Source organism: Clytia hemisphaerica, unplaced genomic scaffold (assembly GCF_902728285.1).
Source record: "Clytia hemisphaerica strain Z4C2 unplaced genomic scaffold, Clytia hemisphaerica genome assembly, whole genome shotgun sequence".
Taxonomy (NCBI): Eukaryota; Metazoa; Cnidaria; class Hydrozoa; order Leptothecata; family Clytiidae; genus Clytia; species Clytia hemisphaerica.
Window position 1 is genome coordinate 660,963 of NW_027103761.1, and position 121,148 is coordinate 782,110.

Here is a 121,148-nt window from a genome sequence, read left to right on the forward strand (position 1 = left end):
TTGTCGTCAATCGTGATACTGAAAAAGTCAAAGATAAAGCAGACACTTTAGAAAAACGTGTAGCGTTATTGGAAGAAACGATCGAGAACGCTGGTAAAAGTTTGAACGAATTAGAAGAACGGGAAGGAGAATCTTCAGAACGCGAAGAATTGAACGAAGAAAAACGTCGTTTCTTGGAGGGTCAATTCAAAGAAGCAGAAGTTCGTGCAGAAGCTGCTGAACGTAGTTGCGGTGTAATGGAACGCAACATTCTGGAAACCACCAACGAAATCAACACCTGGAAAGAGAAACGTGAAAAGATCGAACAAGAAATGTTGGACATGGACGCCGTCGCTGATGAAGATGAATACGCAAATCTTGGTGATGACGATGGCTCACTGAAATCCAACGAACCCGTTGATCTCATGTCCAAATTCGGTGGTGCTGGTAAAATCGAAATCCCCAAAGTAACTGAAGCACCACCCAAGCCAGCGGAAGAAACGAAATCTGAGTCAGACAAAGAGGAAGAATCTGAGAAAGAAGATGAAGAAGAAGAAGAAAAGGAGGAGGAAGAAGAAGAACCAACCAGTCGTTTCGGACGTCGCAACAAATACGAAGATGAAGATGATGATCCATGGGCGAACACACCTAAAACAGAAGAGAAGAAAGAAGAACCAGCCGAAGAGTCTGAAGAAGAATCCGAAGAAGAAGAGTCTGAAGAAGAAGATAGCGATTTCGACATCTAAACCATCTTGATATGATGGGAGTTGGACTAGAACTGAAGGATTTTTCCAACCAATGTTGGCTCTTGTTGGACAGTTGAATAAAAATGTAAGTGATAATGGATGGTGCTCATGTTGGAAAGATTTTACAAACTAAATATGATATTGAGTATCTGAACCTTTACTGGATAATTTACAGAAATTTTTTTTTGGTACTTTTTCAAAATTGGATGTTTTCTTTATTTTTTGGATGCATTTTTTACATTTTATTTTTTCTAGGTTACTAAAAATCCATTAAGTCGTCCTGCTATAATCTGTCATTTTAACTATGACATTACCTTATTTGCTGATATCTCATACAAAGGAATCTCCATTTAAATAGTGATTGAAACACGATTTGTGATTGTTTTTGTTTAAAACAAGTCTAATCCCCCTTCTCAAGAGCTTTCTCAATCCTCTTTTACAGTTTGTTCAAAACGTTTGTATCATATTTCTCACATAATTTGAATAGCAATATTTTTGTAAGCACATAAACATCACTGAATTACTCTGATGACAGCTTCCAACTTGGTCAAACTTTCTTTCCATTCTTTGTTTTGCTTAAACAAACTCTTCTCATTATTCTTATTAAAAATTCCAAGTCGAGAATGTCTCGAAAATGTTGTCATCACTGTCATTACGTGTGTCTTACACAAACAAATCATTATGTAAAACTTTTTGACCAAAAACGGATATAACTGAATTTTTCTTGCTTCTACACCATTATGATTCATTTTTTTGTAAAAAAGATTTTCTACTATTTATATGAAATGCTCTCTTATGTGTTGTGAAATATTTTATATCTTTTATGAATTTATGTTACCTCTTCTAAACCTTTTGAAAATATCATTAACCTTATTGGTGGTGTTTCACTAATATCTTGGGCATGTTATTTCATTGAGGCCTTGTTTTTAAGTAAGTCCTAATGTCCTAATGTACACATTCCAACCTCTTTTATAATACACCCCCTTCTCACTGAAAAAATTGGCCAAAAAATATTGACCCCGGTGGAAACTTTTTCTCCTTTTTTTGTCCATGTTGAAAATAATCAAATAAACCAATCCTCACTGCAAAATATTATGATATTTTTCATATCCCCACTGGATTTTCTGACTTGAAAACAGAAGAATTTAAATCCCCAGCCATAAAAAATATGGAAATATCAATCCCCACTGAGTTTCCGTCCGTTATTTTCACCCCTATTTGTATTGTATTTGAATGTTTTTTTTAGGGCTGATAAAATCCTACCGGGTCTGTGAGCAGGGGGTGTATAGCCAAGTGGTCAAAGGCGTTAGCATCTCAAACCAGGGATTCGCGGCTCGAATCCCCGCTCTTTCCAATATTCTGTTCAGTTCATAGATAGCCGAGCTGGCTGGCCGTGAACCCTGTGAAAACAATCGAAATACTGTCTCAAAGTCCTAGATTACTGGACTATCCACGTAAAATATCGACTCTATATCTATCTATAGAGGCCTTGTTTTTAAGTAAGTCCTAATACATACATTCCTTCCTCTTTTATAATGTCAACTTTAGAATTTTATACCCGAATTTTTTCTTACTGACGAAGAAGCCTCTTTAGCTAATATAGGAATGATGAAATAATTCAAAAACCAAATGGGAAAGAAATTTTATATGATTATCTAGAAACATCTAGTAGGGGTGGTTTTGGAATACAATTATCTTCCATTGAATTTCAAATGAGGATGAAAACAAAGTCAATTTTCAGTAGGGCTAAAATTGTAGGGTGCTTTTGGTCTGTGATACAGGGGTGTAAATGTAGAATTTTCATAGATATTCATTCAGTTTATTGCCATTTCTTATACCCCCTTCTCACAGATCCACTAGGAATCCTTCCCACTGGAATAATTGTTCCAAATTTCGTCCCCGGTGGGAGTTATCCTCCAATTTGCCCCCCCCCCCCACTGAAAATAATAAGATAAACCACTCCTCACTATAAGATATAATGATATTTTTCCCATCCGACTGAATTTTTTGACTTGAAAACAAAAGAATTGAAATCCCCAACCATAAAAAGTACACGAATCCCAATCCCCCAAGTTTCAGTCAGTTGTTTTTACCCCCACTGGCTAAAGAAATCCTACCGGGTCTGTGAGAAGGGGTTGTATCTCTTGCGGCTTTCTTTTGATTTTGATTTGAAAGATTCTAACCAAAATACGCATCGAATTAATGGTCACTTTTATTCTCCTCAAAAACTTTTTAATATCAGAGCAGAGTTTAAAAAAAGTGTCCAAGAAATTTTGAAGTAAACTTAAGATAATTGTTAAAGAAATCCGCATCGGATTGCCGAGACAGGGGTGTATACAAGGTCGAATCTTTTCAATTTTCAAGAACAGAAAATATGGAGAGCTAATGAAGCCCTCAAATAGCTGTCGATAGAGATTTGTAATAGAGAAACAAGGAAATCTTTTGATCCACAGACAAACATTCAGTGATGTGTGACTTTGTTTTGGTTACAGTCTTTCATAACAAACAAAAAGAAAATATTTATCTCTTCGTGTTTGTTGATGTTGAGCCCGAACCAATGATTTGACTGTAAACTCTTATGAATCAATTGAATTGTTTTGCTTTTGAACAGAATTGCAAAACGGTTCGCTATTTACAGGGTACTCATTATTAGACAAGGGTCAAAATTGTCATAACAATGAAAACCTATCTTCACAATCAGTAGCGTGGGTGGTAGGGGATAGTGCCCCCCAGCGGCCGATTTCTTTTTTTTTTTTGGGGGGGGGGGCTCCGAAATACAAAAGGCGCAAAAAACGGTTCTTATTACTAAATTCGCCGCACTTTTGCTTTTGACCACCTTTACAATTGGCAGTTTTCGACCTAAAAGAGAGAAAGTACCCAAAGGTTTTCGTGCTCGCTTCGCTCGCATAATTTTTACTAAAATATTTACTTTTAATAGTGGGCACCAGAATCAAAATTTCCTAAGATTGCCTCCCCAGTCTGCCCGAATGTTGGTCAACCTACCATGCTACTGTTCACAATCCTAAACCGTTTAGTACTGCCTTGAGTTGAAGAAAAAATCTCAATCGTAGAAAACACTACAAGTTTGTTTAAAAATACGACCTTATCGAACTTAGTTCCAAAAGCTTTTAATGACCAAAGAACGATTGGTAGCATCGCCTAGCACGGTCTTCACTCAATCCAAAATTCTTCAAGATAATAAGTCAGAAGAGAATAAAAGGCATTGATTCTCCATCTACCGTATTACCTCTATGGTTTATGTATCGAAAGATATTGAGGGCGAAGGTAAGTGAAGTCGACACAAAACAAAGTCGATAGTTGATAAACCTCGCTTAAACAGAGGATGGTATTTTGGTGTTTTTACCGTCGTCGAGCAAAGTAGTGGACGGCGTTTTTGGTGATATGTCAGCATTTCTTTATACTATCTCCCTCAATCCGAGGAAGGGTACTAGGGCAAAATGGGTTACAGGGATGCGCCACTGTTCAGGGTACCTTTTTTAACTTCTACGAGTCCAAGTAGGTAGGATCGCAAAAACACCCTTTTTTGGAAAATTTGGGGAAGGAGTAGAAGATTTGAGAAGATTTTGAAATTTCAGTCCCATTCTTCGCAAATTTTTTGAAAAAACGAATCCCATGTAGGGTTCATTTTTCGAACCTCCCAGCGGAGCATCCCGGTCGGTCGGCAAGAGAGGTACCCCCGGGTCCTCAATTTATCTCGAATATATTAACTCGCTATCTTACTCGCCAAGGCTGACAGTATTTTAAATGTATACTATTAGCTTAGTTGCAAAAAAACTCGGTGAAAACATGCTCGCGTTCTCCCACATTGTTCTCATGAGCAATTAAAAAGTACTTTTTGTCCTTAAAAGGAAAGCGTTTTTTTATCAAACCAATCATGGTGGCGTTTCGCAATCATTACCTGATTGGATGCGTTTAAAACGAGCCACAATGAAGATTTGCTTACAACAATCAGGCCTTTGTTACCCCCGGGAGCGTTCGATTAAAAAACAACCGTCCGTATGTGTGGCCTAAATCACTTCCCTGTGTCACACTCACAAACCTGCTGGGATCCCACCCCACTGGAAAATTTCGGAAAAATACCCTAGAATTTTAGCCCCACTGGATAAATTACCTTAATTTCATCCCAATTCGAAACTAAATGTTTAGATATTGCACTCCAAAACCATCCCGCTGGACTTTTTAACATTGGCACAATAGAATTTTAATCCCTATTTGAATTTCAATAGAAATTTTTCATCCCCATTGTGGAAAAAAGTTCCACCGGGGCTGCGAGACAGGGTGCCAAAGTGAGACTCTTCCCTTACAGTGCAGAAAAGAATTAACCAAAAAGTTGAGTAAATTTGGGCGAAAAGTCTACCCTTACAGAGCATTTCCTTGAAACATTTTGACCATTATAATAAGGCAATATGGTCTGATTTTCCAAATTTTTACACCCTTATGACGACGAAAGGCGGATGGTAGGTCGTTTACCTCTTACTGCCCCGCCCCCATTGTACACAGACCCAATTTGTCTCTGCTGTACACAGACCCGATTTGTGCTGTACACAGACCCGATTTGTGCTGTACACAGACCCGATTTGTGCTGTACACAGACCCGATTTGTGCTGTACACACAGACCCAGTATCTACGCTAACTTTCAAAATTCATTGCCGTAGAGAGTCTGTACTACGAAGTGCGATAAACGTGAGATACACACTCTGGTACAGAGTAAGACCCGATGAGCCCGATATCTATCCTATGTCCTACCCTCTACACGGCTAATTTCAAAATTCATTGTCTTTTCTCTGATTTTAGTTTTCGCCGCATATCAAACCGCGCGGTCTTTTTTCCTATGAGTGCTAAAATCTAAAGGTATCCGCTGGCTGTGCCTAACTAACTAGAGTATTTCACCGCAGGTAATAGTTGTTTACATAGTTGTCCGGGGTCCTTATGGAATGCTTGCACACGAGGTCTGCAAAAATGGCTGGAATCTTGCAACTAAAAACAAAAAAATCATTATTAATTGTAAACCATGAACTGATGATTCTATTAACACCATTCAAAGGAATTAAAAGCTTTGGTTTGAATTATTTTGTAAGTATAAACCATGGATTTGGGGTTCAATGGGAATTTGTTCTGGTTGTTTTTTTTGAGGTTATGCTCAGCCAGCCAGGCAATGTCACAGTCTGTTCCTGTAAATAATCCTGCATTATAATACTCTTGCCTAATTTGTCATTCTTTCAAGCATATGTAGTTAATATTTGTAATAAACAAAGAGGAATGAATTTTTAGGGGTGGACAATCTAATGTTTAACCGCGGGCGGGTTGGGTTTGTGGACAGTGAAATTTGTCGCTCTAGGACCCTGCCGACGCACCGGACTTAACGAACACCGGACACGCAAAAGTCTGGTGTAAAAATGATAATTTTTTTTCCACCGGACAATCTCTACACCGGACTTAAGGAAGTCGAATGTCCGGTGTCGGAGAAGGACATTTTTTTCCACCGGACAATCAAAACACGGGACATGACCACTGCTGTTATGGTGTCCATTCCAGCCAAACCATATTTTATCATTCTACAGAAATCCCCGCTTGAAAAATCAAAACATTGATACATGGTCGAGTTTACTAAACTTTGCCGAATTAAAACGCGGGAAAATATCATATGACATATGACCACGGCTTCCGTTTAGTCCAATCATGATTCTGATCACGTGATATAGCTTGATGTTTTGACTTTTTTAAACCAATGAAATCATTTGTTTATACCGCACTAAAGGCCTTTCTAGATTACCGCGCAAAAAAACACGGGGGTCAGCATGAAATTTAAAGCCTGCTGCGGGAAAGGGAAATGGTTTTAAAGAAACAAATATATGCAAAAAGGTTTTAATATTATCCAAATATCAGGAAAACAAGTGACATTTACATGGTTGATCTTTATAAAGTTTGATCTGACGGTTTGTTGTAAAGAATGTTGACCCCCGTGTTGGTTTTATAACCTATATTTTTGGATTGTGAGAAAGACAAATGTTATTGTAAAAAAAAGTCATTTGGAAGTGTAATCATACCCTTTCCAGGGAACTGGACCAACATTTTTTAAGTCAGAATTCATTGCCAGTAATGCCGCAGCGTGGTTTGAAACCTCGTTGTAGGTCTGGTGGAAAATGGATTTATTTCTGAATGTAAACATTACTGCAGCTAGAATATTTTCTTTATTTTGACAAACAAAAGGTCCAAGGTTTGTTTACTTTTTATTTTACTGCATTTCTCTGTCTTATTCTGCTGTAGTAGGCAAATGAAAACTCCTGATTTTTTGTTTTAGTCAGTGCTCGCTCGGCAGCCATTTTGAATTTTTTTTTTTCGGCGTCTGTACTCGGCAATTTCGTGACCTCTACAGAATCGACGATTTTGCTTGAGGGGAACAGCAGTGTGACCAGTCCGGTGTGTCCGGTGCTTCTTAATTTTTTGTTTTATAAATGTCCGGCGTCCAAAATTCCATGTATGCAACACCGGACTGACACCGGACTTATTGCGTCCGGTGTAGTGAAAGGATACTTTTTACCACCAGACAAATACACCGGACAGTCCGGTGCGTCGGCAGGGTCCTGTCGCTCTTTATGAAATTTGGTGTTCATTTCTATTTCTATTTGGTTGAGTTGCAGGAGACTTAAGAGGCCTATTCTCGCAACTATAGACCCAGTATGGATTTCGTGTAACTAACGCCGAAGTTCTTTGGCGTACAACTGAAACGTTTTTGGCGCATTGGCGTAAGGGTACTTACAAAGATTGTTTGATTTTCAGTTGGCGTAAAGTAATAATTCCAGCTCGGCGTGAATGACTCCATAATCCATCGATTTTTAGCTTCCGTTTGGCTAAATTTGCTTTCGCTCCCTTGCGCTCGCGTCAATTTATTAATTATGTTAGCACATGCGCCTCTTTTCCCATCTTGCACCTCTTTTCCCATCTTGCACCCTTATTGAAAAATTGAATGTTGGTACAAAAGGAATTTTGCTTGGCGTGAGGCTTGCTGCACGGAAAATATCTTCGGCGCGAGATTTCGTGGAATCCATACTGGCTATAGACGCTTACTAATGAACGTCCCGTCAGCACCTTGAACCCTTGAACTGACTACCCAATTCCCCTCACCACGGGACGTCACATGGCATGGGTTAACCCGGGCGAAGGAACGTTCACTTACCAAGTGAACTGGCGTGAGTGGGAATAGAACCCTGGCCTCCTGCACAGAAGCCAAGATCGACTACCACTATACCACGACACCTTCATTTCATTTTGTCAGGCTAGCTCTAACGCTCTAAAACAGCATCTATAGTAAGATGACAACCAGAATATGATTCCTCAATGAGAATCAAAACTACCGTGGAATCGTCCAATATCGACACCCCTCCTCTAAACTAAAGTCGACACCGGATCTGTAAAATAATCAAAACAAACCTTGAATAAAATTCTTGGTATCATTCTTATCAAACAAGTTCATCCATCAAACTAGAAGTTCAGTTAACATTGCAATCCTTTCAATTAAAAAAGCAGCCAAATTATAAGCAGTTTTACACAACACATGAAACGCATGCAAACTTCCTCGTAACTTTCTCGTGTCCATCATTAAAATTTTAAAACTTTAGTACACTTCAAGTCACGTGATAAAAATAATTTCCCCGTCCTTATTATTTATTGCAAGCCAAGCACAAGCTCTAGGCGCTAAGAGGCTGCTTTAAACTTCTAGGCGCTGCACCTAGCACACCCGACGGGATGGTTGGCGGTCACATCAAATTCTTAAGGAAACCAGGTTCTTTTTATTATTTTCGGTTCACAGTAAAAAGGTCTACTAAAAAATTCCTTGCGTGCAAAATGTTGTTTTGATTTGGGCATCTTCGTTGATAGCATGCTAATTAGTTTTTTAGTGATTACTACATCGTTAAAGTTTTCTTTTCAAACATAAGTAATAACACTTCACATTTCTCATATTATATCAACAATCTGTGACGTTAGAGTACAATTTAGTGATTGGTTGATAACTTTGGTATGTATTTGTTTATGTTTGATTTTTTATTTCGAAGACCAGCCTACAGCTATGTCTAAATAACAAAACGCATGTCGATATTAGACAATTCTACGGTATACCATAGATTCATCTCTTATCAACAGATGCCCTTTAATATTTATGAGCTAATTGTTCTTAGGTTTTTATTCACTGTGTACATATCTTAAAAAAAACGAGAAGAGACTTATCTTATCTTATCTTAATCTCGACATAACTGTATGCTGGTCTCTGAAACAAAAAATCAAACATCAGTAAATTGTACTCTATCTATCACATCACAGTGAAAAGAAAACTTAAACAATGTAGTCGTTAAAAAACTAATTACCTTCAACTGCTCTAACTTGGGATGATTAGTTAAATATTGGGAACGGTTGATTTTGGGACTGTATTTTCACTTACTGTTTATTTTTCATTGACAACAAGTTTGTTTTGATACTTTAACCTTAAGTTTATCAATCAAACTTTCACCACCTCATAATCAGAACCAAATCTATTTTTAAAGCATTTTAAAAGTACATAATTTGAAGAAGTAATAAACAATTTAATCACGCTCACTCTGCTCACATCTTGACACCATTTTTTGTGTTGTTTTTCTCTCTGGAGACTTTTTTCCAGTGATTGTGATTGATTGACATGTCAAAGTTACAGAGTGTCGATAACAGATCTTACAATTTTCCGCGGAAGAACAGACTATTTTGATATCTGTATTTGGACGCTTGCCCGAATGTACACGATTGCATTCATGCGTTTCTTGTTGCAAAGATTTGTTCCTTTTGTGGTGTGAAAGCCTACCTGGTGAGAGTAGCATATTCACATTAATATTTGCTGTCTATGATTTGTGGCATGTTAATTAAATGACTTTGGAGGTTCAGTGAAATGGTTGCGGAATGGCTGTCCCATGTTTTGTTAGATAGTCCCAAGTTAGAGCAGTTGGCGGTAGCATGCTTTCCACAAAGATATCAAAATCAAAACAACATGCATGCAACAAAATAATTTTTAGTATATTGGTCTTTTTACCATGAACCAAAAATGATAAATAGAACCTTTTTTCCTTTTGAGTTTAATGTGACGACCATACCGTAACAACTCTGCCCTGTCGTCTTGGTGATTGAAATGAAAAATAGGGAGTCGTATGTGCATGCGGTCTCGTAGTGCCTAGAATATGTGCTTGCATTAAGTAATAAGGACAGGAAACTAGGTCCTAAGTGCACAAATATTATTGTTATCACATGACTTGAGAAGCATAACAAAGTTGTAAAATTTTAATGATGAACTCAAAAAAGTTTGCATGCGTTTCATGTGTTGTGTATAAAATTACTTCTCATTTGTTTTTTTTGTTTTATTTAAGCATTTTGCAAAGTTTACTGAACTTCTAGTTTGAAGGATGAACTTGCTTGATAAGAATGATACCAGGAATTTAATTAAAGGTTTGTTTTGACAATTTTGCAGATCCAGTGTACGAATGTCTATAATAGAGGAATCTACAATAAAGAAACATCAATTTGTCAGATTTACAAAATTAATAATGATGCTGTCATCATTTTGACAATCAAACAAAATATTTCCTGTCAAGAACCTTGTAAGCATTCACACAAATTCCATCTAGATTAACCCTCTCTCAAATGAACAGATCAATTATTGAATGAATCAAACCAGATTGAACTTTAGATTACCAAACCCAATCTAACCGGGAAACTTTGCTAATTAGTTTGATGACTGTTCGATGATAGTTCAATAAAAGTCAATTGTGGTTTTATTCAAGTAAGGTTCTTTATATTACCCCCTCTCAATCAAACAGTATGATTATTTAATGAATCAAACTTAATTCAACCAAATCGAATGATAGTTGATCTGATTACCATACCCATTGGGGCACCTAGAAGAAGTATTTTCATCTTTTGTGGTACTAAAACATACAGGACAGGAAAAATGAATTAATTGAACCCCTTAGATTAAAGCCTACCATTCTTATTCATTATTTCCAACTTTAAGCAGTCAAGTTTGTGTTATCTTAGGATATTTTAATTCTAAAGAATTTAACAAAAAACATAGAGAATTCTTATATTTACATATCTCTCAAAATTATTTTGCGTGACGCGCACCGCTTCCCATTGTTCCTTAACTTTCGTATATAGCTCAAAAGAAGCGTATCAAGGAGAGGATTTCGGAAAGTGCTGGGCCAAAAATTTAAATTAAGCCAATCTCAAGATATCCACCAAAAACTGATTTTGACGTTAGGAAATACATCGAAAAAACACGTCAAAAAGACAAGTTAAATGACGTCGTTTTTTAAAACGATAATTTCGATTCCATTACTACAATTAACACCAAATTTTGACTGGAGACGTTGATTGTTGATTTTGAAATAAGGCATGAAAAAAATTTGAAATTTTTTGATGACGTCATCATTATTTGACGTATTTAAGTTTTTACCGACAGTAAATGACGTCATCTCAAAATTTTGAAAATTTCTCAACAAATATTTTAGAATCGTTAATCTACGTCTCCAGTCAAAATTTGGTGTTGATTGCATGAATAGACTTGAAGTTATTGCTGTTTTCAATGATGACGTCATTTGAATCTTACTTATGACGTGTTTTTTCGATGTATTTCATAACGTCAAAATCACTTTTTGGTTGATATCTTGAGATTGGCTTAATTTAAATTTTCGGCCCAGCACTTTGCGAAATCCTCTCCTTGATACGTTTCTTTTGAGCTATATACGAAAGTTAAGGAACAATGGGAAGCGGTGCGCGTCACGCAAAATATGTTTGGGACTTGCCTTAACTCACCCGAGCTTTTCAAAATTTTGCAATTTTGTCAACCATCCTGGTTGTGTAAGTGCCACACTGCTTTAGATTTGGGAAACCAAAGTAAGAAGTTCAAAACTGCCTAGTTATATGAAAAGAAAAAGGAAGCCTTGACTAAATTTTTCTCCTGTAAGCTTCTGAAATCTTTGATACTATACTAACCCAAGCTGAAAATTCCTGTTGCAAGGGGTGTGGAGTAAATAGGGGAGGGAGAAGGTAAAATTTGACTTTGTCTAATAACTGTTTTATACTTTCTTCATAGCATGGAAATCAAATGGGAACTAACACTTTTGCTTTTGTTTGCAATAAAAGGAATCTCTGGTTGGTGGGGTCAAATCTACTGGAGTCAAAGATATGGTAGATATGGGTAAAAACTACTTTTTCTTGAGCTTTTTGAAAATTTTATACACAATTTTTTATGCAATTTTTTTATACAAATTTTATGTTTTTTACACCTGTCATGAAATGTATCTTTTTAATTTCATACTCTTTTTAGAATAAACTATAGAAATTGGCGTGGCTTTTGGAATGATGAGTCATCCTATCCAGGCTACAAAAGGGACAGCGAAAGTAAAACAATCACATCAGGTTGTATCGTTGATGAAGTTACAAAGACTCTTGATTGCTCAAGATCAACAAGAATAGAAATGTGTGAATCTTTTTACAAAATTTTAATCTAATCATATTAATTGTCAATTATGTTTTTATCAATGGAGTTAACTTTAAATATTGTTGAAGTTTTTCCAAGTGGCCTAATTATATTAATACTTTTAGATTCTTGTTTGGATTTTTTCTTTTGTGGAGCTGCCTGAAAATTTGACGATGAAGATTTATGTAATCTAAATGTTATTAAGATCCAGTACTGTGGTATTTTAAGCATTAAAGACAATAACCAGAACTTTATCAATGAGTTCAATTAATTTATTGGGAAACACTGATAGTTAACTTTGTACTTTATTCCTCTGAACTATGATGTATGCAAAAGAAGTGTGATAATGTTAAATGATATATTTTATTATGACTTTTTCAGTGATGTAGTGAAACAAACTACTTTCACCTACATCCCAGAAAATGCTTTCGATGCAAGAGTGAAAGAGATGTAAGTTGATATTCAATATTCAGTTCAACATTTTAGAATCTGTATCATCTTTTTATTTTGGTACCAAAATTTCTAATTTCAGGAACACTTTTCTCAATGCTTTGAAACATAGTAGCTGCCTTATGATTTTTCTAATTATCTGTTCACATATTTTAGACTTTTCTTTGTATTTTCCAGACGAATATCAAACGAAGAGTTAAAAACTATCCACCCCAAAGCTTTTCATAATCTTGTGAATCTTGAGAACTTGTGAGTATAAAACTTCACTTTGGATTAAAATACAGCATAAAAATGGGTATGAATTCAGCCTAATGTTTTAGGTTTTAAAGTTATGTAATCTAGGCTTATTTTGAACGCACAGTTGGCAATTAAGTAAAAAGTAGCTAGAATTACGAAAAATTATTTGGTCCGATTAAGTCCTGTTTTACAGGTCTGTCTGCCCTAATCAGATAATAAATATCAGTTGTAATTTTTATGAATCACTGTGGCTGATACTTCAGGTTTTACGCATGTTTTATTATGCTTTTATGAAAAAGGGACCAATAAATTCATCTTCAGAAGTATGAAAGGAAGTTGACAAATTCTTTTTATTTTCATTTTTCAGAAAGATAGTTTCCACAAAATTGAATCATATTCCTGACGTCAGTAGATGTTCAAAGTTAAAAAATTTGTAAGTAGATTTTAATACTCCTATGCTAATATTTTTTCATTGGAAAAGTTTGAGTTTGAAAATTTAGCTCCTAACAAAAAGAATTACTTCAATATACTTTAGGGCCTAAAAACTTTAGGGTAGTTTCTTGTCCATCTTCTTTTTTTGCTAACACCAAAAGTAAAATTTGTACAATCGGAGATCATCCCCTTTAAGGTATCAAAAGAACTTTTCCAAGTGTATTTTTGCAAATTTTGCCATTTTCCAGGGGGTATCTACACATTTTCAATAATTTCATTTTGACTTGAAAAGGTTCGTCCACTCCCCCCTGAATGGATTTTTAATGGAACAGCCCAATCTTTTGTTGTATTTCATTATTCTAATATTCTCTCAAACTTTTGCATTTAGAGATTTGTTTGACAATGCTATTGAAGTTTATCGCCACAATGTCACCAACTTGCCATCGTCCTTAGAAGAAGTGTAAGATATTATTTGTTTTATAGCTGTATGTGTGTCTCTGGTGTGTCTCTATAATAAGAAGAATATCTTTACTTTTTTACATGAAAAACTCCCTTGGATTCTTTTGTTTATACCTTTTAATTTTGTCCTCAAATTTTACCTCCTCTTTAAGCAGATTTTTCCTAAAAAAGCGAGCAAGTGTAAGATTTAGTAAGTGTTCTTTATACTGGGATTTATACGTTTTTCAATGTTCATGTTTTTCAGTATTCTTATTTCAAACAAGATCTACAAGTTTCCTGTTAGATATTTCAACTTGCCGAAACTAAGATACATGTAAGTTTTTTTATAAAATACTAAATTAATAGTTAAGAATAAGTTATCAAGTCACTCGGCCCAATATGACTAGAATCATACTCTTGCTATAACTGGCTATAAAGGAATAAGGTTGTGTTGATAAACTCACAGTTTATAAAGTTAAAGTTGTTTATATTAATAGTATTTTTCTTTCTTCCTCTCAATTTAACAGGGGTCTTGCCCTTAATGTAATGGAGCATTTTCCTGGTGATGCTTTTGGTAATGTTCAAGCCCTGGAATACTTGTAAGTTGGAATGTTTTTGAAATGTACAGAATTGTAGTGAAGGTTTTATGATTTTGATGAACATGAAAACTTTTTGGCCCTCCTAGAATGTCAAACCTTTAAAATCTGTTTTAATGTAATGTGGCACTTTTCAGTATCCTTATCATGTACTCCAGAAAACTCTTTTTACTAGTGGACTATTCTACATCTTGCATGCTAACTTTTCACTTTTAGAGGCGTCGATGATAACAAGATAGACAGTATTTCAAGAAGGGAACTTGAACCCTTGATGAACAGTCCTAGTTTTAGGCATTTGTAAGTTTTTTCAAATTTTTAATATGATTAAGAATTTTAATGAAATCAATTCATTTGTTATCGGATAATATTAGAATTTTATTTTTCATTTACATGTAAAGGTGTCAGGCACATAAGGTTCCATAACATCCATAGCATACTTCTGCTATTTGAATCCAATTATATATCCCAGGCTAAAATATTTGTTCCTCCCTGTCATTGTTTTTGTTTTTATATTATTCTTTTTTCCCTATAGAAACATTAGTAATAATAGGATCAACTACATTGCACCAAAGGCTTTGAAAGTGTTGAAAAATCTTGTTGTATTGTAAGTTGGATCCGGTTAATAATATATATTGTCCAAACTAGTAACTATTCATAAATATTCAAATTCATGTCTGAAACCTACTATTGTTTTTCCCAATTTTTCCAATTAGTTTCACACAATGTTTAATGTAATGACACTTAACGACTGGTAGTTGGCTTATTGCTTCTTAGTCATTGATTTTAATTGTTTGAACAAAGCCTTTAGGTTTCATTTGGCTTTTCAAAAACCTTTTTTCTCACCTCCTTTTTTTAGAGAGCTCCACAACAATTTGATTGTCAATTTGCCAAAATATGCATTATGGAGGATCCCAAAATTGGTTCACATGTATGAATACCTTCTTTCAATAACTGTAATTTCTTTCTGAATAACTGAAGTGAATAACTCAGACTAGGATTAAGCTCTTTAAAAGTGAAAGCCCAATTTGATATCCTTAAATTTAGCAAAAATTCTGACCTTTGATCCTTAAAGTCTAGTAATTATAACACATAATAATTGATAAATATTCTTGCTTTTAAGAGACATTGATCACAACAAAATAGCAGTATTGACATCAAACTTCATCACTGATTGTCCAGAGCTAAGGAATCTGTGAGTTTGATTTTTTCATCATTTTAGTTTTTTAAATTCTTTGACTATCTTAATAAACTCTTATAGTTCTGTTAAAGGGAAAATCACATCAGGTCAAAGAGTAAAAAAAAAGCACACTTTAAAGCCAGTTCAGCAATTCATGCCTCCAGCATACTTAACACTCCAGTATTTTGCCCTTGGGACTTGCAAGTCACGCAAGATTTTGTGGCTCTAACGTAATTATCTGAAATAATCTTGATTTTTGTTTTTCTATTGCTCAGCTATCTTCACAGTCAAGTGGATAAGATGAGATCGGTTTATTTTGATTCTTTACGTAACCTTACCAAGCTCACACAAGTGTAAGTTTCATATTTCTACACAACGTTTTGGCTATATTTATTGAAATCTTTTTGGACACAACTTCAATTTCTTTGTAATTATTATTTCTAGAAAAATCTGTTGAGCTTTCTTCAAGAATTTCTAAATCAGGAATTAACATAATGAAAAGTTTCTTAGATAACTGTACGTCCTTTTAGGATGTGTCCATTCTTGTTGTTTAATTCTTTGCCATCGTTTTTATTTTAGATACTTGGGAAGTAACGCATTGGCACAATTCCCACATCCTGTCTTTTCAGAGGAAGTTTTCCCTAGCTTGAGTAGTTTGTGAGTTTAATTCACAGGTTGCAAAATTAAAGTCTGAAGACAAATCACACTTTTAAGCGAAATTTTTATGTACTTGTTACATGACATTTATTTCTGGTTGTTTCAAATTTATTGACACTAATAAAGTAATTAAATGCGAGTTGTAAAACAAGTAACATGGGAATAAAATCACGTGAACTTTTTTGAGTGATCACGCATGTTTTGACTGCATTGATATCATTTTGCAACCCGTGTATTGAGATTAATTTCATTTGATTTCAAAAATTTGTGGCCTTTACTTCATCTTTTTTAATGTATATTTTGATCCTTGGTATTAAATTATGCAAATAATTCTGTTCTTCAGTTTTTGATTAAGATTTTTCCTGGTACTTTGTGTGAACTACTTTTTACTGCTAAGTTTTTTGTTTTTGTTTTCAAGGTATCTGGACAACAACCAAATACCATCATTGAGCGATTATTCTAAAGATGAATTTCCACCGTCTGCTCAAGTTCATTATTTGTAATTAATTATCATCATTACTTCATCAAAATTCTTTTTACTTTCTTCTGATAGTTTTCATTGAATGACATGGCTATCACACTATCTGATCTGAATGGAGCAATGGCCAAGTGGTCAAAGGCGTCAGCGTCTCAAACCAGGGATTTGCGGCTTGAATCCCCGCTCCTTTCAATGTTCTGTTCAGTTCATAGATAGCCGAGCCAGCTGGCTGTGGTCCCTGTGAAAACAATCGAAAGACTGTCTAATAAAAGTCCTAAATTACTGGGCTATCCACTTAAAATATCGACTCTATCTATCTATCAAATGTTTTGAGACTTTGACATAACTTCAACATTACATTTATATTTCTAGTGTTTTAGCTTTAATGTTGGAAAAAAATCTAATTATGAAAGTACAAGAATATTATACTAACACCATTTTAAATTCTTTATTTATTTATTTCTACCTTTTTAGAACGAAGAAAGATACATTCAAACCTTTTAAAAATCTCCCTGTACTTACAACACTGTAAGTATTTTGTTTTTTAAAAGTTTTTTTTCAACTAATTTAGATAATAAATTGTTTTTTCTTGCTGTTTGAAGAAACCCTTAGGTATTATTTTTTGGATAATATTTTTCGGGAAACATTTTTGGCAGTGGTGTTTTTATTTCTTGTTGGAATAAATTTGCCAAATAAATTGTTAAAACGCTTTTAACTTTTAGTGATGTGAAGAGTAATTCAATTATGGAAATCAAGAAAACAGACCTTGAATATGCACGTTCTCTTCAAGTCTTGTAAGAAAATCTAATCTAATTCATATTTGAGGCTGTTTCAAAACTAGAGCATGCTGTTTTGAAAACCCATTACTTTTTCGAATGTGTTCTTAAAAACAAAGATATTCCTGGTATTGCCAACAGATCTATTGGGTAAAATTCACGATTTCAAGTTATTTTTGAAAGTAAATGATAACATAATGATGTAATGTTTACTTCAACTTCTACTTCTTAGGTTTATCCAGGGTAACGTATTACCTGAAGGAAGCATTCACGAGGACGCCTTTGTCAAGGCCACCTCTCTGGTCACTTTGTATGTAATGTGAAATTTTTTTTTTTAATTTTATTTCTCATCATAGGAAGGGTAAGGTTAACACAGCATATACCTTTAAACTTACAAAAAAACGTCGTTTTATGTCATTAAAATAAATAAAAAACACTAGAATTTATAACAATATTTTACAGTTAATACTGTCATTCTTTTTGTTTTTTTTACTTAGGGATTTGAGCAGTCAAAGAGGAACACCGAGGATTCAATACATTCCAAAAGCTCTCCAAAAACACACCATGCCTAATTTGGGTACACTGTATGTGTTATTTAATTATAACTTTGCCGTCACTTCTTTGGCACAAAACTAAAAGAGTTGCTAATCCAAGTTTTGCCTATAGTCAGACAGAGACAGCTTTTTCTCACCACTGTTCCGTCTGCAACTTTTAACAAGTAATTTCTTGAAGACATTGCAGTACTGTTTCTATTGCAGTGTTCTTACCACAGATATCATATTTTTTCACACACTAGATAGGCTGACTACTCACAGATTTTCCCTGGAAGTGAGTTCAGTTTTGAAGTCGACTAAATTGCCATGTTATTTTCTAAGTGTAATAAGATAAAACGTAAGGAACAACAAAGTGATCGAAAATTATTTTTCTCTTTAGATTGCTCTATGATAACAAAATCACTTTCATATTGAAAGGTGCTTTCATTAAGATACCAAAGCTTGAATACCTGTAAGTTCTTTCTTGAGAATTTCTTTCTAAAAATCTAAAATGCAAGAATAGATATGACGATTTAGTCATTGTGATTTCGAAGGCTCTCACATCATCTTATTTCAAGAGTCATTGTGTATGTTTTTATCTTACTTAAAAAAGCTTTTTGAATTCTAGTTGTACCGGAGAAAACATGTCGAAATTTTAAACGTTATATATTGAAAAATAATTATCACAGCTAGCCTAAATTTTGTACTTTTACTATTCAAAATATTAAGAATCTACAATCAGTGCCGAAATATATTTAACAATTTTGGGTATTTTAAACGTTTTTCAGAATTATAAGGTCAGGCAAGAATTGCAGTTTCAGTACTTCACTTTGTTTCATTGGATTTTTCGATTTAGGATAGGTTAAATGTTTTCCAAGCTATATTATCAGCCGTATTGGAACACTTTTGAGCTTTTAGATCCTGAGATCCTAAGGTCTTTCTAAGTCTTAAAGTGTAATTTTAAAACTCAGAGTTAAAACTCTCCTTCCGAACTGTATTTCAAAGCACTTAAAAATCACTTGTGGTTTTAAAGTTTTGAGGAAATTCAATTTAATTTCTAATGTTTTTTCAATAATGATAGGAGTTTATCAGCCAATCAAATTGTTGCAATTGATGACGATGCCTTTCCAAACAGTCTCAGCACATTGTGAGTTTGACTGTTAATTTATTTTTCCTTTTTTTATTTTTCATGCATGTAAGCAAATAATGGAAGTCAAAACTACCAATTTTACTGGATTTCATTTTACAAGTTTCGAAAACTTCACGTGAATCTAATTTTACAATGAGCCTGATATTAACTAAATATACCTAGAAAATTTGGAGTGGTTTTCCCGCTAAAGGAAAAGGTTAGATTTGAAAAACACGCAAAAAAACGAGTCTGATAAAATATACTTCTAAGCAAGTCCTGAATAAAGCAATTGTTGCCAATTTAAAGATGACTGATCTGCATCCCAATTCATCTCGTTGTGGAAGTGAACACATAGATTATGTAGCATTATCCAGGTAGTTTAGAGAAATTGAGAGAGAGAGATACAGCATACCTACCGATGAACAGAACAGGCCCTATCTAAGACAGCATTCACTATTTCCTAGGATAAGGAAATCACTGCGCTTACCTGAGTCTGCCAACTCGTGCTCGCGACACCTTGAGCTGCTTCTATTACTCCAACAACTTGGTAAGACAGTGTATCCTCACATGGTCGAACCTGACAAGTATAGCAACATCACCACAAAGCTAGGGTGATATTTCCACAACTGATAACCATGACACTACTGCGCCCCATTAAAGAAATTAATAGCTTTTTATATCATACTCGTTTCAGGTTACTTTCAAGCAACAAGTTCGCATTCACCAATTACAAACCTTTCTTTGGCCTGACTAAATTAGAGTCATTGTTAGTAATGTACTATTTTTTATCTGTTAACTTTTTATTTTTTCTCAACTTTGTATATCTGTTATTCTTTTCTTATGGAGACCACAGTAGCGTAGACAAGGGGGACGCAAAATTTGTGTAGGAGAGCAGATTTTTATGACACTGTAATTATCTATTCATAATATAAAAAGATAATTACTGTTTAGGAAAAATCTGCTCTCCTGCACAAATTTTGCGCCCCCTTGTCTATGCCGCCGGACCAGTTTTCTCAATTACCTTCAAGGAACTAATTTTTGCGGAACCTATTTTTGCAGTGCAAGGGTATTAAACTCGCGTATTTTGCGGAACAAATTTTTGCGGTTGATACCCACTTTTTGCCGAAATTATTTCATATTCCTAGGGGTTTTTAAAGGTTTTTAGTAACAATTGCATTCAGCGGAACTTATTTTCACGGTAGACACCCAAAAATGCGCAAATTAGTTCCAATAAAAAGTTAGTTCCGCGAAAATTAGTTCCCTTAAAAAGTAATGTTCTCTCTCTACACTTACTTTAATCATACAGGAACTTACAAGGGAACAAGATCAAAGTCATTCCTGATGTTGGATTACATGGTTTGGAAAGAATCAAAAATCTGTAAGTATAGAAATAAATTCTACACTCCAATTCTTTTCTCGCACATCAATAGCTCTTAGGCTAAAGAATAAGTGAGTATATTAATCCATTTGCTGTCGGCTGAGCTGGGAGTGAGGGCATAGCGTCAGCCTGGGTTTAGGTCCCAGGCAAAAATTAGGTCCCCCCTGAGTTTTAAGTCCCCCCAAAGATTTATGAATTTTTTGTTAGCCCAGGACTTTTGACCTTAGACACTTTCAAAAAATTGATCCAGTAAAAAAGGGTTTTCCAATGTAAATTGCGTTCAGTTCTAAGTTTAAGATAAAATATTTTGCACATTTTCTATAAAAATGTTGCGCCGCAGACGAAAGTTTTTCAGATTCATGAGGTTCAATTTGAGTAATTGAAGCCAACTATTAAGCTGAATTGTTTTAGCCCCCACGTTAAGTGATGAAATTTTAGCTCCCCCCAACTACATAGGTCCCCCCAAAAAAGTGGTGTACTTCCAGCCCCCTCCTATTTTGGGAAAAATTTAGGGTGTAACCCCCCCCCCAACCAGCAAGGGGAGGCTGACGCTATGGAGGGAGTCTATCCCCTCTTCTATTTGAGCTAGACCTGGGAGGTCGAATGCTGAGGTAGCTCCCAGTAACTTACGGCCTAAATCAAATGACTCAATTTAAGCTACTCATTTGCTGAGTTGGCAGTGACCGAGGATCGAACCCACAACCCTTGGATTGTAAGGCGAATGCTCTACCGAATGAACTACCCGGCCACTGCTAAAGAACCATCATATTTTTTTGGTTCATGTTTGGAACTAAGTCCTGGGTAGTATGGTAGTCAACCATTGTTTGCCAACGTTGATTTCAATATGCTATCAGACACCTAGTTCCGTATTTAGTTTATGACTTATAATATGGCATTTACATTTACTTGCCTTTTCGAATTTCATTGATCAGTGTTCAAACTTCTTCCGTCTCAGACGGATTTCCGTCTTTGTGAGGTAAATAAAGAGGGGTTTCCGACTCAAAATTCCTGTATAATTCTCCGAAATTCCAAGATTATGTCCTAGAATTGCTATATATAGTATATAAATTCTGTTTTCCGTCTCAGACGAAAAACCTCTGATTGTTCTGTGCTTTCATTTTAGGAAACTGAGTGCCAATAAGATAGGACGTCTGAAGAAGATTCATTTCAAAGACATTAAAATCATGACTGAACTGTGAGGAGTAATTTCTATCTTTATCAACTTTATCAGTAAGGAGGATTTTGAACTTTGTATTAGCTCAGTATTATGGTTCTTGGTGAATATGTTCAAATCTCTTGGCTGTTATTGATGTTTATACTGTTTTAAATCAGTGCTGCGAACATAGTCGATGAACTTGACCAAGCATTTAATTTTTATTCTACAAACATGTTTCGAATAATCATCATCAGTGTTATATTAGTTAGTTCTAGAATAAATAAATAAAAATTATATCATTGCGTCACCTTTGGTTCATAAATTACAAAAATCAAACATCTATTTATCCTGTTTTATAGAGATTTTGATAGCAATGACATTGCATTTATTGAAGATGGCACATTTGCAGAAAATAGACCAAGTAAAGTCATCAACTACATGTAAGGTTCTCTGAATTGTCTTTTTTTGGCATTAATCAGGAACTTGAAACTTCTTCTTGATTTTCTTGCTCTACTTATCATTTAACGGTACACTTTTGCTTTACGTCCTAGTAAATTATATGTTTTAGTCTTAGATATATAATCCCCAATATTGTTTTCTTCTACTTCTTTTAGGCTTTTTCGGGTTAACCGCGTGACGCAACTTCCAAAAACGGATTTCTGGAACATGCACATAAATATTTTGTACGTATTCCAACGAAGGGTTAACCAATGTGAAATGCCATTTGTTAAAAGAGAAAAATTTCTCGGCACTGTCATTCAGAGTATAATTTCAGTCAGTCTAGAATTTTCTAGTATAGTTCAGTTTCTTTCAAAGCAAATCCCATACTGAGCTAGCTATAGTGCCACAAGATCCAACTACCTTAGAGAATAAATTTTCATGGGATTCAATTTTGTGGTTCACAGCTCAAAATTTGGAAGTTTCGTGGAATTTAATTTCGCGGTTGAGATAATTTTTTGTTTCGAATATGGCTTATTTTGCCCCAAAAAGACCAATTTTAGAGGTGATTTTTTAAATCCTGAGAATATTCGTGTTTCGCGGAATTTAATTTCGTGGATTTGTCAAAAAACCGCGAAATTAAATTCCGCAAAAAATTCTACCCTTAAGGTATTGTTGTTATGCTAGTGTTATGTTATGTCATCTTTCCTATCGTTTTCCACCAAAACACCGAAAACACCAAAAAGTTGCACCCACTGACCTATAAAGGTATATATAAAGGTCAGTGGTTACACCAAGAAGTTAATAAGATAGGAAAATGACGTAACAGCATATGTAATAGTTATTGGACAGTTGCGAGTACAATTATGAGAAATATTTTACGAGTTCCAAGGTTTTTCCGTACTATATTTTCCGAGCCTTTAGGCGAGGAAAATATACGGAAAATCCGGAACGAGTGAAATATTTTCATATTGTACGAGCAAATGTCTGATAACTGGTTTATCAGTGACCCAAAAAATGCATTTTTTTGTGTTGGAATAAAGCGCAGGGCACTTTTGTAGCAAAGTGACGTTAGATTGTTGCTACCGCTACAATGCAACAACATCTTTTTGTCAATTCATATTTTGTACATGTAAAATACAAGATATATTGTACTCTTCTTAACCAATCAGATTGCAGATGTCTTTTGGATCGTCGATAAAATAATACATCACGAATTATTATTGAAGACAAACATACAAAATAATTATAAGATTTGCCAGGAAGTTAGTTTATGTGCGCTGTTTTTTTAATTTTTTGGTTTTTCAACAGGTCCTTCCAGTTTAATCGTATAACAAAGTTGCATAAAGGTGATTTTAACAATACCAAAGTAGACGATAAAGTGTAAGCTACCTTTTTTTCCTCTACCAATACAAATTTACTTGATTTTTGATGTTGCAATCATCGATTATACTAGCAGATTTTCTTCATGTACTAGTGAAGTGGGTAGAATCAATACTACTCCTAGGGAATTATTGTTTATATTATTTGTAACTTGTATGTATGATTCACTCCACTTTCCTTTTCTCTTCTCAGTGTGCTCTTCCAGAACCGCATTGAAAGAATCGAATCTTACGCTGTTGTGAACCTAAATGCTGTCAATTTGTAAGTCTACTCATCAATGCCTTGGATAATAGATTCTCAATGACCAACTTTTATTACAGTAACACTACATTTAAGGAAGAAATTTTGGTGGAAAGAAAATTTGGCGGATTTGGCCAAAATTCCAAATTTCTATTTTTCGCTATCCGCCAAATTAAATTCTCGCCAAATTTCGTCCCATTTTAGGCTCCAAAATTGGGTTTTCAACAATTTTGCTATCATTTTTGATCCTAAATATCCTGCAACCACCAAATTTGGCTATCCGCCAAATTAAATTCCGTCTGAAAAAAACTTAAATTCCCGCAAAATTTCTTCCTTTAACTTTCTAAATTATTTAGTTCATGCTGAACCACTCAAGCTCATCGTACACTAAAAGCTCCTAATTGATTTGATAAGATTACCAGGAAATCAAACTCACCATCTTGTGTATAGGGGTAAACAAGCATTTTTCTTTTCATTTTTCAGTCAAATAGGAGGCCAACAAGGAAACAATCCGTTGCAAATCATCCAACAATATGCTTTTGTTGATGTCAGAGTTGGTAACGAGCTGTACGTTGTTGTGTTTATCTCCTATAATAAAGTGTTGTCACAATATCTGTTTCAAACTCAGACTTTCATGGTGCTCAGGAACCAATCATCAGGTTGTGTTCATCTGCTTTACCTGGATTTATATTTGAGCTTTACACATTTCCTAGAATTATTTATAGTATAATAGACCTTTTCATGAATTATTTTAAGTGCAACAACTGCTTCGTTTTATCACCATTATTATCATGGTGATCAGGGGGGGGGCATACTAACAGTTGGTACCAGACGAGCTGTGCGTTGTTGTGTTCATCTCCTATAATAAAGAGTTGACACAATATCTGTTTCAAACTCAGAGTTTCATGGTGCTCAGGCACCATTCATATTTGATTTTTTCGAATTTGCAGTTAGTACCTTGTGGGTAACAACTGCTGTAAATGGTGGTGTAATATAAATTTTAACTTAATCAAATGGTACTTTTAGGGTACTAACTGCTATGAGGGGTGGTATGCTATAAATTTCAGGTCAATCAAATGGTACCTTTAGGGTACTAAGTGTAAAAAAGGCTGGTCTTATCCTTATCATCAATAAGCATTTTTCAATGTAGGAACTTTATTTGTTTTACTCTCCAGACTTACCAAATCAGCTTGAATTTCAAATCCCATGTCAAAGACTGCTTGTTTTAAAATTATGTGCAGCTAAATTGCCAGCTTTTTGTTTTTATTAAGTTGTGCATCACTGCAATGTCTTCCTAAGCTTTTCTCCCAGTCTTTCTTTACAAAAGTGATATTTTTTATTTCTGGGGTTTTAGACCTAAATAATGTTGGGTAGACTTGACTTTAAATGTTGGGCCTTGTATCTTTGTATGATATATGTTAGGCTTTGTGTTTATTGTAAATCAAATAGAGAAAAATTACCAAGATTAGTGTCAACCCCAGGGCTGCCCAGGGTACTAACAGGTTTCATATAGTGATTGATATGGCCACTCAAGACCACTAAACAGGGCAGAAGAGGGGTTGGTGTCAACCTGTCAATAGGCAAATGCACTTAGTACTTTTGAGTACTTACTGCTAAGAGGTGGTGGGTATGCTTTCAAATTTTCAATTTTGCAGTTAGTCATCATGATGTCTGGTACCAGCTGCATGACCCCCCCCCTGTGGTGATTATATTCCTAGAGACTATAAAATTTTAGAATAGAATGAACTCCTCTGGGAATCAATTACCATCATAGCAATTTTTTGAAAACGAGGTAAGCGTTGCTCGTAACGTAATTTATGGAAAGGTTTCAACATGTTTTAAGTGGCATGCTCCGAAAAACTCAAAAGCTTTCAGGCAGCCGGACAATTGTTTCCATGAAGGGCCACTAAAAACTAACTTTTCATATTTCAGTGATTTGAGTTACCATTCAGTGACCACATTGGAATCATACTCCTTCAATATTAAAGGCATCCAAGGAACATTGTAAGTACTTCACTTATGCTTAAGAGATTTTTTATACATGCTGCTTTTTGCGTTATGGCGTGATGGGTGAAAAAATCAAGGGATGATTGCTTGGTTTCGACTATTATTTACTTTTGCTTGTATGATGAACAAATTTTGGCGATTTTCTTTTTCACGTCGAGAAAAGATTTGACTTGGAGAACTAAAAGCTGTACGTCGATATTATCGTCAAAGAGTATGGATGTCGTTAAGTTATGTTTGAAATAAAACATCCAGAAAGGAAACAGCAGAGAATTTTTTTTGCGTATCCGTATGTAACAACGCTTTTGTATAATAGTGATGATATCTGACGATGGATATATCGTTTTAAAGTCCAACTGCCATTTAAATTTTATTACCATAATTATAACGTTCTAACTCTCTGTTTCAGATACGTCAATAATGGACAACTTAAAGCTATCGAGACATTTGCTTTCAATCTTGGCCGAACTAATGGAGTAATGTAAGCATTCCTTATAGTTATTTGTCCTAAGGGCTTGCCCATACGTTTGCGTGGCAGTTTTATTGTCAGCAGAGTCAAGAATTGGCTATGGCAAAAAGGTGTACATTTCTTGTGAATGAAGATCAAGCCAGCGTAAAGTAGCCAAAAATAACATTTCTTCTTTCAATGCAGCAACTTGAGCAAGAACAAAATTGAAACCATTGCAAGAAAGATCTTTGTTGATGGAACAACGTTTCGTGATTTGTAAGCCCACTTTTAATATTTTGTAAAATGTTTTCCCCAAAGCTAAATATTGAGATATGATCTTTTACTAATAATTTCTAGGGAAGATTTCGTCTGGCAGTTCCCCAAATGCTTCATGGATACATAAATTTAAATTCTTGAAAAATGGAAAATACTTGAAAATCAGATGAAAGTGGCCGGGTAGCTCAGTCGGTAGAGCATTCGCCATGGAATCTAAGGGTTGTGGTTTCGATCCCCGGTCACCGCGGATGAATAGCTAAGATTGGGTAATCTGATCCAGGCGGTAAGTTACTGGGAGCTGAGAGGTGTGGCGCTCCACCTCAGCATTCGATCGCCCAGGTCTAGCGCAAATAGAAAAGGGGATAGACTCCCCCACTCCCAGCTCCGCCGACAGCCACCAGATAAATATACTTACTTATTTATGAAATTTACGATTAGATGTTTGTATCGTCATATTTTGCTATCATAGGAATTTATACGGAAACAAACTTCGTTCCATTGACGATTATGCTTTCCTGGGTTCTTCAATGACTGGATTACTGTAAGTTAAAAAATGTTCTCTTCTTTTCTAAATCTGAATATTTTCACATTCGTTTGCTTCTTAGCATTAAAGATATCTCAATTTATTCAATCTGAATCTTACTATACTAAATGAGTTTATGAAAAATGTGTCTAACGCAAAATGGTAGCTGGGCTGTTATTCTCCAATTTTGCCAGGGGGCTGATTCGAGTATGAAAGAGGGATTTCGTGCAGTTTTAAGACAAAAATTCTTATTGTTTTTCGAAAAAGCAATCGATGATACGTTGTGGTTTAATTTTATGTTTAAAATTTCATTTTCATCTATGATTGAGCGCGAAAATTAGCACTACCTTCCGATAAAACCCCCGTCCAAAAAAGGATTTGACGTTCGAATCGAAGAAGCCCCTATCGTGACTTTTTTTACGTAATAGATAGCTTCTTGCTTAACCTCGTTAATATTAATATAATTAAATATTAAATTAAAACGTTACAATATATAAATTGCTTAAAATACGTAGAGCTAGGAAATAGAATTCAAAGTTAAATAAAAAATTAAAATCACGACACAAACAAATATAGTGGAAACTGAAAGTACAGTGGCTTTTTAACGAAAATAATTCTGACGTCAATTATTCAAAACACCATGTGACGTAAATTTTCGATCTTTAGAAGGCGTGACACATTCTACGAAAAGGCTGCTGTATTTACGAATTTGAGGTCTACATGACGCACCTTAAAAGATCAAACAATAAAAACTTTGATTTCAAAACAATCATGGGTATATCTGAACTTACGGATCGACTATTTAAACTATATTTTTTGTAACTTTTTCGTAGAAAGTGCCACGCCTTCTAAAGTTCAAAAATTTACGTTACATGGTGTTTTGAATAATTGACGTCAGACAAAAAACCTTGGTTTGACCACTGTACCTTGTAACGGTTTTAATTTGCAGTCGAGTGTAGTATCCGTCACAAAAACGAACGCAATATCGCAATTAGTAAACTTATTGCTGTTAAGTTCCAAATAAACGCCCCCCGAAAAATTTCCAACCCCCCTGGACCTTATTAGGACCCCCCCCTCGTTTATTGTTTTTTAAGAATATTTTCAGCTGTCAAAGAGAAGGCCCCCTTTTTTGCTCTAAATAGCTTGATTTTAGCCTATATTTACCTTATTTTGGGTTTTCAGAAGTACAATTTCCACCCCCCGGCAATTAGGCCCCCGCCCGTTTATTAAAATCTCGAAAATTTTCCACCCCCCCCCCCGTTTATTTGGAACCTAAGAGTAGTAGTTTAACTTGCTTCTTACTTCTTTTTACTTTTTTAGAGATTTTTATCAAAACGAACTGACCATTTTTCCAGCGTCCGCTATCAAAATCTACACTTCTATGAAGCACTTGTAAGTACTAACCCAGCTGGCACACAACGTTGTTTCAACGTTTATCTAAAGTCCACAACGTCCATATAATGTTAGATGGACGTTAAAACAACGTTTTGTGCCTGCTGGGAAGAATAATTTCATCCAGAAATTTCGGATCGCCAGCGAGTTTGAGTATTGGTTTGTTAATTATAGTTGTTTTTTCAAGACTTTGGAACAGTATATGGCCCCCAGCGGTTTGCGTGAATAGGCTTTTTCATTTGCGCGAATGCGTGAAAGTAAAAAAAATTGCCTGAATGCGTGAATTTGAAAGCTTTGCGTGAGCAAAAATTGCGTGAATTTGGGGGAAAAAATTTGCATGATTGCGCGAATTGAGGGAGGGCCTCGTTTATGTTTTTGTCCAAAAAGCCCTTCATTATCTTAATAGTACCCACATTTGTAAACCTATCTTTTATAGAAAAATGTCTTCGAATCGTATCGAAGCAATACCCGCAGGATCTTTAGACACCTTGACAAATCTGCAAATATTGTAAGTGTTAAATTAATATATTTAAAATGTTTGACCTGTTTAATGTTTCTACAAATAATATAATTCAATTGGAGTTGCAGAGCCAGATTTGGCAATGTCATCATCCTATTTAACCTAGGAATAGGGAATGGTAAAGTTTTATATAGAAAATGCGAATTTGTGTGAGCTTTAGTGCTTCTGTGGCGGATAAGGTTAAAGATACAGGCAGTAGCGTGTTAGTTTTAAGAAGATCAAGGGTGTCAATAGAAGAAATTAGGATTTTAAAGCTCCGTACTGGGGAAAATAAGGCAAAGATCAAATCAAATTGAGTGAGAAATTTTTCCTATAAGTTTTTATATACATGTTGTGGCTACAAAACTGCTAATTTTGGGGTTCAGAAAAAGGAAAGGTGCACGAGAAACGGTCTTGAAAAATCGAGTGATGGACTCTTCTGCCATCATGCAACTGAATCTAATCTCATCCTAAATTTCTACCTTTTCTGCTTGTAGTGAAATGTGGCAAACAGATCTGAAGAAGATTCCAAACAACCTGTTTATCAACAATGCTAAACTTCAAACAATGTTAGTATATTTGTTTTCCAGAATAGCCATTATTAAAGGGACATAAAAGTAGTAAAATGTAAACATTGCGCAAACCACGTGTCATTAAAGAGAACAATTAGAATCACGTTTCCAAAACAAACTTGTAAAACAATTGAAACAATCAAAATCAGCCATATTTATTTTGACATGTGACATTTGTTTTGATTTTGTATCCCACTGCAAACGGTTTGTTTACAAATTTCGTCAGTACTCTAGTCCCTTTAAACAGTAGATGCGTTTTAGAGATTCCAATCCCCAATATAAGATATTCTTTATTAGAACAACCTAATGAGAAAATGAGGCTTAATTTATTAAACTATATGAGAAATGGCTTGTTACTGATTTTTATAGCTCTTGGTTGACCCTGACAAGTAATATATGGGTTTTCATTTTATTTTCTCATAATATGCCCCCTTGGGACTTCACAGCTAGATTTTGCCCAGCCTGCAAAGCTGGTGAAAATTCTCCATGGAGCCTTGAAGTGGGTAAGGTCATTTTGGCCTAGAGATCCTTGTAAAGTCAATTTTGAAGTTCCTTATTAACAAAAACTAATTGTACCATCTTATAGAATTGAAGAGTAAATCCTGAAAATGGGTTTGTTTGTCTCATTCTATAGCAGCATTAGATAAATAAGTAAACCGTGTTGAGGCGATTCTGAGCTTCATCGTTTGATTCATCTTCTTCTTCTTGTGAAATTAGAAAATTGGAAGACAACAAGATCACCACTTTGGAAGACGATTATTTGAAGATGAAAGGAAACTCTGATCTCAAAGAACTGTAAGATCAAAACTTGTTCTTTTTCTTTTGTTTACCTTGTGGTTATGGCGTTCTAAATCTAAAAGCCGGTCTCCATTTGTGCGCGTTGCAATCGCACTTTTTGGCTTCAATCCTTTTTGCTTGGAAAAAGATTACGTCATAAAAATGTAGCGTGCGCTCGAAAAAAAAGTTGAACACATTTCAACTCAACCGTTACGTCAGATCGCGCCAATGAAGTTGCTTCATTTTTCTTTTGACCAATAGCGCGGAAGCTTTGCTTGAAAAAGTGCGACCGAAGCGCGCGCAAGTGGAGACCGGCCCTAAGGCCTTGCATTGTGGCATTGTGGCGTAAAGAGAAGAGAGGTAAAAAGTAGAATTCTGCTTTTTGCCTTTCAAAAAGGAGGATTTAGAACGCTATGCTTGTGGTATTCATATTCGTATCCTAGCGGTTAAGAATAATGACGTGTCCTTGATCCATCGGTAGTTCTATTATTGATACATACATAACGTAATTTATATCAGGCAGTCGGGCTCGGTAGAATTGATAATCGAAACGGATCGATGAAGGATCGATAAAAGATCGATAAATTATCGATAAATTACTCATCGATTCTTCCGATAAGGGGTCGAGTGGGGATCGATACTCAAGAATTTTTAGAGCTCAATCTTCTATCGATCCCTTATCGGAATCAAAGTAATTTGTCGATCCTTCATCGCTCCTCGATCCTATCGAGCCCAACCGCCTGGTTTATATACCTTGGTTTAAAGGTTTAAAATTAGTTAAAAGTTCAAAACAAAAAGTTTCAAATTTTTGTTAAAACTATTCTTCACAATGTATGAAAGTAAAATGATTTTTCGCCCGCGCAAATTACTCGACGGCTCACCTTGTTTTTTGTAAAGAAGGTTTATTCCTTCTACTTCACTGACCTTTATATATCCCTGGACCAAGTTACTCAATGCCGGCCAGCCAAAATATTATGATCGGAGTTTTTTTGAAATTGGTACTTGCAGAGAGAGCGCTAGATCTAGTTTCGTTTGTACACTAATGATGTAGCGCCGTTTGTCGTTAGGCAAAGTTTCAAACACTACAATAGCTTCTTTGCGGGTATCAACGTTCAAAAAAACTTCGATCATAGATGGCGGATATAGCTTGATATATAAAGGTCAGTCCTTCTACTTCCATTTTTATTTTCAGGCGAATCGACCAGAATCCAATAACACATGTTCCAAAATTCAATCAATCTTACCTACGTTTGGAGAAATTGTGAGTAGTATTTCTTATATCTGAAGAAGCTAAATTTCAGAAAAAAAACTTTTACCACATCATATGACAACAATCCAATGACCAATGAATTATAACAAGCCTAAATCCTAAATGAAAAAAGACAAAACAAACCGAATTTCACTAGAGACACATTACTAGAACAATTAAAACAAATTTAGCGAATAGGAACCCAATATTCAAAATGAAAAGAGATCTAAACCAAAAGAAAATGGAAAAAGTATGGAAAGATGAAGACGGTAGTCTGAGATCAGGTGCGGTACCTATATATAAAGATTTTACCCATTTTGATTTCAGTTGGGCGAAGAATGTTCAGACGGTTTCACCAGAGCTGTTTGGATCCAATATGCCAGCGTTGAGATACTTGTAAGTTGAACTGAAAATATTATGATGATGCCCTAACTTCTTTGTGGGGTAGTGGCAAGCTTATATTAGTCAGTCTCCTAGTTGAAACCTGACTTTTTCACCTGAACTCACTCAAATAAACCAACATTTTCTTTTCAAATCGATATATAAAATCATCCCTTCTTTTCAGTTCATTGGACACCACTCGATTAGAATGTGAATGCTTTTGGTATGATACCATCCTTGGTTACCTATCTCGATCCAACGAATATGTAGAGAAGACCATCCAATGTCAAAGTCCACCACCTTTGAGAGGTTTCAGTGCGTTCCGTGATGCGAGTGCGATCAGAGGAAGGAAGCACCAATTCATATGTAGTAAGATTCTCGTCTTTTCCTGACTTATAGGAAGTCTAGGCGCTGCAAAAACGGTTTATTTGACATTGTGTAAATTTGTAACATTGTTCTTTGGGTGTTTACTTAGGTTTAGTTCTTTCATCTATTTTAGAAGTTTGGTTTTTGAGGCCCAGTCACTGACCATTTTATACCCTGGACTAAGCTATATCCTCCATCGTTGACTGGAGTTTTTTGAAAAGTGATACCTGCAAAAAGGTCATTGCAGTGTTAGAAATTAACATATAACAGCGCTACATCATAAAAAATATCCGAGAAAAAGTGGACCCAGCGCTCTCGCTACATTTACACCGCTATTGAGTAGTGCTACCATTAGTGTACCAGCTTCATAGAAACTCTGATCAAAGATTTTTGGTTTTCCGGGAATGAGAAAGTTGTCTAGGGTATATAAAGGTCAGTGGGACCAGCTACAAGTTTTCAAAAGGGAAAATTTGACTTTTTTTATAGTTGCGAAACACACCTTATGAATAATGTTTTTGATTTATTTTTTATACTTTTCTACCTTTAGTTCCAAGCAATATAGTTGTCAGTGCACCAGCCGATTATACCATTCAATTAAATTATGATTATCCTGCTCGATTGTACCCTGAAGAAAACGTCAACCTTGCAACTGATAAACTTTACTTTGATGCAACATGTAAACTGGAAAATAAGGATGTCTTCCTAACAGGTATTAACATTTTCTCGATTAATGTCATGAGTCTAAACCTATTAGCAACATAACAACATATTAAGGAATGGACCATATTTTAAATTCTTAACCATTGGACCTACGGGAGGTCCTATATTCTATATACAGGAGGTCCTTTTTTCCAATGTTGGGTGAAATATTGGACTGGTTTGCCTCACAGGCAAAAAAAAGTGAATATCGCAAAAATTATAGCCTGTACCATCCCGCCCCCACGGACGTTTTTTTACATTTCGAAAAAAGTTGCCGTGTGTCTGTCTGTTTCGGTTAGCGAGATTCTGTGCCTCAGTTTGTCCCAGCTTTCTGGGACAAAATCCGAGAAAAGCGTAGGAGTGCTCTTTTTAAAAATGAAAGATACCATTGCATTGATGCGTTAAATGTAAAGTCACTTTAGTCGAATTAGATTTAACGCTAAAAATGGCTACGCTCCACCGCAGAGACATAGAGGTTAGTGTAAAAATGTCTGAGACACGAAATGCTGCCTAACCGTAACAAAGCGAACTTCGCGTTATCTTTTCGGTCGGCGAAGAAAAATTGGTACCGGCTACAAATAATATTGTTGCTTTTCAAAAACCCGCGAAGCTTCTAATTGGTCAAGCGCTGAAATTCTATTGTAATGTCGGATTTCCTACCTAGATACGGCACACTTTTCAGCCAAAGCACGACATCTAGCCTTTCGGGCTTTACAAATCAGTGGTTTGCCCTGGCCTTAAGAATAACCGAAATCGTGTATTCTTTCCACTAGCTTCTGTCTTGAACCAAAAGCAGATCACCATCACAGGAAATGATCGAGTACTGGCTGGTCGTAATTACTGGTGTCATATGACCATGACGTATAATCGGAACAACCAAGGGAACGTCACCAGTGCGCGGTCGCAAAGTATCCTCATCACAACGCTCGAACGGAAAAGTAAGATTTGCCTAAACCAATATTCCATTACTATTGTATAAAGGGAAGAATATTTTCTTGATGTTGAAATTTTCATGCATAACAAGTTGGATAGTAGATAAATTAATTGGACGTGAATTTTAAGAACTGTTTTTGAATTTCAAATTCAAATCACATGAACTTATACCAGCGTAAACTAGAAAAAGGACCTAATTAAATATGTCGTAAGAAATAATTTTACTCTTACTGGGTGATCCACGAACAAGTTTTTTTGCTGATTGAACAAATTGTGAAACAAGATTAGTTTTAAGTAAAATTGTTTTCGGAAAATTCTGCGAATATTTCATATAGAAAATATCTAAAAATGCTTCCTCAATATCAAAGCTCCGAGTTTTTCGACCTAGAGATTCAAAAAACCTCCGAATTTGTTCGTGGGTCATCCGGTATTTTCCAAACAAACATCCTTCGACAGGTAATGTAGATTTGACTGTAGATTTTATCTACCTAGTAAGTAATTAAGCTTACGGCCGCAACCGAGGTAAACCTGAAAAAGCCCGTTTCCTTAGCTGTATACTACTTCAACTCTCCTTGTAAACTAAATTCTAGTTATATTCTTCCCACCCACCTTTCGACAGGTAAAGCGACGTCTTGTTCACGTGGTGACGCTTACGAATGTCAAACGTTGGAATCTCACATCACGTGCGTCACCAATGCTGGTTGTGATATCGATGCATCCAACGCTTTAAGGAAAAGCTCTTGTGATCAATCTGGATGTTGTCTACATTGCTTTAAATCCTGTATCAAGTGCAGTAAGTTGTTCATTGAACATTTCTTATTCAATCTGGGAAATTATCACTCACCCAGCTGGCACACAATGTTTTTTCGACGTTTATTTAACGTTCACAACGTGCATATAACGTTAGATGAACGTTGAATCAACAGGTTGGAGATACAGTATAGGTTTTGAAGCCTTGTTACAATCATGGTCGTAATATTTTAGAAAAAAGGGTAATTCCCACGAATTTTCAAAACCTCCAACGATTTGGAGGTGCTAACTTATAGGTTGGAAGGGTAGAGTTTTAACGCTAGACTTAAGACTTACCACCTTACGATCTGAGGATCCAAAAGTTCAAAAATGGTCCAATAAGGCTCAGAATATAGCCTGGAAGGCTGGAAGTCTATAAACCCGTGCCAAATTGAAATATCCGATTAAATTTAAGAGATGGCCCAAAATCGACTTTCTCGCCCGAACATATTTCGAAAAACGAGGAAATAAGCTAAATTCTCAATAGATTTTGACCATGATTACTGTAGTTTAACGTTTTTACGTTTAAGTTGCACGCCGTAGTCAAGGAAATGGTACTTATACGCTCAACTAGTAATGGGCTTTTCCAGAAAAAAACCATATACCCCCTGTTGAGGAGGTCCATTTCCGTTCCAAGGGGGTAAGGTTTGATATGTGGCGGAATTCCATAGGGAGATACAAAAATCTGTCAAAAATAACTGGAATTCCATGGGGTCCTCAGAAAAAATTCAGAATTCCAGAGGGGTTTAAACCTTGAAGCATTTCCAGCCACAAAGGGATGGACCTTCTCAACAGGGTGTATACGGTTTTTTCTGGAAAAGCCCAAATTAAGAAATTCACACTGAATCCAATAAGGCCAAGAGTAACATTGGATGACTACGCGTGCATGAAGATCTCAATAAATGAAATCAGGCTAATTGTTTTTAAAACTTTTTGTTCATCTGTGGAAATCAGGCAAGTAAGTTTTGAACCGGTTCGATGCTTTCTACCTATGAATTGACAAACCCCGCTTGCATCATAGAGAAAGCCTCACTTCGTCAGGCGGATAGAAAAGTATCGCCCATTTTATTTAAAGCCATTTATAACCAGCTTAGCTGTAAAGCGCAAGACCACTGTTAAACATTCATTCACGTCATTCTATTGTCTCAGTTACAACAAGAAAGACATTCTTCAACCAGATTAATGTCGTGCTTAAAAAAAAAGACATGCCTTTTTGAAAGGATTAGCGCTGATAATATCACACAATTTGTTGCTTGATATTGAATGAAAAAAAAAGAAGATATTTTGCTGATATGATCTCAGTATTTAAGTAGATTAACGGTCTTTTTTACAGCAGTCTGAACAATTTTAATCAAAACAGCTGTTTATCGTTCCACCTAGCCTGAATATTCTCACTGAACGAAACCTCTACCAACTGTAGGCCTAGAAAACGCAATGGGAAAGCCACCCAGTATGCGAGTTACTTTTTAATTCTAGGTTCTCTATTGATAAGACTCTTGATCACTCCCACCCACATTGAGAAACTTTATAACTTATATCTTTCTGATACTAAATTAGGATACAGAATTTGACCCCCTAGTAAGGGATAAAGTTTAATCTCCAGTATCGTGTTCTTAAATACTTCACTACGTAGCCCATTTTTAAAAATCATTCGGTTTTATGACGAATTCTCGATACTTTCCGATTATTAATTAAAAGTATAAATAAGAAACATTAAAAATTTTAATGGTTTTATTTTCCCATAAGTATTACCGTTTCATATCAGACATATATTTTAAATCGGGGCAGTGTCTATTGTTATATTATGCTATTATAAGCAAAAAATGTTTTTCTTTTCCTTTTTCTGACCAATCTTGTTTAACATCCGTGGCAGTCCAATGTGAAAAAGCTTGTGAATTAAGATTGATGAGTAAGCAAACGATACCACTCTTATAATAAACAATAAAAGCAAGTTCGCGAAAATTCAGCATGCCAAAACATTCAAAGCCAAAGATGAAAAATTTTCAATGCCATAACCAATGTCTAATGATTTTCAATTATTTTATGAATTTCAAGCAAACGGTTTTCATCGCCAGGTTATATATTCTCAGAGTCGCATGAAGAAAATTCTAACCCTCCTTTCTTCCCCATGAAGTAATATCCCCTCGAACATCTTCTTATATTTTATTAGAAAAAGCATGTTGGAGTTAAGTTTTTTCCTTATACAGCCACCTTCTAAAACACAAACGGTTTACATAGTTTGAAGAGGGGTCTGAACCCCTCATTTGTATTTCACCCCCTCCCCCTATCCGTGTATCCCCCTATCTTAAAAAATTTTCGAACCCGCGCTATTTACAGCAGCAGTCCACCAGTCATTCAAAAACAAAAACATTGAAATTTGAATTAAAAATTTTTTTGAAAAGGGGGGGGGTCACACTATGGGTTAACAATGTTCAAAAATGACAAAGAAGTTATTCCTTTTCACTTCCAGACAACACTGTTGTGGACACACAAACCATCGATATCACTTACTACGATTTCAGGTAAGTATTTTGCTTCCCTCTGTTGTGGCCACTGGCCTTGATATACTCTAGCGACCGTAGTGCAGTGGTAGAGCATCCGGCTACGGTGCGCAATGTTGTGGTTTCAACCCCCAGCCGGGTCATACCAAAGATTTCCAAAATGGTACTTGATGCCTCATTGCTTGATGCTCAGTAACTAAAGAGACGGATCAAGAGTAAGTGGAGAAATCCACTCACCTACCTTTGGGAAGACAGCTATACGAAAAGGGAGCCTTCGGGTCGCCCTGATAGACTAACTAATTCAACGCGTCGCTTGATATTCTTTATCAATCCCACTAGACTGCTCGATTGGTGTTATATTCTCTCACATAAATGTTATAATCTCACGAGGAAAGTGATAAACAAACCCCCTGTTCCCTAAACACTATAGACCTTTTCGACCGTAGTCGCGTGGTCAGGTGCGTGCCACTTTTTTATTTAATTATCCCCCTAAACTCGATCCAATCCTTTTTTTACTCCTTTTTCTATTGTCTATGGGTGCGAAAAAAAGACTGGGACGGTTTTAGGGTGGTAAATCGGACAAAAAATGCCCGCGCGGTAATTGGCGGCTACGGTCGAAAAGGTATATTGACTTTATTTATTATAGCCGTGATGATCCAGATTTTGCGAAATCTCGTTACACGCCTGACATCGCGCGTCCAAAATTCATGGCAAGTCCTTACGAAACTTGGTTGGCAAACCCAGCCATTGAGGACCCTCTGCTCGATTCCTTTTCTGGCTGGTTTCAATCCATTACAGGGAGAAATAAAGTAGTCAAATCGACTATTACACTTTCTTCAGAAGGCAAATCAGACACAGTTAACAATAAGGATTTATTCACATTTTGGGACAATGATTTTTGGGCGGTCAATGGGCGTGGTTTTACTGCGGAAGGACAAAAAGATTGCAAAGGATTGGAGCTCATCAATTTCGGGTGATTTGAATTTTTTTTTATGAAAGGTTGGACTCGACTTTGGTTGGAATCTCCATTCTTATTTAATTTCTTTGGGCTATTCCCAGAAAAAAAATTATGCCTCCTATGTTGAGGTTTTTTTTGGAAAAAGTGTGATTTTTTTAAAAAGAATTTCAGGACCCCCTAGAGCAGCCTAGAGTTACATTTTCTCATTTTGGACCACCCTGAATTTTCGTTTCATTCTACCAGCCACCCTGGATTTTTAACCTCATTTCACTGACCTGAATTTTTACACTGAATAACCAGACCATCCTGGATTTTTTATTTTCCCGACCACCCTGGACGTCATACCTCCTTAACATAGAGGGGGGTACAGACAATTTCTGGAATAGCCCATTCGACAATCTCGAATAAACCTACTCATACGTTACGAGCATCACTTGCCTCGTTTTGAAACTATTGCCATGGTGATTAACTCCCAGCCGATTTAATTAAGACTTTCTATTCATAAAAAATTCAATGTCTCAAGAGACATAATCACCATGGTAATTGCTTGAATACGAGGCAAGTGATGTTCGTGACGTAAATTATGAAAAGGTCTATTTTTTTTTTTCTATGAATTTTGGTAAGAAAAAAACTGTAATTTTCTTGCGATTGATTCTTCTTGTACAGTTTCACCAGTGCTATTAGAAGTGGTTTCATTTTCGGTGGTGGAGAACACATGCAATTTGCAGGAGGCGAAGATCTTTGGGTGTACATCAACAAACAGTTGGTCGTCAGTATAGTTATTCCACAAGGATATGATGGAAAACAAGTCATATGCAAAACTCTTCATCTACAAAACACAACAAGTAAGTCATAACATGACTGAAACACAAAGTACTGATGTCCCCAGTCAATCAAGTACAAGATAACACCCCTGTGTCATAGACCTAGTAGGACCCCACTGGGTGGATGGGAAAAACTGACCCTAAATTTTCCATATTTTTTTCAAAATTCTCCCGAAAAGGTACCCTACGAGGAACTGATTTTTCTATTTTGGTGTTTTTGCGACCTTACTTGCGACTCGTGAAGGTGGAAATGGCACCCTGACCAGCATCCCCCTTCCCCTCTTTGCCCAAGTACCCCCTTCCCCGGGGGTAAAAAGTAATATGTCAAAATTTAAGTTAGAACCTCCCTAATTTTACTAAAGTAAGGTCATCCTTACAGATCAATTACCTAACATCCGAAATTTGTGATCCTTTCTTTTTCAGCGAGTGGATTGCTCATACCGCACGTGGGAATCGTGGACCAAAACACGCGAACATGCATCAATACCCGACCTCTCATGGAAGAAGCTGTCACCATCAATCTAAAGGTTAGCCTAGAAATCTAAGCTAGTTTGATTCAGTCACTAGTATAAATCTGATGGTAAGTTATGACTGAATAACTGACCAAGGCAAACTTAAAATTCGTAAATATAAAAAATCTTTAAAGTGGCGAAAACGCTATATTGCCATTAGCTGTGTGTCCTAACCTTGTCAATACGGGCTTAGTTAACTAGGCGTTCTAAAGGTCTCAGAAACATTTTAAGGTTTCTTTAAAATATTTATCGAACTTTGTCCTCTTACATTTATTAAAGAAGCCGTGAGATCTCAGTAAAGGTTGGTTCGGGGAACTCGACCTTGTTCTCGACTTGAAAACAAATATATTTTATCTTTTTAACACATTAAGTGCCATCGTTCAGTAACTTCAAATTTTCAAATATTTTTTGGATTAATTTCAAATGCGCATTCACACCCAAATTGAAAATTAAATACCCATTCTGGACTTAAATTGAATTTCAACCAAACAAATAGCGTTTTGAACAAACTCCCTATGTAATCCACTTCAAACTTGTTCACCAACGAAATTGATCCGTTCCGAAGGGGCTAGATCCGAATTTCCTGGATGAGAAATGAATCCACCCTATCCAGAACACGTTACCCGTGTGTTTTTCAAACAAAGATTTTAAATGCGAGGAAAAATTAAGACTTCACTTTTTCTTGCTTGAGAAAGGTTGAAGATTCCGCTCTAGACCATTCGGGGTTTCAAATTCAATGGTTATATCTGAAGAAGCTAATCAAATTTCAGAAAACACTAAAACTTTCCCACATCATATGACAACAATCAAATGACAATGAATTTCAACACCCAAAATCCTAAAATCCTAAAAGACAAAACAAACCAAATTTCACTAGAGACACATTACTAGAACAATTAAAACAAATTTAGCGAATAGGAACCAAATATTTAAAATGAAAAGAGATCTAAACCGAAAATGAAAAGATGAAGACCGAAGTCTGAGATCAGGTGCGGTACCTAGAGGAAGCAATCCCCTGCCACCCGCGAGTCACCCATCATCTTCCCGAAAGAAAAGGAATAGTGTTGGCCTGACACTATCCATAACTCCCGTCGGTCAAATGTGCCCTCTCGCTCGTTTTTTCTTGTATGGAAGTTAATGTAATTGTTCTTATATATCAGGAAAACATCATGTACTCAAGATTCCTCTCTAGCCCTTTGATGTTTCAAACTCAATGTTTATAACTCTCGTCGGTCAAATGTGCCCTCTCGAAGGTTTCTTGTATGAAAGTACAAGCCCAAATAGAACACAACGTTTTTTCGACTTTTATATAACGTTCACAACGTCCATATAACGTTAGATGAACGTTGAAACAACGTTGTGTGCCAGCTGGAGACGTGTATTTTTTTCTTATTTGTCAGGAAAACATCATGTACTCACTGGATATTTTCCACGTTGAACGTTTCCGGTGTACGTCCGAATTCTTGCTTGCCACGAGTGGTGTTGTTTTTGCCGGTACCGAACAACAAAAAGATATTGTTGATTACATCTTTGAACCACCTGAAGATCTTCATCTCAAAGCAATCGTTGGTGAATTCTTGGTATCTGATCTTTACAATTCAAGTAAGTTGTCGAAACTAAACTAAAGCATGTGTTAAAGGTTTTATTTTTACATAAGTGTTTCCGTTTCATATCAGACACATATTTCATATCAGAACAGTGTCTTCCTATTGTTATATTGTGCCGATATAAACAAAAAAAGTTTTTCTTTTTCTCTTTCTGACCAATCTTGCTCCACATCCGTGTCAATCCAATGTGAAAAAGCTTGTAAATCAAAATTGATGAGTAAGCAAACGATATCACTCTTAAATTTTAAAAATAAACCTTTCACTTATCCATGTTTTCTAAATAAATAGAATACCCTATTTGGCCCATCCTATACCCTCACTGATTCGAACTTCTGTTGTGTTGTGTTTGAACTATTCTATAATTGAGCCCCCTCCCCAGCGGTAACTCTGATAACGATATCACGAAATTTTTTGTCTTCAATTACGATCACGTAAAACAGCAACAAATTTAAATAATAACGCATCCCTTTGAAAAAAATCCAAATCACGCATCACGACTCAAAAATCTTTCGAATCACGATCAAGTTTTGACCTCTGATCACGCAATCACGCTAGAAAAAAGTCCCTATCACAACATCACGCAAACCGCTTGGGGGCCTCATAATTTGAGCTAGTTCTCAATTCTTGATTCTCAAAGGTGAAACGTTCAAATGAAATACTTCCTATTTTTCGAATATTTAACTCTAATTGTAATTACTTACATAGTTTATTATAATGTAAATCTAGCGAGATTTAGCTGTCGTAAGATCTGACCCTTAATTTCTAGTTGAAGACTTCTAACTAGCAAATCAACAGTTCTAATTTGAATTTTAGCCACAATCATGGACAAAACATTTGAGACAAAGGGGATTTCTTTGCGAAATTTTAAACACCACAAATGATTTTTAAGCGCGTTAAACTGCAGTTGGAAAGAGTTTTAACATGAGACTAAAGACTTTTAAAAGCTCAAATTTGCTCTAATAAGGCTTGGGATATAGCCTGGAAGCCACCGAATCCCCCCCCCCAAAAAAAAAAACCCCGAAATATTCAATAAATGAAAGTTGAAGTGCTAAACTAGCAATTCTCGCCCGAACTTTGAATTCTGAAAAACGTTAAAATACACTAAAATATCAATATATTTCGACCATGATTGCAGGTTATTGCCTTAAAAAGTTGCTGATTTGGCTATTCAGTTCACAATAAAATCTTTACAATATATACTAAACGTCATGAATTCTCCTCCCAAAGATTCACCATACACGGTTACCGTGGAAACAGGCAACTCTGAAGACCGTTACGACATCGTCCGAAACTCCACGCAAGCGCATCACGATTCTGCTACCAAACCTGAAGCGACAATCTACAAAAACTTTACTTTGAATGGCGAAGTTATCATAGTATGTCCAAACAACACAAATGCGTCTGCCAACAACAATTTTGAACACACCATCACTTCGCCACAAGCTTTCCCAAACATTGACACCAAATACGCGTTGCTGTTGTTGAAGCAACCGTTGGATTATGAAACTACTTCGAGATATCAACTTAATTTGAAAGTGGAAGATCATGGTGGACGCCTCGGATATATTACCATACTGGTCAGTTGCCGTTGTTATTTTCAATTTTAAAATGTTTACGTTGAGAACACATTGGGCTTTTCCAGAAAATGTTCGTACATGGGGGTACATGTTTGAGGGTAATTTTGAGTGTCTAGAGGGTCAACTAATGCTTGTCCGGGGGGTCAAAAGTCACAATATCCAGGGGGTAAATTTCCAAAAAGTGTTATATCATCCACCCCCCATATTCAAATTCTTTCTGGAAAAGCCCATTAGTAAACATGAATGTCTTTTTGTAACATTTTATTTAAGCATTCTAGTCATAGCAGGTTACTTTCTTTCTCCATACCACAAACATAGTCATGGTTTTATTTCTTGACTTCTGAACTTTCAAAAGGTTTTATGATCTCATAGTTCCGGTTGTTCTAGAATTTTTTGAAATCGTTTCAATTTTTGGCTGTTTTTCATAACTCGAACCTCGAATTTCGAGTATTACCAGTAGCGTGGGGGTTCGTCAAAAATTTGGGCAAACTGGGGAGGCAATTTTCGAATATTCTAATTTAGCGCCCCCAATTCTATATCAATATCTTTGTAAAAACTACGCGAACGAAGCGAGCACGAAAATTTTTGGGTATTTTCTCTCTTTTTGGCCGACAACTGCCATATCTAAGGTGTAAAAGGACAAAGTAATTAGTAATCAGAGGCGTCTCTTTGCGCCTTTTGTATTTTGGCCCCCCCCATAAAAAAAAATCCTGCCACCACGTTACTGAGTATTACTGAAACAAGTCAGGTTTTCTCTTCCCTTTAGTAAAGAAGCCTTTATGAACAAGTCTCTATAACTCGAATTTCTTATAACGCGAACAATCTCTATTTCCTTTCCCTTCATACAGATCCTGGTTGTTGACAAGAGTGATAATTGTCCGATCATCAGAGACAATGTCTTCCCTCATTTCACACCGTTGCCACCACTTCAACAGAATCCGTTGTTGACCATCGTTGCTACTGATGCAGATAGTGGACTGAATGGGAAAATATCTTATGTTTCACAGCTCATCTCTAAAATGTAAGCGACTTTTCTATCAAAAATCTGAAATTTCTTGAATTTATTTATTTCTTGAATGGGCTTTTCCAGAAATAGTCTGTTGAGGATATCGGATATCCAGGGGGTTAACGATTTTTGTTCAAAAGTGGATATCCAGGGGGTTAGATATCTACAAGGGAGCAGATATAAAGTGTCTTTTCAAATAAAAAATACGATATCTAGGGGTAAGCATCTTTATAAGAGAGGATATCCTGGGGGTTGAGCATATTTTTAAGAGTGGTCTTTACTAATAAAGTAGGATATCCAGGAGGTTCGATACTTCTAAAAATCAATAACCTCAACAATGGAGGTAAAAAAAATTTTCTGGAAAAGCCCAATAAAAGGACTTCCTTATTTTTGATTTTTGTCGGGAAGATGATAAGTTTTATGAAGTTTTATGATTCGTTATTTTCTTATCAAAAATCTAATCTAACTTTTCCATAGACCGACATTGAAGCATACACCATTCGATAACAACGGGAAGACGGTGTGGGAGAACAAAACAGTAGAGTGGACCATCCACGTCAATTTGTATGCCATCGATAACGGCTCACCTAAACGAGGAGATTTCTTCTCCATTAGTATGAGTTATGCACCGAGCTGTGATAAGACGGGTCGGATAGTGGTCAATGAAACGTCAGGCCAGGTCTTCTTTGCAGCACCTGGGATGACCACTAATGATACCTCCAAATTCAGATATGGTAAGTGAAAAATCTACACTTCATGCTCCCGGGGGACGGGGCACTTAGCAAAAAAAGGATTTGGGTATGTGTAGACGATAAGGGTCGGTTTGCACCTTCCAAATTTTCTCTTAGGGTAAGACATTTTTTTTAATTAGGAAAAATTCCCTTTAATGGCACTTTTTCACTAAAAATTTGGCTCTCTTAGCGTAGGTCCCGAATTCGCCAACCCTAGGTTATTCTAATTCAAGAATAAATGGAAACGATGGCTGTTTTTAAACCGTAATATTGCTGGTTGAAATAGATGTCCCCCTCGTTTTTCCCCACCCTGGCTTCAACGAAAATTCTCTCTCCCCCCATGCGTCCTTATGGCCTCAAAACCCACCCCCTGAATCCAGGGGGAGAACGCTATGTTTTGTATTCGCAAATTTACTTTACCAAAACTGTTGACTTTCACACATTCTCCAGGTGAAGATCAATGTTATGAATGCACGGCCGGATATTTCTGTCCAGGAAACGGTCAAGAGTTAAATTGCGTTCAAAATGAAGAAACCAAACATTATTTCTCGTATGGATTCGCATCTTCGTGTTCACCTTGCCCCGAAGGATGGGTGAGTAAAGAACTAGGCTAGATTCATGACAAAAATCACTGAAATTCATGATGTAGCCTTTGCGCCTAAACAATAGATGTGTGACGTAACAATTTTGCCGGCTAACCTATTTTGTATTGAAACCGGGGGTTTACGAAAAAGAAAGCTTAATAACTTGTGATGTAATATAATAGAATTAGATATCTTGGACTTCTGTATTAATCTTTTCTTATCTTTTCCGAAATCAATATCAAAGAAAAGATTAGATCATGAATATCAAGAATTCATACCTATTGTCTTAAGGCCGGTCTCCACTTGTGCGCGCTGCGATCGCTCTTCTTCGAGCAAAGCTTCCACGCTATTGGTCAAAAGAAAAATGAAGCAACTCCATTGGTGCGATATGACGTAACGATCGCGCGCCTGAAAGAAAAGTTGAAATACATTCAACTTTTTTTCCAAGCGCGCGCTGCGTTTTTATGACGTAATCGTTTCTCCAAGCAAAAATGATTGAAGCCAAAGTTGCGATCGCAGCGCGCGCAAGTGGAGACCGGCCTTTAAGATAGCAATTCATGATATGCATCATTGCAATGTCTTCCACGGATCCAACAGCTGATTGGTTGAAAGTGACGTATTGACTGTTTTTACGTCACTTGCAGCCGATCAGCTTATTGGGTTCGTGATGTAATGTCAGAAGACATTGCAATGGTGCATATCATGAATAAATCCCAGGATTTCACGTTCATTCTCTTCTTATATGCTCGCGATTTTTTTTCCACTTTCAGCTTTGCCATAACGGTATCCTCAGGAAATGTGCAGAAAATACTTATGTCAAATGTAATACTACGGTAAGTTGACTGCAATGGTACTCCTTTTTTTTTCTAATTGTTTAAGTTTCGGTCAATCCAAAAAAAACCTTCTTCATCAAAAAATGTACAGTCTCTCTTTGTGAAAATAACAACATGTTAAGAAACATAAAATGTTTATAAGCAAAGGTGAAAATAACAACATGTTAAGAACATTTATAGGCTTTAAAAATTTTGAATGTTCTTATAAAAAAACGTGTGGTCAGTTAATAACTACGTTATTTGATCAATGTTCCATAAGCATCATTTCCTTTTTCTTCGCAGTGGTGTCCGCAATCTTGTTTTGAATGTCAGCCTGGATATTATTGTTACGAAGGAATCAGACAATCTTGTCGACCTGGCACTTTCAGTAAAGGAAAAGGTATGACTTCTTATGGGCTATGTTTTCACCTCATTTTTCACTGGTTATATACTTATTCTAAAGAAAGAAAGGTGCTCAGTACTTTTATTAAAGCGCTAGAGACAGACATAAAAGCACTTTTTAATGTCTTCTAAACTTTAAAGGTTTTTAGTCTTACATAAGTGTTCCCGTTCATTTAAGACACATCACATATTTTATATCCGGCCGGTTTCTCCTATCGTTATATTGTATTCGCTTTCGTGCAGAATATTAACAAAAAATGGTTTTTCTTTTCCTCTTTCTGACCAGTCTTGCTTCACGTCCGTGTCAATTCAATGTGAAAAGCTTGTAATTTAGAATTAATGAGTAACGATGCAAATGATATCAACTTAATTAAAAACAAACCCTTTAATCTCCCTTCATCTTCATTCCCTATACATCATTAGGTCCTTGTCAACTGTGTGCACCCGGATCATTTAGCAACAGCAGTAACTCCATCCAATGTACATGTTGTCCATCCGGTTACGGAAGCACGTACGAGAAGACGTCTTGTGAACCATGTCAGTTCAAAGAATTCTCGACCGGTGAATGCACGATGTGTAAAACATGTGTACCTCCAGGAAGCTGTGAGCACTAATTTCTATTTCTTTGCAATACACAATCTTTCTTGAACCAGTAACTTTCGGCATGTTCGTTCGTTCGTTCGTTCACCCTTCATTCAATTTTTCAGATTTTTTGTACAACGATGCCAAATGGTAAATCATTGAATTAATATGACGAGGCTCGATTTTAGAAAACAAATTTAGCCAAAAGAAGGCTAAAAAGGGTTTTTTGAGCTTTTTGAAAAAATGGTGTTCTTTATAATGGGCAAGTTTTGCTTATTATCGCAGGCTAGAAGCAATATGACGAAGATCGTAGGTATGAGTCTTATAGTAGGGGGCCAAGCCTGGGGTCCCGTGACATCTTTTTTACGACCTAGCCATTTTTAGTCTATTCCGAAGAACAGTATATTACAAGATATTTTTGAGAGGGAGAACGTGGGTTAGGCCCGGGAAAACTTTTTATGACCAAAATAGTGACGCCATAGGCAAAACTGCAAGGGAAAATAAGGTGTAGAGAAAAAGCTGATTTTTAAAAATCAAAATAAACGAAAATGATTGGTACCATCTGATAGAGCATGAAATTCTAAGCGGAAAATTGTATTACAACAACTCTCTGACTAAAACACACAAAGAAATACAGCCGCTTTAAAACCAACTAACTGTCAAATCTCGTCTTGGTCGTACTGACGTTGGTATGTTTTTGAACTTCAAATCCCAGGCTTGGCCCCCTACTATTTCACCATTATTCTTTGACAGGTGGTTGTGATCGAAACCCGTGTTATCGTAGCGTATCATGCTTCAATACTGGAGAAAGTGGTGCATCATTTCAATGTGGAAAGTGTCCGAATGGTTACTCTGGAGATGGAACTTCTTGCCAAGATGTCGATGAGGTAACTTCAATTTAGCAGCCCCGATATTGTTCTTTTAAACTTTGATTTCTTCTTTATTGTGTTATTTTTATCTTATGAAAACTTTCCATTTACACCTTACCTTCATTGCACTACTTGCATCAATATAAGTCTTCAATGATAACATTGAATTCATGGCGTTCTTTATTTAGAATAATTGAATTGAAATTACAACCTTGAGAACTTCAACATTTCAATACCTTAAGGGAACTAATTTTAGTGGGAAGTAATATTTGCGGTCGAAAAAAAATCCCAAAGATCGCATTATTGTGGGGATCAATTTTTGTGGTTTTGCCCTATTTTGGCCATATTTTTTTCATTATCCTAGGGGTTTTTCTTTTTTATGAAGAACAGCCAAATTTATTATTCGCGGGTTCTAGCCGGAACCAATTTTTGCTTTTTTCGCGGTTTTTTCCCTTAAGGTACTACCTTCGATGTTGCTCTATGAAATTTTTAATTTTTCCTTCTCTGGAAAATGTTCATTTTCCTCTCATTTATATTTTATTTCAGTGCACGAACAACAACGTGTGTTACAACAGCGCGTGCATCAATATGAGTCCTGGTTTCAAATGTGCTGGTTGTCCACCAGGCTTTACTGGTAACGCCCCACACGGCGTGGGCGGTGAGGTGGTTCATGAGAGACAGTTTTGCCGTGATATCAACGAATGTGAAAACCCTGAGCTTCACTCGTGTGATCCGAATGCTGAGTGTATAAACACTCTTGTAAGTTTTTTCATCGGTTGACTTGCTGACTTGGAAAGCCTAGTTTCTTGCATCCCATGACAATATAAATTAGTTTGAGTTTAACGACCTCTATTCAAATTGGAAGTTCATCTTGACTTGGATCACGAGGTTTACGTTTGTCTATGTTTTGAGAGATTCTTCTCCCATCATCGGGCAGGTGGAGGATTCTAGGAAAATTGCCCCTGGGAATTTTGCCCCTGGAAATTTGTAACCCCCCTCCCTACCTGGAAACCCCCCCCGGAAAGTTTTTTGATTCCCGGACCTTTGGTATGGCTTCCCCTTTCGCAAACTTTTTCAAAATTCTTATAGGCCAGAAAATCCTAGTTGATAAAGATTTCCATTCACATAATATGGAAATATTCATTCAGTCTCTTCATCTCATTTTCAGGGTAGTTACAGATGTGGTAAGTGCAAACCTGGATACGTCGGTGATGGTTATTTAGGATGCAAATCTGGTGATTATTGTGCCACTGGTCAGCATAATTGTCATATAAATGCCACGTGTATTCCGTTGGGAAGTCGAAAGTTCACTTGTGTGGTACGTTCACTTCTACAGGGTGTCTGGAAAAAATGTATCGAGTTTGAACATGATTTTTAGTAGAAGGTTGTTGCGTGTGTTTAACAAAATGTAAGAAATTATATACCAGCACAAGAATTGTTTTTACAACAGTCATTTTGATAAAAAAAGAATTAACTTTCTTTACAATTTTCATGACAATTAATATGCCACAGAGAGAAACTTTGATAAACATTGCAAATTTAGCGAAACACTCACAAGAATTTTCTTTCTATAGAAGTGGTACGGCTCGATCCTTTTTTTTCGGGACACCCTGTAATGATCTTACTTTCAAATTTTTTTCTGCGCTCAAATAGTTTGACATGTGCTCTTCTAACAAATCAATTTGCGATTTCTTTGGTGTATATGTTATTTTCAGCTTACGTTGTTGAAAAAGGGTACTGATGGCTGTCCTTTGTTCATTTTGATGTTTTTGACGATATCACTGATGTTTTTTTCCATGTTCTGTTGTTCTATCTCATTTAAATCTGCAGCAGCGTCCGTACTCTTACTTTTTTTGTCTATGGAATCCCTAAATATATTCAAGAGTAGAATTAGCGAATATAATTGATGCGTCGTAAACCTGCGTAAACTTTATTCTTCTTCCAAGCTTTCCATTTTTAAGAAAATATATGCATCAATCCCCTCAATTTGAAACATGTATTTTACTTTTCTTTCAGTGCAAAGAAGGTTATGCTGGCAACGGCCAAATATGTGGCTTGGATCACGATTATGATGGAGTGACGTCATTTGGTGCCGCTTGTATCGAAAATAGTTGCAAATTAGTAAGCATGCCGTATTCTTCAAGGAATATTAATAGATCAAAACTACGCTACTTCGCCATATTTTTGTAGATAACTCGAGCAGATTCTGATACTCGGAGCTTGACATGTATTCACTCTGAAGGCCATACCTCCAGGATTGAATCTGTCCAGCTCAGCGGGCCGTTTTAAAACGAAAAGCAACGCGGTTTTGATTGCTTTTGCTGAACAACTGGGTCAGATCGTCCCATTAGCAGACCTGCCAACTTGAGTTGTTCATTTTGCGTGAGATAAAAATTTTGAAGCAAAATCTGAAATCTTAGCCCGGTTTCTCCAATTTTCCGAAATGGAAATCGGAGAAAGTTTTTTCCGAAAATCGGGGCAGCTTTTTTTCAAAAATCGGAAAAAACGGGGAAATTTTTCTCAAAAATCCAAAATGTGTGAGAAATCAAACTTTTCAAAAATTGCGTGATGCAATGCGTGGGGTTGGCACCTCTGCATTAACCACATCCCTATAGGCTGTGCTCAGAGTGGATGTTCTGTTAAGAGATTAAGATAAATGTATCTATAGTCTCGTGTGTTTAAACTTTCTTGTTTTAAAAGTTTGTGTTGATTATATTTTATATAATAACCTTGTCGTTTGTTTTGTTTAGCTCATACATGCGTGGAAATTTATTTAACAAATCTAAACTAACATTCCGCACAACTAATCTCAACAGATGCACAATTGGATATCGGTCTTGGAAGGTATAATTATGAGACGACTTACCAGACTACTTACATATGCATAATACTTGACTAATAATGCACTGCACTAAATTCCTTCTATTGATATCAAAGTGATCAGTTTTGGTATACTTCCGAATCCCTAAAAATGAAATAACATTCAGACCACGTTCACACGTTGCGGTTCTGTATCGTTTCGAAACGAAACGGTATCGAAACAATGTGTGAACGTCAAAATTGAAAACGTCAAAAAAGAAGACGTTATAAAGCAAAACGGATCGAAACGATTTCGCTTCACTACCGAGTTTATATATGTGTGTTTTTTCTGCGACAGAGACGGTAAGGTTCTAATTTGTCTACATCCTGACTGACTGAGGATGACGGTAAATCAGAACTTTTACCGTCCTCGATTTTGTGGGTCAGAACTGCGGGTTTTTCTGCCGGTTTGTCACTTTACCGTCCTCAAAAGTGCAAATACATAAACTCGCTACTATTTTCATCGGAACGGAACTGCTCCGTTTTCTTGCTCCGAAACGAACACTCTCTTTATAAGAATATACTTTATAAGAATATACCTGATCAAATCGACCAAAAGAATTTAGAATATGGTAAGAATAACACCATCATTGAATTTGACGACTGAACCTAAAGAATGTCATTTCAGAGCATTTTTATCTTTTAAATGCCAATTATCCCCCAGTAAGGCTCAAAAGTACTTTCACAAAAATGCCATTTTATGCTTCAGGTGTGTACTTCATATTAAATTTAGGTTGAATTTTGTTCGTAACCTAAGAACATAGTAAGCAGAGAGGGGGGGGGCTTTATACTAAAATATTTGAGGACATTTTTGACACAGAGACTTTCCAATTTTTTTACTAATTTTAGTCCGGGTACCACCTGTTTGGTATTTTAGTACCCCATGAAAAGATTTTCAAGTTTTTGTTGGGTATACTGTCATGTCGCTAAACAACATAATTTCTGAGATTTTAGTACCGACCCCCCCCCCCCCTCTGTCGTAAGAATTATTTTTGGATGACTATTCTCAAAAAGCTAAGAATATCCATGATTAAATGACGTTGATATGACGTTGGTTTACGTCTTCTAGATGGGGTATCCGGTATGAAGCTTCGACCAATTCTTCTTCTTTACTTCCGTTTCAGGATCGTTGCGCGTACGTACCGAACAGTGGACAAGAGGACAACGATCAAGATACGTTAGGTGATGTTTGTGATAATGATGACGATGATGATAATATCCCTGATAAAGAAGTGAGTGATTTCCTCTACACAATGTCAATTGAATAAAAATCTGGTCTGGAAGTCTTTTTCTTTTCGAGGTTGAGATTTTTTACCCATTCGTTTTGGTCACATGATCAAAATTAACGTCAGAGATTGGTCAATAATTTTAGGAAGCCACTGCAGTGGAGTGGCCGTTGTGACGTCACCCAGCAAACAGACTGTAGATTACCCATTCGTTTTGATCACGTGACAAAAATTCAACCTTTTTGTTTACGTTTCCTGACCAGGTTCTTTATCCAATTGACATTAGTCTGCACAAGATCACTATAGAAAGGGAATAGTTTAGGAAGCGGGATAAATGTGAAAACGGTGATAAGCCTGGGGCGGAGTAAGCAATGGCAAAGGTGTTTTGCACCAAACTATAACGACACTATATATTCCGTAAACCGCTGTGATGGCTGTAGTTTACTATCCCTCTAACGAACGATAGCACCGTCTATTTCGAATGGAATGAGTTTGGTTTAGACCTGTAAAAATGTCATAAGACCCCAGATTCGACCCAGACCCCTTCTAACTAAAGTAAAGTTTGATTTAATAAGCTTTCGTCGATGTCAGGTTAACCCATACTTTGCTGGTTCGAAAGTTGCTGTTCTGTATTTTACCAATATTATATAAAGCCATTCTATTGGCACATTTTGGGACTAACGTCATCTCTGACCAATGGAATGACATCATTACATTTTGGAACGATGCAGAACCATAATGAATGAACCTGGCTTTTGAACATTTTGGCAAAATATTTTGTATTACTTTTGCAAACAGCAGACTCGGATTCCTTTTGAACCAGCGAGTCGTTTATATAATTCCTAGATACTTTACGGAATGAGGTTTCACAATTTTAGTTAAGATTTTGACCAAGTTGTCAAATTGGCTGGATTGTTTCTATTACTCAATCACGATAATAACCTCTGCATCGACTTTTAAGGCTGGTCTCCACTTGCGCGCTGCGATCTTACTTTTTCGAGCAAAGCTCTCACTTCATTGGTCAAAAGAAAAATGAAACAACTTCATTGGAGTGATCTGACGTAACGGTTTAAAAAAGTTGAAATATAGTAGTCAACTTTCTTTTCAGGTGCGCGCTACATTTTTATGACGTAATTAAATAAATAAAAAGGATTGAGGGGAAAAGGTGCAATTGCAGCCTTTATTAAGTATGATCTAATAAACTTTGTTTCTAGGACAACTGCCCGTTCACCCGATCACGACGCGCGGAAACAGACAGTGACAGTGATGGTGTACAAGACACGTGTGATAATTGCGTGAGTGTGAAGAATGGTGAACAAACAGATGTGGATGGAGATGGCGTTGGTGATGCGTGTGATGATGATGCTGATAATGACGGTAAAATATATTATTTCTTCTTTTGATTGTTTTCTGTGTTGTACTAAAGGTCGTTGTCCACTTAGCTTTTTTTGGTCGCTGAACAACGTGCACGGCTCGATTATTGCATTAATTGAATAAATTAAGCCTTCAAGGCTTTTCGTTTTGAACGGCGTGAGCTTTTTTGAATGTTGAAAAAATTCAACTTTGTGCGCAAAGCTGCACGTCTCTTCTATTGTTCTTTCCGAAGTAGCCAATTAGTGCTCAGCGACCAAATCGCTCGAGCCATGCGCGTTGTTGGGCGACCAAAAAGGCTAATTGGACAACGACCTTAAGGCATACCTTAACCACCTATTTTTGATACCACTGTAATGACTTAGCGAAGTTATGTTTTTTTTCTACTCGATATATTACTTGTAACCAAGCTGTTGTAAAATGTTAAGTTTGCTTCTTTTTTCGCCAGTCTATGTTTTCAGTTTCTTCCTTATGGTGATATCCATATTTTTAATGTTATTGAAATATCAGGATTGTCATTTACAGAGAGTTTTAAGAAGGGCAAGAAATATTGAACACCTTTATACGGGCTTTTGCTTACTCATCAATTTGACCAAGGTTGGTCAGGAAGAGGAAAAGAAAAACAATTTTTTGTTTATTCAGCACAATATACAAAACGAAGACATCGTCTTGATATGAGACATGTGTCTGATATGAAACATGTGTCTTATATGAAACGGGTCCCTTGAAACCAAATGCTTAACTTTTGATTTTCAGGTGTCACTACATCATCAGACAATTGTAAATTTCATGTCAACACTGACCAGAAGGACACAGACGGGGATGGTGTGGGAGACGTTTGTGATAATTGTCCAAAACATTCCAATAATAATCAGGTAGATTTTGAAGGATATCAAACCCGTGAGTTTTGTCTATTTGATAAAGAAATTTGCGTACGGAGACCTCTGCGATAGAGTATGATTTTTAAATAGCAACACTTTTCTCATCGTCTCCTCTCTCTCACCAACACTCCATATCGCAGCGGTCGGTTTGAAAAATCTCAAACGAGAAAAGACAATGACAACAGACCCTCTACGGCAACGAATTTCGAAATTAGTCGTAGATATCGGGTTTGTGTACAGATGTTAACATTTTCCAATGGTCCAGATCGATTTGCTATTCGTGAATTGCGTATATGTCATTTGCATCGCGGGGAATTTAAAAAGTTATGTTAGTCGTGACCCCGCTAGCCTATACTAGACGTCACCCGCGTTTTTTTTACGCAATTAACGTCTATTCCACTTTGCGACTTTTTCGAATGTTTTGAGCCCGGGCTTTCGGGCTCTAAACATTCGATTTTTTGACGTCACTTTTAACTTTCGAAGCTCCTGCAGTAGCAAAACAATCGAAATTGCGTCAAAACACTTGAAAGGCTTCTATTTTTCGAAAATCGTCAAAGTGGAACTCATTAAGAAACGAGATGAAAAATCCCGGTTTTTAGTGAGGTGCTCGCTATGACCCCGCCAAACCGTTACCTGGGCGGGGTTTGCATTTTGGAAATGTGATACTTCCTGTTATTTGTTTTTTTTGAAGAGGTAGTTGTTGTTACTACCTTATCGCTATTTTTTACGTCGGCCCTTATTGGTGTTATTCTTTCGTCGCTGGAATATTAAGGGTCGGTGTAAGGAATCAGAATTAAAGTAGGGCCGGTCTAAAAGTTGAAAAAATAAGCTTTGGCGTAATGAGAGCCGACGTAAAAGGGGCCGGCGCCTAATCGGATCTGACATAAAAAAGGACCAATAAGGTTTCACTAAACATTCCCACTAAATTTTATCGAACATTACTCATTCTCTTTCTATCATAGCTCGATGACGACGAAAGTGGTTTTGGAAATGTGTGCGAGGGGACTAGAAAAGACTCGTAAGTCTTTTGAGAAAGTTCAAGTTTTATGACTGGTGATCTAAATTCATTACTAATTTATATCATAACCTTGCAATGTTGACTTACGTTACTTTTATTTTCTCTATCAACATTAAATTTAGTAACATCTTCGTCTTTCTCACTTCAGGGACGGTGATGGCATACCGAACGATTACGACAATTGTCCACATATTGCCAACGCTGAACAAACCGATACTGATCAAGATGGTACAGGTATCCAAAGCTCTTCAAATTGAATGATACTTTTAAAGGTATAATCAGATGGTTTGACGGCATGCAGATTCCTCTCTACTCTGTACCAGGGTGTATCTCACGTTTATCGTTTCGTAGTACACTCTGTGCGCATTGTCTATTTGATAAAAAAATTCCCATACGGAAAACCTCTGCGATGAAGTATGATTTATAAACAACAACACTTCTCTCGACGTCTCCCCTCTCTCACAAACACTCCATCGCAGTGGCGGGTTTGAAAAATCTCGAATCAGAAAAAGACAATGACAACAAACCCTCTAAGGCAATGAAATTTTTGAAATAAGCCGTAGATATCGGGCCTGTGTACAGACTACTTCCTTTCATGCTTAGTCCTAATCAATCTTTTGGTCTACCTATTTTCTAAAGTTGACATTTTCAAGTTTCAAGTTTAAGCAAAAAAAACTATAGAATTTCAACGTAAGAACTGTGTAAGAACACTTTTTTAGAGATTTGAAAAATGGTCATCTTGTCATATCTCAACTTTGGAAGATAGTTAGGCAATTTTTTTAGATTTCGTAGGCCAAACATCTATATTTATAAACAACCCTATCATTACCCCTTTAATCGATTTATGGCTTTAATCTCATGATATGGACATTGCACTGTACTAAGGTACTAAGTACTAAGGTAAAATCTATGTCATCTCAGCACTGTAATGTAAACCACCTTTACTAAGAACGTTAGAATCCATACTAGCCGTCACCCGGAGTCCCACCCGCCGAGGAAGAGTAGATAAGCTGGAAGCATCATAAGCCCTTTGGATGGTGAGGAGGGTAAAAAAATCTGATTTGTAAGCCCAAAGAAAGATTCAAAAATTGAGTAAGCTAAAAATTTAATCGTTTTATAACATATCATAGGGGACGTTTGCGACAATGATAAAGATGGCGATAATATTGCTGATGTGGACGATAATTGTGTTTATGTTCCAAACCCTGATCAACGACACACCATCAATTATGATATGGATGGTAAGGCGGAGGTTGTTTGTCGATAGCAATTTTACTCTTTTGTATTAAAACCCATTATTGTTCCTATGATTTTTTTCTCAACCTGCATCTTACAATGTCTAAAACTTTTGAGCAGGCTCCAGATTTAAAAAATGGGCCATTCCATGTTATATCTATACAGGGGGGGGGTGGACAAACATTTCCAGAGGGTAATCCGAGAAAAATTTCCAGGGAGTAAAAAAGGGGTAAAAAGGGCTAAAAGTTATTCTGAAATTTCCAGAGGGTAAAAGACTGATTTCAGTTCGTCCACTCTCACTTTAAGATATGAAAAGAATCTTTCCGAGGGTACTTTTGCAAATTTCGTCCACCCCCTGTATGGTTTTGTGATGGAGCTATGACTGATTGTTTTTAGAGTTATGTGAAGTAAGATTTGCTTATAGTTACGCACCATTTCGTGTCTGAGACATTTTTCACTAGTGTCTTGTTGTCTCTGCGGGGGGAGTGACATTACCGAGTTTATGTATTCGAGATAAATCGAGGAGGACGGTATAAAGCAAAGTTGACACGTCTCCAAAATCACCGTCCACTTTGCTCGACGATGGTAAAAACACCAAGATACCGTCGTCTGTTTAGGTGAGCAAAGGCGATATAGAGCCGCACATCAACTTTCGACTTTGTTTTGTATCGATTTCACCTACCGTCGCCCTCGGTATTAACAGAACCGATACACGGCAAGATTCTTTAAAAGCTAACATCGCACATATGCGCACGTTGGAATACAGGGCACCAACACTCTTGCCTGGAGTTAATAAATTTCGAAAACTTTTGTTTTACGAAATCAGTCTAGAACACCATCAAATTAGTCTATCATAAGGTAATTAGATTATTTTATATAGTCTAATTAGCCGAAATTCGACGAAAATGTCGATTGCTAACGGACTGTCAATACTCGCGTCTTTAAGGAAACTTTTTTATTTAATCTGATATAACATTGGACGTTTTGATGATTAATTTGAATTAATTTGAATTAATTTGAATTAATTTGAATTTGAATTAGTTTTTGATGGTGTTCTTGACTGGAAATCGCATTTCCTTTTCAACAGCTCGACCAGTCGGACTAGCATGTGTTGATGATTACGATGGTGACAAGGTGCCCGACGCCGACGATCATTGTCCTTTCAATTCCAACCTTCACATGCTGACGTTCAAAGAAAACCAACAAGTGGACTTGGCAAAGGATGATGTTTCACAAGCTGACCAACCTAAAGCTCGTTGGAGAGTCAACAGTAATGTGAGTCTTTCGATTTTATGTTTGCATGTTTAAGGCCGTCTCCACTTTCGCGCGAAAATCAGCGAGAACTTTTTGTCAATCGTTTTTGCCTGCAGAAATTATTACGTCATTAAAAAAGTTTCGAGCGAAAAAATAAAAAATCGACAGAAGTTCAATTTTTTCAAACCGTTCCGTCAGATTTGCCCAATGAAATTCGCGCGAAAGTGGAGACCGGCCTTTAGGTCTGTTTACGAAATTCGGTTTCCTTTGCCCATAGTGTAGATGGACTTTACCCTAGATATAAACAAAAAAGTGCTTTTTTTTGTACCTTTGAGTTGCTTTTTAGAAACCAATATGCGCGAAATTAAAGACCTACAGAAGTCAGTTTCTTTAGATCAACCTAAAGCTGCATAAAGTGTTACTTAGATGAATAATATGCAAATAATTCTGTATGGTGTTTTGTTTGCAAATCTTCCAGCCTCGTGAGCTATCATCGTCCCTATCTTATCAATATCTAAAGGATCCCCATATGAACTATTTATGATATGCACCATTGCAATGTCTTCTGACACTACATAACGGACTTAAAAGCTGATTGGTTGAAAGTGACGTAAAACCAGTCAATACGTCACTTTCAACCAATCAGTCCGTGGAAGACATTGCAATGGTGAATACCATGAATTGCGTCACTAACAAACAACGATTTCCTCCATAATCTCGTGTAGGGTCGAGATGTTGAACAATTACAAGCGACAAACAGACCTTCCCTTCTACTTGGTAAGTTTCAATTTATTTAGTCATCGAAGGAACGGAGACATAACGTGCAGAGGGGTCCGAACCCCCCGCGCATTTTTATTTTGTCCCCCCTATATGTGTACTCCACCCCCTATTTTTAAAAAAAATTTCGAACCCGTCCTATTTACAGCAGCAGTCCACCAGTCATTCAAAACCCAAAACATTGAAATTTATATTTAAAATTATAAGAAAAAAGAGTTTAACATGATGGCGCAGCAGGCGAAAATTTAGCTATCTACACTTGTTTTTAGTTGTCCCACACCAAAAGTTGTTACCCCCTCTTTACTTGACCCCCCCTTAATCTCAAACTCCCCATTTTATTCGGAAAATCTTCTACCCCCCTATAAAGTACTTATGGAAAAGTTGTAACCCCCCCTTAAAAAGGTCATCCACACTATGGGAGAATTGAAAGAATGTGTGATATTCGTGCTTTGTTAACTATACTACCGGTGGTTTTGTAGAAGTCCGCGATTCAGACTGCAAAACCTCAAACCCCTAAAAGAATCACGAAGTTTATAATTTAATTACTCAGGATAAAAAGACTTTCTAGGAAGAAACCGTTTTTCATCACCAGGCTATAAACTTTCGACTTTCACTCTGGAAAAGTCCGTTATAATCGTTTAGCCTCAGGACATCTTTTGATTTTATCAGTGTAAAAATAATTTGCTAAAATTTCGCTAAATTTGAATTATGGAAAGCATTTCATAATGTTTTCCCCTTGACCGGGGGGGGGGGGCTGATCACTAGCAGTGCCTATAGTAAAAAGTAAGGCCTAAAAGCCTGGAGCTGTCTATTGTGTATACTACTGTAGCTCGTGTTTAATTTGGATGTTTACAGGGAAACAGAGTTACAGTGACGTTGAATATTCCGGCGTTTTGCACGTCAATACGGACGTCGGTGACGATTATGCTGGAGTTGTGTTCGGTTATCAAAACAACAAACGATTTTATGTGATGATGTGGAGAAATGAGAATAAGAATTATGGAAACACAAGTTATCTGGCTGGAACTAGAGGGATACAAATCAAGGTTTTTAAATTAATGTTATTTGAATCTGCTGTTAGGCGAGACCAATTTGATTAGACTGGGCTTAAAAAATTGTTGGTTTGCCGTCACCCGACCCTAGATTTTGGAGGTGGGTCGGGCGGTCGGATTTTTTTTTATTTTGGCGATTTATGAAATTTTCGTCCATGGAAGGGTTAACAGTTTGTTTACATTTAGGTAATTTTGAATAAATAACAGAAGTGCAAGCAGGGAATTTACGATTCTTATGCTTGAGACAAACAAGATACGCGTTTTGATTTTTTATTGTTTGAAGTTTTGGAAGGAAAAAAAATCTTCTTTAAAATAGCAATAAAATTTTTTGGGTTTTTGGCAGGTTTCGAGGTAGGGTCGGTCGGGTGACGGCAAACCAACAATTTTTTCATTCTGATTTACGTACGAATTATCGTTTCCATCTTTTCTTCAGCGAGTAAATTCGAACGGTGGAGAATTGGGAAGTGCTTTATGGTTTTCCTCTGACACTTGGAATAAGGTATGCTTAAAGGTTTTATTTTTACATAAAGTGTTCCCGTTTCATATCAGACACATATTTGATATCAGGGCAGTGTCTGCCTATTGTTACAATCATTATACAATTACCATGGTGATTATGTTCCTTAAGACATTAAATTATTTTTTTATGAATAGAACATAGTTTTTATAAAATCAGCTGAGGTAATAATTTCAAAATGAGGCAACTGATGTTCGCGACGTAATTTATGAAAAGGTCTATTCGAATGACATTCCTTTGGCAAAGCTGTGTAGAAGTTTCATATTTGGTTTCCTTACACCTCAAATTAAATTTTGCATTTTCTTGGCAACGTTCCAGGTTGACTTGTTATGGCAAGATCCACGCATGGAGGGATGGAAACACCGAGAATCTTATATCTTCAAAATACAGTTCCAAGCTTCCTTAAGCAGGATGAGGTACAATTCATGATAAGCACCACTGGAGAGTCTTCTGAGAACTTTTAAAATTTTCCACCCAATACGTCACTTAAACAATGGAAAAAGTGACGTATTGGGTGAAAAAAAAACATAATTTCGTGAAGTCATTGCTGTGGAGCATATCATGAATATGATATGAATATATAAATATAATTTTGTCTAAAAAGCAGGATATCCAATTTGGCTAAGTTGTGGGGTACCCCATTTTTGCCCAAATTTTTGAAGCCTAGTGCTTTAATTTGTGAAAAAAAACAATAGTAGAACCTTTTATAACAGTTATTTAAAGAAATCATGTTCAAATTTACTCCATATCTTTAGTTACTGTAGTCATTTTTGTAAAAAGTACTAAAATATACTTCTGATTATCGAGCGCGGTTGCCATTTTTCGCCCTGCCTATTCTAATTGTTAATTAAAGTGGTAATAAAGTTGGCTGTCTAAAGTAAATGCATTGCCCTCTTTTGACGTCAATGTAATGTCTTCTTTCAAGCCTTTTCGAGCAAAGATTTTAACTGCAACTTTGTGCCCACTTTTTGCATGTTCAAACAATTAGAATAGGCAAGGTGAAAAGTGGGCCGTTTTAACTAGAGCTTGATAGACGATATCGGCTTCACATAAAAACGAGTTTTCACGTTAAGCTGATATCGTCTATTCATCATAATTTGTCATCATGACAGATTCAAACTGCAGAAAGGTGAAGAAGTGATCTCTGATTCTGGATACATCCACGACGAGTTGATAACAGGAGGGCGGCTGGGCGTTTATACGCATGGCCAAGGTGACGTCATCTTCTCACGACTCACTGCCAAATGCATCCCAAGGTATTCTTCCGTTCGTTCTTGTTAGCAGATTTTGACTTCTTAACTATTTTGTACACGCACTCATTACTGGCTTTATTAACCCATCATAGGTATTGTCAACTGGCTCAAATTGTGTTTTATTAAATGATTGGTCGAAATTGGTTCTTATCAAATGACCTTACTCAACGGTTAGCTCAGGTAGAGATCAGAATGTTGACAAAGCGAATTCGATTGAATTCCTATTAAAAGTTATATTTAACGTTAACATAAAAATGACTATTCGTTTATAATGCATATTCTAGTACAAGTTAGTATAGCAGTAGAAATACTAGAGAGCTTTAACTGAACTTCGGGCAGAGCTGTCTGCTCAACCAAGATACAGACTCGAACCATTGAAGAACTGTCTTTTTAGAATTGTCTTTTAATTGCCATTAGCTTGACCTTTTTATAGGGGCTGTGCGGACCATTATATTGGATGCTTCGTCTAAATTTAGGACACGTTATGCAACTGCTCGTTTGATGGGCCATCTAATGCTTTCCGTTTGTTAGGGTCATTAACGGGTTACGAAAGGGTGATTATGGATTCAGATGGCTATTTCGCGTGGTCTCAAATGTTGAATCATTTGCTGAAATCCAATATACAAGATGACCTAGCATTAGGTCCTCCTGACAGTATTAAGGAAATCAGTCGGTTTTATTCATTATACTCATTGACGTAATGTTTTCTGCGGAAATACCCCGGTTTTAGCCAGTAGTGGCAACTTTAAACTAGACAAAAGTTGTATAAATTTTGCCCCTACTGGCAAAAACCGGGGTATTTCCATAGAAAACATTACGTGATGAATATCATGAATTAACCCTATTATTATCAGGCTTTTTCGGATTTTGTATTATCAAGGTTGTTTTCCACCAGCCCTGCATAACTTTTGATCTAGAAAAGATATGGACTTGAAATTTGGCAGAAATGTTCTCTACCATAAAAGGAATCCATAGAAAAAAATTTGGGTTGATGACGTCATCATAAAGGTGATGACGTCATCACAAAGTTTCACAATTATCGCTGACCAATGATAAAGTACTATTCAATAAAAGAAGAATTAAAGTTGAACGAATGGAGCTTTTTCAATTCTGTTTTGAATTTCTAAAAGTCAAAATAAATATCTTTAACACATTTGCCGGTTTTTAACATACTAAAAAAATTGACGTTTAAAATCCATGCAGAAAATGAGTAATTTTTTTCAAAAAACAATGACGTCATTTTTGATGACGTCAGCAGATTATGAAAATTTTTAAATATTTTTTGAAATTTATTATTGATAACTAAAACCTGTCAAAATTTGAAGTCAGTTGGATGCATAGATCCGGGGGGGGGGTACTACCCTTGTCGACCGACGGGGGTGCTCCGCTAAGGTTCGAAAAATGGACCCTACGTGGGACTCGAAATTTGCGAAAAAATGACCCTGAATGGGACTGAAATTCCAAAAATTTCTCAAATTTTCGACTTTTTCCCCAAATTTTCCAAAAATAGGCACCCTACGAGGGACTGATTTTTCTATTTTGGTGTTTTTGCTACCCTACCTGGGACTCGTGGAGGTTCAAAAAGGTACCCTGACCAGCGGAGCATCCCCGTAACCCATCTTGCCCTAGTACCCCCCCCCCGGGCTTAGATCAAAAGTTATGCTAAATTTAAGATTTTGGGATTTTACAGGGTTTTAGCTGGATTTTATGATATGCCTGCACAAAAAAGTCATAAAACCTGATCTGGTCGGTGTATAATTGTAAAATTTGGTATACATGCTGCTAATAGGATTATATTAAAAGTCAAAAATTTTCAGAGTGTTAAAAAATTTTTCAGTGAGCTATTAGCAAAAGAGTGCCAGCCTGGTGGAAAACACCCCCCCCCCCTGATAAAAATAGGGTTAAGTGAGTGGGGTCCTCAAACAGGAAGTCAACAGACCCAATCCACTTTTTATTTCACTGCCTACGAATAAACAAATACAGTTAACACAGTTAACACTCTCTAGTTCGAACTCGAACGGGAAGTCTAATTTGTTCGAATTACAGAAAAATTCTAACCATAGAAAACATTCAACGGGGGTTTCCTTTTGAAAGGGACTGAGAATTAGTTCGAATTAGAGAAAGATTAATACATTTTCTTCTATATCTGCATTTCCACTCACCTTTCCTAAAGTAATATGAAACTACAGTTGACTCTCGCTTATGGAAAGGTGAATTTTAATTGCTTTCGAATTAAAGAGAGATTGGAATTATACAAAGTTTTTTAGGATAGTTTCTCCTTAACGGGAACTGGGAATAAGTTTGACGGGAAGTCTAATTTGTTCGAATTACAGAAAGATTCTAATCATAGAGAACATTTTACGGGGGTTTCCTTTTGAAAGGGACTGAGAATTAGTTAGAGAATAAGATCAGAATGATATTTATTCGAATAAGCGAGAGTGTACTGTATTAGTTGAAGGGAACCATCTTTAATTTTCTTTTAGAAGCAACATGGCATTATCTTTGAACGGAAACGACAGTTACGTCATTTTACCCGACCTCCAACAATTGCAAATCGAATTCAGGTATTGAAAATTCCCTAACATTATTTTGATTGCCATGACAGCCTGTAGTCTCTCATTAAAACGCCTATCAATGCAAAAGTCACTTGAATCATTTGGAAAATTTAGTAAAGAGTGGAAACTCTTAATTAAAACCTTCTTCTTCATTGTTCTGTTCATTGGGATTTTCCAGAAAAAAAATTGAATATATATGGGGGTGGAGGATATAACATTTTTTTGGAAATTAACCCCTCAGACATTGTGACTTTTGATCCCCGGACAGCTGGTCTAACCCCCCCTGGACAAGCATTAGTTGACCCCCTGGACATTCAAGATTACCCTCAAACAGAGCAAAATTACCCCCCGGACAAGGCAAATCTTTGTAGTTTACACTATATCCTCCACCCCCTATGTATGAACATTTTCTGGAAGAGCCCATTGCGTGGTGACAGGGAGAGCAGAGGGGGGGCGATCCCTTGATAAAGGATGTCGAAAGATTAGGGACACAAAGAAGGCCTTTTGAGTTATCCCTATCAAAATACTTTAAACACCAATAAATGGCCGCCTCGCCGATCAAGATTTCGCTTAAAGGTTTTATTTTTACATAAGTGTTCCCGTTTCATATCAGTCACATATCTCATATCAGGACAGTGTCTGCTCATTGTTATATTATGCTGATATAAGCAAAAAAATGTTTTTCTTTTCCTTTTTCTGACCAATTTTGCTCCACATCTGTGTCAATCCAAAGTGAAAAGCTTGTGAATTAAAGGTGACGAGTAAGCAAATATCACTCTTATTTAAAAACAAAACCTTCAAATGTTCTTCTTTTTTAAGAAGTCATACATAGCAAAGAGGGTGTGCCATATATTCTACTTTGTCACCCCTCCCAGAAATCTATTACTATCGCGTCAATGTTTTTCATTTGCATTATTTCAGTTTAATGGTCAAGTTTTGGATCAAGCTACCAGCAAACTACGAAAGAACAAAACAGCCCATCATTTGTACACAAGGCTCTTCGCTTTGTATATATCTTAATGACAGGTAAAATGTGGTGGTGGTAAAATATTACCATGTCAATTTTGATCGAGATTTTCATTGTATCTTCACTTTCGCGCGAAATGGGCGACAGTTTTTTTCTTAACCTTTTTCCCTGAAAAAAAGATTGCGTCATAAAAAAGTTTCGCGCGAACAAAAAATCATTCGTTAAGTCAATTTCGACCAATAAAATTGCTTCATTTTTCAAACGACCAATGACGTTACAAAAACGTCAAAAATTTGAGAAGTCTGGAAGCCATTATACCCCTCCCAAATCGAAATATCCGACTTAATAAAGTAGAAAGCTCGAAAATGTCATTCTCGCCCGAACTTTAGATTCTGTAAATTGCTAAAATACCCTCACGTGCCAACATAATCTGACCACCATCGTAGACTGCTCTCCATACTATTATTTTTCACACCAGTAGCCGCAAGGATCACAAATCACTGACTTCCAATTCATGATATGCACCATTGCAATTTCTTCAACGGATCCAACAGCTGATTGGTTGAAAGTGACGTATTGACTGATTTTATGTCACTTAAGGCCGGTCTCCACTTGCGCCCGCTGCTATTGCACCTTTTGGCTTCAATCCTTTTTGCTTGGAAAAAAGATTACGTCATAAAAATGCGCGCTAGAAAAAAAAAGTTGAACAACTCTTACGTCAGATCGCGTCAATGGAGTTGCTTCATTTTTCTTTTGACCAATAGCGAGGAAGCTTTGCTCAAAAAAGTGCGATCGAAGCGCGCGCAAGTGGAGACCGGCCTTTACAACCAATCAGCTATTGGGTCCATGACGTAATGTCACAAGATATTGCAATGAATTGCATGAATCCTGAAATTTTCAGAAAATGTTTTATTTGTTTTGTCTTCAGGAAGATGAGGGTCGATTTAAGTGGAAAGACTGTGGTCGGTGGAGAAGTTGCTGGTGATTCATGGCAACATTTCACCATCAGATATGATGGTCAAGGAGATTGTAAACTCCCAACGGAATGCAACCCTGGTTCGTTTCTACCTTTTTTATGTCCTTGAAAATATTACTGACTCGTTTGTACACGCTCCTTGGTTCCAATTTAAAACTTGAAATCTATTTTATCAACATGGGTCTCTTCTTATTGGGCTTTTCCGGAAAAAAATTTAACCCCCACTGTTGAGGATATTGATTTTTCGAAGTATCGAACCTACTGGATATCCACTCTTAAAAATATGCTCAACCCCCTGGATATCCGCTCCCTTGTAGATATTTAATCGATTGGATATTCACTTTTGAGCAAAAATCATTGACCGCCTGGTTATCCAAAATCCTTAACAGGGGGCACGGACTATTTCTGGAAAAGCCCTGGAGGCTGCTTTCATTGACCAAGGGGTTCTTTGATAGCCCCTAATAGCTTGATTCGTTGTAAACTCATATAATTTAGTTGGTATTACACCTTTGTTTTATGAGAATCGTTAAGCCCAGTCTCCATATGTGCGCGCTGCGATCGCACTTTTTCGAGCAAAGCTACCGCGCTATGGGTCAAAAGAAAAATGAAGCAACTCCATTGGCGCGATCTGACGTAACGGTTGAAAGAAGTTAAAATGTGTTCAACTTTTTTTTCGAGTGCGCGCTAGATTTTTATGGCATTTTTTTGAAGCAAAAAGGATTGGAGCCATGGCGCTCTAAATCAATGTTCTAAATCTAAATTTAGAACGTCATGATTGAAGTCAAAAGATGCGATCGCAGCGCGTGCAAGTGGAGACCGGCCTTAAAACACAAGCATTACTAGGTCAAAAAAACATTAATTAAGATCAAGTTCAATGTTTTTCATTGACTGTCAGTAAGTTTTATTGACTTTAAACAGTTTTTATTGGCCGTCGATTGCAAATTATTGACAACAAATTGTTTACATTGACCATAGATATTTTTTTTACAGTCAATGTTTTGTATTGACTGTCAATGATTTTGTTGTCAGCTGTCAATGTAAGTAATGAACAGTCAATGCAAAAACTTGACTGTAAATAATGACAGTCAAAATATTCTTTTAGTTTTCAAGGAGATTGATTGACAGTCCGATGTTAAATATTTTTTGTCAATAATTTGTATTTGACAGTCCATAAAACTTGCTGACGACAATCAATGAAAAACATTGAACATGGGCCTAATCAATGTTTTTGACCTAGTAAGCAATCTGAAATCCTTTGTATTTATTTTTAACAGAAAAGCAATTGACCATCTTTCAAAACAATATCAAAACCAAGACGGAGACTATTGGCTCTGTCGCTTACGTGAGTATCACGATTTTGCTTTGGTGTATAACTCTTCTTTCTTACTCGGTGTATCTTTCTAACTGTATCTTCCTCCAATAGCCCTCGGTGACTACAATCAGCGCCGAAATATATTGACAATTTTGGGTATTTTAACGTTTTTTCAGAAAAATCGGGCCAGAATTGCAGTTTCAGTACTTCCACTTTGCTTCATTGGATTTTTCGATTTGGGAGGGGTTAAGTGGGTTCCAGGCTATATTCTCAGCCTTATTGGAACATTTTTGAGCTTTTTAGATCTTGAAGTCCTCTAAGTCTTAAGTCTACTTTATGTTAAAACTCTACTTTTTAACCGTACTTTAAAGCACTTAATAATCACTTGCGGTTTTAAAGTTTTGAAAAAATATTTCGGCGCCGATTGTAGATACCTTATCGGCCTTAATTTTAGTCGGCCTTAATTATTAGTCGGCCCTAATTTTAGTCACCTCGTCAAAATTTAGTCACTAAGGGCCGACTAATAATTAAGACCGACTAAAAATTTTGGCCATTTCTAAATTTACAAGCAGATGGAAAATAAGAGAAAGCTTAAAGTACTGGGAAATAAGGAAAGCTTAATTATAAACTTTTAATTTGGCCCTATTTTTAGTCGACCCTAATGTTAGAGTCACCAAGCCAAAATTTAGTCACTTAGGGCCGACTAATAATTAAGACCGACTAAAAATTTTGGCCATTTCTAAATTTACAAGCAGATGGAAAATAAGAGAAAGCTTAAAGTACTGGGAAATAAGGAAAGCTTAATTATAAACTTTTAATTTGGCCCAAATTTTTAGTCGGCCCTAATGTTAGAGTCACCAAGCCAAAATTTAGTCACTTAGGGCCGACTAAGTTTTAGCCGATAAGGTATCATAGGGTCCAAACTTCCAATCGTTTCATAATGTTTTTTGTTGTTGTTATTTTTGTGTTTTTAGAATTACAAAGAAGAACTTTACATTGGTACAGACAAACAGAATTATATGAAAGGCTTTATTGACGAGGTATTTTTTCTTTCTGACAGATTGAGAGTAAAACTTGATCTTGTTTTCCACTTTGCTATCCTGGCCTGATAAGAAGACTACATTTCGCTCTTTCATTCTTTTCTTCGAAGATTAAAGGCTTTGTTTTTACATAAGTGTTCCCGTTTCATATCAGACACATATTTCATATTGGGACAGTGTCTTGCTATTGTTATATCATGCCGATATAAGCAAAAAAGTGTTTTTCTTTTCCTTTTTCTGACCAATCTTGCTCCACATTCTTGTCAATCCAATGTGAAAAAGCTTGTAAATTAAAATTGATGAGTAAGCAAACGATGTCACTCTTATTTAAAAACAAAACCTTTAATTCGGTCTTGATTCAATACCTATTTACTTGAAGCAACAAAAAACCCTTTAATTGTTACCGGAAGCAGGGCCACCAATTAGTATATGTAATCGTCAGCCGTGCAAAATTACTCGAATCTGATTGGTTTAGAGGAGTGCAATTAATCGTTAATTGCACTATTACCACTTTTTGCACTCTTCGGCGGGGGGACACTTTTGTCCCCTTATTCTTTTCTCTCCCAAGTCCTGTGTCAGAGACTTTTTTTTACTATATAATAAAAAACAAAGAAATTCTACGTTACAATAGCTTCTTTTAATTGAAAACAAAGAAAAACTACACTGCAATGTTTTATTTTTAAACAAAAGAAAAAAAGGAGGTTTTCGAATGTTTACAAAAATATAAAAGTTAGAAAAAGATTCTTTTCAAAACTATTTACTGTCGATTACCTCGGAATCGTATGTTTTGTCGTGCAATTAACGATTAATCACTCGTAACAAAGGAGAAAATACCGTAATTTGCACTCGTCCTTCGGACTCGTGCAAATTACTATTTTCTCCTTTGTTACTCGTGATTAATCGTTAATTGCACTCCAAACCATACGATTACTAGTACTAATCACATGATAACGAGTGCAATTCGAATATAATTGCACGAGTGATTTTTTTTTTATTAATTTTCCGAGTCCGAAAGGACGAGGAAAATTCGAAACAAAAAAATCACGAGTGCAATTGTCGAATTGTACGAGTTATTATGTGATTACGAGCTAATCGCACAATGGCTTTCACTACTTTTTCCCAGTTAGGAAAGTAAATTACAGAAATTATGACTGAGGTTTTTATATTTTCTCTTCTCTATGTGTCTTTCTTTTATTGTTGTTTATTGATTTTCTTTCTCACAAAATAAATTTCGAATGCAATTAAAACGTTCGATGCAAAAAAATGTAAGAAAAAACATTAAAATCAATTTTGTAAACATTGGCGCGGTATTGAAGAGTGTGATTAACGATTAATTTCTCTCTACAGAATGCAATTAACGATTAATTGCTCTCTTTGAGGGCGTGCCAAATAAGAAAAAATACCCCATCGTGCGATTATTGAGTATAGTGTCCAATTTTCCTGCTATTTTAGCAATTCCCAATGAAATTTTCTTCAGATTCGTTGAAATGTAGCTTGTAACAACATTTATCGCATCCTTAGACCACGTTCACACACTACAGTTTCGTTAAGCTCCAAAACGAAATGAAACCATTCTGTTGGTTTAATTTAATTTTTACGTCACTTCTAACCAATAGAATGGCTTCATTTCGTTTCGAAGCGAAACAGAACCGTAACGTGTGAACGTGGTCTTAATATCAAAAACTTTCCCCGTTGTCAAACGATGGTGGACAACGTCAAATTTTTTCAGAAACTTTCCATCATAAAGTATCTATAAGGCTTTCAACGCAATTCTCATCTTAGAAAATGAAACTAGGCGTTTCTTATATTACATGGTGGAATTTACATTTTCTTCGTTTTAGCCAAATTCTGTTTTAAATTGTCCTTTAAGTTGGGTCAAATTTTCCTAATTAATTTGTCAAAATATTGGCTTGGAGGCCTGCCATTTGAAAACTTAAATCCATTCTAAATAGGGGAATATGTTGTTACACAATGAAGAATTTAACAAACCAAATCTTTGTCTTCTTCTTTCAGTTATCGTTTTGGTGGGTGACAGAGGAGGATTCTCGTGTGACGGCTGCAACAAAGATGGCAGCATTGTCATGGCCGCTCCATCAACACCTCGTCACTGCATATTACAATATGAATCAACTCTCAAACGCCAACAACACATTGCAAGATCAAAGTGAATTCAGCAATCATGCTAAATATTTCAAAACAAAATTGGTTGAGGTATAGATCTTTTTTATAGAGTCTATCTTGTCCCATTTCCACATCAAGGCTTTTTGAAATATGTTTTAAGGCAAGGGTACTTATGATCATTGACTTCCAAGCCCGGGAAATGAAGCCACTTATTTCCCATCCAGAACACCCGCGCGTGATTTAACACAAACGCCGGGTTGAAAGTAAAATCTATCGCTAGATTTCAAAAAAGCAGTCCTCAAAAACAAAAGAACCGCTAGATACAACCCGTCGTCATGATTGCGGCGCGTTCTGGATGGGAAATAAGTGGCTTCGTTTTTTCTTGCCTGCGAAACTCAATGCTTGTATGATGCAGCCATCAGACTAATCTCCATGCAGATTCTCATACTCCACGCATTGCGCGTATTCACTCTAAAGGCCATGGCTCTGTAAGCGAATCTGCCCAGGTTGGCGCACCGCTTTGCTTATTTTAATCTAGATTTGAGTTTTTGAACGCGCTGATTGGCTATAAACAAGATAATCACGCAAAAGAAACTTTCGAGGGTGTGGAAAGGGACCCTTATGGCTCGTACATACCCGGCTCCTCTAACCCCCTCCCGGGGGCAATCACTGCATGTTCTTTTGCAATAATTGATGATTTTTATTTGTCTTTCAGAGTACGTCAGACTATGACCGGTTCAGACTGACTTATCCCAGCCGTTGAGAAGCTAGCATTGCTCAGGCTGTTCATGTTTTTATTTTATATTTATCAAAGCTGTATATTTTTAAAAATCTATTCTTTTATCATGTAAAATATATTTAAGTCGAATCCCGAAGCTTGGCAAACTTTCTTTTTTAATTCTTTAAAAATTTATTTTTTAACCTTTCCCAAAGTGTTTGTCTTATGTTTTGAGACAGAATTTGATTTTACAGTATATATCAAATTAATGAGATAAAAGGACCAAGTCACCAGAATGCTTTGTTCGTGCAAAGCTTTGATGCTTATCGACCGCCGGAGGCGGTTTCTTTCATAGTGGTACGCTAATTTGGTTTTGCCTTGGCTCATTACTTTGTCTACCAAAAACTTTCGGTTTTTTTAACTAGATTACCCAGGTGTTTCTCTTTTTTTCCCCTGAATGTCTTTTATTCGGAATTGAATAATTGAGACATGAAAAATGACTATATTGTAATCTGTTTTCAATGAATAATCTAAAATGTACTGGAGATGACATGTAGGCGTTAATAATGTGCGCGCGCTCTTTCGCGAGCGTGATGCGTGATGGAAGGCGGTCGTTTCAGTGTGGTTAGATCCACACTGTGACCTAGTAAATAATCTTACTATACTAAATGAGTTTATGAAAAATGTGTGTAATGCAAGATGATAGCTCAGCTGTTATTCTCAAATTTTGCCAGGGGGTTGATTCGAGGGATTCGAGTATGAAAGTTGGATTTCCTGCAGTTTTGTGACAAAAAATATCTTACTGTCTTTCAAAAAAGCAGTTGATGATACGTCGTGGTTTTAATTTATGTTTAAAATTTTATTTTCATCTATAATTGAGCGCGAAAATTAGCATAGCCTAATCTCTATCCCAACACGCGATTTCTTTATCACTATGTTGGTCTATCACTTGTTACCATATTCGCGTCTACGATGGAGAACTTGACTGAATTTGTCGACGCGGTGTTTTTTTATTGTTTACCCCGATTGTCATGGCGGCACTAGCCTAGTTAACTAAGCCCGTATTCACAAGGCTAGGACACACGGCTTATGGCAATATAACGTTTTTCGGCGCTTTAAAGATTTTTTATATTCATGGATTTTAAGTTTGCCTTGGAATACTGAACTAGTTATTCAGTCACAACTTAACCATCAGATTTATCCAAGTGACTGAATCAAACTAGCTTAGATTTCTAGGCTATGGCGGCACTAGCTTTATAAGGAAACCAAAGCAAATATGGTAGAAAAGCCGTGCGATACATGTAAACAAAACATAAGAGCAAAAAAGTTTTTGTAGTAAAGATGAAAAAACAGAAAACCAAATAAAAATCAACCTATAGTGGTTACATATTGGAATGAAATGAAAGGTAAAAAACTTTGTTGGTAGTATGTAGTTAGGGAGTTTCTAAACATCGACCAGAAATGGCGACCACGACCGACAACCAGATAAATTTGGATTATCGAGTTTATCTGCTCTCTCCACCGTAGAGAATGTTCAAATCAAGTCCTCAGAATACTAAAAAGGGACCTTTGAAGTAACCAGTCATTTTCTTGACAAAGTGACACTATTTGACAAAAATATTGACAGGGTCATTAAGTATGATGTTTGTAAGCTTTGTTATACCGAATATTTTAATTATGCTGAATGAGATGCCTTTAGTATGAATAGGTAGAACTTGTCAGTAGGAAAAAATTGGGAAGGCCAGTTTTAGAGTGAATCTAATCAATTATTCTATTGTCTTATGCTGACAAAATGACTAATTTCGACAGAAATAACAATCTGATGATGAAATACAAAGCTTCTCAAACCATTTTCAAAAAATTTTGTGCCACTAAGTATTTTGATGCCGATAATACAAAAGGATAGAAATTGACACCATAGCATAATCAAGCTCCAAGAGCATCGAAATGGTTGTTTTAAGTATTTGGTATATGCACTCCGAAAACTAATTCAAATCCCCCTTAAAGATAAAGTTAGAGAACATGAACAATATCATCTTTGTCATCCTAAAGGCTTTTGATACGCAAGCTAAACCGGCATTTGCGACGACGGGAACCGTCTATGTAAAACTAAGCCATTAAGGGATTGACAACCTAGCCTAGTTAACTAAGCCCGTATTCACAAGGCTAGGACCAATGAAGTATAAGCCCGAAGGGCTAGAAGTCAATCTCCTTGGTAGGATTTGAAGCCAACAAATCCTACCAAAGTTGCGCGGCCTTGAGCGGCTCGCCTTGTTTTTACACAAATGACAGATTGAAACTAAAATTTACCGCTAAATTTAGAAAAAAATATCAATCGTAAACAAAGGAATTGCTAGATTCAATCTGTCGTCAAAAATGTGGCGCATTTTTTAAGGCTTCACTTTTTCTTGCTGAGAAAGGTTATAGATTGCACTCTAGCCCTTCGGGCTTTAAACTCAATGGCTAGGACACACGGCTATGGCACTACAGCTTTTCGGTGCTTTAAAGATTTTTTATACTTACGGATTTTAAGTTTGCCTTGGAATACTGAACTAGTTATTCAGTCACAACTTACCATATCAGATTTTTTTCTAGTGACTGAATCAAACTAGCTTTAATTTCTAGGCTACGGACAACCATCACAATTAACGTTTCAATTTAATGCATTTTATAATTAAGTTAATGAGTTAATGATAATGTGTGCAATTAAAGCGAACAAACATACATACAGCTTGAGGACGATGGAAAGGTATAAAAATATGCAAGAATAGTTTTATCTGTTTTGCTTGCTAATTGTCATTAGTATTAACATGAACATATAGACGACTGGACGTCTATCTTCTTTTTAGACGATAATGTCTTTGAAGCGAGCTTCGTTGCCACCTGTATGTCACATTTGGAATACAAAATCGGACTTTATTCCGTCATAATTTTATTTCTTTGGATAACTTAGGTAAAAGGATTGATAGAGCTTGAACATTACTCGTAATTCACAAAAAAGTTATTCTCCAATTCTTTTATAAATTTGCAATATAATTTAAAATCATTTTTCAATGCTAAAGTGCAGAATTTCAAATGCGTGTCTATTTTTGAATCTCTTATCGCTGGAATAAATTTTTCTATAGCTTTAAAAAATGGCATGTTAAAGTTCAGAGCCTAAGTTATAAGAATATCCTTATATGAATCCCAATTATTCCATAATTTTGAGTCAAAATTTCAAAATATTAGCCGGAGTTTTAACAAGTTGACGGAGTCTTTTGCCTCTCTTACCTTCCTCATAATGTAAATTAAAGTGGGGGGCGTACGAGATTTCGGTATTGCGGAAATGGGCCTATTTTTGTGCGGAATTTCGGTAATCACATCAAAACACTCCGGTATTTCGGAATCCAAAAAGACTTCGGTTCCGGAAAAATGCCTATTTTTACTGCGGAAATTCGGTTTGAAGAGCTTTAGTTTCGGTTTTTCGGTACCCGATTGTGTGCTTCGGAAATAATTTCTATCCACAAAAGACGTTTTCTGAATCAATGACGTCAAGCACAAGCGCGCTAGAAGCTAGCGGCGTTCGCGCGCACATATGATGGGTATAGGTATGGATTGCTCCACAACACAATCTTATTTCTTGCGCGGACCTTTTGTAAGCAGTGGAAAATTGAAGACTTTTCAAAACTGACCAAATCTCGCACGATGAATGACATGATGCCTTGAAAGCTTTGTAAGAAGGTCATTTGTCTTCTTGTTTTTTTATTTGGTAATATGACCAGTATAATTGAATGCCGTGCTGTCTTTCATAAATTTAGTTGCTCAGGTAAAACATATGTTGAAGTTTTTAACTTTCAACAATTCCTTACTCTCTTCAATATAAGGGTGAATAAGAATAAGAGGGTAGACAAATTATTGAGGCGATCTTTTTACATTACCGATTACAGGTATGAGCTAGATTTTTTCCCTTCTTCACAGAAAATTATGAGCTGAAGTTGCTTCCAGAGGCTAATGGTATCTGAAGCATTGTCCTCTATTTTGTCATTCGAGACAGACCAGAAAGAGCATCGATAAACCCCTGGCTTCTCTAACTGTTGTTCATGGTTTTATTCCGACCAAATCATTTTTCTCACTTCAGCTTCTGAATGGTCTTTTAAAAAACTTAAAGAAAACACCAACATGTTTAATTTTAAAAGCACTACATGTTGAGTATATGATGACCCTTTCGGTAGAACATTTCCACTCAACTAAAAACACACAAAACAAGTGCTTATGAGCCAGCTACAGTACTCGCGTGAATTTATGAGGCCCGTGAAAGAATCTCTTAAACGTTTGTACCCGTGGTTGGCTCACTATTTTACCAGCAGGAAAGGTAGCTGGTATGACCGAAAAGTTCGATAAACTTCAAAGAACTTTCTCGTGTTTTACCACGAAAAAACGATCAAGTTACCCAAATCTCCAAAACCGACGAAAAGAAACTACGAGTCTGGGCAAACAGATATACTCGTGCCGTTCGTCAACGCACAGTCCGCCAAGAGATAGCTATGGATAAGACGGGTACACTTCCCCACTACTCGCGTGAATTTATGATTGGTCGATCATCAAGATGCTCGGAATTTCGGAAATCAGAAACCCCGTACGCCCCCCCCCCCATTAAAGAGTTGTAAAGAGTTGGACCATTGAGATTTTTGTCGAAGTTTTGTCGTCGTGAGCAAAGTATTCCCCTGGGCCCGGTTGTTCAAAAGTCGATTAGATTAAGTCCCGATTACCGCTAATCACGATTAGATTTCGATTAGTTAATCCGGCGATTAACTTCCGTTGTTCGAACGTCAGATTAACTAATCGTGGACTTTTTGCCTGTGTTTTTAAAGATCTTAATCCTGACGTCACATTTCGAACGTTTCCAAAACATTCGAAAAGCTTTTTTCGTTCGAATTTATCACTTCAATGCAGCGACTTCACCTTTTTTGTAGAAAAAAGCTTCTTAATCCTCGTTAATCCTGGGTCCGAGCAGGATTAAAATTTGGCCAATTTAATCGGGATTTAATCCAGATTTAAGCCTAATTTTTTTCGAACAACCGACGGTTCTGCATTAATCGGCGCTAATCGAGATTTAATCGAAAATTAAGCTAATCGGCCGCTAATCTACTTTTGAACAACCGGGCCCTGAGGTATATCATGAAAATCCATTGTTTCGTTTTATGATTTTAACGAGGCGGCAACGAAGCTAGAACTGTTATCTTCAAAAATACAAAGGAGATGGATGTCCAGCCGTTTATATGTTCATGGTATTAAGAACCTGCTGCTTATACAGGGTGTCCCGAAAAGAGTCCTGTGTCAGAGCACGACTAAGTAGAACAATCTTTGGGAAAAATGCTTAAAAACAATAATTTTTGAAATACACACACGAAACTTTTCTATACTTGTATTCGTGTTTTGACAAGGACTTTTTTCCGGGATATCCTGTACGAGATGCTTAAAGCCGTAAAGATTTCAAATAAAATTGATTTTCTTCGATTGTTTTTTTCAGTTTTGGACCTTTTCAAAAGATAATTTCCACTTGACAAACAATGACGACTGAGGAAAAACTTTCATGGTATCAAAAAAGCAACTTCTTTGTTTATAAGAATCTTCTGGTTGTTTCATTGGCTGAATTTTGTAATTTCTTCGCATTTAGTAGTACTCAAAGCTTACAAAGTAGCCTCAATGCTGAAAGAGGCTTCATATCATTATGCGTTTTGTATGTATTTTGTGCAGTATGTTTGTTGTTCTTACCGAAACTTCTGATTGCGTGTATTGGATTCAAATTTTCAATAGCTCTGGCAATTTTTGGATACACAATCTATCAAATGATTCAATTCCACCCAGCGACTGGCATGATGATTTTCGGAGCTATAAGTGTTGGTGAGAATGCTCATTTAGAAGTCTATCTTTTTAAAATTAATTTTAATTTTGTAGAATAGAATATATCAGTGGATACCCCTTAAAACCTACAAAGGTTTTCGGCTCTCTTAGTCACCAACTTATTTTTGACACGTAATTCGAGACCAAAAAGACTTTTTTATAAAAAGTTATTCGAGAGAAACCATTTTATAGGTTTTAAGGGGTAAATAGCTAAAAAGGCATTTTTCACTTCCACGTGAAAAACTGAAAAATGGTTTCTACAAAACATCACTGCTAGGGAAGAAAACCATAGACAGCGTATTTATCACAAAAAATTTGAGCCTCAAATTCCACCCTAAAGTTCTAGATAGAGGATACCTCTATTTCTTGTAGGTTTAAAGGGTCCACTGGTCCCGCCACTGGTAGTTAGTTTTCACATCGACATAGCAGCATTCGTTTTGTTTTTCTTCCAGGTTTTTCAGGGTCAGTCTTTTGGGTTGCTGTACCCTCTCCAATCACCGTTTTGGCTCGTCAACATTCACAACACACTGGAAAAGACTTTGAAATGACCAATCAGAAGTTTTACGCAATGTACTATTTTTTATTTCGATTTTCCCTCGTACCCAGTAACCTGTTACTATCTTCTATCCTTAAGCACAGTGAGTTCAACATTTTTTGCTTGATATATTCACAATGAAACAATCCCTTGTTCTCTCTAAAAAGTTTGGTCTCGAAATATCCAAAAATCTCATGCCTTTTGTAATCAATGAGGCCCTCCCAGTCACCTTTCAAATAACGCAATCACGGAAAAAGATTTCCAAATCACGTTATCAAGATAAATTTTCTTTCTATCACGATCACGTTGGTTTCTCCAATCACGTAATCATGCACTTTTAAATCTTAAATCACAAACTTAAAAAACGCCCAATTACGCCATCACGAAAACCGCTAGGGGCCTCACAAATTCCACCATTGAAAGTAATAAATTCCACCATTGAAAATGAAATAGGGGAAACTGCCTTCCAAAACCATCTCTATTAATTTCTTTAGCCTAAGATAATAAGAAGCTTTATCTGCACTTGGTGAATGGTGTTTTAAGAAACTTAGAGAGAGGTGAACCGGAGAACAGTTTCCTCCACCTACGCTACATACCTAACAAAATCCTTTTTTAAATAAATGAACCATAAAAAGCCAAGATTGGCTGCGTTTAGACCAGCCTGGCATTTGTAATTGCTTGCAGTATTCTTTTGAATTCTATTGTTCCGCGCAATTGTTCGGTTTGTCAAATGCCTAATGATGCCAGCGTGTTGGCATTTCGTTGGCATTTGAAATGCCATTTTGAGCAAAGGAATCCCCCCTTTTCTGGCATTTCAAATCAAACAAAGGAACCAAAACAAAGAGAAAAAATGACATTTTTGATTTTTGAAAGTATTTGCACGTTTTTTATTCAGTTCTTTCTATAGATTGTAAAATTTGCCAGATTTGCCATAGCTGAGCTCTACGGCAAAAAGTTTCAGTTTTAATGACTGCAGTTTTTGAAAAATTCCATGCTTTTCATTGTTTGATCTGTCAAAGTTGAACTTGAGGGAATCACCTTTTCAGTAATGACTCTAAAAAGACGATTCCTTAAATGTCATGATAGAAAATAAAATAGAGAAGCTATTAAAATTGAATCCCTCATGAGCAAATGCCAAATTACAAATGCCAGTTGGTCTAAACGCAGCCATTGCAAGTCAGAATTCTACATTGTAAATTTGTCGTTCTTTAAACCATATGTAATCAATTCCCATGATAATGAAAGTGGATTGAATACGTAGAGGTAGTACAGTCACTTTCGGTCGGGGTTGTGGACGGTGATATTTTTCGTTTTTATGAAATGTGTCATTCTTTTTGTCTAATTTTAGTTAATGCAGGATTCTTTATTAGATAAACCCCCTCTTGTGTGGATCAAAAAAATCAAAAAATCAAAAACATTTTCTTTTTAACGATATTTCGATCTTTACAGATCTTTATCAAGTTTTTAAAAATAATTTTTAGATGACAGGAAGGTTAATTACCATACCAACTCCACATTACAAATGAATTTGCAGTGTGGTATAAAAGCATGCCCAACATTAACCAGCACGCTGTCGCATGTCAACATAAAAGACGCCCACAGGTTATTCTGGATTTACTTGGAAGTTGGTCTTTCAGGAGTACCAATCATTTTGCTCTTCTTTTCAAACATCAAAGAACAAAAAGACAACCAGGAAGAAGATGTTTGGGTCGTAGTAAAAGATAATTTGGTTGCAGTTCTGAAGATCTTCCGAGAGATGTGGATATTGGAGTTATTTATAATATCCATGGCGCAAGGAATGGTTCAAAGTTTTATAATAGGCGACATGACAAAGGTACGGTTGTTTTAGACTGGTGCGCCAGTCGGGCTGGAACTGTATCACGCGGGAAAAGTGAGCGTAGGAGTTAGGTAAGCGTAGGAAAATAAATTTTGTCGGTGGCAAGGGCTGGTAGCTAATCAGCAGCCTCTCACCAACTTTTGCCCGTTCTCCTACGCAGCTCATATTCTAGCAAACGCCCGCTGCCTTTTTGTTCCCGTCCTCTGACGTGATTAATTAACAGACTAGTTTGCTAGTCTACGGTTGTTTTCATTTCGTTTTAACTCTAATATCAGAGCGATTGCCTTTCTCCTTTGTTGAAATTTCAAATTCCAAAGCAAAATGTACCGCTATCTTGTTCATTAGGGCTTTTGTATATAGTAAACCAGTATTTAGACCATGTTCGCGCGTAACGGAATGCAGCCATTCTATTGGTTAGAAGTGACGTAACACTTGAATGTAACCAATAGAATGGCTTCATTTCGTCTCGGAGCGAAACGGAACCATCACGTGCGAACATGATCTTAAACCATCTTTATTACCCCTTCAGAATTTCGCAACATGTGCTTTTGGAATTCAATACATTGGTTATGTCATTATGTGCAGTGGGCTGGGAAACTGTCTGGCTGCTTTGACGGTTCATACACTCATTGAAAAGGTTGGTTCGAAATGCTTGCAATACACCTTTTCGACCGTAGTCGCGCGGGCATTTTTTGTCCGCTTTATCCCACTAAAACCGTCCCAATCCTTTTTTGACGCATTTTTCTATTGTCTATAGGTGTGAGAAAAGGACTGGTACGATTTTAGTGGGATACAGCAGACTACGGTCGAAAAGTTGTATTATTCCAAACATGAACTGTTTGTGAAATACTTTTAGAGAGTGACTATTTTAACTTTAATGTTTAGAATTAAAAAGCATACGACACCCCTTTTCTCACACTCCCACTGGATAATATCGTCCCCAGTGAATGTTATCCGCCAATCTTTGTCCTCACTGAAAATGAACCAATTCTCACTGAAAAATGCTAGATGCTCTTTTCAGCCCCATCCCCACTGAATTTTCGGACTTGAAAACAAAAGAATTGAAATCTAAAGTCATGAAAATACTAGAATATCAATTCCCATCGAGTTTCAGTTCGTTATTTTTATCCCCACTGGCTGACAAAATCCCACCGGAATTGTGAGAAGGGGGCGTCATATGGCGAGTATTTCGAGGGCGGATAGCATCAATCGTATCGGATGATGTTGGGAAGCGGAAGATGAACTATAATTAGGTATTGCCGGGTATGTGCAGAGCATCCCCCCCTGAACCCTGAATAACAAACCCGATCCTTAAGCCATACCCATACCTAGCCTGAGCCCCCTCTCTACTCTGTACCAGAGTGTAACTCATGTTTATCGGTTTGTTACACTCTTTGCGCATTGTCTGTTTTGTAAAAAAATTCCCGTACGGAGACCTCTGCGATGAAGAATAATTTATAAATAGAAACACTTCTTTCGTCGTCTCCCCTCTCTCACTCGCACTCCATCGCAGCGTTCCGTTTGAAAAATCTCAAATCAGAAAAAAACAATGACAACAGATCCTCTACGGCTATGAATTTTGAAATAAGCCGTATATATCAGGTCTGTGTACAGACTACCCCCTCGGATTTTGTTTGATGATTGTTTTTTCTTAAACCCAGATCGGTATCTTCATCATCATTATGACGTCATGGGCATGCGCGACTACCATCATGATCAGTTTTTTTTTCTGGAATGTCGCATCATCTCCTCCTGATGTTCTCCTCGTTATCAACATTCTGTTCGCGATGGCTGAAGGTGCTCTCGCTTCACAAGTTCATGTTAAGATTGCTGTATACACGTTTTTTTATAAGACAACCCATATAAGAACAGATAGGCTTTGATGGCCAAAATGTTAAGAACATTTTAAGGCTTCGCGGACTCTAAAACAGCCAATTTCTTAGGAAAATAGGTAAAAATGGTCACAAAATGATGAAATTAAGAACATTTTTAAGAACATTTTTAGGCTTAACGAAGCCCAAAAAGTTAAGAACATCCGTAGGCTTCAAAAATTTTGGATGTTCTTGTAAAAAAATTAAAAAAAAAACAAAAAAAAACTTTATTATATATAGACTATCAGAAAGCCTGCAAAACTCACCATAAAGTGCCTCACCTGGGAAGGTGACTTACCTTAATTTTACTTATGTGACGTCACCAAGTGATTGATGACTAAGTAATGTTGCAAAAAGAAACCTGAAACTTAACAGTTGAGTTTTGGACCTTGTTGCGATCTTGATCATTCATAATTTTGCCGGAGAAGCTGGGTTTTATGTCGATTGTCATTGCTCTGTCTTGCGGATTGATAAAAGGGACCACGTGAGAAAACTGTGATACATGGAACTCTCTCTAATTCGAACTTCCATTCTTCGAATCTTTCTGTAATTCGAACTCAAGTATTAGACCCTCGGCTTGGAAATCGTATGAATTGCTCTCTGTAATTAAAATTTTTCCATAATTCGAAGAAAATTCCTTGTCCCTTGAAGATCGGATTAGAGAGAATAAATTGTATTTTAAATAGAATGGATGCTCAAACGTTGCGAAATTTAGATTATAATTACAAGTTCAAGGATTGTCTTCGTTGTCTTCCTTACAGATTCATTCTACTAAGCCTAAACATCTATCACTAAACCAAACCAAAATTCTTTCCATAATTTGATCGATTATAAAAAGCCAACTGTATTTATTTTCTTACCAGGTTACTATGGTGTGATTTTTTTCGAGCGGAAAGCAGCAGCCTTCGCCACTTACTCTATATCAAGATACATCGGTAACACCATCAGTTTCGCTTATGGAAACAGTGTTTGTATGGTGACAAAAGTTGTGATTCTTTTACTGGTGAACTTCATTGGAATCTGTTTGTTTTGTCATGTTTATTATGACAATCAACGATTGAAGAAGAAGAAAATGATTCAGAGCCTTCGTAAAACAACTACAATCATATCAAACGTCGTATCTCAGTATTCTGATACCGAACGTTATATTTATTATTCCTCATTCCTTCCGGTGAGTCTTTCTTCCCGTAGCTGTTCGAATTCTATACACACAGCATATACATAATATGACACTTTTCTTGTAAGAAGAACCAATATTTTTGAAGATCAAGGAAATAATGTTTAAAAGAAAATCATGTATATAATCAGACAAATCAGAATCTTTTTTGCTTGTGGTTTGCGTTTATTGATTGGCGAATGGCGAACATTCTAACATTGGTTCATATCAGGGATATCAGAAAGTAGGAACGAATAAGCCGAGAAACAACAAAGTTTTATTTTACTCCAGTAAAAAGCCTTTCGGTTAAAACAATCTTCAGTTCTAGAGATGTTAAGAATTACATGAAATTCAAAAAGATACACCATGTGCATATTTGTTACTAAGCTACATGTGCTTAATCATTCCAGGTTTTAGTATTGTTGAAAGAGAGGAATGGGTAATGAATTATTCCGTCTGGTGATTTTAAATTTGTTGTCTTCTTTTTGGAAATTCTTTCTGGGAATAAGAAAACATCGAAAGTTAACAAGCCAGGCAAGCAGTAGGGAAAGTACTTTTAAAAGAATAATTTCTTTTGCAGAATATAATGAAAAATGAAATTATTTATTATATCTATCTACAACATTATGAACAGATAAATTATTATCAACTTTCATATTCACAATACATATTTCAAGATTCAATGTTGATTGATGTCAACTTTGGTTAATGTACACACCAGTCTGAGTACAACCCCTGTCTCACTGACGGAAAAAGTTTTTAACTTTTTCATTGACAAATTCAAACATGTTCAATTTTTGAAGAAAAAAAAAGTTGAATTTTTAATTACAAAGGTGTCGATGGTGCATGACACTATCCCTCCTTTTACTATTTCGTTGTACTTTGCGATTGGACACCCCCTTCTCGCAGACCTGATAGGATCTTTTCAGCCAGTGGGGATAAAAATAACGGACTGAAACTCGATGGGAATTGATATTCCCATATTCTTTATCGCTGGGGATTTCAATTCTTTTGTTTTCAAGTCAGAAAATTAAGTAAGGATTGGAAGAATAAAATAATATTTTGCAGTGAGGGTTGGTTTTTTTATTATTTTCAGTAGGGACAAAAATTGGAGGATAATTTTCCACCGGGGACGATATTTTAGACAATTTTTCCAATGAGAAGGGGTCCCAGTGAGTCTGTGAGAAGGGGTTGTGATCGGGGTCGAATATGTCTAATCCTTAAAGTTGACAGGATTGCTCCTAGGTCTGTGAGACAGGGGTGTGTGTACAAAACCTCGACAATCAGTGGTGATCAAATATAAACCAAACATTTCTTTATTATTTCGAGTTCATCATTTGACAAAATTCTGCAAAAAAATAAAAAGGAGAACGTTTATGATTGGTTTAGAAGCAAAAATAAAGAGGAGAACGTTTATGATTGGTTTAGAAGCAAAAAATAAAAAGGAGAACGTTTATGATTGGTTTAGAAGCAAAAAATAAAAAGGAGAACGTTTATGATTGGGTTAGAAGCAAAAGATCGGGAAAGACACTCAATCAAAGTACGTACATGATTTTAAGAGGCCCCATCCCGGTAACTATGATCACGATATCACACAGTTTTTTGTCTTCAATCACGATCACGAAAATCAGCAAAATAATGGCTAATCACGCATCCCTTTGAAAAAATCCAAATCACGTTTCACGGCTCAGAAAATTTTCAAATCACGATCACGTTTTGACCTCTCATCACGGAATCACAAAAAAAATCTAAATCACGTAATCACGCTATAAAAAGTCCCTATCACGCAAACCGCTTAAGGGGGGGGGGGGCTTTTAAAACGTCGAAGCTTTAACTGAATTTATAACATGCAAAGGTGAAAATTTGAGAACTTTTTGCAAAACTAAGTACGACGAATACATTGTAAGGGTCAATGCAGAAATCCAGGGAAAAGAGTGGCGCCCTCCCCCTACCTTTGAGTAGAGTCGCCCTCGACTGCGTTGGAGACTTACTTCCTTAAGGGCCAATAAAGTAAAAGGTAAAATTGACATTTCGATAGAGAAACTTTAAACATTACAACAACAAAAATTCACCGTTTCTTAAGGTGAACTCAAGATCAGGGTCCTATACCTTGTATTGAGAACGATCAGAAGCGACCTGGCTTAATTTTCCTGGTGGTGCAATAAACTATGAAATTGGCGCCCCTGGTACTTTTGTCCTTATTTGCACCCTCCATTATCAAGTGAAAAAACTGTAGAGTTTTCAACCAGTGACTGGTTGAAAGTAACGCCCGAGCTAAAAAGACTTTTATTTATACGAAGGTGGAGGTAATGATAACTTGATATCTACTTCCTTGTTATAGTTTGAAATATCATATTTTCTAAAAAAGGGAAATTTTTCAATTTTCAACTTTTAAAATGCCTAAAAATGCCCTGATTTATACCGGTTTAGCACCAAAAATAAAGCTCCTCAAATAAAAAACATGAGCTGTTGATACTTGAAATGAAAATTTTATACCTAGTAAGTCGATTTGGTCAATATTTTTGTTTTCTAAAATTGTATCAGAAAAATTACCTGATAATCTTTAATCTTTTGCGCCGCTGGTCTTACTTTACTCTCCATTAAAGATCAATGGCTGAATAAGGCCCCAAAAATTTGATTCGTTGTTGATAGTAGATTTTAAAAAATTCAAAATTAACTAAGGGAGCGGTCATAAAGTATCTACTAGAGGGGGGTGGAGGATATTTTGAAAAATCCAAAAAAAATTTCGCCCCCCCCCTAAACCCTCGAAAAAACTTTTCGAACCCCCCCTCATAAGGCCCAATATTTTTTCGCACCCCCCCCCCCCTACTAAGAAAATTTTTATGCGAAAAAGAATTCATCCAGATGCGGTACAAAGAGTATTATTTGTTTGTATGACAGTTTTTTATGTCAAAATAAGGTAAGGGAGATTTTAGCCCTGTTAAATTAAAGTATAACAGGGTTAAGATAAGAATCATCAAGTGGTTTTCTCTGAGCTTCTGTAAAATTTGGAAAAAATACGGCTTATTTTCCCCAGTAGCGACCTGGCTTAATTTTCGGGGGTGCAAACTTTGAAATTGGCGCCCCTGGTATTTTTTGTCCTTACTTGCGCCCTCCATTATTAAGTGAAAATATTAAACTGTAAGAGCAGTATGGTTGAAAGTAACGCCCGGAATCTTTGAGTCAAGAAACTTGGAATTTGCTTTTTGTAATTTGAATATAAGGTGTTTTGACATTAGCAGATGCTAAGGAGGCGCAACCATGGTTTGCGCCGACGGGCGAAAATTTCAATATTTTTCACCACCATTTTAGCTAAAAAGACACTTTGTTTTGACAAATTTCTTTTAAGAAGTACTTTTTCAAACCACTCTGATGAGCTGTGAGAGCCACTAATCTACTTCCCTCACCTAGCTCAATGTTACAAACCAAAAGGGCAAGGCGATGATGCCCAAATAATGCCAATATGAAATGTACATATATCCAATAAGATAAATTATTAGATGTCGGCCGTAAGGCCGAAAAATTTTTGAAATCTTCAAACGTAAAACTATGAAATTAGGCTTCCTACATTTTCTCTTGAGTTTCCCAAAAAAAATTGGACCCCCCCCCCCTAAACCCTCAAAAATAATTTGGAACCCCCCTAAACTTTCGAAAAAAATTTCGTACCCCCCCCCCCTAGAATCCTCCACCCCCCCTAGTAGATACTTTATGACCGCTCCCTAACAAACAAACAAACAATAACTAACGACAACGAAGAAGCACCACGAAGGAAGACCTCAGCAACATGACAACAGATGAAAAAATAGACATGATAATTGGCAAGCTGAATAGATTTGAAAGCTTGGTGGAAAAAGTGAATGAAATAAGCAATCAATTCGAGGTTATAAATGGCAACATCTCTGGACTTGCTGATGAAATTAAATCCATAGAAGACAGCGTGAAGAATACACCCCCGTGTCACAGACCCGCTGGGCACCCCCACCCGCTGAAAAAAAAGTCCAAAATTTTGTACCCGGGGAAAAAAACGGGCTAAATTTGCCTCCGGGGAATCCCCACTGAAAACTTTTAATTTTTCTAGATCCCCACTAAGTAGCTCTTCAAAATTTTTATTTTCCTGCCGGTCCCCACTGAAACTTGAAGATTTTGAGAAAACCCCGCTACCCGCCTATGCTCAAAAACATCAACAGAATTTATACAAAACTTTAGTTTGAAAACTTATGTTAAAAAACTGCTAACTGCTATTCTATCTTTGATTAACTCTTAACTGATAATCTTTATCTTTAAGACTGACTGTTCATTGTCAAGCAACTTCATACAGCCAGCCAATTTTTTTCAACATCCAATTTAGATTGTCTACCATATTTGTTTTGATTTTGAAATACCTTTAAATATATATTTTGCACGCTCGCAAGCTAAGCGAAACAAACTGACAGATTTATTTACCTAAGTAGTACGCGCTCAGCTAGGCTAGAAAATCCCGACTTTTTGTTATGAACAGGCCTGTCTAGAATGTGAGACACGGGAAAAACTGTTTACAGTGGTTTTAAACCTTTGTGCTCTTCATGCAGTTTTGATGATTAAAATGGGTTGAAAATAGACTTCTGTTGACCCTGAGAATACTTAAATGGATTTTTATCAGTGTCAGTTTGATGTTTTGTAAACTGTTGTGATTATGATGAAAAGGAAGACAGAGATAAAATAAACTTGGAAAACTTTGGAAGAAGCTGAGTCCTGAGAGGGACATGTTTGTCTGGATTTATTTCTACCTCAAGAAAAAAGAACAGTCATAAGACGAAATTTATACAAGGGAGAGAATGGATATTGTCATTGTAGAAACTCAAAAATTATGGGAATGATTTGCTTTGAATCTTGTTGTGAGGAATTCTTGGAGGATTTTATTTTGTCCATCATGATACTTCATGAACCATGGCATGGCCTGCAAAATACAACAGCAGCAGAAGCATATGATACTGAACCTGTCAAATAGTTCCGATATCAAAGAGATTGTATAAACAGACTTCTCAAGACCATGAATGTGATTTTTGTTATCAAAATTATGAATCGGACAATGATATTGATAATTTGACGTGCTTCTTCCAAAACTCAGAGCTCAAACATCAAACGACATTTCTTGAACTAACTTGGGAATATGTTTTAAATTCATTTTTGATGGATTATATTCCTGTTCCGCTATCATCCCGGCATGCATATACACAAAGTAAAGAAACCCAAGCTATGATAAAATAAGTACCAAGAATTCATTTGCTTGACTGAGAAACGTTTTTCATTTTTTTTGGAATTATTGTGAATTATTTTATGTTTTGGCTGGTGTCTCTGACATAAGGAGAAATGAATGTAGAGGCATTATATTACTGTTTTTCTAGTTTTTACATTTTATTTCATATTTAATTTTGTTGAAAAATGTCCATAAGCTTCATTAAAGCTTGATACTAGATTTTTTCAAAACAAATGAACGACTTTGACTCAAAAAAGCTTCAACATTTTTCTCTCACAGAGGTTTGGATATAATAGATTATACACAAAATTTCTAACAATTTTCTTGTTCATCTCTTTTGTATATTTTTATGGCTCTCTCCCTTTGTGAGGCTTGTGATATTTTCATGTTGATTAATAGAAAATGTGTACATTATTATTGTGAGATACCTATTTATTCAAAAAGTGAATGGATTTTAAAAGAAATTGTTAGATCTTTTCATTTTCTATCACAACATTTTTAGCTATACGGTTTTTAATTTTATACACGTTTTTTTTTTATAAGAACGTCAAAAATTTTCGAAGCCTTCGGATGTTCTTAGTTTTTTGGATTTGAAGCCTAAAAATGTTCTTAAAATGTTCTTATTTTCAGCATTTTTTGAGCATTTTGATGTAATTTCTTCATAAAATGCATGTTTTTAAGTCTCCAAAGCCTTAGAATGTTCTTAGAATGTTCTTAAATTTTTGGGCCTCGAAGCCTTGTGTTCTTATATAGTTTGTTCTTATAAAAAAAACGTGTAAGCAACGCAGTGGTAAAGGGCTCAGGCCTCAAAATGGCCTATTGGCAAATATATGGCAAATTAGCCTATCATAGGCTACTTAGACTATTTTATATAGGCTATTTAGCCGAAAATCGATAAAAACCTCGATTTCTGACGAAATGTAAATAGTCGCGTCTATTTTTCACCATTACTTCATTGCCCAAAGCCAAAAGAATCTTTTTCACTTAAACTGATATAACATTCAATTTTGGAAACAGAAATTTGAATAAATTTATCATCCATCGGCTAACTAACCGATTATAGGCTAATTTTCTGATAATAGTGCAGTGTACAAAAACACATGTTTGTTAAAAAAAAATTATTTTTCCAAAAGCCCGATTTTCTTACCCTGCGCATGCGCACCGCATGCGCAGTACCAACAAGTGGAATATATGCTAAACCAAAATTGACCCAAAGTCAAAATTCGTCATGAACATCTCTCTGACAATGAGAAACCATGTATTCCTTAGAGAAGACGCGACTATTTATATTTCGTCAGAAATCAAGGTTTTTATCGATTTTCGGCTAAATAGCCTATATAAAATAGTCTAAATAGTCTATGATAGGCTAATCAGCCTATGATAGGCTAATTTAAAGGTGTTCTTGACTGTAAAAGCAACTTGGCTTAGGAACTCTAGACCTGAGTATGAAAAAAATTTTAAACTACTAGGAAACCCATTATTTTCCTTTTCCACTCTGAAAAGACCCTGAAATCTTGCTATATTACGACCAAAAAACTGCTTTTTTACTGTCAAAAATTTGAAATTTGGGGCCATATTTAGCCAATCTAGAGGGTCCTATTTTCAAAAATTTTCTGGCCCGTCGGCCCCAACCATGCTGGTCCCTCCTTAGACACTTATGTAGCCGTTACGTCATAATACCAGAGATACAACACTCTTTCTAAATCCTAAACCCCCCTGTAAACGTAATCAAATACTATCGAATCCGAAAAAAGTGGGGTAATATTAAAGCCATTGAGCTAGGCTGCTCATTAGGATCATGGTATACAAAATTTATGTCCGAGATCATGAGGACGTTGATCTCATCAAATATATATGGCAACTGTCCTAGGAAAGTAGCCACTCTAATAGAAGCTTGTCTATTTCTTGTTATAGCTGTCATGTTAGCAAATAGTTGCTATTCGACCCGTTCAAGATTAAAGGTCTATGTTTGGAAATTTTGGCCAAATGAACTTAGGGAGGAAATGATATATAAGTAATTCAACTTAATGAGCCTCATTGACCCAATCAAGACTGGGTGGGAGGAAAGAAAAATGTTATTATGCATTATGCATATCCATATAATTACAGAAAGATTGAAATAAAATTGCTTGCTTATCACACTTACTGTACTGTTTCAACAAACTTGGAAAAAAAGAAAATTTCGAAATCCCCACTGAAATTTTTATTCTAATTCTGTGTTCCCACTGGTATTTTCTGTCTTTAAAAAATCCCCACTGGATTTCCAAAGAAAATTTTTTATCCCCGGTGAAATTTTAAAAGCCACCGGGTCACTGAGACAGGGGTGTAAGAATATTGAGTTAGCTAACGAAAGAAGCAAAAAATCGGTTGATTACTTGTTGAACACAGACACAAATAATAGCAAATCAATGGCCAACCAAGCAAAAACTTTACGATCATTGGATAATTCAATTGCTACTGCTAGGGCCGAACTAAACAACCTCGAACAGTATGGACGGAGAACAATGGTCGTTGTAAATGGGATTCCCTCCACAGAAAACGAAAATACTGACGAGATTATTAACACACTCAATGAAAAACTTGGTACAGGAATCACAAGAGATAAAATAGACATTTCTCACCGCGCAAAACAAAACGGCATTATTGTTAAATTCTCTGATAGAAAATCTAGAAACACTTTTTACGCTGCGAGGAAGGGTCTAAAGGAGAAGTCTATGACAACGAGAGACCTTGGATTTGATGAAAAAAAGTATATCTACATAAATGAAAATTTAACGCAAATAAATGGGGATTTATTCAGGACAGCCAGAAATAAACTTCACAAGACCAGTAAATGCAAGTATGTATGGACAGTTATTGGGATCACAAAGGCACAGCGCTCTAAATCTTCAGAGACATACACATTAAAAACATTAGAGGCAATCAACAAATTGGCATTTGAGCTCAAACCTATGAAGAACCCTTAAAGACAGTGGATTTTTTTCTCTCATCAGTGACTTATCCAGCTTATTCTGTAGAGGCAGGCAGGCTGGACACAGATTAAGGGTCGGTTTGGAACACGCACACAATAATGTATTGAAGTTGATTGTTGAAATTGTGTTGACAGAGTTCAAACTAAAAAGTACAAAATGAAAATGATAAATATTTTGAACTAAAATGACAAATCCTTGACTAAATGATAAAATATCCTAGATATCCTCAAAATGCTCGTGATAAACCTCTAAAATCTCTCAAAAATGTGAACAAATCATAGAGACAAAATGACAAGAAAACATGACTGAAATGAGCTAATTCCAAAGAAAATTTTAGGTAAATTCTATAATTGAAAATTGTACTGAAAATCCTATGGTTATCCTAACTTAAAGAAAGACACTGAGAACCAAAGTCCTAGACAAAACCACAGAAAAACAAAAGAACCAAAACTCACCGGCTGGCCTATGAGTGTGTGCTGTGAAATGCCATGCCAATAATTCAATGAAAATTGATGAATTGAAACTTGAAATTCATTGACTTAAATTCCAAATTTGTAAATTAAAATAGTGACTTTCTCTGACTTCCCTCGCATACATCCTTCTACAAAGGTGTTCTGTCAGAAATGTGAAAATCAGAAAACGTGAAAACTCTCTGATCAAAATTGAAACAATTAAAAATGCGTAAAAAGATAATTGCTTTATACTAATTATAAGAAAATATGTTTTCTCTAAGAAATATGCGATCTTTTTATAAGATCAAAGTTCATTAACCCGAAGGTAAAATGATTTTGTCCATTTTATAAGCACAAACATTACATATTCTCATTTCAAATTTTGAATTATCCATTGTCTTTGTTTTGGCTTTTAAGCCTCTATGTTCGATAAGCCTCAAATAATTGAAAATATCATCTGTTATGTGTGTAACAAAGTTGCCTTCACCCATTGCATTTTCTGTGAAATCTGCAATACTTGGATCCATAAATCTTGCTTGAAAATGACTGCCAAAACTTTCAAATCACTCAGTAATTCTCCTCTTCCATTTTTCTGTAATATCTGCACATCCATCCTACCTTTCACTATAATTACAGATAATGTCTTCTCTAACCTGTTCTCAGTTAAAAAAACAATAACTCTTAAAAATGCTTCAGTTGTAATAAAACTTTAAGATCTAACCAGAAAGAAGTTTTTTGTTCACTTGGTCAACATTACTATCACCAATCATGTCTTAAATTAAAACGCAATGAAGTAAACAAACTAAATATTAAATGGTCATGTAACTCATGCAACTCATTCCCATTTCAAGAACTAAACGATAGAGAGCTTCTTTCCTTGACATTTAACTCACTATCTCTAACATTTGATATTAACAACCAGCTAATCCATACAGATGAATATGATGCTTACATAAAACTAACTCCTAATCTATTCCTTGAAAACAACTTAAACACGTCTGACGAACAAAATGAAGGAAATGTGAACTTTGCCTACTATCACCTCAACAAGCTTCTACAAACACTCCAAAACAAACCAGATGGTAAGTTAACTCTATTCCATACTAATATCAGATCAGTTAATAAAAACATTGATGAACTCTATCTCATTAAGCTAACAGGTACTTTTGACATCATTGGTTTGAGTGAGCTTTGGGAACCAGAAACTAACAAGCATGAAAGAATTTACTCCTTACCTGGCTACCATGATTTAGAACACCTGCAAGAAAGAACTCAAAACTCAGGTTGTGGAATATTTATCAAAGACTCCATACGATACAAGGTAAGAGATGACTTGAATTGCTCATTTTACTCTGCCAAAGAAGAATTTCAGCTTTTATTTGTAGAATTATTTCTAGATTCTGAAAACCTAGTAATTTGTACTCTTTACAGGCATCCTAAAGGAGACTTTTCTGAATTTCAAAAAGAACTTGTGAAATCTATTAAAAGGGTCTCCAAACAAAATAAAAAAATTGCTGTAATGGGAGACTTCAACATTGATCTCTTAAACAGCAATAATCATTCTAACACTGAAGACTTTTTAAACATTATGCTAGAAAATCTAATGATGCCTAACATTGTCGGACCTACAAGAATCAATGACAAAGGTAAGTACACTCTCATCGATAATATCTTCTTCAATGACTTTGACAGCATCGATTGTAGTGGGAATCTTCTGTGTCCCATCACTGACCATCTACCAAACTTTCTCAGAATCAACATCGATAACAATAACTATTGCAACCAAACACTACTCAGAAGGGACTTTTCAAACTACAACGTACAGCAATTGATATTGGAGGTTCATAACATAAACCTAATCACCAAAATAACAAACTGTGAGGACGTTAACGACAAATACAACCAAATTCATGAACATCTCTCCAGAGTTATTGATAAATATGCACCTTTGAAAGAAATTAAACCGAAAAATAACTACGATCTGAAGCCATGGATAAATGACAATATAATTTCTATGATAAAACTAAACATATTCTCTCCTACAAACACTCAAAAAGTAAAGATCCGGAACACAAGAAAAGTCGTAATATCCTCAGGAAAAAGATCAACCATGAAATTCGCAGGAGCAAATACCAATACTTTAAATCATTCTTCGAAGGAAACAAAAACAACATCAAACGTCATTGGGATGCTATCAATTTAATTCTACATAGAAAGAAAAGGTCAATAACACCAACATCCGTTCTAAAAAATGGGAGACTTATTACACAGCCAGCAGAAATCAGTGAAATCTTCAACAAATACTATGTGAATGTAGCACCAGAACTCGTTAAAAAACTACCTAAGAAAAATTCTCATTTCTCTGAATATTTAAAAAGATGGATCAACCTCTAAACAGTTTCTTCTGTTCTCAAACAACAGAAGAAGAGGTAAGTAAGCTAATTCAGTCTCTCGACCACAGAAAAGCTATTGACATTTACAACTTTCCGATTCGCATCATCAAAGACCTGAAAGATGAAATGTCATTACCACTTTCTAATATAATCAATTCTTCTTTCAATGAAGGTGTTTTCCCAGACAAGCTCAAATTGGCTAAGGTAATCCCTCTTCATAAAGGTGGAGATCAATCAATCCCAAAAAAAATTCGACCAATTTCTATTATTCCGATATTCGACAAGCTTATTGAAAAGTTAATGCATAAGCGCTTAACTTATTTTCTTAAAAAACACAAAATATTTAATAATTCACAGTATGGCTTTCAAAAGAACAAATCTACATCCATGGCTATACTGGATCTCATGGAAAAAGTATCTCTGGCTCTCACTAAGAAATATAAATCTTGTTGTATTTTCCTAGACCTAGCAAAAGCGTTTGACACAGTCAGTCATGAGATTCTCCTTCAAAAACTTAAATACTATGGTGTGAGAGGAGTTACAAACGATTGGTTCTGTTCCTATCTCAGTAACAGGAAGCAATGTGTCAAAATTTCAAATTCCTTATCAAACCCATTAACTATAAAATGACATTTTAAAATCCTCTAAAACTTTTGAATTCGTCCAGTTCGCTCATGGCAGAGAATCGCGTTTACGTTTTGTGTCATCTAAAAAAAAAAGATATTGCAGTGTTTTTCGCGCGTGTTCGAATCCCCGCCAATCAAATTGCGTCACGCATTCGAAAAACATTCGAAATGTTTCATGAAAACAAAAACAATTCGCGTCAGTTATTTGTGGGTGGCTTTTGAAAAGAACACATCAACTTTTCAAAACAAAAAATAAAACCCAACTTTGTTTTTGATTTTATAATTCTTTTTTTACAAAAATTTGGAAAAGGTATAAAGAGAAAGTTCTGTTCTTAAACTACTTTTCATTCCATGTTGAAATTTGATTGTACGAAAGGTAAGGATTTGTAATGCTTTGCTTCAGTTTTCACTGTAAACATATTTCCCTTCGGTTTTGGAAGGATTATATTTATCTTTTAAAGCTTAATTTGATCAATGGTAATTCATTTTTGGATTCAAGAACTCCCAAGGAGAAACAGTAAGTCTTGTTTTTTGTTTGAAGATGAAAGATGCCAAAAGAAAAGGGATAGAAACATTTGTCTGTACCTTTGTGAAAATAAGAAATTCTTTCAAACTTTTTGTTTTGTTTTGACTCTTTTTCTATACAGCCAAATCTTTAAATTTTTGCTGCTAGTTTGAATTAAAACTTGTCCGATAATTCAATCTCTAACTTTCAATCTTCAATCCTTTTTATCATTGTAAAAATATTTTTTGGTACATCAGACATTCAAAACAAAACCAATTTGTAAAAAGTATCTATGTCAGCGACGTCAAACCTTGAAATGCTAACTTTAAAAAATATTTCATGAAACTTCAGAGGACAAGTGCGTACGAAAATTCTCTTACAAGCTATAGGTTTTTACACATCATTTTTTGGCATTTTTTATCTACTTTCTCCAGGGATAGGTGCCAAATTTGGGTCCAGCTGACCCTTTCAATACAAGCTTTTTTGTGAGTAACGTCAATTTTTATAAGCTGGATTTTTTTGGGCATCTGAGGAGTGACAAATCTTTTAGCCAAATAAAACACTTTGCGAACAACAGCTTCTTAGATAAAGAAGATACAGAAAATATTCAACATGAAATTGAAAAACTGCTAAAGAAAAAAGTTCTAGTAAAAACAAACCATGAGAAAATAGTATTTATATCCCCTATATTTGTAAAACCTAAAGATGATGGGGGTACAAGGATGATTCTGAACCTTAAAAGTTTAAATCAAAATATTGAGTTTCAACACTTCAAAATGCAAACTATTAAAGATGCTTTACTTATGATATCAAAAGGGGACTACTTGACTTCAATAGACCTCAAAGATGCATATTACAGTGTTCCCATTCACAGGGATTATCAATGTTTTCTAAAATTTTCATTTCAAGGAACCATCTATAAGTTCACATGTTATCCCAATGGCCTTGGACCTTGTCCAAGAAAATTCACCAAACTCACTGCAGTCCCTATGAGCAAACTGAGGACACTGGGAAGGGTTGGTGTAATTTAAGATGCACGATCTAACGATTTACGATGCACGATTCGCGATCCGTGCATAAAATATGTTAATTCATGCGTAATTATGCAAATCCTGATAAAATATTTAGGCAATTTACAAACTTTCATTCGCTGAAACTCAATTATTTTTCAGAACATCATTTATGTAAGATTATACAAATTATACTTAAATCAGTCATCAGTCATAGATTAAAAGAAAATGAAAGCCACGTGGTGCATTCACCTTCTGTACTCTCTTTTTTATAACTTGAATCAATATAGGGGAGTTGTTTACCGAAAGAAAAAATTCTTTCTCATAATAGAGCACCAGTTTTTTGCTTCGTACTACGAAAAACATAACTGTTCGCCAATATATTATTTTATTTCCTTTAAGAAAGAAATTCCTATATTCGATTATGAGAGAGCAAAAATATTTCTATTTATTTATGTTGACAAGGTAGCTTCCATTCATTATCAAAATTATGTAAGTTAGTTTTTTTCATAATAAAACGGTCGTAATTATTCGTAGTTCCATTTCTTACTCATTTCTTTTTTGTTGCATAAATTTACCATGGTAAACAAAAGCGAGAAAAGATTATGCCATTGTTTTAGAATTATGTTATATAATTTAAGTTTTATGATAATTATTAGGAATAATCAGCATACTTTATGCATGGATCGCGCATCGTGAATCGTAAATCGTTAGATCGTGCATCTTAAATTACACCAACCCCACTGGGAATACCAATATGTGGCTTTATAGATGACTTCCTACTTGCCAAAAATATATTTATAGATTGTATGCAATCTACACTTAAATCAGCACAAATATTTACTAAAATAGGGTTTGTAATACACCCAGAGAGGTCTCAGCTCACTCCATCTCAGAGGATTACTTATCTAGGCTTTGTAATAGACTCAACCAAAATGACTATAACTCTTACAGAAAAAAGAACCAATGCTTTAAAAAGACACCTCAATATTCTACATAGCCTGTCAGAACCTACTATTCGATATGTAGCAAAAGTCATTGGACATATAATTTCAGCTCTACCAGCATCAAAGTATGGTGCTCTACATTATAGAAACCTTGAAAAAGAAAAGATTAAAGCTTTAAAACAAAACTGTGGTAATTTTGATGCAAAAATGACACTCTCAGACTCTTAGCAAACAAGATTTGAAATGGTGGATCCAAAACATCAACACAATTGAAAACTGGATCCAACCACCTCCCATTCAGAAAAAACTCTTCACTGACTCCTCAGATTTTGCATGGGGTATAATTTTTGAAAAAGACAGAGTTGGAGGTTCCTGGCATTATGAAGAACTAGGACTACATATAAATGTTAAAGAAATGATTGCTATTCTCTTTGCTCTCAAAACATTCTCTGAAAATTTAAAAGACAACCACATTTGTATCTACTGTGACAATACAACTGCCATAGGCATCATAAATAAAATGGGGAGCTGCAAAAGCAACATCTGCAACAAAGTATGCCAAGAAATATGGTCTATTTGCAAAACAAACAATATTTGGGTCACATGCACCTATATACCAGGTAAGGAAAATATAGAAGTTGATGAAGAATCCAGAAAAGACTATAGTGACAGCAACTGGATGATAAATGACAAATGACCCTTATTTCTTTCCTCCCTTCAGTTTGGTAGGGAAAGTACTACAGAAGCTCAAAACCGACCAATGCCAAGGATTGATAGTGACACCAGATTGGTCAACGCAAACTTGGTACACGACACTGACTTCAATGACGGTCTCAGAAACCATAACAATAACACCTGGACAACAAGTTCTTGTTATTCCAGAAGACCCTCAGCGGCTACATCCTCTCTGGAGGAAACTGAAACTCAGAGCTTGCATAGTCTCAGGACTGAATACTTAAAACAAGGTATGTCTAATACTACTACATATATTATAATGAACAGTTAGAGGGAATCAACCCAAAAACAATATGAACCTGCTCTTAAAAAATGGCTTAAGTTTTGTGGGAACTCTATAGATCCATTTAATCCAAAGATAAACGAAGGACTTGAATTTCTTTCTCAATTATACAAAGATGGGGCAAGTTTCCATGTTATTAGCAATGCTAGAAGTGCACTCTCTATTTTTGTAAAACCCTTCGAAAATGTTATATTTGGAAGACTACCTATAGTAAAACGATACATAAAAGGTGTATTCGAAAGCCGACCAACCTTCCCAAAATCATGTATCACCTGGGATGTAAATATTCTTTTTAGCTATTTCAGATCCCTTCAAGATGTTGAAAATCTTAACCTAAAACTTTTATCCTTAAAGCTAGCGAGCCTCATCGCTATTGCATCAGGAGGACAAAGAGTTCAAACTCTTCAATCTTTGGACATTAAAACATCAACTTCTTAGCAGATAAAGTTATTATTCCCATAACATCAAAAATCAAACAGAATAGACCATCAAAACACATAGAACCCTTAGAGCTAAAAGGTTTCGCCCAAGAACCAAAACTCTGTCCAATCCTCCATTTAAAACACTATATAGCAAGAGTTGAGAAACTTAGAAATTCAGACAATCTTTTTGTTAGCTACATCAGACCACACAAAACGGTTTCTAAAGATACTATATCTAGATGGTGCAAACAAATGATTGCCAACGCAGGCATTGGCACTAATTTATATACTGCTCATTCCCACAGATCAGCAACTACATCCAAGTGCAAAGCCAGTAACATGTCGTTGACTGAAATACTGAAGAAGGCGGGTTGGTCTAACGCAAGAACATTCGCCAAGCACTACAACAAAATAATCGTCGATGACGTTAACCTCATGGAAGTCTTAACACATTAATACAAAATATTATTTAACAACACCCCAGATCGTGTTTTATATTTGTAACTTTATTAGAAACTTTATTACACGTTAGATTGTGTTATAAATATACGTGTTTAATAAGCTGAACAAAGCTCTAAAGCTTATAATTAACCTCTCACTACTTCCCTTCTAACATTTAAGGAGACTAATCATGCTGGCATACTGTGAAATCTCGCTTTATACTCGTAATCTCGGAATAATTTATGCAATAAAATTATCCCAAAACAAACGATACTTACCTGTAAGTTGAAGTTTGTTGGGAGTTTTATTAATAAACTATTCCAGATGGATGAGTATAAAGTGCCCACCACAGGATGAAACCCTCCCATTTATCCTCATCCTTCATCATGCCAGCATGATTATTTACAGCTATGAACACTGACCAGCTTGCCGTTCTCACTTTATACTCATCCATCTGGAATAATTTATTAATAAAACTCCCAACAAACTTCAACTTACAGGTAAGTATCGTTTGTTTTGGGATAATTTTCAAACTTGACATTGAAACTCTCAAACACACAGCCATTGAAATTCAAAAGAGAATACTAAATTACAATTACAGCGTAAATTTGAAAACGATCTGAGTAGTTTTTTCGGTGTTATGTATGGCTGAAAATGATCCTGTTTTGGACTTTGTTATTGTCGTATTCATCACATCGGCTGGCGACCGTTCCTTTAGATTTTTCAAACCCGACACAGATTTTTTACAAACATATCACTATGAGAATTCAATAAAGGATACTGAAACACAGTTCCTGTGTATATTTTAACAAGATTGGAGAAATTTTCACAGTCAAACAGTGTTATGGCTGAAAATTATCATTTTTGGACTTTGTTGTAATTTCATCGCGGCTGGTGACCGGTCCTTTTGATTTTTCAAGCCCGACACAGATTCTTCCCAAACATACCACTGTAGGAATTCAATAAAGGATACTAAAACACAATTCATGTGTAAACTTGAACAAGATCGGAGAAATTTTCACAGTATTGTGGCTGAAAATGATCATTTTTTGGACTTTGTTGTAATTTCAAAGGCTTGGGCGACCGTTCCTTTTGAAGATTTTTTAGACCAGACACAGGTTTTTTCCAAACATACTACTATTACATACACACTATTGTACCATTTTATTTTATTTATCCTAGTCTCCTCCAAGTATTATCCCAACAGAATAATACTTAGCTAAAAGCCGCGGCCTCTAATTTAGGCTATTTTTCTCCCGGTCCGGACAATCAAATCAACGGGCGCATCATGGCTTGGCTATTGGCTAGTTTAGAAAAATATAAATTCATAAGAACTTGGAAATATTGATTTCTGAACGTTTATCTCCTTTCGATCCAATTTTGTACTTTTTAGTCGGGGGATGAGTCGGGAGGGGGGTTGTGTTGGCACTTTAGGCAAGAAATTGCATGTGTAATCACTTAGAAGAGCTAAACTTCCAGCTGGTTTATTTATTCATTAAGATTATTTCTCATACTCGCTCTACAATAAAATTATTACTTTGCTTTCTGATAATTAGTTTGTGGGTAACGTTCTAACACAACTCAACAAACTCACTCTTCACATCTTTTAATCTCTTAAGCCGGAGCTTCCAGCGCAGCTGGTTTAATTTTAGTACACTTGGGTGGTTTTCGTATTTCAAAAGAATATTTGTTACTTCGTCATATGCTTCACCAGTATCGTTAGTAGGTTTCCACTGCTCGATGTTGAGGTTTTTGGTTATGTTAGCAAAGTGATCGTTGAATAGAGTTGAAATGAGGCTGTCGTCTTCGATCAGTTCATCGCCTTCCTGTAAAGAGATTCTTTCGTGGACGATATCTGCATCAGAGAAGAACGGTTTAATGTTTGACCACATTGGTTGAGATGTACCAAGTTTAGCGTGGAACTTCTTTCTTGTTCATCGATTTAATGAGACAACAAGATTTCTCTGGCGTTTGTAGAGAGTTGACCAGTATGGATCTTATGTTTCTTTACGTTTGTTCTTGTAGAAGCTGCGTAACATGATTGATTTACGTATTTCTTTAGTTATGTAAGGTTTATGATTACCTCGAACACGATTAATTTTCTTTGTAGCATGTTTATCAAGAACTTTTTCGAAAACAGCTTGAAAATGTTCAAAGTGCTCGATATTTTCGTTGGATAAAGTATCGTGGAGGTCTCTGTTGAAGTTGTCGAGCGAAAAGTTACGAAGACTCCGGTACGAAATTTTTCGGGCACTTTCGGCAGCCATCTTTTTCTAAATACTTTCGGCCAATCAAATCACAGTATTATCGGAATCAGTGATCCGTTTTTGTTAAATTGGAATAGATCGTCGGATTAGATAAACAAACAAAAAATGTCTTGACCGTCGGAAGAGAGGATTAAAGGCTCCTAGGCCGGAGCAATTAAATAAACCGTCGATTTTAACCACTTTCAATTCACCCCTGTCTCAGAGGATGACGTTGAAAAAGTTATCAAAAATCTAAACCCAAAGAAAAGTGTCCGTGGTAATATCCAAAGAAAATTTGTTAAACTTGCAAAGCTAGCTATCGACCTATTAGTCTTTTACCAGCATTTTCTAAAATTTTAAAACGAATAATCTATAATCAGCTGGAGGGATTTTTTCAAGAGTTTTTCTGTGTTTTTGTGCGGTTTTCGATCACAGCATAGTACACAGCATGCCTTCTTCGTCTTCTTTCTGAGTGGAAAAAATCTCTTGACAACAGGGGAAAAGTTGGAACCATTTTAATAGATTTATCCAAAGCTTTTGACACTCTAGATCACGACCTACTTATTGCTAAATTATCAGCCTATGGCTTAAATTTTCATAGTTTACGTCTTATAAAAAATTATCTTAGCGACAGACATCAAAGGACAATGATTGAATCTTGTTGCAGTGGCTGGCTAGAAATGTCTCTTGGAGTCCCACAAGGTTCTATTCTTGGCCCTCTTTTATTCAACATATTTATTAACGACGTTTTATTTTCAATTGCAAGCATCTGTAACTTTGCGGATGATAATACTCTCTTCTCATGTGACCCAAGCATGGATACCATTCTTTCTAACATCACGTCTGATCTTGCCATCGTCTTAGAATGGTTTAAAAACAACATGCTTGTGGCAAATCCGAAAAAGTTTCAGATGATGCTACTAGGACATAACGTTGATCAATCTATTGAAAAAACTCTGATTCAGTTAAGCTGCTTGGTATTGTGTTTGATTCCAAGTTATCCTTTGAATCTCATATTTCTAGTCTTTGCCATTCAGCAAACTACAATGTCATCAGATTCAACAGAATCAGAAAGTTAATCAGCTAAAAACAATCTATTTTATCATTTAACGCTTTTATCATTTTAAAATTTATGTATGCCCCTATTGTTTGGATGTTTTGTATGAAAACACTTTACCTAAAAATTCAGAAGCTTTTTGAGCGTGGAGCAAAAATTCTCAATTCAATCCCTCCTTAAACAGAGGATGTGCCTTTACGAAATCCCACGACTATTCATGAATTACACCTTCGCCAATTACTTTCTGAAGTCTTCAAATCTCAGAATCTTGGAAATCCTGTCTTCATGTCATGACTGTTCCCGTCCCGGAAGATCAAACGCCACCTTCGTTCTAAAAATCTTCTTTCAATCCGTAAAAAAGCCTTGACGGTACTCTTTCCCATTTCGAGCTAGTATCTTGTGGAATAAACTTTCGACCAGTTATTGTGACGAATATTTTTCGCCGACGAAGTTTTCCCCGATAAGGTAAATATGTTCATATTGCGCGCCATCCCTTGATTACTTTGTAAGAACTAATTACCGAAGGCTATATCACCGTCTATCAAGAGTTATCCATTTGATTCTTATAAATTATATGCTTATAAGAAAAATAAATATGCGCGCCATCCCTTGTTTACTTTGTAAGAACTAATTACCGAAGGTTATATCACCGTTTATCAAGAGTTATTGATTTGATTCTTATAAAGTATATGCTTATAAGAAAATAAAGAAAAAATCCGAACTGTGAAGCTAAAGACACAAAGATATCTGAAGTAATCCAAAGAAAACCCGCGAAAATCGTCCGTTGTTATACGAGCGTGTAATTTGTAAACAATTCCCAATAATTTTAAAAATGGCGGATGTTAGCTGTGCAGATATTTTGAAAATTGTGATTCAAAGGTTTTAGATATTGTACTGATGCTGGTTGCTATTTGGAAGCGATAAACAAACATTCATACAAAATTCTAACACGTTAAAAATTCTATGTTATCATTATCAAAGACACTGACTCTACCATGACAGAAAATTATGACTTCGATTGCAAAGATTGTGGCAATCTATTTCAACATGAAACAGAATTTGAATCTCACATATGTAAATATAACTATGTTAATACGAAACGACGACAAAAAACCAAAACACTCATTGTAAATAAGGACCCTTCAGAGGAAAATAACATAAACAATGGACCTGTAGCTGTAAATACCGATACCCTTGATGAAACTGTAAATACCGATACCCCTGCTTTAAATACCGATACCCTTGTTGATGACTACCCAAACTCTGATGATAACCCAGATGACATTGATATTCTAGATATGCTCATAGAAACAGACGAGATAGAGATAGTACGTGAAGATTATTGGGTCGCAAACCTTGAAAACTATAACCCATCAGGGATCATCAACCCCAACAAAACTATTTACGGACTTAAAACAACAAATTTCATTGAAAAATCTAATAACACATACGAAATAATAATACAATGGAGGAAAAACCTCTTCAAGCTCCCTACTGGTAAAGCAGGAAAGGATTTTATATCAGAACTCACACACTGGTCAGAAATTTTTAATACCCAAAAGGATTTGAGCTCCATCGCATTGAAAGTTTTTATGATTCTCCCTGCCCTACTACTACAAAAGCCATCGAAAACTAGTAAATCGAAGGATCACTCTGAAAAGCTTGCAAATAGACTTAAATTATGGAAGATGGGAAATTTTGAAGACCTCATCCGAGAGGTTCAGGAAATTCAAAAGAGACTGCAAAAATCTAAACACTCCCAAAACAAGAACAAAGCAAAAATCTTTTCAAATCTAATGGAAAAGTGGGTGCAGCCCTTAAGATGCTATCACAGGAGGAAATAGGAGTACATGAAGTGAATGAGCAAGTTATTCGAGATCTTCAAGCAAAACACCCTGCCACCCAAAAGATACCGAATGAAACCCTGTATGAAGGACCGATAAATAAGGTTTTACCATCTTATTTTAACGAAATCGATAAAAGTATGGTGTTAAAAGCCATCACTCTAACAAAAGGTGCTGGAGGACCATCCCACATGGATGCCGAACTTTATCGTCACCTTCTTACTAGTAAAAAGTTTAAGAAGGAAAACAAAGAGCTCAGAAATCAGATCGCAAAGCTAGCAAGACTCATAGCCACCAAATGCATTGACCCACACAGTTTGGAATCATATGTAGCATGCAGATTAATTTCTCTTGAAAAAAACCCAGGTGTCCGGCCGATTGGAGTTGGAGAAATCCTCAGGAGAATCGTAGGAAAATGTGTTGGCTGGGTGCTAAAAGATGACATACAGGACTGTGCTGGCCCACTCCAGGTAGCTACAGGTTTGCAATCAGGAGCAGAGGCAGCAATACATTCTATGAGAGAAATTTTCGAGCAAGACGATACCGATGCAATTATTCTAGTAGATGCAAGCAATGCATTCAACTCACTTAATAGAAAGAAATTCTTTGCCCAAAGTTCTATTCTCATGAACACATACCGAATTCCTGTCAGAATGATCATTTATGGTACCAAAGACATCATGTCAGTGGAAGGAACAACCCAAGGGGACAATTTGGCAATGTCTTTCTACGCGATCGGAATAGCACCCATAATAGAACGTTTTTAAAAGACAGACAATACCGAGCATAAAAAATGCTGCATTAGCAGATGATATTACCGGAGCAGGAAATCTGATAGAACTGAAATTCAGGTGGGAAAAAGTAATTAGTGAAGGAAAAAAGTATGGTTACTTTGTAAATGAAAGTAAGAGCTGGTTGATTATTAAAGATAACAGCCAGCTTGAAAACCCAAAATGATATTTCATGATACAGCAATAAAGTTCACAACGGAAGGGAAGAGCCCGGGGGGGGGGCACTCAAGATAAATGACCTACCAGACGTTCGGCCCTTAAGGGTAGGTTTTTCATAGTTCAGCTAGTGCACTGTAAGCGTAGGAAATTACAAAACTGCACTGAACTGCACTGTAAGGGTAGGAAATTGTGATAAAAGGCCAATTTTTGGTAAAATTGGCACAAATTGGTCAATTTTGGAGGAAAAATTCCACATTTCCTTGGAAAATTGCAAAAATTTTCGCCCTTACGGGCGCGAAATTTTGAAAAAGTGCACTGTAAGGGTATGATTTTTCATGGAAATTCACCGCACTGTAAGGGTCCGATTTTAGAAGCCAAATTTTGGGCCGAACGTATGGTCGTTCTCAGATCGAGTGCCCCCCCCCGGGGGGAAGAGGCATCTTGGAACTACTTTGGGGATTGAAGAGTTTAGAGAACAGTATGTTACAGAGAAAGTTAAGATCTGGTGTCAGGAGATGGAGAAATTATGCGAATATGCGAAAACCCAGCCTCATGCCGCGTATGCTGCTTTCTGTCATGGCGAAATCCATAAATATACGTATTTCTTGAGAACCATACCAAACATGAAAAACTTTATCAAACCCTTGGATGACATAATCACACAAAATTTCATACCGAACTTACTCGATTCCATTGTAACAGAACAAGAGAGACGTCTGTATTCACTGCCAATTAAGAAAGGAGGACTTGGTATACCCATCATATCAGAAACATGTGAAACCCAACTGTCAATATCAGCGCCATTAAAAACAGTAATCGTTGAACAGGTTGAAACGTTACCCGACCCTCAAACAGTCAAGAACATCAAAAACGAAAAGAAAGCTGAAAAGGAAAAGATTTTGAAGGAGAAATGTGAGCACATAGATCAACATCTATCCACAGAAATGAAGAAAGCAGTTAGTGATGCAAGGATCCCAGGTGTATCACCGTGGCTATGTGTACTCCCTCTATCAGCATATGGCTTCTCGCTAAACAAGGGAGAGTTCAGAGATGCGCTTAAAATGCGTTACAGCAAAGAACTTTGTGGTCTGCCATCACATTGTCCATGTGGACAGAAATTTGACGTAAACCATGCTTTGAACTGTAAGAAAGGGGGATTCGTTATCATTCGACACAACACCATCCGTGACTTTGAGGCTGACCTTCTTGCAGAGGGCATAAAGATGTCGAAACCGAACCAGAGCTTCAACCAGTCGAAGGAGAACTCATAGATGGACAAACGCCAGACCAGACATCGGAGCAAGAGGGGTCTGGCGTCCAGGGCAGAATGTCTACTTCAACGTTAGAGTCACCGACATAAACTAATGTTTTCATGGTGTCATTGTTCACTTGTGACATAGAGAAGCATGAACGCGAGAAAAAGAGTCATTACAACCATCGGATTATGAACATAGAACACGGAACCTTCACACCATTGGTATTCTCAGTACAGGAGTGATGGGCAAAGAGTGTTCTATGTTTCACGAACACATGGCTGACAAAATCTCAAACAAACCAGAGGAGAAATATAGTGACATTATCAACGTTTTGAAATGCAAGCTATCATTTTTGATTTTGTGAGCTTCCCTACTTTGTATACGGGGTAGCAGGACACACAAAAAGGACTCAAAAATTACTGATGACTTCACATCAGTCTTCTTGAATGCTAACATGCAAAGATAATTGCATGTTAACAATATAGGATACGAGGCATCGAACCGGGCTATCACCCAACTTTTCAAAAAATTCTCATGCTTTTTTCCATCCTTTCAATCTTCGGATCAGGTAAGCTGTTCCGCGTCGCACCCAAGACCGATTTTTCACTGTTCCGCGTCGCACCCAAGACTTTCTTTTTCACTGTTCCGCGTCGCACCCAAGACTCGTTTGTTCACTGTTCCGCTTCGTACCCAAGACTCGTTTTTTCACTGTTCAGCGTCGCACCCAAGACTCGTTTGTTCAATGTTCCGCTTCGTACCCAAAGACTCGTTTTTTCACTGTTCCGCATCGCACCCAAGACTCGTTTGTTCACTGTTTCGCGTCGCACCCAAGACCGATTTTTTCACTGTTCCGCGTCGCACCCAAGACTTTCTTTTTCACTGTTCTGCGTCGCACCCAAGACTTTCTTTTCACTGTTCCGCTTCGTACCCAAGACTCTTTTTTTCACTGTTCCGCGTCGCACCCAAGACTTTCTTTTTCACTGTTCCGCGTCGCACCCAAGACTCGTTTGTTCACTGTTTCGCGTCGCACCCAATACCGATTTTTTCACTGTTCTGCGTCGTAAATGTTCTGTCCGAAATATAATTCTCCTTGAAACTATCAAACGTGATAAAAAAATGTGTCATGATTGAAATGAAAATGTATCTTGACATCAATCAGGGATAATCAATATTGATGCAGTTGATGATGTTCTCCAAAGGTTCTTCCAAGCCTCTCCAATCCCTGTTAAGAAAAATAGGAGGTTATTTAGTCAACTCAGTAAAAATATTGTTTTTCCTACACAGCGATCTTTCATTGAAACTTTTGCAAAATCGGGATTATTTTGGCTAATATCCCTTGTATTTCCTCTAGTAGTGCTCGTAAGGAGATGAAATTTGGTATATAAAGACTGCTTTTAGCAATGTAAAAGTAGGAAAAAATTATTTTGATACATCAAACTGTTCACCAGTTATTGGGCGCTTTCGTTTTCGATTCCTCTAAAGGATAAAAGAAAAAGAAAGCATGTCTTCTCAGTTATTTTCCTAAAATTTGGCTAACACAAGGAAATTTGAATCCGATTAATCCAATCAAAGATCGCCGTGCTATTTGTTCTTCAATAAACTGGCAGTCCTTTTCAAAAGGATCTCGGTAATATATGGCTGTTATTGACAGTGGAAATGGTTTTTTTCATTTTTCCAAATCCTAATCGACTGAGTATTACGACAAAACAGCCTTTTTGCAGGTCAAAAATGCAGGTTATTCCTAATCGCTTCAGTCGCTCTCCGTCCTCAAAAGCGTAGATACATATCTCGCTACAGACTATAGCTATATTCATGAATATGCACCATTGAAATGTCTTCTGAGGTTAAATCACGAACTCAGCAGCTGAGTGATGTAAGATCAGTCAATAAGCCACTTGAAACCAATCATCTGTTGGGTCCTTTGGAAGACATGGTAATGGCACATATCACGAATATATAAAACCATGTTCTAAATTTGAAGGCCTCGCATACGAGTTTCAAATTTAGAACGCCATGTATAAAACGCATAAAAGGTAGAAGCCTGTTAATCTCACATATCATGCCAATGGAAAGAAAATATAAAGAAATAGAAGTTAAGAAATACCAAAGAAAGATTTCTTTTCAATAATCTTGAATACACAGTAACCACTAACATCACTGTTCTGCGTCGCACCCAAGACTTTCTTTTCACTTATCTATCCTTTGAAGGAATCGGAGTTCTACGCCCTTCATAGCCTTGATTACTAGTTTGAATTTATTCCAGTATGACTCGATATTCTGAAAATGATTAAATAAAAGTGTAAAAAGTGATAAATTTATAATAAATTATAACTGTTGTTAGCCCTCTAAGTGCCAAAGTTTGATTATCCGACATGAGCTATATAGGAAAGGGAAACGCTCCTGTTCCCCATTTGAAAGTTTGAATCGATTCAGTCTTGTTCGCACAGTGGGCCCAAATATAACCCTCTCTCAGCCGCTGTCCTCCCTGCCCTTCTTAAATTATGCGGCGTCGAAAAAAGAGGAGACTCTAAGCTATCCAGCGAGCTATGAACGAGCTTGTCACATCTTCTAGATCCGAGATTATGGATTTAAGGTATAACTTATAAATCGCTGTTTATTTTTATTCTACCAACGCCGTACGCCCGACATCCCCTTCCATCCGTTTGGTAATATAAAGTCTAACTGGTCATGTCTAATAGCACGCTTTGGGAAGCCCTTTCAAGCTACGACTCCGGTTGACACAAGAGTGATTTTATTTTTATCCCTTCGAACCCTACAATAGAGTTTATCATTTTCAGATCAAGGCTGCGGGCGACTTGTAGTTGTATATAATAAGCATACTCCTCGTAAGGGGGACAATATTCCTCAAAAACTACAAATATATTATCTACTAAGCACATACAAACAATCTAATTCTTTTTCCGCTGTTTTAATAAGAGCCTATAAAGAAACTTACTTGGAGCTTTAAAGAGGCCTAAAATAAGCATTTTTTTACTTCTTTCAAATATGAGAAACTTGACCATCTAAATAAGAAATTTAAATGGGAATAAAATGACTCACCTGAGTATGAGCGCCATTTACTGGATTCACGAAATTGTAAGTATGATTCACAGTGTCGTGTCTAATGCAATTTTGGACAAACTGCGGCAATCTTGCATAACCACGCCACTCATCACTAGTTATTACCGTGTTTGGCAACAACACTCTATTAATCGCTCCTGTCAGCGTTTGTCGGTCGCGTCTTGGCACAATTTCCATGTAACCTTTGGCAGGTCTGTACCGCGTGTCAGCGAGACCAAACATCCAAACAGGATTGGCACGTCTACCTCTATCACCCTGTTTATAAAAGATAGATTCATAAAATGTAATTGGAAAGATATTTGATTTTTAGACAGGAAAATTGCGTACACCGAGCTGGTTATGCTAAGCACGATATTTTATATCACACAAGACCCTATAACATGCGCTGTCTTTTATCACAAAATTGGCACAAAATCGTTGCCAGTTTCAGATGTTTATTTGAAATGTTTGTACTCCGTGAATGTAGGATATGTTGATATATTGTCTAGGGGTAGCAAAATATGATCAAAACTTGGGATCAGGTACGTTAATCATGGTACATGGGTACGAAGTGGACTTGTTTTTACACAAGTCCACTTGGTACCCAAAATTATTTTACAGACCAGATAAGTTTGTACAACAAAACAAGTCCACTTAGTACCCGAAGACAAGTCCACTTAGTACCCGAACTAGTCCACTTAGTACCCAAAGACAACTCCACTTAATACCCAAAGACAAGTCCACTTAGTACCCGAACTAGTCCACTTGATGTCCGAACAAGTCCTCTTAGTACCCAAAGACAACTCCACTTAATACCCGAACTAGTCCACTTGATGCCCGAACAAGTCCTTTTCGTACCCAATGACAAGTCCACTTGATGCCCAAAGACAAGCTCACTCGGTACCCTAAGACAAGTCCACTTAGTACCCAAACTAGTCCACTTCGTACCCATGTACCATGATTAACGTACCTGATCCAAAACTTGCCTTGTTTGGAGGTAATGGTTTATATTTTATACTTTTCATACAAACAACGAATGGGAAATAAAATTTACCGCTAGAAAAAATGAATCTATCAGCCGTCAATGTTCCCAGTAAATTTAAGTTGTAATATATAATAGCATGATACAAACAAACATTTCCTATACTATTTCCTTCTCTATATATAGGAAATTGCAACATCCCACTCACTGCACAAGACGATGGTTATGTCGACATTTTCGTCTGGCTTGTCAAAAATGGCTTGTTGAAACAAAACCCTTGCTTCTTGGGGGAAAAGGAAAGCATGTCATGGTTGAAAAATTAAAGGTATATCTCTAATTATATTTGGTTCGAAGTTTCTCTAGTTCGATAAACACGAGGTAAATATTGAGATATGGAGCTGGGGGAAGAAGAATATAAGGAAGAATCGAATTGACTTGAATGCTGATAATCAGGAAAAAATGGAATCGTAGAGCTTATTCGAATTGGAAAGCGTCAATTGTAAATCCATTTGCTTCAAGTCTACATTACATAAATTTTGCTTTACTTGTTTCTTCTCATAGAATACTTGCGATTTTAATAAATTTTATAACGTTGGATGAATTTGAGCAAACTTGCTGTTATATTTTCAGTGAAGAGAACGGAAGAGAACGAGGCAAAAAGATTTTAGTTCTGAGTTTACTTTAGGTTGAGGGTATCGTAACGCCGAGAATTCTTTTCTATTTCAGGATTGTGTCAACTTTTGCACAACACTGACAACAGGTACACGCAACAATGGGTTTTACCGGTGAAAAGGGGTACTTTTGTGTTTTTGGACAAAGTACTCAATATACCTGCTTGCTGTCCACAAAGCCAAACCATAGCCCTTTTTCAAGGCAACAACACGGTTGAGAAAGCCAACCATGCGAAGAAATGGATAAAAAAGAAACGTGGCGTCTCTTGCCCTAACGCTGGTGCAACTCTGTCTGAATACAATTCCAGGCACTTTTTTGCAAAGAATCAGGAATTAGGATATAAAATGGTTAATTTGTTAAAAGACATTTACGAGCCAGTTTTTTGGCAATAGTTATTTAGAGCTGAAAAACTCTTAGATAAAGCAAAGATACCTCAAGGAGGCCCTCCCCAGCGGTTTGCGTGATGGCGTGATTGGGACTTTTTTCTTGCGTGATGGCGTGATCAATAATTTGGCGTGATGCGTGATAGGGCAAAAATTTGAGGCGTGATGCGTGATCTGGGCTATTTTTCGCTATTTTTTGCTATTTTTTGCGTGATGACAAATTTTAGTGATTTCCGTGATGCGTGATGGAGAAAATTTTTTTGCGTGATGGCGTGATTAGGGGTGCCGCAGGGGGGGGGCTCCTAAAGAAAGAGAAAGACTACGCAAAAATAAAAATAATAAAATGTTTTTCCAAAGAAAATTATTTCGCTTGAGGGAATCTGCAAAATACTTGTATTTTTCATAGGATTATTCTTACCGTTGTTATAGAAGAAATAACTTTTACTGATCAGGCGAAATTCCAAGCACTTTATTTAGTCACTGGCCGTTTTTTGACTTACAAATTGAGTTTTGGCCTCTGGAGCAGCCAATGTCAAAAATAAATCTTCTTTGCGACGCAGAACAGTAAAAATATCGGTCTTGGGTGCGACGCAGAACAGTGAAAAAATCAGTCTTGGGTGCGACGTGGAACAGTGAAAAAATCAGTCTTGGGTACGACGCGGAACAGTGAAAAAATCGGTCTTGGGTGCGACACGGAACAGTGAAAAAACGAGTCTTGGGTGCGACGCGGAATAGTGAACAAACGAGTCTTGGGTGCGACGCGGAACAGTGAATAAGAGAGTCTTGGGTGCGACGCGGAACAGTGAACAAGCGAGTCTTGGGTGCGACGCGGAACAGTGAAAAAACTACTCTTGGGTGCGACGCGGAACAGTGAACAAACGAGTCTTGGGTGCGACGCGGAACAGTGAAAAAACGAGTCTAGGGTACGAAGCGGAACAGTGAAAGTAGGCGGGGAGCTCTGGTTAGTAAATTTTACTTTGGGTGTCAAGCGGAACACTCGCTCTCACTGTTCCGCTTGGTGGCCATGGTCCCTGTAAAGCTTACCTGATCCCAATCTTCTTCTCCCTTGTCATAGATGGTGGCAGTCTATTTCAAGTGTGTTTTTCTTTATCTTCGAATGTATTATCTGCAACGTTAGTGGCAGAACGGGTCAAAGGTGTGGCAACTTTGTCAAGTGGGTAGTACTTCTCTAGCTAGTTTTTGGTATCCTCGGCAGGTCTGTAGGTTTTATGTTTGAGTTTGTTTTTATACTTTTGCGCGCGTTTTAATAATTCAAAGAAACACATTTATTTTTACGACCTCATCTGTGGTGATGCCTGATCAACATTGCTGGGCCTATCTACATTACCCTGTTTATATCATTTGGGAGGATATTTTCGAAAATGGCCGAAATCCTATGTAGGTTGAAAACTGAAGAACAGAGTTTGAATATTCATCCTGAGCATGTTGTGTTGTTGTGTCCTCTTGTTGGTATTGTTTTGTCTCTTTTTGTTTATTACAATTTTTGAATAGTTGAAGGTTCAAATCGTGTTGTTTTAGCGTGAACTTGTTCACGTGGCGGCATTTCGAAATCAGTTCGTTTCTGGAGTTCAACAGCTTGTCGCGCTGGTTGAATGTTGCAATTTCAAACTTTTCACTGAGACAAAGTGAACATTTTACCGAGGCACGGTTGAAGGGCGGACAACGACGGATTGTTTTCCAAGTAATCTTTAGGTGTCGATTTTTACGTTTCAACCTCCAAATTTCCTTAGAAAGTTCTGTCTCTTTTTCGTACTTCTCATTTGCGAATGAAGACTTGTGGTTTGCGAAGCGTTTCTTAAATTTGGGTTCTGCCAGTCCAATATAAAACCTTTCACCATATTCCGGTTCATCGTCACAGGTCACTGTCGCTTGATACACTGATTGCTCGACCAAGCAGGAGCCGTTGAGGGGACATGAATTCTTATCCCTACAGTTACATGTCCGTGCGTCATCTTCAACGTTGTCGCGTTTGAGGATGTTTTTGTTATGACTTTGGATTATTGATTTGATGTTTCTGGTACAGCTGTAACTCACTTTGACGGTGTTGCGATTAAAGATCTTGTTAAATTTATGGTGTTTAGGAAAATGTTTTTCGATGAGCTGCAGGAATTTACGGGCGATTTTGGTTTCGACATTTTGATTGTATGGAGGATTGAACCAAGTGAACTTTCGCTTTCGTTTTTTTGGGCGGTTTTTTGCGTTCACATTGGTTGGATTGTAAGTAAGCGTGACGGTGTAACCGCTGTCCTTTAGTGCTTTTTCGTAAGGTTTCTTAGCTAAGTTGAAAATCTTTTTGTTGGATGAGTGGTTTGACAGTCGTTGCTCGATCGTTTTTGGGATCTGTTTAATGACATTGGGAGGATGGTTTGATTGAGTGTTGATGTATTGAAGCTTGTTGTCTGGCTTTAAGTATGGTTTGAACGTACCATCAATTAGGTTCGAAATAATGTCCAAGAAATCAACGAATTTCTTGTTGCATTCGATAACGATTTCTAAACCGTACTCTCGAAATTTTGTATATGCATATGCTGCTCTGCCACCCAAATCTCCTGAAAGAAGATAGTTGGACAGAAATTTTTTGAATTTCTTCACATATATATTCTTTTTTGAGACCATGCAGTGTTGAGGCTTTCCTCCCTCTTGGTTCTCTTCAAAGCTAGGCTGCACGCATCCCCTCTGATATGATTTGATATAGGGGATGCGTATCGTCTAAAATATTTCTGTCCCAACTTACCCCCGTCTTTTCTTTTTTCTTTTTTAATTATGCGTCATAGCAATACAATGACTTCTTTTTTTCTTTGTTCAATGAATTAAAATAGATAATTATGAAAACTACAGCACAATGACTTCATTTTTTTCTTTCTTTGATTGGATGTGACGAAATTATGTAAATTTATGCAAATTTTGGTTACCTCAAATTTGAGGTAACTCTCGGACGAGAATTTCATACACGATGCGCTTCCCCTATAACAAAATAAATTCTGCGGATGCGCGCAGCCTATTTCAAAGCTTGACTCCAGAGGAGTCATTCACAGAATTCTCTAGGGAATTTCCCTTTGTTCACTTCTTCTTTCAGTCTGCGCCACAATTAGTTTTATGGCGTGAGATGCTAGGCAATTCGATCTGCCTAGCCAGGGTGCAGTATGCAGTGCTGACGAGTCCTAATAAGGACGAAATGCATATGCTGCTCTGCCACCCAAATCTCCTGAAAGATAGTTGGACAGAAATTTTTTAATATCTGTCATTTTAGAAAGGAATAGTATTGATATATAAATAACTCAAACTGATAAAAACGAAAAAAAGTTAAGAATATTTTTTTTGATTATGTATATTTACGATTTTTTTGTATTTTTGATTTTTTAATCATTCCAAAACAGAGGGTAATTTAGCAAAAAGTTAAAGGGAATTTAAATAGTGGTATGTGAAAGAGAAACCTAATCCAAATGAAGATAGAAGAAAAGTAATAGTGGAGAAACAATGAATTGCAAAAAACTTTTTTGATAAGCACACTTCCGTACAATCATTTACACAAGTTCATCAAAATACATACAAAATGGGGACAAATACAAAAGCAAACACATCAAATACATAAAAAAACATACAAACACAAAACAAAACCCGAAGTCCCAGACTTGTGACTGGCATAGTGACTTTCCACGTGTCTTAGGGCCCACACTCGGTCGCCTTCAGGAAACATAACAGAAAAAGATACTGACCAGCAGCTTCAAAATAAATAACAAACAACAAACAGACACTACAACGAAATACAGTACAAAAGGACAATAAGAACATTGTAATAACGATCCCACATACACTACAGGTGAAAAACCATTTGTCGCAAACAACCTCTTACACAAAAATTGAAAAATACAGAATCAAAAGTTGGACATATATATATACAGACAGTCACACAAATAAAAAGAAACACCATACAGTATATGGCCCCCAAAACGGAGACGGCCCCCAAAACGGAGGTTTTCATTAAAATGAAGATTCTGACTTGTAGATTTATCAAAGTTAAACAATTTCTGTTTATTTTGAAAGAATGATGATTATACTTAAAAATGAGCATGTTTTTGCTGGTTTGAGACGGATTCAAAATAACATATTTGCGTCTAAAGGAAATATTTTAACACCAAAATTAGATAAAAATTGCATATAACTCACTCTAACTCCTTGGATATTGAAAATAAGTTATGAAAACGGGGTATAGGAAACTTTCTACATCTAATGCCGTTCAGAAAATGCAAATACATCTGTGACTTTAGAGGCTGGGTAAGAGATATAGCATCTTGAAGGTCAACCAGTATCTTGGAGCCCTAGAATTAGAATCAGCATTGACAAAACCGAAAATTCTAAATATGAGAAAAAGCAAAAAATCTTGGAATTCTAATCCTATCACCTTGAGTTAATAGTTTATAACAAAAAAATAACATTATATATAAAATTTTTCGCTGAATCAGCAAAAACGACAAATTCTGTCGATTTTTTGCAAAATATAGGAGAAAAATATCTTTAAAGCTTAATATTTTCAGTTTCAGTTAAGCTTTTCCTCTAAAATTTTCACAGCTTATTTCATACATGAATTGAACTATTTTCAAAAGAGATTTGTTTTCAAAAACTTGATTAACACGTTGTTAAATCAAAATTGTCATTTTGAAAATTTCTAAATTTTCAGTTTGGACTTTGCAATATCAAAAATCTTGAAATATTTCATAAAAATCATAAATTTTACTTCCATCGGGTCGTAAATTTAAGGGAAAACACAAATATGTTCATAGTTTTTCCCCCTATTACCACTGGGCTTAATAATTTGATTTTAACTACACCTCCGTTTTGGGGGCCCCAAACCTGCATTTTGACAACCAGGGGTATACTGTAAAAGTTTTATCAAATAAATTTATGCCCACAACCCTCTAAATCATATTTCAAAACTATGGTCAAAATTTTGTATTCATATCTTAAAGATATCTCGAGAAATCGCTAAAATTTCAAACCTCCGTTTTGGGGGCCATTAGAAAAAAGCTACCTATCTTTAAGCGATTGAAAAATATTGTTGAAATTGAAAATTTTGAAAAAGAACTTCCAGGAAATAAAGTAGAGATGTTAAAGGTTTTCATGCAGCAAATATTTTTGTAAAATCTCTTTTCCTCTAGATTTGAGAGTAATTTAAAATTTGATCGCCGTTTTGGGGCACACATACTGTAACTCCAAATTTGAGTCTAAGTTTAAGTAAAAAGTACAAAAAGAACGGTAGATGCTGTGAAACCCGGCAAATACAGCACAAACAGGGTTGCGATCAACCTGACACTCTAGAGAAGTGTGAAGTTCATTGTTCAACACACTTAACCACATTGCAAGAGCACACACAGAGGGGAAGTATCAAAATCAGACTGGTTACGATCCAACAGACCAACAATTGATTTCAGACGAATAAGAAGAGGTGATATAATTGAGGTCTTGGCAAATAACCTTGGACCGGCTGTACGTGAGATTGGACCCACGTGCAGCTGAGCAGGTACCTCTTAAATATCTTACACCGTATTGAGTCATCTATTCTACTCTTAAATATGAATGCATTACAAATGATATCTATTTTCATAACCTGTTGGCAGTTTACTAGATGTGAAATATCACTAACCAAAGACAACTCGTTGCTTTGTTGCAAAATTATATCTAAGAACGAAATCTCGCTGTTTTCCTTTGCATTTATTTACCAGGAACAGCGTAACCACCCTCACACAATCCATACCAGTGGCTTGTTACAACGATTATTGTTGATCATCAGTGGAACAGTTGAACTGAATCCTGGTCCAACCTCAAATCTGAAATATCCATGCAGTGAATGCAAGAAAGCTGTATATTCTGGAGCCTCCGTCGCCTGTGATTCCTGTGACCAATGGTTCCATCTAAATTGCACATCTATGTGTCATCAAATATATGATTGTGACGAGAAACAAGAGAGTCTAGAGTGGCTTTGTCGAAATAGTGCGCTTAAAGACATTTCAAATAGCTTATTTGACAGTTCAATATCATCCAACAGCTCATCAGGCAGTAACGACCAATACCCATAAAATACCCAAAAAGAAAGCTAAACGTCTCCGTATCTCAGTATGCAATTTCGAAAGCATATGGAACAAACAACTCTTGCTGGGGAATTACCTTCATAATAACGATATCTACATTCTCATTGGCACAGAATCTCATCTCTCCTGCAACTTAAAGAACTCAGAATTTCTTCCCAAAAACTATATGGCCTCTCGTCATGATCGAAATGATGGTTGGGGTGGTGTAATCATAATTTACAAAAACACTTTGCTTGTTGAGGAACTACAGATTAATAAGCAAGCTGAAATCGTGTCAATCAAAGTAGCTTTCTTTGAAAAACCAGTAATATTCACAGCATGCTATCGCCCACCTAAGAGTACATAGGATTACAATACCAAGCTTATCAAAGGTATTTCCAGTGTCATAAGAAAGTACAAACTGAATCCTCATTGGGTATGTGGTGATTTTAATCTTCCTGATGTTGATTGGGAGTCAAATACCATCAATGGAAATCAATATTCAAAGAAATTGAATGAGAACTTTCTCGAAACATTTGACCTATTCAATCTATCACAGATTGTAAACTTTACAACACGGAAAGGTAACACACTAGATTTAGTACTTACAAACCGCCCTGGCCTTACTGAAAGTTGTGAGCCACATCCAGGATTTAGTGACCATTAGACTTCCATAATTGCATACACTTTCTGCCACCCAAAAAAAATTAAACCGATCCAACGTAAAATCCATCTATGGCATCGTGCTGACATTGAAGCTTTGCAGAAAGATATAAAAAACGACATTGAAAAATTCTGTACTTCGACCACTACAGAAACAGATATAAATACATCATGGGAATCTCTTTAAAATATTATATCAAGATCTCAAACAAAGCATGTCCCAACAAAGATTACTTCTACACATTTCAATCAACCTTGGTTTAATGTATCCTATAAAGGAGCCGTCAGACAAAAGAAACAAAGATATCGTGTGTACCGGAGAACAAAATTAGATAGAGATTGGGCCAAATTTCAACAGGCTGAAAAGAACGCTAGGAAAACTTGCCAGAAAGCTTATCATGATTATGTTAAAGAAAACATTGGTGGAGACAAAAGGAACAGTAAAAGGTTTTTCACTTTTGTAAAGTCGAAACGGACTGATATCTGTGGTGTCACCGTTTGTTGATAATAAAAATGTCGTACACACAGATGAGAAAGAACTTGCTGAACTTCTTAATGACCAATTCACTAGTGTATTCTCCAAAGACGATGGTACCACCCCAACCCCTAATGGACCACCCCAACCCCTAATGGACCACCTAGTAGTGTCAAAATTGATGAGCTTGTCATAACCAAAAACGGAATCATCAAACTTCTAAAAGATTTGAACCCTCACAAAGCCAGTGGACCAGATGGGATAGGTGCAAGAGTCCTGAAAAGAATGTGCAGACCAGTTGGCGGACGGCCTTGTGCTAATTTTCAATGCATCTCTGAAACAAGGCAGAATACCTACAGATTGGAAACATGCAACCTATCACCCCCTTTACAAAGATGGGAACAAGAACCGCTCGAAAGCAGAAAATTACCGCCCTATCAGCCTAACATCAGTCACATGTAAAGTGTTAGAACATGTTATACACAGTCATGTCATCAATCACATGGAAGCCAATGGCTCTCTTACGGATACTCAGCATGGGTTTCGCAAAAGGAGATCCTGTGAGACTCAACTTCTTCAAACAATTGATTCATTAGCAAAATCTATCAACAATAAGGAACAAGTGGATAGCATTCTACCAGACTTCAGTAAGGCTTTCGACAAAGTCTGTCATCGTAAACTGATCATTAAACTAAAACATTATGGAATCAACGGCGACATCTTGTCCTGGATTAGGGACTTCTTATTAAACCGTACTCAGTGTGTTGTACTCAGTAATGAGCCAAGGTAAAACGAGATTAGCGTACCACTATGAATGAAACCGCCTCCGGCGGTTGATAAAATAAAGACAAAATTATCAGATCAGGCTCCAATCATGCAAATTCAAGTGGTCAGCTTTAGATCTATCACAATACAAGTAGGCTGATTAGTTGAGCTTGAGTGGTGGATGCTGGCTCTTGATTGATCTTTTCATGAGGGTTCAGACAATCAGGGAAAATCCGGGGGGAAATTGGATATTCAAGCCTGGTCATGGAAATTCAAGGCGCATTTTATTTCAAGAGTTTCTGGTGATCTCCAAAAAAATTCCTCCTTCTTTTCAGTATGCTGCTTCACCTTTGACATGTTGGACATGTTCGTACAATTTTCTCCAGGGTTTACCAATTCATAAAGCTCTTCGAAATTTTTCTAAAGATTAATATGCAGAGGGGTTGGAATAAGAATGTCCTGGGTGGAAAATTTTCAAAAAAATTAGCAGGGGGACGCTTATTAGGTACTCAATTTTTATCCAAGAATGTTAATTTTTGGTCAAAAACGCATAAAATGACATTTTTTGGATAAAAATTGAGTTATACAGGGTGGACAATAGAAATACGATCAGTGTGCTACTTGCAGAGAGATGAGTGCCATAGAAATTCTAAAATTTTGACAGCCTAGGAGTCTTTTGCACCTTTTGGCTTAGCTTTATTGTTTCTTAGATGGCAAAATGAAGCACATAATTGAAAATCAAAGAAAATGAAAGTAATTGTTGAACTTGAGGTAATCAATTTGCTTTATTTTCCATGTCTTTGTTAGTAATATAAAACTATAAAGCCAATTCAAAGCATTTAAATGAGTAATTTTTCATCATCCAATGATTCTTGACACATCAATACTCCAGAAGCTCCCTTTTTCCCTAATGGTATTGCCGATACACAAGATTTTTTTCTGGGAATGGAAATGCATCATGTAGGGGTCTTAAAAAATTGAATACTCGAGGAAATCAATGAGGTGAAATTTGCGAGTCTGTAGTTTTTTCCGTGTTCAAGTCTAAACAGAGCTTTACGCCGAAAATACATTCGAATTTTCAAATATAAACAGCGCTTTGAAAATCGAATGTTTTTGAGTGTTCACACGAGCGCGCAAATGTTTTCGAATGTTTTGAAACAATTTATTTTAGTAAGTACGTTCAATCTGGACAGTCTGGAAAAAGTTATTTGTCTCTTGATCTTTCGAAATCATTGAAATCTTTTTTCCTGAGAGGGGAAGTACTCCGATATTTTCTTTTTCTAAATGTTGTATATTTTTTTTCATGAAACAGAGTCAAAATGTAATTTCTTTCAAAGAGTTATGATTTATAACCAGGAAACACTTCTTAGTAATTTTTACTGTATTTTGGATGCACAAGTTTATTGGGAGGGTATTATTTTTGCCCAGAGTTATAGCTTCAGTTTTGATTTTTATTCACTTCTTTGTTGTTTACAATTCTTTATTTATTCTCCAAAAAGCTCTAGATTTTTTTGGTGTTGTCAATGATGATAATGATGTTAGTGCAAAGAACGAAGAAGATGGGAAGAAGAAAAAACTGAGCTTTTTGAGATGTTTTTGAATTTGAAATGCGTGCTGGAGCTCAACTGCAATAAAACAAAGGTTAGTTAACTTTTATTAATTGTGGATTCTTGATATTATTCAAGTCGCAGTTGCTGGCAAATGCTAAACCCCCTTCACTCACCTCGCTACAGATGAGCATAATATCCCTGTTCTGGCAGAAAGTAGATTAAAATGCTATGTTATGCTATTATGTATGGTCTATAAAGAGAATGGAAGTAAAAGATGGGTATTTATGCTAACCATCCCTGTCTCACTGAAAGTGTCTTCTTTATCTCTAAGGAATGATGACACAAACCTTGATTTATATTAGATTTATTTATATTCTTTCTTTTTCTTCTTCAGGATGTGGAAAAAATGGATTTCAGATGGTTTTGGAGTCATTTTTTTCTGGATTTTTTATGTCTGAGCAACAGAAAGTTTAAAATATATTGTGCATTGTGTTTCAAAAAGTCACCTTGTTCTGTGTTCTAAATCTTATATCTAGTCCTTCTAGTTTAGATACATCCCTGTCATATGAATGACCTATAAAATATTTCACAAGAATAATAAAATTCATTTCTTTCCTTTCAATTTTTGAAAGTTTCTTGATTTTTGAAGTTCATTTTGGGACATTTCGCCTGTTTTTTCTTCCCCGCCTCCTTCTTAAAAAAATTCTTTTTTCTACGCCAATCAGATTCCGCGTCTTTTTCCCGATCAACCAATCACAGTGGCTTGTAGAGGGCATGACGTAATTCTTTGTCTGGTCTGTAATGTTGATGTTTCCTCGAATCCAATGAATTTTCTTTAGCAGAGTAATGGGTCCCACTAAACCTGCAAATGCAGCGATTGTATTGGCTATCAAAATGCCATTTTAGATTTTCTTGAAAGCCAGATAAATTACGGACCGAGCCGTGGGTCGGGGCTTTTCTTTCATTGTCCCTATCTTGAATAACAGGAGATCAAAGTCTGGCCTTCGAAAATTCCTTGGACAAAATAACTTCCTGAAGAAAATATTTAAGCCTTAAAATTAGCCCCGACCCTAGATCAGGTGCCCCTATGTGCAGGCCACCCTAAAC

At 36.3% G+C, this 121,148-nt stretch overlaps 1 protein-coding gene, 1 long non-coding RNA gene and 1 pseudogene across 3 annotated transcripts; all 3 read left to right on the top strand.

Annotated features, from left to right (window-relative positions):
• The window catches only part of LOC136805647 (golgin subfamily A member 6-like protein 22), a 4,088-nt pseudogene extending 3,265 nt beyond the window's left edge, over positions 1-823 (top strand).
• A 4,860-nt stretch (positions 824-5,683) lies between these two features.
• On the top strand, positions 5,684-70,905 carry LOC136805634 (uncharacterized). 2 transcript variants are annotated; one of them, XM_067062210.1, is made up of 79 exons: positions 5,684-5,820; positions 11,858-11,962; positions 12,092-12,244; positions 12,626-12,694; positions 12,872-12,943; positions 13,299-13,364; positions 13,752-13,823; positions 14,067-14,135; positions 14,329-14,400; positions 14,614-14,694; positions 14,930-15,001; positions 15,254-15,325; positions 15,518-15,589; positions 15,850-15,927; positions 16,154-16,231; positions 16,650-16,730; positions 17,184-17,237; positions 17,432-17,503; positions 17,718-17,795; positions 17,983-18,069; positions 18,419-18,490; positions 19,100-19,165; positions 19,842-19,913; positions 20,454-20,525; positions 21,649-21,720; positions 22,041-22,121; positions 22,296-22,364; positions 23,431-23,502; positions 23,695-23,763; positions 24,226-24,309; positions 25,675-25,746; positions 26,156-26,227; positions 26,399-26,470; positions 26,940-27,011; positions 28,314-28,385; positions 28,822-28,893; positions 29,382-29,453; positions 30,174-30,251; positions 31,426-31,494; positions 31,810-31,878; positions 32,048-32,232; positions 32,777-32,938; positions 33,702-33,866; positions 34,481-34,654; positions 37,121-37,172; positions 37,798-38,124; positions 38,776-38,954; positions 39,357-39,460; positions 40,846-41,047; positions 42,280-42,629; positions 43,478-43,650; positions 44,113-44,369; positions 44,817-44,959; positions 45,721-45,783; positions 46,066-46,162; positions 46,588-46,767; positions 47,500-47,633; positions 48,162-48,374; positions 48,784-48,933; positions 49,632-49,736; positions 51,599-51,706; positions 52,915-53,077; positions 53,828-53,946; positions 54,915-54,970; positions 55,119-55,204; positions 56,101-56,211; positions 57,294-57,481; positions 58,186-58,237; positions 59,093-59,283; positions 59,723-59,788; positions 60,125-60,222; positions 60,919-61,062; positions 63,543-63,623; positions 64,536-64,640; positions 65,510-65,637; positions 66,832-66,899; positions 67,844-67,909; positions 69,923-70,120; positions 70,746-70,905. In XM_067062210.1, exons 2-79 carry the CDS (start codon positions 11,859-11,861, stop codon positions 70,791-70,793), a joined length of 8,442 nt encoding a protein of 2,813 aa, XP_066918311.1. In that variant the 5' UTR covers positions 5,684-5,820; position 11,858; the 3' UTR covers positions 70,794-70,905. The 2 variants fall into 2 exon arrangements, with proteins under 2 accessions (XP_066918311.1, XP_066918312.1); XM_067062211.1 differs by lacking the exon at positions 5,684-5,820 and adding an exon at positions 10,293-10,546.
• A 5,363-nt stretch (positions 70,906-76,268) lies between these two features.
• LOC136805652 (uncharacterized) lies at positions 76,269-79,000 on the top strand. The gene is made up of 3 exons (XR_010846431.1): positions 76,269-76,631; positions 77,084-77,269; positions 78,648-79,000. It is a non-coding gene; the product is annotated as an uncharacterized lncRNA (long non-coding RNA).
• Positions 79,001-121,148: the final 42,148 nt, after the last annotated feature.

What these genes read in the sequence shown, in the direction of transcription:
- LOC136805634 (XM_067062210.1), top strand. Translation starts at nt 11,859, where the DNA reads ATGGAAATCAAATGGGAACTAACACTTTTGCTTTTGTTTGCAATAAAA. An exon ending in CTGACTAAATTAGAGTCATT is followed by an intron (nt 19,914 to 20,453) that starts GTTAGTAATGTA and finishes TTAATCATACAG; the next exon opens with GAACTTACAAGGGAACAAGA. An exon ending in TACACTTCTATGAAGCACTT is followed by an intron (nt 28,386 to 28,821) that starts GTAAGTACTAAC and finishes TATCTTTTATAG; the next exon opens with AAAAATGTCTTCGAATCGTA.